Here is a 114,094-nt window from a genome sequence, read left to right as displayed (position 1 = left end):
CATGGAGCCCAGTTAAGATTCTCTCTCTCTCTCTCTCTCTCTCTCTCTCTGCCCCTCTCTCCGCCCTTCTCTCCCTCCCTCTCTCTAAGAAAAAAAGAAAGAAAGAAAGAAAGAAAAACAAAAAAAGAAATTATGAAAAAGGAACCAAATAGAAATTCTAGAGTTGAAAAGTACATTAACTGAAAGGAGAATTTCACCACAGGAACTCAACAGTAGGCTTGAACAGCCAGAAGAAAGAATTAGTGAATTTGAAGATAAGTCCATTGAGATTATCCTGCCTGAATAACAGGAAGAATGAAGAAAAATGAATGAAGCCTCAGAGACCTACGAGACATCAACAAGCACGCCAACCTGTGCATCATAGGAGCCTAAGAAGGAGAGGAAAGACAAAGGAAGAGAAAGAATATTTGGGGAAATAGTTTGACACTTTCTAAACTTGATGGAAACCATCAATCCACATATTCAAGAAGCTCAATGAATTCCAAGTAGGGAAACTCAAAGAAACCCACACCTAGACTCATCATAATCAAACTTTCAAATGACAAAGAGACCCTGGAAAGCTGCAGAGGAGAAATGATGCAAACAAGACAAGAACTCCTCAGTAAGATCAACAGCTGAATTTTCATCAGAAACTATGAAGGCTATAAGGCAGTGAGATGATATTCACAAAGTGCTGAAGGTGGGGGGGTGGGGGGGTGGGGAACTGTCTACCAAGAATTCTATACCCAGAAAATAATTCTATATGCAGCTTTCAAAAACAAAGGCAAAATTAAGATTTTTCCAGATAAAGAAGAACTGAGAGTTTGTCACTGAGCAGATCTGACTTACCAGAAATACCAAGGGAGTTCTTCAGGCTGAAATGAAAATCTACTATGTAGAAACCTGAATGCACATGAAGAAATAAGAATGTGTAAAGGTAAATACATAGGTAAATACAAAAGACAGTGTAAGTGTATTTTTTTCCTACCTGATTTAAAAGAAAACTGCAGAGGGGCACCTGGGTGGCTCAGTCGGTTGAGCGTCTGACTTCAGCTCAGGTCACGATCTCGCGGTCCGTGAGTTTGAGCCCCGCATGGGGCTCTGGGCTGATGGCTCAGAGCCTGGAGCCTGCTTCCGATTCTGTGTCTCCCTCTCTCTCTGCCCCTCCCCCGTTCATGCTCTGTCTCTCTCTGTCTCAAAAATAAATAAATGTTAAAAAAAAATTTTTTTTTTAAAAAGAAAACTGCAGAAAGCAATGATGATAAATCTATGTTGATGGGCAAAAAAAAAAAAATGTGTAATGATGTAACCTATAAAAATAACAGCATTATGGAGGGGAGTATTAGAGCAATAAAGGAACAAAGTTCTGGTGTGCTATCAAAATTAAGTTAGTGTATTTCCCCAATTGTCTCATTTGTTTCCTTGGTTTGACATTTCATTTGATTCAGGATCTTTATAAGATCCATAATCTGCAACTGGTTGATGTGTATGTGAAGTCTCTTTCGATCTCTGTCGCTCATCCACGTTGGGTCTTTAAGAAATACTAAAATGTTGGCAGATAATAAAATCATGCACTCTCTGGAATCTGCTACAGGTTCTATAGGAAGAGAACCTAAATCATTTATGAGTTGACAATTTTCAAGGTAAAATGATAGTTGGTTTTTCTCTAATCCCTGCTTTTGCAGATTTTTGAAAATTTTCAAACAGTATTTTAATAGAAATGGTATACTCAATTCACTGTTCACATCACAATGCTTGAGAAAAATTAAACATCACAAATATTTTTAAAAATTAAGTTAGGGGCGTCTGGGTGCTCGGTCAGTTAAGTGCCCCACTTTGGCTCAGGTGATGATCTCATGGTTCGTGGGTTCGAGCCCCGCGTCAGTCTCTGTGCTGACAGCTTGGAGCCTGGAGCCTGCTTTGGATTCTGTGTCTCCCTCTCTCTGCTCCTCTCCTGCTCATACTCTGTCTCTCTCTCTTAAAAAGAAAATTAAAAAATTAAAAAATAAATAAAAATAAAAAACTAAGTTAGTGCAATCTAAGCTAGGTTGTTTAAGATGGTAATCCCTAGGGCAACCACTAAGAAAACAATTTTTTAAAAAACACGAAAAAAACCCCACAAAACCCAAACCAAACCAAACAAAAAATTCAACCTTCCCACCAAAAACGAAAACAAAAAGTAAACGATTCAAAAATACATAATAAAAAAAACAACAAGGGAATTAAAATGGTATACCTGGGCGCCTGGGTGGCTCAGTCAGTTGAGTATCTGACTTGATTTCAGCTCAGGTCATGATCTCAGGGTTGTGGGGTCCAGCCCCGCATGGGGTTCCTTGCTGAGTGCGGAGCCTGCTTGGGATTCTTTCTCTTTCTCCTGCCACTCCTCTCCCCCACTCACGCACTCTCTCTCTCTCACTCTCTCGCAAAATAAAAATAAATAAATAAGTTGATAAATAAAATTACATACCTGAGTATTTTTCTATAAAAGGCCCACCCTGCAGCTGTCAATGAAAAACTGGGGAGCTTAACTCCCTGAAGAGGGGCGGGCGAAGAGGCACATTCTCCTTATGCCTTGATCTCATGCTCTACCTGTCCCTTGAGATAAAATACCCAATGTTCCTTAGTTTTCCAAGCATTTTCCCAGATAAGATCGTGTGTCCTCCTCACAACAACCTTATAAGGTAGGCTTTATAATATCAGTTTTATAAGTGAAGGCTCTGGGGCTCAGAGAGGGTAGATAAATAGCCCAAAGACACACAGCCAGTAAACGTGAAAGGTGGGACTAAAATGAGGTCTGTCTTATTCAAGCACAGGGCTCTTTTCTCCTGAGCTCAGCTCAGCATTTGGTCATCAGAGAAACTGGCTCCCTTTTCCTTTGTTCCTTTTGCTAACTTTTAATTCTGGACAGTATCAAACATACGCCAAGTAAAAAGATAATAAAATGAACCTCCATGCAGCCATCACTCAGCTTCAACAACTGTGGACAATCTTGACCTACCCGTATCCTCACACACTATCTCCTGCCCCCTTCCCATTACTTTGAAGCAAATCCCAAATGCATCCTTTCAAATGTAAGATATTCAGCATGTGTCTTTAAATTAAAGTAAGGATTTGTTTTTCAAACATAACCACAAAAACTCTTATCACTTCTGAAAAATTAGTAATTCCTTGATATTATCAAATATCTAAGTTAGTGTGCCAATTCTGTCTTACAAATATTTTTTTAGAGGTTGTTTGAATATGAACCCAAATGTCCATACACTGCAGTTGGTTGATGCTCCCTCTTAAGCCTCTTTCCGTCCATAGATTCCCCTTCCCTCATCCTTTCCACCAGGCCTCTTATCTCCTGAAAAACCTGGTTCATTTGTCCTGTAGAGTTTCCCGGAATCCAGATTTTTCTGAGTGTGGTGTCAGAGTGTCACTAATGTGTTTCGCTGTCATTCATTTCTTGTAAATTGGAGGTTAGATCTAGGGTCTTGATCAGATTCAGGCTCAGTTTTTCGACAAACATCCTTCACAGGTGCTGGTGGGCACTTCCATCGGGAGGTATCCAGGACTGATTGTCTCCTCTTCTGTTCATGACATTTTTATTTTTAAAATGTGGCAACCGCTTAAATGTCTGCAACCAGGAGAATAGTTACATAATGATGGTTCATTGTTACAGTGGAATTTTATGCAGTGCTTAGCAATCATGGTTTTCAAAGAGTATTGAGTGATACGGGGAAAGCTTATCATACACTTTTTAAGGGCAAAAAGCAAGACTAAAAAACACCTAGAGTATGCCATGAATCTGTACAGAGGGAAAAAATGAAAAGAAACCACTAATAGCAAGGAAAAACAATTATGTTAATAGAGGATGTTACTAAGGGTTAAAATTATGGGGGATTTGTTTTCTTTCTTTTTTCTGTGTTTCCCAAATTTTAATAAAATGTTCATTTTGCTTTTATAGGCCAAAAAATTATTTGAAATATTTTGTAAAACTTCTACTTCTGCTTGTGAGGTCGTGATTTTCCCGAAGTCATCTGCCAAACCACAAAATGTTACCTTCTGAGGCAAGATGTAAACGTACAAAAGCAGTTTGACCAATTGAACAAATTACTGGTCAGTTGTCGGTTTGTCGCTGGAGGTTCGATGTCTCTGAATGGTCATTTTGGTCACAAACGGCAGTCCGCTGGTGCACACGGCTAGAAAGAGTAGAGGCCATTTCCTCGGAAAGGAGCAGACTCTTTGGCTTAGCAGAGCAGTCTCTGGGTTTCCAGAGAGCCCAGTCCCAGTGCCCCTTGCCCTCCTGCAAATTACTCATTACTAGACCTCACACACACAGCCACAGAGATGCGATGTCCCGAGCGGCAAGGACAACAGGGGACAGCCACAGGTGCCCGGGTCAGGGCTGGACCAGTGTAGCAGCTCGCCATTGGAGGTGTGCTTGAGGGGCCCTCTGCCAGGACAGCAGGATCAGGCTGCTGCAGGTTTGACCCAGAGAGAGGAAGAAGTGAGGATTCCTCCCCTTCCGACCTAGGTTAACCCTGATCGATTCCCTGAACAAAATAGGCATCAGATATTGATGTATACAAGAGGAGATTACATTTCGGGATCTCTGTGGCCTTTTTGCGGCCCTGATGCTCTAGTCTTTCCTAGGACCAGTTTCTTCCAAAGCCTATGGGCCATTTGAACTATATTAATCATTTTCTCCTTCATAAGTAATCATTTAAACTATGTCCTCCCATGTATACCATCAGATTGTGGCACAGATGTCACAGACATTCACACAAACGCACACACACACACACACACACGGGCTGTGAAATCCACACCACACTCAAATTCTGCCCAACGCCCCCAGGGAGACCCCAAGTCACTAGGGCAAATTTTATCAACCAGTATCTTCCATTGTTCTTGCTTTGCTTTGAGTGGATGCTATATTTAAAAATTTTCATTTTTCTGTTTATGAAGATAGCGTAAGCTGATTCCACATGAATGCAAAAGTACAAAAAAGTATAAATAAGCACATAAAAACCACTCTTAGCCACACCCTCAGCGACCACTACTGCCAACACGCTTTTGTGTTTCTTTCCAGTATTTTTTTTTTAATTTTTTTTAAGTTTATTTATTTATTTTGAGAGAGAGAGAGAGAGAGAGAGCAGGGAGGGGCAAAGAGAGAGGGACAGAGAATCTCTCAGGCTCCACAGTGTCAGTGCAAAGCTCCACACGGGGCTTGAACTCACAAAGCATGAGATCATGACCTGAGCCGAAATCAAGAATTGGATGCTTAATCCACAGAGCCACCCAGGTGCCCCTCTTCCAGTATATAAATAGCACTATACTTATATTTTTATATTGGTAAAATCATAATGTAGATTCACTTATATATCAATTTTATACTCAAGATTATAATCATGAAACATTTCCCACATCATGACAACTTTTGTAGATATTCTTTTATTCTTTTATGGTCTATATTTTTTTGAGCTGATTAACCGATCCACAATTATTTACTGAACTTCCACTCTGTACAAGAGAGGCACATGGGGCAAAGGGATGAGATGATAACAAGGTTTTGGCTTACAAGCAGATAAAAGACACAGATGTGCAAAGCTTACAGGCAAGGCCAGAGGGAGTGGAAGAGATAGGATGAGTGATTACGAAGACTGTATTTCCTCAACTAGAAATTAGCCCACAAGATCTGACCAAGGAGACCTGGGCAAGTAATTTAATATCTCTGTGCCTCAGTGTCCTCCTCTGTAAATTAGGGACGACAATAGTACCTATCTCTAAACTGTCCTGGAAAATAGCACTGTGCAAGTGTCTGCTGTTTTATTATTTGGGGGATACAAAAGTATTTCAGAAGCTGTTGCTTTGTTGTCAAGATATTTGCATTTTGAGCACATTCTAATGAAGGAATTGTGGAGCAAAATATTTGGAATATGAAGTGTCCTGGGAGATAGAGTAAAAGCTACTCTTGGAGGAAGGGGGATGGGAAATGGAGGGGGAGAGACAGAAAGAGAGAGACAAAGAGGCATAAAGGGACAGAGGCAGAGAAAAAAGAGACGGAGAGGCAGAGTCGGTCTAGCTAAGGATCAGGGAAGAAACACAGAGGAAGAAAGATTTGAAATGGGCTTTAGAATCTTCCTTAAAACCCATAACCCTTTGAGTTATAAGTTCAAACACTGGGATAGAGGAACCGCATCTGACACTCAGCCTCACCAGGTCTGAACTCCACTCACAAAGCCTGCTCACGGGGCAGCTGAGCACAGGAGGCACTCGGTTCGCGTCTGTGGAGCGGAAAGGAACAAAACAGAAAGGCAAGACAAATACAACTTCAAAACCGATGATTTCCTCCTTTATTTTTAACCAGGAGCCAAATCCTGACCTGGGACTTTCTTTCCACTGCAAACATTCACCACCGATTTTTCAGCACGATGAAATCCGATATGGGAGTATCAGCAGAGGTCCGAACAGGGCATACTTTAAACGGCATTTGACTTTCTGGCTCACAATCACAGATCATCTTGCCCAGAAACTATCCTCGTCATCCTTGGCATGATTTGATAACAAGCAACTTTCTCATTAAAAAAAAAAAAAAAAGTTTCACCTGAGCAGTACTTTTTAAAGGAAAAAATTAAAAAAGACTAATGACACCCAGCCCTGGACTCTGTGCCTGTTGCTGAGATAGCCCTGACGGTGAGGTGAGCCGTGGTTGGAGTCACACGACCTGGGTCCAACTCTGGACACCTAAATGAGGAGCCGGGATGCTCTCTAAGGTGAGAATGGTGGAGGGAGGGAAATCCGCAAATTTACAGGGGTTCATGGAAAGACTAGGATTCGGCCCTACAATATGATTCACAGGTCACAAAACAGCTTTGCACATATTTCATTACTTGGTCCTCACAACCTCTGGTGAAGTAGCTCTTTTTATGATTTACGCAGACAGGACCGAACCCAAAGAAATTCAGGAACTGGTCCAATGTAAAGACACCCCAGGGCTTTTAGGCCAGAATCTCCCCTGCTGGACGGGAAACTCCTTGAGGACAAGAACGCTGCCGTGTTCAGCTTCAGATTCTCATCAGAGTCAACACAGGACCCAGCTCAGAGCAGATAATAAATGTTTGCTTGGAGAATGCACATGTATGGCCTTGGACGATGCCTTGTCTCTCCGCAGCTCTGAGTGCTGGGTGAGTGGTCCTTCCCCACTTGGAAGAGTCAATGGCAACGCCTCTCTGAATTCCCTTCTGACACCTGAATGCACCGTGTGTCAACAGGGCAATAGGGCATCATTCCATTCCGTGCCCCTCGCTTCGTTTAACACTGGTGTATTCATTTCCTATTGCTGCTTGACCAAATTACCACAAACTCAGTGGCTTCAAACAGCACAAGTTAATTTTCTTACAGTTTGGGAAAACATTAGTCAGAAATCGGTTTTACTGGGCTAAAACAAGGTGCCATCAGGGCCGGTTCCTTCTGGAGGCTCCGAAGGAAGAATCCTTTTCCTTGTCTTTATCAGCTTCCAGAGGCCACCTGCATTCCTGACCCTGTGGCCCCAGCCTCCGTGTTCCGAGCGCATCCCTCCATCCTCTGCTTTCTACCCTCACATCACCTTCTTCTCTTCTGTGGTCAAATTTCCACCTGCCAAATTTCACAGGACACCTGTGATGACATTTAGGTCCACCGGGACAAGGTAACATTAACAGGGAGTAGGATTTGCATATTTTCAGGAAGCGTTATTCAGCCTACCGCATTTATCGCTCTCACACTTAAAATTTACCTTTTTATTTTATATTTGCCTGTCCTTTTAGGACACTGCGAGCAACTTGAGAGCAAGGACTGTACCTTCTTTACCTCTGTATTTTCAGCTCTGAATACAGTGCCTCACCTACAGTAGATGCTTGAAAAATGGCTATGTGAATAAATAATCCCGTTTCTGCCCCAGGATCATCACAGCACAGCATTCCAAAGAAATCTAAATCTACTTCAAAGAAGCCTTAAAAGATGAGTCAGTCTTTAGCAAAATTCTTTTGGGGACATAGAGGAAGAGGTCACACAGCACATTACATAGCAAAGCTTCCTAAAAATGCCCCAGAGACATTTCTCCCTTCCCTCCAGGCCCCTTCACTCTGTCTCTCCCTCCTGCCCGTCCACTGCCCCAAGCAGCCAAATTTGTCATTGTTCCCAGGGAAAATGCAGGAGCATCAGGTTTTAATTTTGACACTATCCATTCTCAACCAATGGGCAGGCTCTCACTAGAAGGAAAAAAAAAAAAAAAAAGCGGCGCTATCCACTTCCTAAATTCCTGGGTGTGTTCCTGGATCTGTCTGCCACACAGCAGGGTCTGCAAGGCATTGCATCTAGTTCCCAGTGATCCCATTTGGACCGTTTTGGGGACCAGCCCTCTTTCCCAGGAAGCGATTCAAAGGGAACTGTCTCACAGCCAGGGCCCTGAGGCTGACTCTAATGGGTGAGGGGAGCCAGAGCTGCCCGGTAGCCAGCCGTGTGTCTGCCCTGAAGGCTCTAGAACTTGCAACCTCCAGCGTGAGGGTGCATCTCCAGAGTGAATGCCTTGAAGGCCTTCCTTCTTCCTCCTTCCGAATTAATGTCACAAACCAAAAACGGAGCCTGAGTAAAATCTCACTTGGTTTGGTAACTATTTGGCTATAAATTTCTGATGCCCTGACATGATCCTGCCTGTTCTGATTCTCGACGCTACGCTTCCAGGCACTTTGCTGTGTGGGCAATTCTCTCCAAGGGCAAAATAACGACAAGAGTTTCAATGTTTTATTTACTTCCTTGTAGATAAGTTTCCTTGTAGATAAGTTTACTTCCTTGTAGATAAGTTTTAGTCCTAAAATGGAATAAATAGTCCAGAAGATACGACAGGACCGTATGAAAACTTGTTTAGCTTTTGATACATATCATTTGATTGTTTAAGGAATTATACAAACATATCATCACCAGCAACACGTAAGTGCATATTGCCCCATAGTTCTGTTAACACGAGATTTATTATTTTTATTTATTCTTGGTAGTTTAATAGTTCCAGAATGATATCTTAAATTTGTTTAAACATGTTTTTCTTTATTGCTTTCAAGGCTGTGTGTTTTTCTATGTGATGTTTGTTCTTCCTTTTTATTTGTTAATAAACTCCTCATCTCCTTTGGAAACTCAGAGCATGGAATCCAGACACAATTATATATTTGTAGCAGTTCTTTCCTATTTTGGAATAAGCTTCCAGTAATTATGTTTTTCTCATATGTTTTCTCTATAGCCTGTATCTACCATAAATTTTAGAATAATCTTTGCTTTTTTTAGAATGGTGTTTATAAGGGCACCTGGGTGGCTCAGTCGGTTGAGCATCTGACTTCGGCTCAGGTCATGATCTCGCAGTCAGTGAGTTCGAGCCCCGTATCAGGCTTGTGCTGACAGCTCAGAGCCTGGAGCCTGCTTTGGATTCTGTGTCTCCCTCTCTCTCTGCTCCTTCCCCCACTCGTGCTCTCTCAAAAATTAATAGATGTTAAAAAAAATTTTTTTTAGGGGCGCCTGGGTGGCTCAGTCGGTTAAGCGTCTGACTTCGGCTCAGGTCATGATCTCATGGTTCGTGAGTTCAAGCCCCGCGTCAGTCTCTGTGCTGACTGCTCAGAGCCTGGAGCCTGTTTCAGATTCTGTGTCTCCCTCTCTCTCTGACCCTCCCCTGTTCATGCTCTGTCTCTCTCTGTCTCAAAAATAAATAAATGTTAAAAAAATTTTTAAAAATTTTTTTTAAATTTAAGAATGGTGTTTATATATTCATATTTCTCTATCTTGTCCTTAATATTTGTCATTTCTTCGGTAGTCAGACATTCGTCACCCCTCCAAACACAAGATTTTTTTCTTCTTTGTAAAAATGCTACTGTATGTTTTACTTTATCTGAAATTTATTATTCAATATGATATAATGTATTTATCTAAAATAGTATATTACACAATCAACTTCCTTTCTATCATCCCATTGCCTGAACAATTAGTAAATGATGAAATCTTTCTGCATTATTGGATTGTTTCTCATTTGCTGTAAACTAAGTTTATAAAGTAGGACACCTGGAGCCAGAGGAATTTCTGTTTTGTTTCGTCCACCCAACAAATTTTCTTTTGAGCACCTACAATATGCCAGGCATTGCTCTAGGTGCTAAGGATAAGGCTGTGAACAAACCAAATATCTCTCCCCTTGTGGAGCTAGCATTCTGTGAGGGAGCGGAGGGAGGGAATCGAATTTTAAAAAATACATGATAGACGGCTACGTAAATAAAAAGTAGGATAGGAAAAATGTTACGGAGCCCAGCATGGGGCTGAAAAGTTGAAATTTTCAATGGGAAATTTCAGGACCTCACTGAAAACTCACATGACGTTTGAGCAGAGACCTGAAGGAAGGGAGGGAACAAGCCTGTAAATATCTGGGGGGGAAGCAGGTTCCAGAAGAGAGAATAGTAACTGGAAAGGAACATCAAGTTCCCTGGGGAGGAAGATGCCTAACGTGCTCTGGCTGCAGGGCAACAAAGACCATAAGAATCAGAAGTGGCAGATGCGGTAGGAGGCTCCAGACAGTGGTACAGACAAGAAACTACGGTGGCCTCTGTCAGGGCAGGAGAGGAGAGCAGCGAGAAGTGGTGGGTTCTGGGCCTACTTCTGACCCGAAATAAAGAAGGTCAAGGATGACTGCACATATTTTGGCCAGACCATTGGAAGGTTTTGCATTTGCTAAGATGGAACAGACTGAAGGAGGAACAGCTGGAATTTGGAATTGGTTCTGTTTTAAGCTTAAGATACTATACCACGTGGAGATGTTCTGCTGACTTTTTGTTTCCTGTTTGAGGACCCATAGTTTTGATAAATGTGCTTTTTATAAAGCATTTTTTTAAGTTTTATTTTAATTTATTTATTTCAGGGGAGAGAGAGTGAGAGCAGGGGAGAGGCAGAGAGAGAGAATCCCAAGCAGGCTCTGCAGTGCCAGGGCAGAGCCCGATGCGGGGCTCGAACCCATGAACCATGAGATCATGACCTGAGCCGAAACGGAGAGTCAAACGCTCAACGGACTGAGGTACCCAGGTACCCTTACGGTGCATTTTAAATCCTTTGAGTCAATCTTTATTTTTTCCCATTATTCTGTAAGGTTGATATCAATTATTCAGCTTCTGCAAGTATTTTGTAAGTCCCAAAACTAATAGTGCATTCAACGTATTAACTTTGAAAATACGGTCACATTTATTACAGTGAGTTTTTTAGTAACGACGCAGTATATCTCTCCATTTGTTCACAACCTCCTTTCCACTTCCTGTTACGGTTTAATAATTTTCTTGGAATAAATCTTGTGGCTCAAGGAAAATCCTCAACTAGTTTATTTTTGGTTCGTGGTTATAAATGGAATCTTTCTCTCTTTTTTATTGTATCTTTTTATTAATATGCAGCTGTATTTCACTGACAGCTAGAAACCCAATTGTTTCATGTTGGTTTCTTTTGGCTACGTCTTTGCTGGATTCATTTATTATTTCTAGTAATTTCGGGGTTGCTTTTCTTGGAACTTGCAGGTATATAATCATGTCAGCTACAAAAAGTGGTATTTTTTACCCTATAGTGTGATGTCCTTACCAAATAGCTATTACCTGCCTTTCCAATACTATGTTGAGAGAATAGCACTGGGTGAGTCTTCTGTTTTTGCTTTCAATGGCAGGAACTGTCATAAATTTCCAGTAAATGTGACATGGGCTCTTCAGAAAAAGTACATCATTCTTCTCACTGAAGCATAAAAATCTCCGTATCTTCTTTTGAAGCTTTAGTGAAGAGTACACATTAATCCTGGACTGTCTTTTCAGCAACTGTTAAGTAAATGACCACTTAAAACTTGCTTTTCTGTTTCATTCATGACTTAATTTGCTCCATTTTCTCTCTTTCTAAAATGGAAATTAACTAGTAAATGAAGTGCCAAGGAATCCCAATGCAATTATATTTTTATTTCCTTCTCTTTAATTTTGACCAGCTTTGGGCTTGTGTTAATTATTGCATTATTTAGGACCTAACACTTGAGAATTGTCAGGCACTCATTGTTCGATGTATGTTATCACCCTTAATATTTGGGACTGTAGGAGCTTGTGGGTGGCTCAGTCAGTTGAGCATCCGACTCATGGCTTCGTCTCAGGTCATGATCCCAGGGTTGGTGGAATCGAGCCCCAGGTCAGGCTCTGCATGAGCATGGGACCTGTTTAGGATTCTCTCTCTCTCTCCCTCTGCTCTGCTACCCTAGTCACGAGCTCTCTCTCTCTCTCTCCCTCTAAAATTAAAAAAAAATAATTTCAGAGTGGGGAGGGCAGCACCTGAGTGGCTCATTTGGTTAAGTGACCAACTTCAGCTCAGGTCATGATTTGCGGTTTGTGATTTCAAGCCCCAGGTTGCTCTCTGTGTCTGAGCTGATGGCTCAGAGCCTGGAGCCTGCTTTGGATTCTGTATTTCCTTCTCTCTCTGCCCCTCCCCAACTCGTGCTCTCTCTCTCTCTCTCTCTCTCTCAAAAAATGAATAAACATTAAAAAACTTTTAAAAAATGGGGATTGTAAAATTTTCTTTATTTGACATCCTGTTTTCTACATACTCATGACAAAACTTAGAATATGCCCATCATTTTAGTCTTTTAAAAAAAAAAGTCTTTCGGTTTCAATTATTTTTTTTAGGTAATAAATAGTTATATTCATTTTATAACCCAGACTTCAAATTTATTTTCTCCTAATAGGGAGGTTTATCTCCCTGACATGTAATATAAATGTATATGATCTTTCCTTGTCCCTTACATTTATCTTTATTGAATCACGTTTTTTACTTTCCTGTTTTCTTTAGCTTGTCTCGGTGGAGAAACAGAAGCACCAAATTTTGTGGTAATATTTTGATAGTATGGAACTTTTTTTGAGATTCTAGTTTTTAGGTAGGGTTGGGCAGATATTTGAATGCAGGCTATCTCCCCACCCCCAACCATGTCTCACTGATAATGTGGTAACAGGTCTGGGAAACAGGTATTATTATCTTCATTTTGCAGGTGTTGAGGCTCAGGAAGGATAAGCGATTTGTCAGTGTTTTACATCTAATACCGTAAAACTAAACTTTATTATGTTACCAGTTGGTTTTACTTTGATTCATTACATTTGATTCATTGACACATTTCGTTCATACCTTTCAGCAATGTGGGAGATTACTTTGTCCTCCTTCGTGGTCTCCTTCGTGGTCTTTGTCCCTGGCTGTGGTCTTTGCCTCTGTAGGGCTCTGCTGGTAAAAGCACCCAGTCTCTCCTTCTGTCTTCTAAGAAGAAAAAGTGGCCTTGGTCAGTCTCACTTGCTTCTGGGCAGAAGGGAGGCTCAGATCCGAGTGTGCCCCTGTCCAAAGCCATGAGGCAACCTCCATGATGGTGTTTCTGTAGATGTGACCTGGGGACCACCTGCCTCAGACACATCCGAGACATTAACTGCTCACTAACAAAACAAATTCCTAGGCCCCATCTCAGACTCATTGAGGCAGAAACTCTGGGGATATATCCCAGGAAACTTAATCTTAACTTACTAGGCCCCCCAGGTGGTTCTTCTGCACACTCAAATCTGAAAACCATAGCCCAAGTCTAACACACATGTGTGGAATAGATGTAGATATCCCCCGATGAATCATGTCCTTGTGTAAGCCTCTCCCTTGAGTGTGGGCAGAAGGTGTGACCTGCATTTAGCCAATAGAAAATGGCAAAGGTAGTGGGACAAATACTTCTGTGATTACGGTATGTTTTATAAGACTGTCTTAGAGAACTGGAGAGAGAGAGAGAGTATCCCACTGGCCTGCAACAGGTAAGCCTCCATGTTGTGAAAGCCTATGAAAGGGCCACATGCCAGGAAATATGGGTGACTTCTGGATGCTGAAAGCAGGTCCCAAATGACAGCCAGCAAGAAAACAGGGACCTCAGCCCTACAATCAGAAGAATTGAATTCTGCCAGCAGCCATGTAAGCTGGAAGAGAACTCCCGACTCCATAAAAGAACGTAGCCCCAGCCTAAACCTTGATTTTAGCCTTGTGCGACCCTGAGCAGAAGACCCAGCAAAGCCATGTCTGGACTCTTGGCCCACAGAAACTATGAAATAATAAGTGTACGTCATTTTAAGCTGTTGCATTGTGGGAATTGGTTACGTAGATATAGAAAACTAACATGCCTCCCTTCTCAAAATGTCAACATCTACCTTTCTTATCACATTATTTAGACTTAGGGGTAGAGGCTATAAGTTATTATTTATTTTTTTTAAATCTTAACTATATCTTTTAATTTTTTTTAATGTTTATTAATTTTTGAGAGAGAGAGACAGAGTGCGAGCAGGGGAGGGGCAGAGAGAAAGGGAGACAGAATCTGAAGCAGGCTTCAGGCTCTGAGCCGTCAGCACAGAGCCCGACGCAGGACTCCAACCCATGAACCGTGAGATCGTGACCTGAGCTGAAGTTGCACGCTTAACTGACTGAGCCACCCAGGAGCCCCTTAACTGTATCTTTTAAAGTATATAATACACCATTATATATTCATTATAAAATTTAAAAGCCCAACAACACCAAGTATTGGCAAGGATGTGGAGTAACTGGAATTCTCATGCCCTGGGAGTAGAAATGGAGACGAGGTCCAATCACTTTGGAAAACTGGCATTTTTAAAGAAACTAACATATCCACACATACACTCTAGCCTTCCCACTCCTACGTATTTACTCAAAAGAAATGAAAACATATCTCCACTCAAGGACTTACACACAAAGATTCATAGCAGCCTTGTTCACATAGCCCAAATCTGTAAACAACCCAAAAGTTCATCAACAGTTGGCTGAATAAACAAAATGTGGTCCAACCATACAACAGAATACCATTCAGAAACAAGCTATTGAATATACAAAATAACATGAATGAATCTCTAAGTCATTACCAGGGTGCAGAATCCAGATACAAAAGAGATACTGTATGATTCCATTTATATAAAATGCACCCTGGCCTTTAATGACAGAAGGCAGTTCAGTGGTTGTCGGGGGCCAGGATGGAGGGAGATGGACAGCAAAGGGGCATGAGGAATCTTTGGGGATGATGTAAATATTCTATATCCCGATTGCGGTGGTGGTTTCACAAGTACGTACAATTTTCAAAATTCATTGAATTCTGCATTTTAAATGGATGTGGTTTAACTATACAATGAACTCAGTAAACTTGGCAAGGAAAAACAGATCCATTTGGTACAAGATTCAAAAGGTGCAAAATGTGCAAAGTGGCCCTTTTATTGGTGGCCCTAACAGAGGCCACCACTGTAACCAATTCCCCGTGTATCTTTCTGTAGATATTTTTACTTAATCCAAAGTGAGATCTTTACATATCAGTACATTCAAACAAACAAACAAACAAACAAAAAACCTCCTCTTTCTTTTTTTGAATAGCTGTACAATTGTCCCTTTATGGTTGTACCATAAGTTGCTGAACTGGTTTCTAATTGATGGACATATTTTTACAAATAAAACAACAATGAGCTTAAATTGCTGGGTTAAAGAACACGAGAATTCTTTTATTTTTAAAAGTATTTCTAGGGGCGCCTGGGTGGCTCAGTCGGTTGAGCGTCCGACTTCAGCTCAGGTCACGATCTCGAGGTCCATGAGTTCGAGCCCCGCGTCGGGCTTTGGGCTGATGGCTCAGAGTCTGGAGCCTGCTTCCGATTCTGTGGATCCCTCTCTCTCTGCCCCTCCCCCGTTCATGCTCTGTCTCTCTCTGTCTCAAAAATAAATAAACGTAAAAAAAAAAAAAATTAAAAAAAAAAAAAAGTATTTCTAAATTACTCTCCATAGAGGTCATAGCAATACCTATTTCCACCAGTAGCAAGAACCCCTATTTTTTTCCACAGCTGTGCTGGCATATTATGTTATCAGACTGTTCAGTGTGATAGATAAAAAAGTATACATCGTTATAATTTTCTTCTTGATACCTCTGATTATGAATGAGATTGAGCATCTTTTCACGTTTCTAAAGAGTTATCTATAGGGGGACCTGGGTGACTCAGTTGGTTCAGCGTTCGACTTTGGCTCAGGCCATGATCTCACAGTTCGTGAGTTCGAGTCCCACATTGGGCTCTGTGCTGACAGCAGGATAAACATTAAAAAAAAGAGTTGTATATAGTTGCCTTTGCAGTTACTTTGTTATGAACTAGTTATTCATATCTGCCTACTTTTCTATAGCATTGTTGGCCTTTTTCATACTGTCTTTTAATAGTTGCTTCTACATGGTCTTGGCTCAGATTCCCTAGGAAATAGGCTGAGACAAAGCTTACACGCTATCGCTTTACTGGGGGAGTGCAATCCCAGGACAGCAAGGGTGAAGGGAGAAATGGAAGGGAGGCCAAAAAGTAGGAAAAGCACATACAAGGTGGTACATTACCAAGGGGGCCACAGCTTCATGAGGAAATGGACAGTGGCTCAGCTACAGGAGTATCAGGGGGGAGGGCTGGTGAGAATGGGGAGGCGGGGCTTTCCTGTCAGTTGCCTCCCATCCACAGTCTCTCTTAGGTCAATATTTGCCCCAAAGGGCATTAATTGCCCTGCACTTCTGGGTGGCACACCCAGTTCAGCTTGCGGGGGGGGGCGGGGGGGAGCCAGATTTCAGGTCCTTTGGCATGGCATTCCCCTGAGTCCAGAAGAGAGGAGAGTCCTATCTCCCACATCTGGGCACCAACACAACTGTGGCCTTTGTCCAGGCTTCATCCTGGTGGAGGACGAGCCTGCAGCATGTTGGGGACAAGGCAATGAGGGCTGTGGCCGGGAGACTGCACTGAGCAACCAGCTGAGGTCCTGGAGAGCCAGGAAGATCTGAGCAATTCTGGAGAAAATTTTATAGATATATTTCCTCTATAATTGCTCAGATATACCTGCAATATCCAAAAAGGATAATTTTATATCTCTATAGGATAAGGACATTATATTTTATTGTATACACATTATATATCACATATAAAGGGTATTATTATATATATTATTCTTTTTGCTATATTCTAAGTTTCAGATACGCCCCCCCCCTGCCCAGTTTGTTGTTTGATTTTGACTGCTTATGGTGATTTTTTTTTTTTGCTATGCAGAACAATTTTATTTATTTTTTAAAATTTTAAATGTTTCTTTATTTTTGACAGGCAAGAAGAGACAGAGTGTGAGCAGGGGAGGAGCAAAGAGAGAGGGAGACACAGAATTTGAAGCAGGTTCTAGATTCAGAGCCCACCGTGGGGCTTGAGCTCACGGACCATGAGATCATCACCTGAGTCACAGTCAGATGCTTAACTGACTGAGCCACCCAGGCACCCCCCAAAAATTTTATTGTTATGTGACTGGATTTATCAATACTTTCTATTATGACTTCAACCCTTTCCTACTCTGAGATTATGAAAAGAAAAAAAAAACCTTCCCATGTTTCCTTCTGGTGCTTCTAGGATTTCATTTTTCAAAGTTTAAATATCTCTGATTCATCTTGATTTTATTTTGGTACAAAGACAAGCTGTATTGATCCCAGCTTTATTTTCCAAATGGCCACACAGTGATCCTGATGTAAAAGGACACCTTTATCCTATATTAAGTTTCCTTACTTTTGAAGACTCTTTATTGAACCTGCTCTCACCTACGGGGTCTGAGACTCACTAGGTCGAAGAAATGATTTATGAGAGGAGAGCCAGACACAGTTAATGGAGTTCCACTTTTGTCTTGCACTGCAGTTCACTCCAGAAAGGACAATCACGGGCGAACAGCAGGAAGTTATTGATTATTATGCTTTAACATAATTAATCGTGCATTTGGTGACACTGCATGTAATGATTTGAGCCGTGAGACGTCAAGACGGGGTGATATCTCTATAACTAGCAACACCTTGGTGACATGAAGGCAATGAAACTTTGAATTACAGCTTCTTCCCCTGAAGAATGCTGTAAAACATAAATGCAGTTTTGGATGTGCTATTTTTACTTGGCATGGTCTGTGGGATATCCTCAAAGGCGCTTAAAGTGCCAAAAGACCAGTAAGGCAGGAATAAAGGGAAAGAAAAAAAAACATTTCTTTTAAAAGAAACTGGGCCCCTAGAGCCACCCTTGGCCAACAGCATTAACCATTTCCTTGTGCGCCCCAATGCAATTTTAGTGACACTGAATGATTTATGATCATCCCTCCTGGATGGACATAAATTTCTTAGGGGTGTAGACTGAACAGAGACCTGGCTGTATTTAATCCCAGGCCTTAGACTAAAGCCTGAAACACAGTAGCTGCTTGAAACGTGTTTCTGGAAGGACTGAAATAAACAACAAGATAATGATTCAGATCAACTCCTGCGAAGCTTTTCCTGACACCCATCTCTGTTCCCTCCAACTCCACCTGTATTGTGGGTTCCCACTGTGCCCTTTTAATCGCTGACTTCTCCACTCACCCTTTTATGCGTCTCTCCCATGACAGTGTGAACTCTTTAGAGACATAAACTGTCTTAATCAGTTTTATATCCGTAGCACCTAGTAAACTCTCAATAAACATTTGTGGAGTGAATGAATGAATGAATGGTCTGTAGGGAGACTGTTAGAAAAGGTCTGAAAGTTGTTACAGGGTAGCTGTGTCTGTGGTCTTCATGTCCAGAAAGGAGCCTATCTTCCCAGAAGAGAGAATATGGTTGAGCAGAAAAAGCATATGCTTTGGAGACAGAACACCTGAGTTCTGATGCCAACTCTGCCACTCACTTTGGACAAGTCACTTCTCTTTTCTGAGCTTCAGTCTCTTGTACTGTAAAGTAGAAATAATTAAAATTGGAGATGAAGTTTGAAAAGTCCCCCTACAGAGCATGGCATAGAATAGGCCCTCTATAGCAGCTGTGTTATGCTATTCTTATTCGTATTCTTATTCTTATTCTTATTATTCACTGTTACTGTTGTTAAGAGGTGTGAGGGCAATACAGAGGAGGCCGTTAAAATTTGTAGTTTAGGTAGCTTTGGAGGAGATGGTTTCAGGAGGGGATGAGGTGTGGGGTATGGGGTGACCGATAATGGCTGTGATGATAACCATCAGATACTGAGCGTTGACTCTGTCAGGCATTCCACACACATCATTTCTTCAAATCCTCACAACAAACCTTAACATAGGTGCTATCACCCCACTTGTCAAAATGAGGAAGCTGAACCACAAAGCTCTTCTCTGAGGTTCAAGGTCAGAGAGGTAGTCGATGGTTGGGCTGGGTTCAACCCAAATCCATCGTGAAAGCTTTAAGCCTATTCCGAGTAACCCAGGAGCTGAGAATATTCTGGGAATAAAATCTCGGTTAGAGACCTTCTAAGAACCTAGATATTGAGTTAAGCTGGACTAAGGTCTAAAGTAAAATTACAAGGCCATTTACACCCATTTTTTCATGAACCCATGCTTATCACGCCTGCTGTCATTAACAGCGTCTTATTATTTTAAACAACTGAGCTTACGCTGAACCAAATGGACTGCACTGGGTGTAGGGAGGTGGACTTTGGGGGAAACAAATCTTCACCTGCACCCATTCCTTTAGCAGCAGCAAGTTACCAGTGGTTTTAGGAGAGCAGCTAGGGAACTTCCCTGGGCCTGGCTCATCACATAATGGAGAATGTCATTGGTTTGCATTTCCCCAGCACACATCAGATGTTTGCCTTAGCATGCCATACATTCTCCAGGCACGGGGAACATGAAGACTCACCCCAGGCACGGCTGTCACAAAGCTTCATCTGGCTGCAACTTCTTTAACCCGTTCTCTAGTGCACAGGCTCATCCTGGCCAGACTTTTCTTCAGCATCACAGAGCTTAGAATCTGATTCTGAATTCCCCGGGCACTGTTTGCCATTGTTGTGCAAGCCTTCTCTCCAACAGTTGGATAGTCTTAAATGTGCTCTGACCCCATCATCTTCATAGGTATTCAATAAATATGCCCTGAATGGAGAGGTTAACAGAGCAAGAAGAGTTGAGCAATATCACTTCTTGGCATCAGTTTTATGTGGCATCGGTATTCTGGAGGGGTTGAGGCAATGAGGAGCAGGATGGACTCCTTTAAAACCTCTTCATTTGTATATATGTCTCTCCCACAGAGAGTCCTGCTGAAAATAAACATAGCCTGCCCTGTGTGTCTCCACCACAGGAGGGGTATACAGCACAGATAAGAACCATCTTCTCTGGGGGGAGATTTTCCAAAAGACACTATCTGTTTACTCAGCAAATATTTACCGAGCAAGACAGGAGGAGGAAGGGCATTCCAGGGAGAGAGAACAGTTTGAACAAAGCTAAAGAGAGGGGAAACCAGGGGGATGCATGGGGTCTAGTGAGTAGTGAAATTCAGGAGGGAACATTTGAAAGGTAGGAAGGAACTGATCAAGAGCTTTGAATGCTTGGCAGAGGAGTTTGGGCTTATTTCAACAGGCAAGAGGGAGTCAAAGAAAGATTCTGAGCAAGATGGATTGTAATCAAAACTGCTCATTAGGAAAATTAATCTGACGGTAGTGTCTAAAATGGACCGAGATGAAGAATAATCATATAAAGCAGCCAATGACTGGGTATTTACTATGCACCCATCACCATGCCAATCCCTTTATACACATTCTCTTGTTCCATAAAAGTAATGCATAATAGATTTAAGACTCAGTGCCTGGCTCATAGTATTTTCTAATCTTCACAATCACCCTGTGAGTTGACTATTATCATTACCTCAATCTTACAGATGACGCCTATGCTCCAAAGAGGTTAAGCATGTTATACCCAAGGTCAAAAGTGTTAAGTGGCAGAGCCAGGGTTTAAACTCGGGTTGGTCTGAACTCTAAAGCAGACTCTTAAGGGAGGGAGATGTTAGGAAGTAATTGCAAAATCCTATTGATGGTGATGAACTAGAAGAGAGGCAGGAGGGAAGAAAAAGAAAATGGATGTACACCCGAATTATGGAGACATAACAGACATGATGTAGCAATTGATTGACAGTTGGAGGGACAGAGTGGTTAAGGTTGGCCCAAGGTTCCGAGCATGGGTGACCAACAGAAGGTGGCACTATGGTGAAAGTCAAGAATACAGGAGGTAACGTAAGTTAAAAGAATTCAAACTATGTTGAGTTTGATGTGTTCATGGCATTAGCCAGTAGAGATATCTTGCAAGCATTTGAAAATCCACCTTATTCCTTATGCCTTGTTCTTCACTTATAATGTCTTATTCTTAAATGTCTCATTCTTTTCTTTTATTTAATGTTACTTTTAAATGTTTATTTTGGAGAGAGACCGAGAGAGAAAAAGAGAGAGCATGAGCAGGGGAGGGGCAGACGGAGACAGAGACAGAGTGCAAGCCTGGGAGAGGCACAGAGAGAGAGAGGGAGACACAGAATCCGAAGCAGGCTCCAGGCTTCGAGCTGTCAGCACAAAGCCCATCACAGGGCTCAAACTCACGGACCATGAGATCATGAGCCGAAGTTGGACACTCAACTGACTGAGCGCCCAGGCACCCCTATTATTGTTATTTTTAAAAAATTTTATTGTGCTAAAATACACCTAACATAAAATTTACCTTTTAATCATTTTAAGAGTCTTATTTTTTAAATTAACGCGAGGCTGACTTCTGGTTTCTGGCCCAGCATGGAAGGAACTTGGAAGTCATCGGTCCATCCAACCAACCAACAAGTGAAAAGCTGAACACACCGAAAAATCAACTTTTCTTACATCCATCAGAAAAGTGAGCTCACAGAACAAACTACTGCCCCTAAAATGGAGAGATAGACAGGTACATACAAAGAATTGCGACTTCATGTAGCAGAAACCTCCGTGGGAGCCAGTATTAGGATAGGAAAATCTAAACTGTAGCTGCCAAATTGCTGGAGGCTCAGTGTGGACACATCTGAGAGTTAAAACCTCTGGGCGCGGGGGGGAGGCAATCCTGGGGGAGGCCCACGCTTTTGTCACTTTTAGCTCTAGAAGCTGTATCAGCTTCTGGAGGATATCAGAGAAAAATCCCCCTGTACCTCTTTCTGGCAGAGGAAGGGGGAGAGTGACCATTTTGAAATATGCCAGAGTGTTCCATTCTTCTTAACGAAGGCCTCTCCCAAGAGAAACTATTTTACCAGAGCCTAACCTATTGGGGTTTTATCAGAACTTAATCCTTAATTAGGAGAAGGGACATGCCGAACTCTAGCCTCTTATTCCACCTAAGGGGAGAGAAAATGGAGGAGCCTATTGGAAGCTCACAGCCCAGGGCCACAGCCTCACTAAAAGACTAAGACCTGTGGCGCCTGGGTGTCTCAGTCAGTTAAGCTGCCGACTTCGGCTCAGGTCATGACCTCGAGGTTCGTGAGTTCAAGCCCGGCTTTAGGCTCTGTGCTGACAGCTCAGAGCCTGGAGCCTGCTTCGGATTCTGTGTCTCCCTCGCTCTCTGTCCCTCCCCTGCTATGCTCTGTCTCTCTGTCTCTCAAAAATAAATAAGTGTTAAAAAAAAAAAATTAAGACTAAGACCTATCATTAGACTACAGAACGCTTCCCTCCTTCCATGCCTGACCACCATACCACTAAAGGCCTATTTGCCAGATTTCCTTAAAAAAATGTTTCTTTTAATGTTTCATTTCTTTTTGAGATACAGAGAGAGATGGAGTGCAAGCAGGGGAAGGGCAGAGAGAGAGGGAGACACAGAATCCCAAGCAGGCTCCAGGCTCTGAGCTGTCAGCACAGAACCCCAATACAGGGGCTCAAACTCACGAATTGTGAGATCATAACCTGAGCTGAAGTCGGACGCTTAACCGACTGAGCCACCCAGGCACCCCTACCAGATTTCCTTTTATCCAGTACATCATGTCAGGGTTTCAACAACCAAAAAAATTTACAAGCCATAACAAAAGGCAAGAACCACCCCCCCCCCCCAAAGTTTGAAGAGGTAGAGGAAGTATCAGGACCAGATTCAGAAATGGCAGGGATCTTGGATTATCAGACTGGGGACTTAAAACAACTATGATTAATAAGCCAAGGGCTGCAATGGAAAACATAGACAACACGCAAGAGCAGATGGGTAATGTAAGCAGAGAGATGGAAAAGTCTTGGAAGGAATCGAGAAGAAATGCTAGAGATAAAACCAAACAAACACAGAAACAGAAATAAAGGACGCCTTTGATGGGCTCATTAGTAGACTGGACACAGCTGAGAAAAGAATCTCTGAGCTTGAGAACATGTCAATAGAAATTTCCAAAACTAAAAATCAAAGGGAAAAAAGACTGGAAAAAAAAAAAAAAAAAAGAGAGAGAGAAGAACAGAATATCCAAGAACTCTGAGATATAATGGGAATACCACAAGAAGAAAAAGAGAAAAGAATAGAAGAAATATTTAGAGCAATTATAACTGAAAATTTCCCCCCAAGTTAATGTCAGACACCAAACTACAACCCAGAAAGCTCAGAACACAGGGCAGGATAAAAATTAAAAAAAAAACAGATAGACAAACAAAACAAAAAATGACACCCAACCATATCATACTGAAACTGCATAAAATTAAAGAAAGAATCTTGAAAGAAGCCAGGGAGTTGGGGGGGGGGGGGGGACACCCCACCTACAGAGGAAGAAAGATAAGAACTAATTTGGCTTCTCAGAAAGCATGCAAGCAAGAAGAGAATAGAGTGAAATATTTAAAGTGTTGAGAAAAAAAAAACCTACCAACCTAGAATTCTGTGCCCTGTGAAATTATCCTCCAAAAGTTAAGGAGAAATAAAGACTTTCTCAGACAAACAAAAATTGAGGGAATTGGTTGCCAGTAGGTTTTGATGTGCAAGAAGTGTGAGAAGTCCTTCAGAGACAAGGGAAATTATGTCAGCAAGAAATTAAGATTTACATTTTTTAAAAAAGGAAGAGTGTTAGAAAAGGAATAGGTTAAAATAAAACAAAAACTTTTCTTGGGGCGTCTGGGTGGCTCAGTCAGTGAGGCCTCCGACTTCGGCTCAGGTCATGATCTCTTGGTTTGTGGGTTCAAGCCCCGAGTCAGGTTCTGTGCTGACATCTAGGAGCCTGGAGCCTGCTTCGGATTCTGTGTCTCCCTCTCTCTCTGTCCCTCCCCTGCTCATGTTCATGCTCTGTCTCTGTCTCTCTTAAAAATAAACATTAAAAAAAAACTTTAAAAAACCTCTTTTTTTCTTCTTTCTTTTTTATTTTAGAGAGAGAGAGAGCATGCACAAGAGTGAGCAGGGAAGCGGCAGAGGGGTGGGGAGAGAGAGAGAGAGAGAGAGAGAGAGAGAGAGAGAGAGAATCTCAAGCAGTCTCCATGCTCAACATGGAGCTGGACGTGGGGCTCAATGTCACGACCCCGGGATCATGACCTGAGTTGACATCAAGAGTTGGATGCTCAACCAACTGAGCCACCCAGGCACCTCCCTTTTTCTTACTCTTAATTAATCTAACAGATAATTGTTTGGAGGGAGGAATTTGGAATATTTTGTTATGACAAGACACTTGCACTAACCACAAAGTGGTACAGTGTCATTTGAAAATGAACTTGGATTGGCTATAAATTGTATATTGCAAATTCTAGGGCAACCATTAAAAAAGGTTTAAAAAGGGGACACCTGGGTGACTCAGTCAGTTAAGCATCCAACTCTTAGTTTCGGCACAGGTCATGATCTCACGGTTTCGTGAGTTCGAGTCCCATGTTGGGCTCTGCACTGGCAGCACGGAGCCTGCTTGGGATTCTCTCTCCCTCTCTCTCTGCCCCTCCGCCACTTATGCTGTCTCTGTCTCTCTCAAAATAAATAAATAAACTTAAAAATAAAGGTTTAAAATGGAAGCATAATTGATAGGGTAGGAAAAGAATGAAAATGGAATCCTATAAAATACTCAGTTAAAACTCTGAAAGCCAGAAAAAGAGTGGAAGACAGAAATGCGAATAAATGGAAAATAGCAACAACTATGGTAGACACTAAAACATCTATAGCCATAATGACTTTGAAATTTTTTTTAATGTTTATTTATTTTTGAGAGACAGAGCACAAATGGGGGAGGGGCAGAGAGAGAGGGGAGACACAGAATCTGAAGCTGGTTCCAGGCTCTGAGCTGTCAGCACAGAGCCCGACGTGGGGCTCGAACCCACAAACCGCAAGATCATGACCTGAGCCAAAGTCAGACCCTTAACTGACTGAGCCATCAAGGAGCCCCTAGCCAGACTCCCTTTAAATGTCAATAATCTACTTTGCCAATTAAAAGACAGAGATGTCAGAGTGGATCAAAAAACAAGACCCAATTTAGGTGCCTGGGTGGCTCAGTCAGTTAAACAACCAACTCTTGGTTCAGCTCAGGTCATGATCTCACGATCTCACAGTTCGTGAGTTGGATCCCTGCACTGAACTCAGGTGGAGCCTACTTGGAATTCTCTCTCTCCCTCTCTTTTTCTTCTCCTGCTTGATCTCTCTGTCTCTCTCTCAAAAACAAAACAAAACAAAACAAAACCAAGTCCCAATTAAATGTTGTCTACAAGAAACCCATTTTAAATATAACATAGATAATATGCATAAAGAAATATGATTAAAAGTAAAGGGATGGGGAAAGATATGCCAATACTAACCAAAAGAGAGAGAGAGCAACTTCTTTTATTCCACATAATACATTTGAGGGTCACTAACGTTGTTTCATGTATCAATAGTTTGTTCCTTTTTAATCCATTGTATAGATGAACCACAGCGGTTTTTTTAATCCATTAATTTACTGAAGGACAATTGTACTATTTCGATTTTTTTGGCAATTATGAATAAAGCTTCTAGCAATGTTCCTGTATAGGTTTTTGGGTAAACATAAATTTTCATTTCTCTAGCTATGAGTGCAACTACTGGATTATATGGCAACTTATGTTTCATTTTTTAAGAATTTATCCAATTGTTTCCCAGTGTGGCTGCACCTGTTTTCATTCTCGCCAGCAATGTATCAGAACCATGTTCCAATGCATGAGAGCATTCCTCGTCATTGCTTGGTGTTGTCGGGGTGTTTATTTTAGCCGTTCTAACACGTGTGTTGCTATCTCATTAAGGTTTTAATAGGTATTTTCCTAATGGCTAATGATGTTGCACATCTTTTCACATACTTGTTTCATCCTCTTTAGTTAAACGTTTAAGTCTCTTACTCAGTTTCGATTAAATTCTTTGCTTTCTTATCGCCCAGTTTTTAGAGCTCTTTGCATATTTTTGTTACAAAGCCTTTGTTGGACATATGACATATAGATATTTTCTCCCAGTCTGTGGCTTGTCTTTTCATTCAGCTTCCCTTATTACCAAAAGCTTTTAATTTTGATGAAGTCCAATGTATTTATATTCTTCTTTCATGAATCAGGCTTTTCCTGTCAAATCTCAGACTTTGCCTAACCCCCAGGTTGTAAACATTTTCTCTTGTTCTAAAAGTTTTATAGTTTGATGTTTTACATTGAAAATTACATGGATTAAACATCCATTCTGAGTTCAATTCTGCACACGGCGTGAGGTTTGTTTTTCTACTTGTGGATATCTAACTGTTTCAGAGCAATTTGTTGGGAAAAATCCCGTCCTTCCTTCAGTGGATTGCCTTTGAGCCTTTGTGAGCTATCAGTCAGCCATAGACGCGTGTATCTGTTTCTAGATGCTGTATTCTGTTTCATTGATGTATGTGTCTCTCTTGTTGCTAGTACCACATTTTGATTATAGTTTTGATTACTATAGCTTTGTAGTAAGTCTTAAAATCGGATAGTGTGATTCTCCCAGCTTTGTTTTGTTTTAATTGTTTTAGCTATCCTAGGAGCCTGTGGGTGGCTCAGTCGGTTGAGCGGCCGACTTCAGCTCAGGTCATGATCTCACAGTTGGTGAGTTCGAGCCCCACATAGGACTCCATGCTTTCAGTGCAGAGCCCTCTTCGGATCCCCTGTCCCCTTCTCTCTGCCCCTCCCCTGCTTGTGCTCTCTCAAAAATAAATAAACATTAAAAAATTGTTTTAGCTATCCTAGTTCCTTCGCCTTTATGTATAAATTTTAGAATCAGTTCATCTATATCTACCAAAAATCTGAGATTTTGATAGGAACTGAGTTAAATTTGTTTATCAAGTTGGAGAGTATCAAATCTATACTCTATTGAGTCTTCCAGTCCCTGAACATGGCATGATTTTCCATTTTTTTAAGGTCTTCTTTGATTTCTTTCATCAGTGTTTTATAGTTTTAAGCATATAGATCCTGTATATGTTTTAGGAGATTTATATCTAAACATACGATTTTCTCAGCTATTGCCAAGTGATAATGGTTTTTTTTAAATTTTGATTTCCAATTTTTAAAATTTTTTTTAACATTTATTCATGTTTGAGAGTGAGAGAGACAGAGCATGAGTGGGGGAGGGGCAGAGAGCGAAGGAGACACAGAATCCGAAGCAGGTTCCAGGCTCTGAGCTGTCAGCACAGAGTCTGACGAAAGGCTCGAACTCACGGAGTGTGAGATCATGACCTGAGCTGAAGTCGGACGCTCAACCGACTGAGCCACCCAGGCGCCCCTGGTTTCCAATTTTTATTGCTAGTATACAGATATATGATTTTTATGTGTTGATCTTACATTCTGCAATCTTGCTAAACTCAAGTATTAGTGCTAGATGATGTCTCGTGCGTGCATATGAATTCTGTAGGGTTGTCTGTGAATAGAGATAGTTTCGTTCCTTCCTTTACAATCCAGATAGCTTTTAGTTCTTTTTTCTAAAATCATAAATAGAGGGGCTCCTGGGTGGCTCAGTCGGTTGAGCGTCCGACTTCAGCTCAGGTCATGATCTCACACTCCGTGAGTTCGAGCCTTTCGTCAGACTCTGTGCTGACAGCTCAGAGCCTGGAGACTGCTTCGGATTCTGTGTCTCCCTCTTTCTCTGCCCCTCCCCTGCTCATGCTCTGTCTCTCTCTGTCTCAAAAATAAATAAAAACATTAAAAAAAACCAAAATCATAAATAGATGTGAATTTTGTCAGGTGCTTTTTATGCACGTGGTTATTGCTTTAACCCTGTTTTGTTTTGTTTTTTTTCCTTCAAGTGGCAAATGTGGGATTTACATTGATTGGTTTTCAAATAATGAACAATCCCTGCATTCCTTGGATAAACCTCACTTGGACCATGGTGTATTATTCCTTTTTTTATTATGTTATTGGATTTGATTTTCTAATATTCTGTTGAGGATTTGTGTCTCTGTTCATGAGAGTTATTTGTTTTTAATTTTCTTTTATTGTGATGTCGTTTTCTGATTTGGGTATAGTTCTATTCTATGAATGGACCAATCCTTTATTTTAAAAAGGATCAAAACTAAGAAATGACAAGGATTCTGCAAACATCCCATTGAAGGCAATTCCTGGATTCTTGAACCAGTGCCATTTGCTGGGCTGTGAATTGCATATAGTTTCTTTTATGTTTTGCTCCTGAATCCAAAATACAGATGGTTGTCATGCTGGCTGCAGTGATAACTGACTTTTGTAATCTCAATATCTCATTGCCAATTATTAAAACTAGTCTTCCCTGCTGACACATTTTCAGTGATTGACGTAAAATGTAAATTTTCCTACAGCTGCACTATCAACCTGATCTCTTTTTTTTTTTTGCTTTTGTTTTGCAGCCACACCTAGAACAGCACAAAATCTACCGGCCAGGTAAGCCCAGGCCTCTGTGCAGTTCACAACTACAGGCAGTCCCTGACTGCATGGTTTGACTTAAAAACATTTCGACTTTACAAAGGCGCAGAGGCAGTATTCAGTAGAAACCGTACGTTGAATTTGGGTCATTTCCAGGGCTGCCTATGCACCTTACAATCCTCCCTCGTGATGCTGGGTGCTGCTAGCCGGCTGCAGCTCCCTCCTGGTCAGCCACATGATCATGAAACCCCTGTGCTAACAACCCCTATGCTTACAACCATTCTGTGCCCATATGGCCATTCTGTTTCTCACTTTCAGTACTTTATTCAAGAAGCTAAATGAGGGGTGCCTGGGTGGCTCAGTCGGTTGAGCGTCCGACCTCGGCTCAGGTCATGATCTCACAGTCTGTGGGTTCGGGCCCCGCGTCAGGCTCTGTGCTGACAGCTCAGAGCCTGGAGCCTGTTTCCAATCCTGTGTCTCCCTCTCTCTCTGCCCCTCCCCCAGTCTCACTTTGTCTCACTCTGTCTCTCAAAAATAAATAAATATTAAAAAAAAAAAGAAGCTAAATGAAATATTTGACACTTTAATATGAAATGCTATGTTATAAAAGGCATTTGTGTTAGATGAGTTTGCCCAACTGTAGGCTAATGTAAGTGTTCTGAGCACGATTAAGATAGGCTAGGCTAAGCTATGATGTTCAGTGGTTTACGTGTATTAAATGCATTTTCGACTTAAAGATATTTTTAACTTACTATGGGTTTATCAAAATGGAACCTCATCGTAAGCAGAAGAAGATGCATATATTGATTTGAAGACGGCTTAGGGCATTTCTGCTTCCTTCTCTCCAGAAAGGTACGAATAGTTCGGATACCCCAGGCCCTCTAGGTAGCAGACATTTATTTGGCTGAATAGATTGCCCATCGGGGGCTCATGGTCATTCAGGTGAAGGGTCATCAATGGGAAAGTAGATAAAGGGGGAACTTGCCACAGGCAGCCCTTCTCCAAGCCATGAGGGGAAGAGATGAGTCAGCTATTCATTTGTTTAGTTAAAAAAAAATTTGTGGGGCGCCTGGGTGGCTCAGCCGGTTGAGTGTCTGACTTCCTTTCAGGTCATGATCTCGCGGTTTGTAAGTTCGAACCCCACGTCAGGCTCTGTGCTGACAGCTCAGAGCCTGGAGCTTGCTTGGGATTCTGTGTCTCCCTCTCTCTCTGGCCCTTCCCTCTCGAGCTCTGTCTCTCTCTCTCTCTCTCTCAAAAATAAATAAACATTAAAAAAATTTTTTTAATTTGTATTTTGTCCTAAGTATTAAGTTGATATAGTCTTAATGTGGAGGGATGTCTATAAAATAGAGTGGGAAATTAAATAATAAATACATTAAAATTGTGGAAATTCCGGTAGTGCTTTTTATATGTGAGGCACTACCTGAGCTTTTTACATATAGTAACTCATTTGATTGTGACAAAACCCCCAATAAGGTAGGCATTATTGTAATCTCAACTTTACTAGGTAACTGTCACAAGAGGGGTTGTAGAATACTATGAATAACCTTATGTATACAATAAAAAAAATCCACCTATGAAAATGCAAAAAAATATTATGTGGAGGTAAGTTTCCCCACTCTAAGCCTAGAGTTGTGTGCATGTACAGGGAAAGATTTTCACTTTTGTTGCACATACTAACATTTGCTTAGATTTCTTTTTCTGAGTGTGTATTACTTAGATCCTTTAAAATTATATTTTTCTTCAGGAGTGCCTGAGTGGCTCAGTCGGTTGAGTGTCTGACTTCGGCTCAGGTCATAATCTCATGGTTCATGAGTTCGAGCCCCGCGTCGGGCCCACTGCTGTCTGCGCAGAGTCTGCTTCAGAACCCGTCTCCCTCTCACTCTGCCACCCCATCTCGTGCACTTTCTCTCTCAAAAATAAATAAAACATGGGGCTCCTGGGTGGCTCAGTTCGGTTAAGTATCCAGCTCTTGATTTCAGCTCAGGTCATGATCTCATGGTTTCATGAGTTTGAGCCCCATATCAGGCTCTATGCTAACAATGAGGAGCCTGCTTGGGATTCTCTCTCTCTCTCTCTCTCTCTCTCTTTTTTTCCCTCTCTCTCTCTACCCCTCCCCCACTCATGCTATCTCTTTCTCAAAATAAATAAATAAACTTTAATAAATAAATAAATAGGGGTGCCTGGGTGGCTCAGTCAGTTAAGCATTTGACTTCGGCCTAGGTCATGATCTCATGGTCCATGGGTTAGCCTGGAGCCTGCTTCGGATTCCGTGTCTCCCTCTGTCTTTCTGCCCCTCCCTTGCTCATGCCCTGTCTCTCTCTCTCTCTCAAAAATAAATAAACATTAAAAATTTAAATAAATAAATAAACAAAACATTAAACAAAATTCTATTTTTCTTCAAATTATTTACCAGAGGTAGTATGCACTTATTGTCGATTTTTTTTTTACTTTTTCTTTAATGTTTATTTATTTTTGAGAGAGGAAAGAGAGAGAGCGCGCACGTGAGTGGGGGAGGGGCAGACAGAGAGGGAGACCCAGAATCCGAAGCAGGCTCCAGGCTCTGAGCTGTCAGCACAGAGCCTGGCTCCGGGCTCAAACCCACAAACCACGAGATCATGACCTGAACTGAAGTCAATCTGAGTCACCCAGGCACCCCTCAAGTTTTTAGAGAAGAAAAACAAGCACAAATGAGAAAATAGAAATGACCTGCAATCTCACCTCAGAGAGGAAATTAACATTTTGGTGTTTACATTTTCAGTTTTTTTGGGTATAAATATATGATTTTACGTTTATCAAAAAATTGGTTGACACTTGGGGATAATAGAAAATATATATCGGCCTCTTCCCCCTCATTTCCTGGCACAGAGCTCCTAAAACCGTTGTAAGTTCCCAAGTGCAGAGCCCTAGGACATCTCTTGTTCTAATGAGGTGACTATCGGTGGGCTCCTGGGTGGGGGCTGGTCACTGGAAAGACCAAGATTAGAAGCGTGGAATTCTAAGGCTCTCCGAGAAGGGAGAATGGCTGAAAATGGAGTTAATGATGGATCATGCCTGCATGATAAAAGGTCCATCAATTCACACAAGCACTTGGAGAGCTCAGAAAGCACATGGAGGTGTGGGGAGAGCAGCACCATATCCTTTCTCATATCCTTTTATAAGAAGCTGGCAAAAATAAGTCAGTGTTCCCCTAAATTCTATGAGCAGCTCTGGCAGATGAATCAAACCCAAGGAGGGGGTCATCAGAATCTCTGGTCTACAGCTGGCCGGCCAGAAGCACAAGGGACAGCCTGAGCCTGCGACTGGCATCTGAACTGGGACTGGGGAGGGGTGTGGGGGTGTCAGTCTTGTGGGAGTGAGCCCTTAACCTGGGGCATCTGACACTGTCTCCTGGTCGATGGTGTTGGAGTTGGGTTGAATTGTGGGAGCCCAGCTGGTGTCAGAGAGAATTGCTTCTGTCGTGGGGAAAAACCTCTCCACATTTGGTGACCAGAAGCAAAGTGTTCTGTGTCCAGTGCAGGACACACGCAGGAGAGACACAACGGTGGGGAGGGGGAAGCAGAGCCTTTCTGTACACAACACCGTAACACGGTTTTAAAAGCTACCCTTGGGGCACCTGGGTGGCTCAGTCGGTTGAGCGGCCGACTTCGGCTCAGGTCATGATCTCGCGGTCCTGAGTTCGAGCCCCACGTCGGGCTCTGTGCTGACAGCTCAGAGCCTGGAGCCTGCTTCCGATTCTGTGTCTCCCTCTCTCTCTGACCCTCCCCTGTTCATGCTCTGTCTCTCTCTGTCTCAAAAATAAAATAAACGTTAAAAAAAAACCATAAAAGCTACCCTTTCCGGCTAGCAATTTTGTCATGGGCATCTTTCATTTCCTTAAGCATTCTCGCACGGCATGGCTTTGACCATATTTTTGGTCGCCTACCGCTGTACTTTGCTTCTGCCATTGGAAATGGGAGAGGGTGATTAATTGAACATTTAATGTGGTGGAATAATGTGATTGAGAAATCAGCTATATGTGGTTTTCTTGGCTGTGGACTCTTCAGGAAAAAATGTGAAGTATTTTCCCCACATCCTCCCAGGAGGGCGGCCAGAGCTTTCAGTCCTGGAGGCTGGAGAGGATTGGAGCTAGTTTTCCAGCGGGGGAGGGCAAGCCTTACCTGCGGGACAGTGACTTCCTGTATCTGAGAAGAAGGTGCAAGGTCACGAGTGTCCACAGGTGACAGAAGCTGAGATCCAGCTGGAACACACATTCTCACCCCCTTGTGCCTCCCAGGTGGCAAAAACCTGGTATGGGATGTCTGGTTACGAGGAGGAAGCAGCATTCAGACAGGAAGGAGCAACATTCAGCATGTACTACAAGAAGCAGATGCAACTGTGGCCTTTTTCACTGAATAAGGACCAGCTGCCCCAGTTGTACAAGATCAAATCCTTTGTTTGCTTATTTGGAGATTTTTGGGTTTTTGGTGTTTTTTTTTGTTTTTTTGTTTTTTGTTTTTAATCCAATGGGCCAGGGGATGAGGCCCTAATAATGACTTTAAACTTCCCACCAACTGTGGATGGGACTTGGGATCAGATTTATTTATTCTATTTATTTATTTTAATTTTTTTAAATGTTTATTTTTGAGAAACAGACAGACAGACAGACAGTGCAAGCATGGGAGGGGCAGAGAGAGAGGGAGACACAGAATCCAAAGCAGCCTTCAGTGTCTGAGCTTGTCAGCACAGAGCCTGCCACAGAGCTTGAACTCACGGACCGTGAGATCATGACCTGAGCTGAAGTTGCACACTTAACCAACTGAGCCACCCAGGTGCCCTGCTTGGGATCAGATTTAAATAAACCTGGCAGGGTGCCTGGGTGGCTCAGTTGGTTAAGCACCTGACTCTTGGTTCTGGCTTAGGTCTTGAGCAAGCCCTGCATTGGGCTTTGCACTGGCTGTGGAACCGGAGAAAGATTCTCTGTCTTTCTCCCTCTCTCTCTCTGCCTCTGCTCCTCCCCTGCGTGCTCTCTTTAAACAAACAAAGCTGGCAAAATACGGAATATCAGTATTTATTCCCCATCGAGTGTCATGGAGCTATTTATTCCTTTCTTATGCACAACAACATGAGGAACGTTCATGTGGCTGAATCTCTGTGTTCATCCTTGATCACACAGGCTGTTCATTTCAAGCATCTTGGCCCCCTAAGGGGTGGCAATGTCTGCTGGGCCAGTCAGCTCAATGGATTAAGCTCCTTGGGTTGAGAGATCAGAACCCGGCAAAGACAGACAAGGTGGGAGAAACTGGTTCCAGTCCCCACGTTGTCACTAATGTGTTTTCTACCTCTGAGCAAGTTTCTTTATCTCTCTGTGCCTTGACTTCCCAGTCTGTAAAGTTCTGTGGACCCATAAGCCCTTGTCTCTTGGGAGCCCTCAGCCTCTAGGAAGTCTAGACCACTCACCGATAAATTAAATGACATAGCCATGGAAACCATAAGCAGCTCAATATTCTCCCGTGTGCTCCGGTCAAACCAGATTGTGGGCCATGTTCCAGAACATACTCTGGGTTTTACACCTCCATGGTTTTGCTCTTGCTGTTCCCCTGGAATGGGGGGCCCTCATTCTTGCCTGTGACAATCAGACTGGTCCTTTAAAATTCAACAACATCCACTCTCCAGGAGGCCACCCCCAGAGGGTGGACTTCTTTCTTTCTTCATCCACTGGTATCTTAGGCCTGTGACTATAGTCATCAGGGTACAATTTGCAAGCTCCCTGAGGGCAGGGGCTGGGCCTCACTCATCTCTGCGTGCCCCACAGGACTCAGCCCAGGATGTTACGAGTTATGGTGCAGCCAAATGTTTGTGGAACTAGAATTGGGACCTGGGCCTAGGCTTGGCTCAAGTTTCAGGCTATTTCAGGCCCTGGGATGGGTGGGGTGATGAGGGGAATGCTGGGGCTGCAAGATAAAAGGCCTGAGCGGGAATGTGGCCTGGGCTTCACTGCCTGGAAGGGCCTCTCTGCCTCCCTCCTCTCCCCACCACCCAAGCAGGAGCAGAGAAACACTGTGTACTACAGACTCTTCCATCAGACCCTTGTGGGCCCCTTAGGACCTTCGCCCCGCCCACTCTGTCCCTGAGTCCCTATGGGGGGGGGCGGGGGGCAAGGGCCCAACCAGGTCTGCAGGAAATGGCTGGAGGGGGGGCTGTGGGAAAAGGTTAATGTCCTAGCTCCCGGGCTCTGCTTGGGCCCCACTGTTGCCCTTGGTCTAAAACGTTGTGTTGACCCTTTGTCCAGGCTCTGTTTGGAGTGTGGAAGTGGCATGAGCTCATGCAAGAGGCTGAGGAGTCTTTCCTCACTGCTGCAGAATGGGACAAATGTTGAGGGCGGGGAAGAGGGGGGTTAACTCTTTTCCTGGGGAAGAGGCCAGGCTCGCAATGGGTAAAGGTGGAGTCCCTGACCCTCAGAAGGCCTCCCCGGCAGAACTCCTGCACACGGCGGAGCAGAAGGGAGGCTTGCGGGATTAAGACAGACAGGTATGAGGGGCAGCGCTGGCAATCTGGGCCAGCTATAGGAAGAGCCGGGAGGGTGAAATGGTTAATGGTTTGTTGAAAAACAGGGAGAGTCCCTCCTCCAGGGGCCCAGCTGGCTGCAAAGCCAGGAGCAGAGGCTCCAAGGGTGATGCAATGGGGCCCGCCCTGCACACCAGAGAGGGTGAGGAAGGCGAGCTCCCACCCAGCAGCAGCCTCCACACCAACAGCTGACCACTCTCCTCCGGCTCCAACAAGCCAACCACAGGGCAGGGCCTTTGGGACAAAGGGGGCAGGTGACTGGCCACCAGAAAATTCGGGAGTTGCAGCTCCTGCCTATCCCACTGCATCCGGCCCCAGTGCCCTTCCAGCCAAGGCAAATCCCTCTCCTGGCACCCAACAACAGACCTAACCAACCTGACCAACCTCCTGTCTCTTCCAAATCCAAGACCATTTCCAGTCCTAGGGGCCGGTGGCAGGTAGCAGGTGGGGAACCTGGGCCTGTGAGAGGTGTAGACGCACAATGCAGTCCCTGATCGCAGCAAACTGGCACCTCCTCTCACCAGCCCACTCTCCATTGTCTTGAGACAGGCTACCTGCCAGGGAGACGATATTTCAGAAACTTCTAAAAGACTCAGGACAAATCCAAGAGTGGGTACGTTGATGTGAACTCTGGAGACGGAGTGCTGCCCTCCTCCCCACGCCGGGGTCTGGCGTGGTAAAGGCAAGTTTGCTTCTCAGAAGGACTTTGCAGGGTGGGGCACATGGAGAGAGGGAGGAGAAGGTATCCAGAGGCCCAGATTTTGTGACAAAGTTCAGCTGTTGACTCCAAGCCCCATGAGGACAGGAACAGGGTCTGTCTTGTTGACCGCGGGCTCCCTGGCAGCCAGCACGGCTCCTGACACAAAGCCTGTGCTTAATAAATAACTGACTGGCAGAGACCTGGGCACAAGCTGGTGCCCAAGGCCAGTTTCACAATTTCTGGAGTCTGCTTTTTTTGGTAAACGCCTTACCACACACACACACACACACACACTCACTCATAGGGGCAGGAAAGTACACAAAGTAGCACAAAGAACCATCAAAACAGATTCCTTGAACATTGTTTACCATTACTGGAAGCTTGCTCAGCCTTAACTTTAATGGGCTGTAGCTTTAAAAGCTGAAAACTGAAGAAAGATATATCAGGATTTCAGGTCCAAGTTTGAGGGAGTTTGGAGGGGCTGCTGGATACACAGTAGCCAGACCCCAGGCCAGGCTGGGCCAGGGGAGTGGCGCATGCTGGCGGCTCCCGAAGCTCCGGCCCCAGTGCTGGAGGCAGTAATCCCCACGTAAACGCGTACTCAGCACCAGCAGTGACAACCTTTCCCGAAGCAAGCAGGTTTCTGCCGCTGCTCCTCATTCTGGGAAGCAGGGCACACAGAGAATTCCAAATCCTCAACAATAACGCGTTCCCCTCCAGATTTTTAGCTGGAGCCACATTTTAGTGCCTTACATTTGCACAATACTTGTAACTTGTTCAAAGCTCTTTTATATTTATTATCTTACTAGATTGGATCATCACAAACCCCAGATGGAGAGCTATCACCCAGTTTTGCATGAGGAAACAGAGGCCCAGAAGGCCCCAGAAAGTCCCAGGATTCCGGCAGCCAAGTTGGTAGCAGAGTCAAGACTTGAGGCCACATCTCTGTCTTCCCAAATGCCCTGCTCTGCTCCACGCTAGACACGCAGCCTCCCCATGAGTCAGCTGTCACGAGTTCCAAGCACTGGGCCTCACATCCCCTGTGGCCAAAAGGTGCCTTTCCCTGGGTCCTATTCACAGCCAGGACAATTGGCCCCACTGTTTACATTTTTGCTCCTTCCCTCTGGCAGGACCTGGTGCCATGAACCAACCTTGTCTGTTTTGCTTGAAAGCCTATCCCACTGTGCCTCCTACACTGACACACGCTATATTCAGGTTGCACTAAACTGGAAACCAGTGCCCAGCGCTGGGAGAACGACGGAGACAACTTTTATGGCAAGATGAGGGAACGCTTGGGAAACACTGACAAGGACAAGCGTGTTAGCAGTCTGCGTATGTGGTAATGTGTTTTCGAAATACTGTAATCTGATCAGAGCAGGAGGACACAAAGCAACATGCATCTACTGAGCATAGGTATGTAAGAGTCGAGCTTCTGTGAATTGCCAAGAACCAGAAGTGAACTTAGAAAGACATGAAGAGATTTTTTATCTTCACAGGTTTTTCTTTCCTACAATGTTCAAAACAATAATAAATAATAAACAGGATCGTAACAGGGGTGCCTGGCTGGCTCAGCTGGTAGAGCATACGACTTAATCTCAGGGTCATGGGTTCGAGCCCCATGTTAGGCATGGAGCCTACTTAAAAAAAATAATTAAAAAAAAATAGGATCATAATAAGCAGAGGAGGAGGCAGAGAAGCAGAAGGCCCCCAGGGGACTATCCATCTTCCCCAAAAGGCTAGAGTTAAAGAGGGTGGCAGGGGGAGGAGACTGGCCATGTGGGGTGAAGGAGCTGGGTGGGAGCCAGTGCTCAGGGATATAGAGGTGCACCTGGGAGCCTCGTCTCCGGGAGTCCCTCAGGGCCAGGAGGACACGTAAGCAATCTGGAGTCCTGCTCCAGGGGCCCCCTTCACGTCAATTACAACATTAATGGCGCCTCCCAGAGTTGTGCAACATGGAGGCCTTGGGACAGAAAGAGGTTGGAGCGGATCTGTTGAACGTGGAGCCACTGAGCCTTGCTTCCCTGCTTCTGTTGTCATCTGAAATCTCCTGCAATTTTTCTGCACCTTTCATTTAGGAGGGTTAAAGTGCCGCCTGGCCTATAGAAGATGAGAGGCTTCCAGGGGGAGCCTGGCCTTGCTTTGGTGGGGATGCCAGCCTGGCAGGGAATAGGCAGGTGTGAAAGGCACCAGCCTAGGCTCCCCTGGGACTCGGGGACAGTGCGCTGCACAGACATATCAAAGCCAGTATGTCTGAAGCAGACTCCTTATGTCAGCAGCCCCTCCACCCAGACCTGCTTTTCCTCCCATGTCCCCATCCTGGTGGACATCCCTGCCATCCACCCACGGCTTGCCAGGCTCTGCACCATCTGGCTCCAACTTCAGCTGTCACTCTGTCCCATTTTGCACCCTGTGCCCCACCTGTGCTGAAATAGTTACAGTTCCCGTAATACATACCAAGTTATTTCATTGCCCTGCCTCTTCTCATGCTATCCCTTCCCTACCTTGTCCGGCTGCTTATATGTCAAGAGTCAGCTCAAGTAGCAGCTGCCTCTACAACACCATTCCTGCTTGTCCCCACCCCTACCCCCCATTCCCCCCCACACACACACCCCCGCCATCTGTCCCCTGGTAGAGATCAGTACTTCTTTTGTCTCTGTAGCCCCAATATCTAGTGCGGCTCCTGACACATCTTTCGCATTCAATGTATATTTTATGAATTAAAAAAAAATGAATGAATGAATGTGGAGAGGAAGTTTTGGGGTAGACAGAAGAGTGAATTTGACTGACAAGACTCAGCCCATGTGTGACACCCCAATGCCACCACATTTCTGGTGATGGCATCCCCCAATTCATCTCTATCCCCAGGCTACTCCTTTCTAGGGCAGGGTCCCTTCTGGTCCTTAGGCTCTTTGGCAGCTTCCCTCCACCACACACAACAGGTGCACCCATCCTTGGGTCTCTGCTGTTCTCAAATGTTGGCGCCTGCTCGTTGGGTGTGGGTTGTGCCGTTCAGGGGAGTGAGCCCTGACCTACCCACCTGACCTTGCTCAGAGCTGCTGAGTCAGCTAGGTGGCTGGGTGGGCTGAGGACAGGTCAATTCTTTTTTTTTTTTAATTAAAAAAAAATTTAATGTTTACTTATTTTTGAAAGAGAGAGAGAGAGAGAGAGAGAACAAGAGGGAGAGGGGCAGAGAGAGAGAGGGAGACACGGCATCCAAAGCATCCAAAGTAGGCTCCAGGCTCTGAGCTGTCAGCACAGAGCCCGATGCAGGGTTCAAACTCATGGACCGCAAGATCATGACCTGAGTCGAAGTCCGAAGCATAACCGACAGAGCCACCCAGGTGCCCCCAGGACAGGTCATTTCTTGACATCCATAAGAGGCAACCTCCCTAGCTGGGCCATGTGAGGCCATCTGGGAGGGGGGGGGGCAGCACACAACAGCTCTCACCCATGTTATGTCATCACACTCTCTGGCTGGGTGAGTCCTCTGGGTTCCAGCCCACATATGGTGGGGGCAGTGGCAGCCAATCATGTCCTCTGCAGCAGGCTAATTTCCATGAAGGCCCTAGACCCTGGCCTGACATGAACCACATAGGCCTGCTGCCTTTTCCAGGGCAAGGAGTACTGTCCATCCTGCCTTCTAGCCTAAGCACCCAATTCCCGTAGGTGGACCACCCCACACCCGCCTTGGGCCAGGCACTCAGGTAAGTGGAGTCAGCCTCCTTCCTCGTTCTAATGGCAAAGGAGCTGCTTCTTCTAGGCCTATTCCTGTCTTCAGCATCCTCAGCAGCAGCAACGGCCAATTCTGTGAGCGAGGTGTTGACACCTGTTACCCTGATTCAGGAGGACTCAAAGAAGGGCTGAACTCCTGTCTCCAGGAAGTTGGCAGTTTGGTTGCTAACATGCATGGCAGAACTTGGGATCTGAGAGACAAAGCTCTCAGACAATAGGGTTTTTTTACACATCAAGTCCAAAAGACATATCTATGTTTTTTTGTTTTTTTGTTTTTTTTTTTTTTAATAAGCTATCCTAAGTCACATGTTTTCCTATTCTGGGGATGTGGAGTTTTCACCTCTGTTCCAACTGGCTCTCCCTCTGTTCTCTGAGCAGGCAGCTCTGATCCCTGGACTCTGACAACAGTTTGGACAAAGCCACAGGATGAAAGCTACTTTAGGCCATATATCCAAAGACTCCTGGGTGGGCAGGTATGGCTCCTGGCCCCAGCTGGGAGATAAGGAGAAAGATACCAGTCTGGCACGCTGTGGATAAATCTGGTATCCCGGTCCCCTACTCTCTGTCCCTTCTGATACAGGAATACCCCCGAGAAGGAAGTTGGGGGATTGAAAAAGTGGGCAGAAGAGAGAATCCGAACAGTTAAGATGAGGATATGCAGAAGTATGCATCCTTTCAGGCACTTCCACGGCCTCATTCAAACAGATGGCCCCATGGGGCGGGGTGGTTGGAACATGGGCTTCTCTGACTAAGACTTCTGGGGCCCCAGAAGCAAGTATTTTACACTCTTCCCACTCCTGAACACAAACCAGTGGAAAAGATGTCATTCCAAACCACAACTTCTTTCTTAAAAGAGTTGAACCTGTCAGAAACCTGGTGGGCTTCTGGATAGAAAAAGGTGGGCTTGGTGGGGCAGGGGAAATTTCAGAAAAGGGCACTGGGGGGGGGGGGGGACCTGAATTACTCATCACAGTAGAGAGGAATCTGGCCTTCCAGAGTCAATCAAGGAGGAGAGAGGGAGGTGGGGGGATGGAAGGGAGTAACAAGGAAGCCACATTAGGCAGCAGTGGGCCAGGGCAGCTCTGTGGGGTGGTGTGGCCAGTGAGAAACCCCAGGTGACGAGATCGCCAAAATAACTTTACAGAACATTTTAGAAATGTGATTTTAAATTGTTTGCTAGGTGATGTAATCTCTCCCCTGTGGCCCACAAACCTTCATTAAAAGTTCTGCTACATGTTACAGCATTATTTTTGCAGTTGTTTTGGAATAGGGGTGGGGGTTGAAAGGAGAAGGGGCCGTGTTCCGTATTTGAATTGACAGCAGGAACTGAAGAAACAGTCACAACACCAGAATAGTGAGTAACACTTCAGATGAGGCAGAAAACTAGAGCCAGAGGTAACCATGAAAATCTAAGTCCCCCTACTAATTCACAGAAATCCTGGGGAGGGCACTGGACTTTCCACAGGACACGGACGGGCGTTTAGCCAGTGTCATTTCACTCTCAAAAGACATGCTACCTCAGCTGACATTAGGTTACAAACAGGCTTTGCCTCTCCAGCTGGTCTAATAAGACTTGCAAAACATAAAATGTATCGCGCACACCTTTTCCATCCAGGGCCTTAGCACAGAGCACATGGTAGGGACCAGTAACAGCATGCGAATGCCCTGGGTGCCACTGGGAACTGGCAAAATCTAATGCTTCTAGGGATGAGCAGGAAAACCATTCAAGCCAGGGACTTATCTGTCCCACCCCCAAATCCCCCCTCCTTCTCTCGGCTCCCTTACCCCTATCCCAGGGACAAGATAACATCAGCTCTGCGACCTGAAGGTCTTGTAAACAGGCAAGACCCAGGGGAGACGGTGGTGGAGGAGGTCACAAAAGGTTGTGCGGAAACCACACTGCTCTCTGAGTCTGTGAGGGGGGGGGGGGGGCGGTGAACAGAAGGGGAAGGGGCTGCTGGTCCAAAGGCCTGGGGCCGTGGGTGGGCTGTCTCGGGCCCCGCCTATTTCCTAGTACTGACTGTAGGACGTGTCGTGTGGGGCTCTGGGCTTTGCTTCCAAACATCCCCCTTACACCTTCCTGAGTGAGGCCTTGGGGGGAACCCCACAGCTCAGAGACTCCCTCCCAGGTCCGAGGCATTCTTGCGGAAACCACGCGCGTCTTACAGGGCTGATGTCGCCACCTGGCGGCGGAAAGGGTCTGACTCCCTCTGGGAACTTCGGCAAGGCAGGAAGAAGAAGGCGTGGCTTCTGCGGCCGGGTCCAGCGTGGTGACGTCATGACAGGACGCCGTTTTTCCCCGCCTCTTCTCTCCCCAACTCGGAGCTGCCAGTACTTGACGTGGCGTCACCACCCTCTACCCTTACTTTGCGTGCGTGTTTGCGTGCGGCGGAGGTGGCGGCGCGGGCCGGTCGGAGCTCGGCGCTGCTGCTCCTGGTGCTCTTGTCGCTGCCGTCGCTGTCCGGCTGGTATAGACTGCCGAGCGGACGAAGCGCTGGCCACAGCACTTTAGCACCGGACGCAGCTCCGCGCGGCCCGGGCGGGAGGGTGGGCGAACGCGTGTCGGAGGGCGCCGCGCGGGCGGGCGGGAGGGCGCCCGTGAGGGAAAGAGGCGGGGGCGGCGGGTCGGCCGCGGGCCGGGCCGGCCGGGGGATGTCGATGCCTGACGCGATGCCGCTGCCCGGGGTCGGGGAGGAGCTGAAGCAGGCCAAGGAGATTGAGGACGCTGAGAAGTACTCCTTCATGGCCACCGTCACCAAGGCGCCCAAGAAGGTGCGGGGGCTCTGGGTGGCGGTGGGGGCCTGGGCTGGGGCCTCGCGGAAGGGGCGCGAGCTTGCCCGGGGCCCGGGATCCAGCGAGTTTGGGACTTTAGGGGCCAGGTTTGAGGAGGTCCGGGACGACTGAGGCGGTGTGAAGGGTGGCGAGTGAGTGGCCCCAGGCCTATCCCGAGCTGGAAAGGCCGCCCCTGACCTCACTTTCCTTTGTCCCTCGGCCCTAGTCCTCCGGGATCTTTCTGAAATCCGCCAGGGCCGGGCCTTAAATTTGAGGCTGACTTTTCCGGGATGCAGGCAGGGCCCTTCGAAGACGGGAGTGGGGGCCGGGATTGGGGTGAGCCAACTCACGACCCCTGTGACCAGCCCCAGGGGCTGGGGCTGAACAGAACCTCTCCCCTCAGGTGAGTGGATAAATCTGGCAGAGCCGCTTTGGGCAAATCTTTGGGAGCAGCGGCTGGTTTATCCGACAACTGCGTGCTAGCTCGGAGGCAAGAGGAAGAAATACGTGGGGCTAGCTCGTTTATGCAGGTGAAAGCAGCGAGGGCAGTGTGAGATTGGAAAGGACACTGTGGTTTTCACCTTCTGTGGTCATCCGGTTGCTTGGACGTATGTAAGATACTAACGTTTGGGGGTTGGTGACAGCAGACACTGCCATGGATACAGGTTGATGGTAGTCATGTGAATAGATCACTTAGGCATCCCTTGGGAAGGGAGCTTGGGTGGGTTGGAGGGGTGGGTGGTAAGGAAGGATTGCTCATTCTGTACTGCACTCAACTAAGGCAGAACAAGTTTAGTCTATTGTGCTGCGGGGTTGAGCTCAGAGGACACCCTTCTAATTCTCTTGTCCTGAAAGATTAAATAGCAGGCTTTGGAGATTTTAGTCTCACTAGCTCTCCGAACGGTGGAATTGGGATCCCGAGTGCCTTGTGAGCGTTTGCTGCCACCCACATCTTGACTTTCCACATACCTGGCACCCAGTTAACAGACCGGAGAACCTTTGCAGAGAGGTGACCTTTCTTGAAACCAGTGAGAAGCTGGATACATATTGCCCTCCTTTAAAGACGGTATTTCAAGGCTGTCCGGGCCTGCAGCGTTTGACGGGGTGCAGTGCTTGTGTAAGCTGAATACAGCAAGGTTTGCAGGACTAGATAAGAGTCCTTGAGGCTCCTACACCTGAATTAGTCAAGCTGTCATAGTGGGCAAGATGACTTTATTTTTAAAGGAGATCAATCTACCACTCCAGGAGGCAAATGCAGGATTGAAAAGACGGTTCACCGTTGTGTGCCGTGGGTCTGTTTTCCCGTAAAATTCAGAAACTTACCAATAGATGCCTTAAAAAGGTGGTAGAAGATCCTTTGATTCTGTGAAGTCTGATTAACGTTACTTTTCGTGCTGTCACTTCAGCTGACCGCTTTGTTGGGGGCAGTAACTCTAATCTGCACTATTTGAGGAGACAGTCACAGCTTTTCTAAGAATGCTTGAGGGTAGTAGCTATGATGGGTTAGGGGAAAGCCCTCGTACCCTAATTCCCTGAACTCTTCCTCTCCCCATTAGCCTATCCTCTTTGGTCTAATTGCTTCAGAGATTAAGCGTTTTTATTCTTTCTTGCCTTAATTTTAGTAAGCCGGTATCCTTGCGAGTGCCTCTATTAATAAGGCAAAGTTTGTTTTGTGGGTTGTAAACTCCATAAAGGCAGGGAGGGACTCTTGTTCACCATTGTACCTACTGTACCCAGCTCTGTACCTAGCACATAGTAGGTACTCAAGTATTAATTGCCCACCTGCCAACTAGTAATTGATATGTCTGTGTGACCGCCTACCAGGAATAAATATCCCTTTTCCTCTTTGCTTCCCAGGAGAAATACTGTTAAATGTATATTATAGTCAGGACAAATGCTAATGATTTTAAAGACTCATATTCCGTTAGCTGAAAGAAGCAGTCTCTGCCAGGAATGTGGGAAGACCCTGTTAGAATTCTGTTTCCATTTGCTAGTAAATGTACCCCATGTTTCTTATTAATCTTGCTCTTTCTGAGCTTTATTGTTTAGCATTTACACAGCACTTTGTATTAAAGTGATTTATGATGACTAATTACCCTTTCCCTAGTGATAATAGAAGGCATTTATTTAGTTAATGAGTTGGTTGAGGACTAGTCAAGGTCACACAGCAAGTCCCAGGTGATCTGTTTTTTCACAACTACTGAATTGGATGTTATGACTTAAGTCACTTTTGTACCTCTGCCATGTATTGATAATGTGAGAAAGCATGAGAAGAGAGGGGGAAAAATGTAGCTCAGCCGTGTACTGAATGGTACCAGAAAAAGGCCTCTTCAAAAGGTGCCGTCCTTAGCCTGTGAGGACTCCAGCGTGGCTCTAGACCAAGTAATCCTTAGGTCATTCCAAGCCCTGAGGCCCCTTAGGAAGTGAGGTGCTAGTCAGGCTACAGGTTACATTAGGGTGACCTTGATGGTCCTCAGATCAGATTCCAGTGTAACTGGTGAAAGTTTGTTCACTTTGGGGACAAATTGTCCGTCAGTTCAAAGCATAGATAAATTGAAATTCTTCAACTGTAATCGTAACTTAGTTTTGTGTGCCCTAGGGTCTAGCACAGTACTGTGAAGTTAATAGGACTTGTTGGTTTGATTCAAGGCTTGATCTGGGTGTCAAAAAGTCAACTAAGTGGCTACCACCTTAAGTAAGTGAGCTTCTGTGCCTCAGTTTCCTCATCTACCAATAAGTGCTTTTTATTTGGAACAGGTGGAGATAGGTGCATGTTAGGAGCTAAGATAGCAAAAGTGGTTTTAAGGAAGTCTATTAGTATTCTTACGCTGCCTGTTTTTAGTGAGCATTTGAGATGACTTATAACGCAAGACATACACAATTTAGATAGAAAGTCAAAACTATAGAAAGGAAAAAAAAAATACCTTTAACCCTGAGGGCTAAGACCGTTGATGAACCTGATCATCACATGCAACTCCAAGCTTCCTAGGAGCCAGAGGATAGAGGGAATCACGCTAGCAGACATGGGAAATAATACATACCGTTTTCTTGGGAAGACAGCTTTTGCTGACACATAAAGTTCTAAAGGAAACTTTCATGAGATGGTATTAACAGCGATAGTAAGGCTTGTTCACAACTGTTACTGTTGATTTCAGATTGTACTGCCAGGAATATTTGGGTGATAAAAGGGGTCCCTGAGTTGTAAGGGTAGTGTACATTGTACCACAGCTAGAGAGGATTCTTCTTTAATGTTGGTGGTTATCAGTCGACCCAGGTAAGTCAGCTAGTTCCCCATAGTCACTGGGTATTTTTCCCTCTTTCTGCTATTTTGTGTTGCAGGGGTGATGGCTGTCCTTGGACCTTTGGAAATTAACATTGTGTCAAGTTGACTTTTTTTTTTTTTTTTTTTTCTTAGAGTAAACTCAGATCTCCAGCTTGTTGATGAAACTTTGTAAGATAGATAAGTTTCTCTGGAAGGCCTTATCAGAGCATTTGCTGTTCTCTGCACTTCTGAACATTTATTACTGTGGGGGGGGGGGTGTGGGAGCGGGGGTCTCTCCAGAGTGGTACTTAGGTATTGTACCTAAGATCTATGCAGACAGACTTTTACCACCAGCACAGCAGAAGAAAAGAGAGACAAAACAGCTACTTTTGCTTGTAGGATATTCTTTATTTGAGTAAGGCATGTATAGCACCGGTTCATCAAAAGGGTGGGCTAAGACTTAGGAAAGCACACCGAGTAGAGCTTTAGTGAGTACTGCTTAGCTGTTCATGTGTTGGGTGGAATGCAGCAGGATGCCCCTCTTCTCATCAGGAAGGATTATGTTATGACTAATTCTTGGCGCAGTTTTATAGAATTTGCACCGATACTTCTTAGATTCACTGAGGTTTGATAGGTGGATGTTTCTTATCTTTTCTACGTCGTTAGCATCTCTCAGTTCTCGGACTGGGTGGCTCAGTCCGTTAAGCGTCTGACTTTGGCTCAGGTCATGATCTCACAGTTTGCGGGTCGGAGCCCTGCATCGGGCTCTGCACTGACAGCTCGGAGCCTGGAGTCCGCTTTGGATGCTGTGTCTCCCTCTCTCTCTGCCCCTCCCCTGCTCATACTCTGTGTGTCTCTCTCTCTTTCTCTCAAAAATAAATAAACATTAAAAAAAAATTTTTTTTTAAGTATCTCTCAGTTCTCTTTAGAACAGCTGTTTTAGTGGCAGTCTTCAAACAGGAGTCAGGGATGTATATAAGAAGATCTAGTTTGGATTTCTCCACAATTACTGATTATCTCTCTTTTTCTTATTTGTTTAATTAGACACTAGTTGCCATATTACTTTGTTCTAGTTCTTTTGCACTTTTATGTTGTAACAGAGAGAAATTTGTTCATTGTCTAGATCCCTTGCTGGCAAGATTACAGTTGTGTGTCTTATCAGGAGGATATTTGGATCCAGTGTATGTTACCCAATGTATTCTTGTAAGGTTATTCATAAAGGATATTTTGATATAGAATCATGTAGATTTCTAGTTGCCTATGACTCTTGATAAATTTATTCTTCCACCTCAAGTAATTATGATCTGTAAACAAGTACTTTAATGCTGTCTTGGGACTGTTAATTAAAGGAACTGGCCAGTAAAGGAGAATCATGTATACTTACCAGTTTCTCAAGTTTGGGAATTTGAATATTAAAATTTTATAAAGAAAGGCTACCCTCATTATACTGCGTAGAAGAATTCAGAACACGTCATGTTGTGGTAGGTCAGAAGCATCCTCATCGGGTATGAAGAACAATACATTTGCATAGGCCAGAGTTTTTTCCAACCTGAAATCTAAGAACCCAACGTTAAAGACTGATTCTTACCACAAATTTTCCTTCCGACCCTTGTCAATAGTGTCAGTATCTTGCATATGATAAGCAGTTTAAACTTCACTTTGAGGTGTGTTCACCTTTTCTCTTCCGATTCTGTATTTCCCTTTGACCCGTTCAGGTATTTCACTAGCTATCCCCGCTGTTGCTTGGCTAACTGAGTAGTTCTGTGTACATTAGGCACTTGATTTTTGGAGTCAGGTTTACCTTCAGTTCCTCTCATCTGATAACTGTGATTTTTGGACAAGTGACTTAACCCATCTGAGCCTCCGTTTTCTTGTCCGTAAAATGAGAAGTAATGATAGTACTACAGGATTGTTGAGGGGATTAGCATTTAGTAAATTTATTAAATTTACTTAATGTTTTTGTTCCTTTATAACTAGAGTGACCATATTTCTGGTTTGCTTCTTGCAGTTCCAGTTTATGTATTATCCCAACATGCTGTTCAGTGACTACCTCCATAAACTCTGAAAAGTACCCTGGTTTATATGGAATTTTGAAATAGTCTTAAAGAGCCAAAACGAAGATGTTTCTATTGGAATGGCTTCTCACCAGGAAAGAAATTTTCCCTGAGAAAAATGTAGAGCTTAAACCTACTGAACACTAAAATATTTGATTTCCAAGAAGGACGTAGACAACCGGAGAACTTCGAGTTCGTACTGGAAATGGGATGGATGTGCTCTGCCTGCCCACCACCCCTCCCTTGCCCACCCCCCCACATCACACGATGTACCTGTGGAAGGTGGGCACCTATCAGGCAGTGGGCCAGCTGAGTCCACGAGTTTATATCCTCAAACTGTAATTATCTGGGAGTCTTCCCAAACTAGAATCCTTGAATTACAGGAAACAATTCCAAAGACTCTTTTGAGGTATGACTATCTTTTTATGTGGTCACCTTCAGATCACTCCCCAGTGTATTCCACCTCCTTCCCCCAGGTACTGTTTCTCTTTGCCCTAAACAGCCTGCTCCTAATTACATTTAACTGATTTTCTCCGGCAGAAGTGTGTGGCCTTTGCTCCAAGGCAATTACAGAACTAGGGTGGAACCCTCATGCCTTTGTTGACACTCAGACTGGTTTCATTTTTTTCCTATCTCTGTTCAGTTTTTCTAAAGGCTTCAGTCGGGTGCCTTAATCTCACAACGTGTATAATGGCTGGTACTACTTAGCAATATACAATGGGGCTTAATCATTTACTACCCAAACTGGCCACAAAGAGAAAAAATATAATGAGCTACGGGTAAAAGGTAGTATATGGAATACCGTAGTGGAGATGAGGAAAAGACTTTGAAGAAACACAAATCTAGGACTGGCCCTGCATGCTCCTGCTTTCTTGCCACAGAAGTCCCAGTGCCTCAGCTGACATGCCTCTGTACTTAGCCTGTAGGGCTTAATGGGCTTAAAATGTTCTTTACCAGCCCAAACCAGTTCACTTCTAAAATGGACACCCTGTGCGAAGTTGTATGCTAGAGTGAGGCTTAAACCGGAGGGCTTGGGACTGCTCACTGCTGCATGCGTTGGTCTTGGCCCTGCCTCAGGCCTAGGTCTTTACAATCTGAAGAACTGCGAGCCCTGTTTATATATTTTTCTCTTCTTTCCTGAAGAGTGTGTGCACAGTGCCATCCGTGGAATCCCCCTGAACATGCTATGTGCTCAGGGTGCCAAGGAGAATGCTAATGTGCTGATCCGCACTGGGGCGCGGCTCTGTGAGCCAGATGGTGGATTGGTGAGTGACAGAGTGAAGGGGCGAAAGGCCTGGAGGAGAGGACTGTAACCATGTTTCATTTTGGCCTCCTGAATGAAGCTGTCCATATTACCGTGTTTTGAGTAATGTCAGGATTTTGGAAGTTCTGTTTTTAATAAGTGTTTTCAGCTCTTACAGTACTTATCAATTAAGAGGAACTTTTGGGACACAGGTTTCCATGATCATAAGGGGAATTACTTTATTCCCTTCTCCCAGGACTGGCTTGACCTCGAGTCCAGGCTTTTGGGCTGTGACTTGTTTTCATTATCATAGGATTCTGAAATTTAAAAAAAAGGGACTTATCAGGAAAGTAAGTAGTGGACAGTGGTTCTGCTCGGCCCTTTTGGACCACCTCCACCCTGTCCTCTTCCTCATAGGTCTTAAGGAAGATTCATTTGGGCTCTCATGATGGTTAGCTTTATTTTGGAGATGTAGAAAAGAGCTCTTTGCCTTGAATTTTTAAAGTACACACTCTCATCTCTGTTTCTAATTTTAGAAGAGAGGTCAGTAAGTAGACAAGTCTGTAGAAGGTAGAGAACTGAAATAGGTTTCTATTTTGCCTGTTTGAGGGATGCTCCTGAGATATTCACTGGATTAGAGACTCTAGAACAATGGTTCTTAATCTTTTGAGTCACAGATCCCTTTAAGAATCTTATGAAAATTATAGTTCTTTAGGAAAATTCAGGGGCACAAAAACTTGTTATACTTTTCAGAGGGCTTGTGGTACTCCCTGAAACTCATCCATGGATCCTGGGTTAAAAACCCTGATTTAGAGGAGGAGGTCTCTAAGCCATAGTATCTCTTTCCTTTACAGATCCAGAAACTGCCGATTGTTTCCAGCTTGCAGTTTGTCCTTGGAATGAAACTGAGGTTGTTGGTGTTCTTTGTCATCCGCCTCTTTGGGATGCTCCTTGGCTTCCCAAGAGCCTCATTATCAATGCCTTGAGGGTTCAACTCAAGAACTTAGGCGTACTGAAACCAGCATGTCAGCAACTTTTGGGGATTCTTGTACTACCTCATACCCACTGCCCTTCATATGAGCTGTGAGTGCCTGTAAAGCTTCAGAGCTGAAGTGTTCAGAGTAGGGAGCTCACATGCTGCACTATCAAAACTAAATAAAATAACTGGCTCCCCTGTATGTCTCAAAAACAGGTTTGACTTCAGTGTAGTACTTCTCAAAACTATTTTCAGAACTGACTTGATATCTGAATCATACTTTTCATTTGATTTCTCTAGACCAGACATTGAGGGCAGGGACCATGTGCTTAGCATATAAGTACTGCCAATTGTTTAGTGAGTAAAATATTGTGAGATGATTTCTCTAGGAGAAAGTGAGTTGGACTCACTTCGTGGCTTTGGCTCACCATCCCCTTCAGTTGGCAAGGGTTGTTTTTCTAACTTAGATCCCTCTCACATGGGTGATAATGGGAATACAGAGAACTGCAGGTGAGGCATTGGTAAGAATTTCCAACAGCTTAGTAGATCCCTTTATAATGCTAGAATCAGGAACTAAGGGAGGAGACTGTTGAGATACAAGGCCTCTAGCTTCTTAGCCCAGTTGCTTGAGAATCACAAGGCAGTAGGTTAGAAGCCTAGGGATATTCTTCCTTGTAATGGGAAGGCAATTTGATGTCCCACCCGGTTTTAAACCCTTAGCAATAGGGACACTACCCTAAGTTGAAAGTGGTGTTCTGGTTTACACATGCTCTTGATTTAAGGAACAGAGGCTCACCTTTAGGGTGTTTGAGATTTGAGGGCCAGCAGTGAGTCGAACAGTTTCATTTTGGAATTGGTGTTGGAGTCCTGAAAGTAATAAACAACAGTGCTGCCCAGCAATGATGGGCAAACTTCTGATTCTTCTCATTCTGCAACCCTAGCTGCCCCTTCTGAACCAAAAGCTAAGCTCCATGTTCAAAAACTATATATGCCCTTGTCTTTGAAATTCACCTCCTTTAGAGTTACAGGCTTCTGGGAACTGGGCCAATGCTTGTCCTAACCAGGAATCAGGCCCTAGTTGGCATTGAGGATTTTGTGTTTTGTTTCCCTAAGTATGTGATGTAAGCAGAATTCAGGGGAAAGGGAGACCTTCAGAATGTTGTAGTTTTGGAAGTAGAAGTAGGTGCTTTGTAGAGATGGCAGATGTGTTCAGTTATTCTGGTAACTAATTCAGTTTCCTGTGGGTAGCCAGGTAGTATCCTGCTTCTAATTCAGTACTTAAGTTTTTAGTGCCCAGCTTCGGGAGCACCAGACTCCTTAACAAGCAAGACAGGAAGATTCCCAATGTTCAGTTCTTACGGAGAGTAGCCCAGCTGGCTTGTCATGCTGGACTAGATGAATTGTGAATGTTAATTACACTGATCAATACAGTGGCCTTGGTAACAGACTTGTAGCTGCTGTAGAATCTGTTTACTTCAGGTTTGTTACAGAAAAGAGACCAAGCTGGTTGAGAACATGATGTTCTAAATGTAATAAGCTGTATTGTAAGTCCAGGGAAAATGCATGCTGGAGGCACTGACCCTACTGCACCCTTCCCCAGGATTTCCCAGAGGGAAACATTACTCTGGGGGTGGTTTCTGTTCTTATTTGCCAGTTGAGAATGAATTGAGGTCAGCAAAGGCATGGCTTCTGTGAGATGGGGTATAGGATATTTACAGATCATAAAGGTTAGAAGGAGAGCACCCGTGTAGGGAGGCATCTCATTCCTCTACCCAGTTTGTAATTCGGAGTGGAGAGTTGATGGGATTAGTTTCAACCCTTGCATTCAGAAGAAGGAACCCCTCCTATTTGAGAAATAGAGGGTTCAGAATTCTGCACATTCTTTTCTGACTCCACAGGGAGAGGATTAGCTGAACGCTGGGCATGTTTGGAATGAGAGCACCTTGCCAATTTTTACTGATTTTGGACCAAGCCATTGTAAAAATATAGTCTCTTTTCCTGAGACGAGCTCTTTGTCATGTTCTCCTAAACCCTGTGGATCCATTTGATGGATTGGCTGTACCTGACAGATGGAGTTGGTATTACAAAGGCAGATTTTCTACTTTCTTTGCCTTATTTGTTTTCTCTCCGAACACGATGTGTCTAACCCATTTGTTCCCTGTGTGCCTTCAGTTGTTTTATCAAGAGCCTGGTAAACTCCGTGTGCTTGTGTTTGCTTTTTCAGATCCTGCTTAGATTGTCTCGGATGAGTACTTCTCATGGAATAGAAAGAATGGAAGGAATCAGTCACCTAGGGAACTTTTTTAAAACATTCATTTCAGGGCCCTAACCTAGACCTACTTAATCAGAATGGGGAAGGGTTGATGGTAAGGGGCAAGTGGAGAATAGGATAGTATGTGCTTTTCGAAACCGCTGAAGCCTGAAAGATCCCATATTTAGAACCACTTAGGTTATCTAACAAGGCTGGCCAAAATTGTTATGATATCTGATATTGGAATGGTAATGTAGCTACCATCTATCTCGGACGACTTTGGCCATGAGAAAAAATCTTGTGCCCCATGTGAGAGGTCCTGAAAATAGCCTATGGTTACTCTTCTTTTCCAAAGTATTCAGAGTAAGCTATGACCAGAAATCATGTAGCTCTATTAGCTCAGGGTTAAGCACCTACTACTGTCTACCGGGACCTGTACTGGGCACTTAGGATTAATCAGTGAACAAGACAAAGATCCATATCCTGTGGAGTTTACATTCTTGTGAGGTTATTATTTGGGTCATATAAGTCTTACACAGTGGTTCTTAATCATTTGGAGTTTGGAGCCCTATCAGAGTTGTGTTCATGTTCCCGAAACACAGACACACACACACACACACACACACACACACACCAATTTGCATATAAGGGGAGTTGGCAGCCTGAGGCCCGTCCACGAACCCAAGCTAAAAACCTAGAATGCTTGTCCAGAATTGAGAATGTGGTGATTGGGGTAAAGCCAGGCCATGAGTTGTGTATTTGGGACTATTATCTCCTAGCCACATTGGGTTGTAGTTTCTTCATCTGTACAGCCAAGGTCCTTTGCAAAGAACTTGAGAGCATCTCAAAAAAAGAATACGAATTGCTAGGCCTCCACTACACCAGTCACATTTCTTAGTCTGTGCTCTCTTTGAATGTTAAGAATGATTTTGACTCTCTGTTCCCATTCCCACCCCTAGTTTCTGGTTGGCTGAGCTTGTTGGACTCAATAGGTTAAAAATCAGGTCAGAATATGAGAATTTCCTTAACATGATTTATACTATCAATTCCTAGACTAAGAGTGACAGTAAAATTATAAAGATCATGAGAGGGCATTATAGTGAAATCCTGGCTTCAAAACACAACATCACAGAAGGAGTTGACAAATGAGGGGCTGAGGAAATACCCAAGGAGTAAAGACTGGAGAAAGAGGATAGGAAAAAAAAAGAGGGCAGAACTCAGAAAGACAATTGACTGAGCTGGTAAGCCAGATAGCCTGAAACCAAAGAGAGTGGATTTGAGACCCAGACCAAGAAAGAAAAAAAAAAAAGATTACATTTTAGTTCTAAAGGGTCTGTCACTATTGTTTTATTATCAAACAGAACTCAAGATAAAAGGAGAGGGCAGATAAGGCTTTGCTTCATGTATACCAATATTAATATGTCTCTATCCTTGGAAAAGTTGGTGTTTGACTTGAGCGAATGGCTAAACTGTGCTTCAGGGTTAGTATAATGTATAGTACAACATGTACCGCAGAAACATGAGTGAAATTTTGTTTGGGACACTGGGAGAAAGAATTACGTAGAAATAACCCAGCCAGATAATAGAGAATGGAGCACAATGAACACACTGAGTCCTGTGCCAATTCTGCCTTTACCTCCCTAAAATCTGACCTTTAGTGTAACTACAGATCAAGACCTCTTTAAGGGTGGTCTTTACGGGGAATTCTTGTCACTCTGACGTCTAAGGGGAACTTTCCAGACCCACACTGAGGGATGCTGAAATTGTGCTGTATTCAAGGTCTTCCAGGCCAAACTTTTTTTTTTTTTTTTTTTTTTTTTTTTTTTTTTTTTTTTTTGAGAGAATGTGAGCTGAGGAGAGGGACAGAGGGAGAGAGAATTTTAAGCAGGCTCCACACTCAGTGCAGAGCCCAACATAGGGATCAGTCTCAGGAATGTGAGATCATGATCTGAGGTGAAATCAAGAGTTGTATGCTTAACCAAATGAGCCAACCAGGCCAAACTTCTATACACTCAGAGCCCATAGTCCTCCCCAAAGGAGCCTGGAGGCTCTAGATGATTCCAGTTGTAACTGCTCCAGTTGTCCAGCATATGGAAAAACTGTTCTGCTATTAAAGTTTCTAACCTGCTATTAATATAAGGACATCTCATTGTTTGCTCAGTGATGCATTAAACCCAAAACTCCCTAATCTAGGGGGAATATAATTATACCACCAATTATGTTTACTTTCTATTTTTAAAGAAGCCCTTTGAGTGATCAAAGGAATTTCAGGCCTCACTTCCTGGGACTGTTTAGGTCTGTTTTAAGGTTCTATTCACCATACAAAGCTATACAGTTAGTTATATAGATTGTACTGTTGTGTGAAAGAAAAGTTCCCCCATTACCATTGTATACAACATAAATAAGTTACCTTAAAAAGCACATTTAAAATATATTCTCTGTTGTATGTTTTAAAATATGGTCATTTTAAATGAAAATAGCAGGTTTCAGGGCACCTGGGTGGCTCAGTTGGTTAAGCATCAGACTTCGGCTCAGATCATGATTTCACGGTTCGTGGGTTGGAGCCCCATGTCAGGCTCTGTGCTAACAGCTCAGAGCCTGGAACCTGCTTCAGATTCTGTGTCTCCCTCTCTCTCTGCCCCTCCCCGGCTCATGCTCTCTCTCTGTCTCTCAAAAATAAATAAATGTTAAAAATAATAATAACAATAATAATAATGTTTCCCAGATGATGAAAAAAACCAAATCATTGATCAGTTTTAATCATACCAGATTGAAAACCTGTTGAATAAATAAATAACAGGTGGAATTTCTAAGTTGCTTTCGATGCCTACAGTAGGAAGTTCTGGGGTCATTTCTTTCATCCTAGTGATCTGGATTAGATTGCCCGTACGTTCTCCTCCTCTCCATTCCATCCTCAGAAGATGGTGGAAGTGTATGCTAGACCGGAGCTTTTTGCCTCCACGTTTGGGCTCTTACTCTCTCCTCACCCTTTCCACGTCCAAGGAGCAGCACCTCTTAAAGCAATTCATTGGCAGCTTTAAAATACTACATTTCTCTGCATCATTTCACTTTTCCCAAAATCAATGTAGATTTTGGAATGGAGAGAATTCTCTTCCTTCCCTAGAGCTCACAAGTCTTCATATGGAAGCTCAGAAAGCTTCAGTGCAATAGTGGACTATCCTTTAACTGACCTCTTGAAAATAAAGGGGAGAGCTGCTGTTTCCCCCAGCCTATTCTGGAAGAAGGTTAATATAATGGTACTAGGCTTGTAGGGATTTTTTTTTTTTTTTTTTTTTTTTTGCTTTTTCTAAATCTCAGTTTGTTAACACATTTGCCTTCAGCAAGTCACTTAACCCCAACCCCTGTTCTGTTTTTTCATCTGTGAAGAGTAGATCTCTCACTCGAAAGATTCCAACATGTTTTGAAAATACAAATCTTCTGTAAAGAAATCATATCTGTGGGCCACTGATGTTGAAGCAGAGTGCTTAAACTAGAATGTCATAGAAATTTAGGCATTCAGGACCTTGGTTTTTATGATACCAGTAAGTGTGGATTTCAAATCTATAATCAGCTTTAGGTAAAAGTCCTGATGTAATGCTTGCAGTGGTTTTACTTGTTCTTTATATGCCAGAATTTAAACAAGAATGGTTTGAAAAATATTTAGATCAGTGATGTTCTCGCAGTATTGCTTATTGATCACATTTGAAGAATAACTCTTCCTATACCAAATTTGATTTTGACTTTTGGTTTGCAGTACAGCCTAAAGGAAGAGATCTTTATCCTTGTGCATCTGTCCACTTTTCCTCATTAGAAAATGGCTGTTCAGAAAGTCACAGGTCAGGAAAACTCACTTCTGTGTTCTGGTTGGGGAGCTAGAGAGTTTAGGGAATTGCACTGTATTCATCCTGGAGCAATAGGTGGTTCTTATTGTTAAATAGCCCCAGGCACGTTGCAACCACCAATTCCTTTCAACTACCTTGTTTCTTTCTTTTTTTTTTTTTTTTTTTAATGTTTATTTTTGAGAGAGACAGACTTCCGGTGGGGCAGAGAGGGAGACAGAATCCCAAGCAGGTTCTGTGCAGTCAGCACAGAGCCTACCGTGGGGCTCCAACCCACAAGTTGTGAGATCATGACCTGAGCCAAAACCAAGAGTCAGACACTTAGCCAACTGAGACACCCAGGTGCCCCATCAACTACCTTTTTTCTTACAGACTATTTAAGGTCATGATTTCATGCTGAGACTTTTATCTAAAATTGAATATATACATCTCAAATTAGAAAGTCAGGAAGGGATGGCAAATATTACCTTTCTAGAATGGAAAATACAGTGTGATTGTATTTGATGTGACTGTCAGATTCTTGTCCTTGAATTATGTTTCTAATCTCCTAGATGTTTGCTATTTTGTGTTTTTAAGAGCTGTGGAAACTAAAGCCGCCTACAGCTGATCTTTAAAGTGATTTTAACCTTGTTTTTTGAAATCGAAACTATTCCATCTGTCTACAGAGCAGATTCTGAAGGATCCCATTGACCCACCCACACTTGGAAACAATACCTGTTACTACATAGTTAACTATTCAATATTCAGTCTTTAAAGTCTGATTATTATTTTATTTGGTGTTGAGTTTTGATGGCGTTTTCCTCCCTTGAGCCTATACTTTATGGGAAGCAGTAGATGGTAACAAAAAACAACTGATATGGTTTCTGTCTCATTAACCTTTGTTGGGTATTAACCTAGGGTTTAGAAAGCACACCCAGGTCAACTCAGCTGTCACTTTTTTGGAGCTGCTTGTAGCTCTTTTGCCATAAACTATTTGGCAAAGATTTTCATGTCTTTCACCCCTCAGTGGACATAGCCTTCCCATTCACTCAAGCAAATATGTGTAGAGGGTTTGAATTTCTAAGATGTAATTGGCTTTCAACTTCATTTAAGCTAAACTTCCAAATTGAAGGAAGGAAGGAAGGATTGTTTTTATACGTCTCCAATCTTGTTTCTTCTTGGCAGGCTAAGAAATTATACAGATGGCATTTATTCAGTCTGTGTGGCCACCTTCCAAAATGTCAGAAACTCCATCTTCTACACCTGTCCAATGATCGATTGCTTGCTTTCACTGTTAACTTTTCTCTGATAGAAATTAATTTGAAGAATACACATTTGCCTATTTGTAAGCAGTTGGCAAATTTTCATCTTAACATCCCAGCGTACCTTGCAGTGAGGTTTGCCAGTTTAAGTTCTTGTGAGTTTTATTTAAAGTCAAGATAGGCTTTAGAGAGGACTGTGAATTAAGTCTAATGACTTTTTATGACAAACATATAAGGTGAACAGTAGTAATCTGGCTCAGTCTTTCCCAGCACTTAAGAATTATTGATTTTTACACTCTGAACCAATACAAAGTGATTGCTAAGGGAAAAAAACAAGGTGCAGAATATTTTAGCAGTCTATTTTTTGAGTAAGAAAGACAGGGAAAATACGAGTATAAGTATATACTTGCTATTTTTTTTAACCTGTATTAATGAACATAAACCAGAAATTAATGAAAATGGTGAGGAGGGAGGAAGGATGGGGAGATAGAAATGGCAGTTAGACTTCTCTGAATATACCTTTAAAACTTTTGAGACATGTGCCTTATGTGTTAAAAAATTAAAGACAAAGGACACCTTAAAATTGCTTGTAAACAGAAACAAATGAATCTAGCTACATATCAAATTGATATTAACCACTCAGAAAACCATACTTCACCTATATATCCTTCGTGAGATATTTTCTAAGGACAAAAGGAACTTCAGTGAAATATTGACACTTCACTACGTAGAATATTGTTAGTAACATTAGTCTTGTAATTTTGAAATTGTTTTATTTGTATTCTAGAATAAAACAAGTAAGCATATCATTGCTATTAGAGACCAGCATTGTCAACCTAAGACAGAGGGTGCCTGGGTGGCTCAGTCGGTTTAATGTCTGACTCTTGATTTTGGTTCAGGTTGTGATCTCCTGGTTCATGGGATTCCGCATCAGGCTCTGCGCTGTCAGCACAGAGCCTGCCTGGGATTCTCTGTCTCTCTCCCTATCTGGTCCTTCCCTCTTTCTCTTACTAAATACACTTAAAAAAAAAAAACAGTAATAAGAGAAAAGAAATACAAATAGGAAAATTAAAAGTTTAAAAAATGTTAAATTTGAAATGGAAATATCAATATAAACTCATGAGTAAACAAAAAGATTTATTTCTCTATCCCCTGCAAGAACTTAGGAGCACTGACACTTCTATTAACAATTAGCACATTTTAAACTCAGATATTATTTTCTAAATACCATTCCCCACTGAAAGAAACCAGAGCTTGGAGAAATGGAGAAATCGTTGATTCCAGATCTGAAGCAGAGAAAGAACAAGGTGAGCCTGGTATATCTTCTTATACCAGAAAGGAAGGAAGCACTTAAACAGAAGAATCAGCTTGAAGGAGACTCCCACTGGCCCAGTTTGAGACAATTGGAGCATTCAGTGTACTCATTGTGTTATTGAGTGTAACAGATTGAATAAATAAAAATATGAAAGACAAGGAAGGAAAAAAAATGAAAGAGGGAGAAGAAAAGTTTCTCCTTACAAAAAGTAATGCCAGCTAATATATGTGATAAGAATGGTAAGGGAAAAAAACATGTTTCTATAACATCCCCCCACCCCCACCACAATATAATTGGTTCAGGCAAGGATTATGAACAGATGGTAAAGTCACTAGGGAACAGGATATTCACAAGCTGACAGATATCACCCCACAATTTAACCTTTACTTGCAAAGGAGAAAATACACCTTTCAGAGACTGATGATCTCACTTTAACCCAGGGTTCAGTTTAGTGTCACTAATAATGGAATGACCTAACATGATATGCTACCTAATACAATGCAAAGTAAAGTATACAACATTATCTATGAAGTATTCTTGCCAAAATCTTAATCTCTTTCTAATCAAACCTCAAAGCTGAACTTCCAATTTATAGGAAAAAGTAATCTGAAAAGTGGGAGATTCCAAAAGGCAACTGGCCTGGACTTGTCCAGGAAACGTCAATATTGCAGCAGGGGGAGAAAAACACAGGAGAACTATTCTAGATAGATAACCAGGCACTGAAGGAACCTAACAACCAAATGCATTTAGTGAACCTTGGTCTACCTGGGTTGGAAGAATTGGGGAGGCATTTAGGTCTATAACTATGAAAGACACTCTTTTTTTAAAATTACTCAAGTATAATTAACACAGTGTTACATTAGTTTCAGATGTACAATATAGTGATTAAACAATTCTACACATTACTCAATGCTCATCAAGATAAGTCTACTCTTAATCTCCTATATCTGCTTCACCCATCCCCCACCCACCTCCATTCTGGTAACCACTAGGTTTGTTCTCTGTCCTTAGGAGTCTGTTTTTGTTTCTTTTTTCTCTGCTTGTTTTTTAAATTCCACATACAAGCGATATCATATGGTATTTGTCTTTCTCTGTTGGACTTACTTCACTTAGCATTATAGCCTTTGGTTGCTGCAAATGTCATTTCATTTTTTATGGCCATGTAATATTCCATTGTGCATATACTACATCTTTTTGAAAGAAATTCTTGAGATGATTAGAGGAGTTTGAATACAGACTGGATGATACAGGATTATTGTTAATATTCTTAAGTATGATATTGTGGTTCTGTAGGGGAATATCCTTAGAAAATTCATTCTGTAGAATTTATTGGTGAATTTTCATGTTTGCAACCCTTTTTTTTGGCAGAACCACTTGAAAGTGTACATGTATACATGTGTATATATGCAGAGAAAGAAACCTAATGTGGAAAATAGATTCAGTGTAGATGGAGGGTATAAAGGTGTTCATTATACTATTGATAAGTTTTGTATGTAGAAAATGATCATAATAAAGTTGGGAAAATGAAACAGTGGGGGTGCAGAGGGAGTTGGAAGGGAACTTTGGTGTATCACTAAAGTCATGGGTATGTTCCAGGAACCTAGATTTCTTCAGTCACCTCTGCATAAATAAATGGAGGACCTGGGTGGCTCAGTTGAGCATCCGACTTTGGCTCAGGTCATGAACTCATGGTTTGGGGATTCCAGCCCCAGGTTGGGCTTTGAGCTGACAGCATGAAATCTGCTTCAGATTCTCTGTCTCCCTCTCTCTCTCTGCCCCCCCCCCCCAACACACACACACACATGCACGCTCTCTGTCTCAAAAATAAACACTGGTGCGCCTGGATGGCTCAGTCAGTTAAGCGTCCGACTTTGGCTCAGGTCATGATCTCACGGTCCATGGTTTCGAGCCCCGCATCAGGCCCTGTGCTGACAGCTCAGAGCCTTGAGCCTGCTTTGGATTCTGTGTCTGCCTATCTCTCAAAAATAAATATTAAAAATAAATATTTTAAAAATTAAAATAAAAATATGCTAGAGTTGATGATAATCGAATGTTAAGAGAAAAAGAACAACAAGCATGTTTTCATATACTATTTGTAGCAGATTGAGGATGAGGAAAGTATGGACAGGCCAGGCAGTTGGACGGGCAGATAGCTAAATAGGCATTGGAACATAGTCGGGATGTGTATCTAGTGTAAATTGCAGTTTTCAAAAGATTAGGAAGTCCTTCCCTGTCCTATTTGTTGCCACTTTTTAACCTCTTAATTTTACCTCTAGTTGGCAGTTGGAGGCCTAGATCACTTATTTTCATTAGAGCACCTCAGGAGATAATTAGCAAAGCCAGTGAGGTATGTTGTCTCATATGAAGGGTGGGAGGTGGGGTAGAGAGTAGCCGATAAGGATAAAACTGCTCTTTGCAGAGGTATTCAAACTTTATGTTCCTTCCTCACCAGCTAAGTGACTTGGCATTATGAACCCTGGTATTGCCTCACCCCTTCCTCCCACCAACATTGATGAAAGATGAACTTGATTCCCATTTTTGAAAGGAGTATTTCTTCTGGAATTGGATTCTAGCAGTGTGCGTGTGTGTGCGTGCATGCACACACTCACATTATATCCTGTTACCCTCCTGTTACCCAGAGAGGAGTGGAGTGGTGGAGGGAGATAACGTGCTGTGATTAGTCAGCTTGCCATTCCCTCCCCCTCCAGAAGCTCAGGCCCCATCTGGGGAAACTGAGAACTTAAGAAACTTGAGACAGGGAAGGAGGACAGGGAGCAGCCAAAACCTGCTGAGTCTCAGAAGACTGGTTTCTGCGCTGGGGAATGGAAGTGACTGAAGGTGACTGTGGATTTGACTCTGTGGCCTGAGATTGATTCCCTTGAGATAAATTGTTTTCTGGTGGTGTACCTGAGAGCAAAGTGTTGGGAAGAGGATACCCTTCTTCTTTGGGAAATTTCTTTTACCTAATTGAAGGTTTGAAAGATGTGCAGACTTCTGTAGTTCTTGTACTTAAAAGCTGGTGTTTATTGATAACTGTTTCTTTTGATTCATCTGAAATGGAATCAGACTGATCAGTGGTAAGTATCAAGGAGAAAAGTCTTGTACCTATTTAGTTTAGGCTGACAGCCATACCCTCTTCCTTTCCTCTGAATAAAGAGCAGATGAGGGTAGAATCTGTAGGAGAAGGAATACATTAGCCAGAAGATGTGTGAAAGAGGGATTGGAAGAGATGTAGGAATCCTGGAAGGTGTCATAATACGTTGCTTAGTAATTGACTTGTTAAAATTGCTAGCTTCATTAATAGTCATCTTTTTGCTCAGTTGCTAAGAAGTATGCTGACCATAACTTCAAAACAGAAAAATCTGCACACACAACATGCTAGAAGAGACACTGGAACAGATTATATAAGTTTGGGGATGTCTCAGAAAATCAGTAGTGTACCAGGAGGAGGGGTACTGACTGGCCCTTCTTCAGATATTCCTCAGCAGTTGAGACAGACTGATCCCTTTACTCACTTCTAAGCTATGCTTTCTTAATGATTTGTTTTCCTAATAATTGCTGTTTACCTTTGAGTCTAGTCCTTCACCCCTAGGAGGAAACCTTTCTGAGGAAATGACAAGCTGTTAGATAAGCATGTGAAATAATACGTTTAATAAGATGTCTCATCTAACCTCTGTTTTTTGGAGGCCTAAGCTAAACAATATCCAGATAAGGCTGTTAAGACCACAATATCTAGTATCTTTCTTAAGAAGCAGTAAAATTCTCTCACAGCCATTTGTGTTATCATTACCCTGTCGGTCAAAACACATCTACAGATTGTGCATATTTCATCTCATAGATCTTTCCTGAAATACCACTGGGTACTTAGTTGGTGCCTGCCAAATGTGTTGATTAAAAGGATATAATAATGATTATTCTCCTGATCACCATCCATTGGCCATAGTGTCATAGTGGAATTCCTATGGCTTTTAATTCCCTGTGATTCAGGAGCTAGACAGCAAAATTGGGTTGGACCGGGGACAGAAGTGTGGCTAAGCTATTTGACATTTGAATAGATGGAAGAAATGTTTGTGGAAAGAAGCTTTTCAGCTTCTTATGGTAAGAAATATCAGTTAGGATAAATTGAGTAGTATACAACAATTTTTCTTCCTTGGAGGCTTATAACTTTTGGATTGCCTGTGATCCCTTTTTCTTGATAAATTACATACAGCAATTCTTTCAGCTCACTTTGTCACCATACTTAACCACTAGGTGGTGGATGTACCATATCCCAAATTGTTTCTTTGGTAGAGCTTCTCTTTATCATTTTCAGTGTCATGTGTTGAAGGGAGTCAGCCATTGTACCCACTGAGCCCTTTGAAAAGGTGCTCTGAAATAGCACACTAAATTGGCCTGATATTTAATTGAGTTTTTAAGGCACAGCAAGTAGACTTCTGTATTTGGATGTGCTATTTGGAGAATGGGTCAATCTGACCTTCTAGCCTTTCTCAGATGTAATATTAGTTCAAGAATGAAATACTGGCATGCTTGTTGTGGGTAAGGCTGTTTACAGGGTGGTGAGCCTTCAAACACAAATAGTTCTTTAACGTAGGACTTTTTGATGATCAGATACTTTTTGGATTTCCAATTACTGTATCTCTTTTTCCCCCTCCCCTCTTTCCCATTCTGCATCATATTTAGACCTAGCCTTCCTTATAGATACAGCTTTGAAGAAACACTGAAGTATACCAACTAAAAATTATGTTTGGAAGAAATCATGACAATAGGAAATAATGTAAACAGAACAATCCATCTTTGGATTTTGTTTTTACTTAAGTGATCGTATTGGGTGTAAATGCAGTGAATCCATCCCAATTAGAAGGCTGTTACAGAGATCTGGTTTCATTAGAGGGAAAACTGTGATACCCAAAATTGCTTTTGACAGCAGAGTCTTTGTTTATAATGTGAAGGTGAGCGGCACTCCGGGAAGTACTTCGGAAGGAAGACGGGTACTAGCTGTAAAGACATCCAGGGGGGCAAGCAGGCCTGGTGGGAACTGGCAGGGCAGATCTCTTTGCGCAGTTTGGTGGTGGGAGAGAAGACAGGTTATCACGCATCTTTGTAGAGCTGGACTACCTTATTTACAAGCAGTGAAAGTGTCAAAGAGTTGTGAGAATAGACAGCCATCCATCCATGTCATGGCTTGAATTAACATGCTGCCCACTTCAAATAGGCACCATATTAATGATTTGAGAGATGGGGCACAGCACTGATTGGTAAGCTGCTTGCAACACAGTCTAATATTTTTAGATGGGAAAGATTTTGCTAAGCTTTAGGCCACTGACGAGCTTCATTAATACAAGGTGGGATTATGACTGTTAAGTCACTTCTTAGGTTGCTGAAGAAACACAGTTCTATCTTGCCACAGCCACCTCTCTATTTTTTTATTTAAGAAACTGCAAATGTTACTGCATTTCCCTCCTCCACCGCCAGGTAGGTGGTGTTTGGGAATATGCCCAGAGCCTTTTGAAAAAAGATGAACAGAGGAGGGAATCATAACAGCCAAGAGAGAAGACTAGCTTCCGACTAGACTGCCCATGCCAGGAACAAGAAGGCTGTTGGAGGAAGGGCTGCCTTTGGAGAGTGTTAAAAGCCATTGATGGTATCTTGACTCTATTTTTTCTGCCACCAAAAGAACTGCATATTGGGTTGAAAGTCATTACCTTGGTCTTGGATTAATCTCTTCAGTAAAACTAGCTTTGCTGACTGCAGAAGTCATGTGAACATGCAGTGGAAAATCCTATCGAGAAGGGCAGATGCTGACCTGTGGCCACTTCAACGGAGTAGGTGGTTCCCCCCGCCCCTCCCGAAAGGAACTAGTGCTTTTGGCATTTAAGCTATAAAGTTTTAGCATCTAAACTGAAAAAGCTGCTTCAGATGTACAAAGATACTTGTTAGTCACGTTCTAGTGCCATATATATATGTTGTTTAGCCCGAGTCTCTTTTATTTACTTATTTATTTTGCTGTGTTGCACATTTAAGCCTGATTCTTCTACTGCCAGCTGATGCTACCCTATCTCAAAGGTACATGTGACAGAGGAGAGGAATGTTTTGCAGCTGTAACAAATGGGGAGTTTACTATTCCTGGCTTCAAAGTGGCTATAACCATGTTGCTAGCATTATGGAGAGAAGATTTTAATCTGTAATAGCTTTTACATTTCCAAAGATATCTGCTAAAGACTTAGCTTAATGGATTCTCCATGGGAACCTTTCAGATTTAGTCAGGTTGTGAGGAGAGGAGAATCTTAATTCAGAGTCTCAAACCATTCTGTTTTTCAGGAGGCTGAAGTTTATTTCTTATATCTTGAAGGGTTTATCAGAGTTTAAATAAGAGTTCAGGAGGAAAGTTTAAGTCATTTAATGGAGGAAAATGTTTTCATATACTTTAGAAACATCCACTAATTTGACTATAAATAATATTAATTGTATTTGCTATTTATTAAAGCCAGTTTTCCAAATATCCTTCAGACAGTTACCTAGTTCTGGTGTATTTCATTTAAGGAAGTTTTGAATACAGAGTTTACCAAGTCATTTCTTTTCTCCTTCCTTTAAATTAGTCCTGATTAGTTGGATTTTACCATGGTGTGCATATATTTTTTAATTTGGCTTTCTTTAGTGTATTCCAGCATTTTACTGGACGTAGCAGGTTCTAAGGACACTATATTGGCTTTGTGAGGTACGGGTATGATTGGACTCTGACTTGGCACCCACCATCACCATTTCAAGGCATCCCCATAATTTTTCAAACAACAAGACCTGTGCTAATTTCAGGATAAGAATGTGCTACAAGACTATATTCTGGAAAATGAAAAAGAGCAGAAGCAGTATGAAATGGTGCCTGTTTTTTGGTAGAGTTGGGAGGAAGAGTGAAGGGTTTGATGTGTCAAGGTTGTAAGAAGAAATAAAACTTTACGGATTGTGAGAAGAGGGACTTGTGAATTTTGGACAGATGGTACAAAAAGCTGGGTCTTGAGCTCTGCCCCCCTCCCCCCACAAAAGGTTCTGAAACAATTGGAAAGAGATAGTAATTGGCATTTGGAGAGGAGTCCGCAAGTAGCCTCTGCCTGCCCTCATTCTGGTGGGAGAGTTGGTGGCTTGGTAGGGGCCACGTGATCACCTGAGGTTTCAGGGAAGGAAATGTATGGCCTTAAAAAATGGAGCATTTCATAGCATCCTTGTTGTAAGTTTTCAAGTGTGTGTCTTCCTCCTACAGCAAATCCAGTTTGCCGATGACATGCAAGAGTTCACCAAGTTCCCCACCAAGACAGGCCGCCGGTCTTTGTCTCGCTCCATCTCCCAGTCCTCCACCGACAGCTACAGTTCAGGTAAGTGCGGGCTCTGAGTCCACTCCGATCTTTCTTCTCTGTTGCACGGTCTTAAGCTAGTTCTCTACCCCCTGCTCTTTACTTACCTAGAATCTGAAAGGACCTCATGTCAGGACTTCCCACCTTTGTGCTAAAAGCTGATAATTAGCAGTTGAGCACTGGAAATGTCCCCAGCCAGGCTTGTAGCTGGTGAGGCTTTTGTCATCTGGAGACTCTCTTCCCATGCGTGGCCGTGTCTGTGTGTGATCTGTGGCCAGTGCCTGGTCGGTAGTACTGGGCCAGTTCCCATTCCCACGTTTATCTGCCCACGTACAAAGGGAGAAAATCAATTCTATTTTGGCTGACAGAACTGGCCTTGAAAAAGAGGTGTACTTTGGAAGTATAATTTCTAATTTGGTTGTATAAGATATACCCTGCCACCTGACTTTTTCTTTCTCGGCTCCAAGACTGCTTGAATTGTGACAATAAAAACTAGTATTTTGGCTCCTTTCATTCACTAGGTTACCCTTTATGTTGAAGTGTCCTCCCCTGTTAACCTTTGGAATAGGAAAGGTTCAAACTACTATAATGTGTCTCTAGTTCTGTTTCTTTCTAGTTCCTGTATCCTATTTTAACCCTATGTAAGTAGCCTTTTTTTTTTTTTTTTTTTTTAATTGTGCCCTTCTCAACTTTAGATGGGCTACTAGAAAGTTAATGTGGAAAAAGATATAGAGTTTAGGATTTGAGTACTGGAAGATCCACAGGGACATCCAACCTAAGCCCACCTCATTTTTCAACTGAGGAAACATCGTCAAAAGGTTCAGAGGCTTGCCCAAGGTCATAGATTGCCGTTAGTGTCTACAAAGGGATTTGTACCAAAACCCATTTGTTGACTTTTGCCAGAATACTATTTGTATGGTATTGTTATTTTTTTTAAGCTTATTTATTTATTTTGAGAGAGAGCATGTGAGCATGAGCAGGGGAGGGGCAGAGAGAAAGAGAAAGAGAGAGAGAATCCCAAGCAGGCTCCACTCTGTCAGCACAGAGCCTGATGTGGGGCTTGATCTCAGGAACTGTGAGAAGCGTGACCTGAGCTGAAATCAACTGACTGAGTGCTCAACTGACTGAGCCCCCCAGGCACCCCTATGGTATCAACATTAAGGACTGGGCTCAAGGTAAAAGGAATGTGAAAAAACAAACAAGTAAACACATTTTTAAAAACTTGTCCTTTTGTTCTGTGCCGCTGGTAACCCAGTGTAAATAAGATAGGCAGATGAGAACAAAGGGTGGTAACAGGGTTAAGTACTGAAATAAATGAATATACAGAGTCGCTGTGGGCCTGTGTACAAGAAAAGGTTCCAAATATAATGGCTGTCATAAACAAAAGGTGTCTTGGAGTGACAGGTACAAAAGACTGGGGGTCATAAACGGGCTGATCACAGCTAAGGAAGAATTAATTGTGAAAGGCTGAGTTAAAAGAGGAAGAAAGGAGTGAGTGAAGAAAGCTTTAACGAAGTCCTCAAAGATCTTGACGGCCATGTGTTAACAGGAACCTGTCAGAGCATTTTTAAAAGCTTTGTGATACAGTTAAACTGCTCTAGTGGGACAGATACCTTTAGGAGTATTTGTGTTAGCAAGTAGTATGTAGGAGACAGTGAGAGACCTGACATACCGGCTGAGATCGAGATCAGGAAATACTCGATTCAGAGAAGAAAGAGGTGATTTAAGAGTCGGGGAGTGATTATTATATGCCTTCCTGCATATCTGTCTGAAAGGACATTTTTAGCCTTTATATGAAGCTGCTTTTTTAATGTTGAACATCTTGAGGGATCTTAGGGCTGACAGTAGAACCAGAGCTGCTCACCTTCTGAGTCCTTTCTTTCCATCTCTATATTCTTTGAGCACAACCTAGTATAAAATCCCTTGTAAGATTTTCTTGTCGCTGTCATCCGTATTAGTGGTTCTGTGAATGTGGTTTTCTGAACAGCACTGTCAGCAACAGCTGGGAACTTGTTAGAAATGCTAATTCTTGGGTCCTATCTGAGACCTACTGAATGGGAATTTCTGGCGGTGGGGCCTAGCCATTTGTATTTTGACCTTCCATGTAATTCTGATGAGTGCTTTAGATGCTTCAGTTTGAAAACCAGTGATCTACAGAAATTGCATTCCTTATATGCCGTAAGTTATTCTTCCATTTTTGCCATGTCTGACTCCAGTCCAGGTTGGGACCAGGTGCCCCTGTTATCTTGGGATTCACGAGGGCCGGTGCAGAATTGGGATCAGTAGCTTCTGGTTACAAGCAGTAATGGCACAGTATCATCAGGGTGGATAGAGGGGCCACAACACTGAAAGATCCCCAACAATCGCATTCCTCTGTTATTCTGGAGGAGTAGGGCTGAGAGTGACATAAAAGATGGCCGCAGTTAAGAGTTCACTTCACTTAAATGAGACCTTTGGGGAGTGCGCTTTGTGGAGTTGGGGGCTATTGAGGTTCTCCTATCCTTGTTTCTTTCTCTTCTGGCTCCAGCTGCGTCCTACACAGATAGCTCTGATGATGAGGTTTCCCCCCGAGAGAAGCAGCAAACCAACTCCAAGGGCAGCAGCAATTTCTGCGTGAAGAACATCAAGCAGGCAGAATTTGGACGCCGGGAGATTGAGATTGCTGAGCAAGGTAAAGAAAGGGAGTGGTAGGGGACCAGAAGCAACCCAGTTGCTGGTCATCAGGATCCATAGACAACTTCACACTTGAAAACTAACTTGAAAAATCCTCTGGGAACGTTCAGTGTTCCGGATTCTTGTACAAGCAGATCTCTCTGTTGGAGCCGGAGCCTCAGGGTTCTTGTTCTCCTTGCTTCCTGTTCTCAGCACATAGTAATTACACAGTGTAGTTTCTGTTTTCCTCCCCCATGACACCATATTCGGAGATCTGCCTGTGGAGTCAGCAAGTCCCAGAACACTACACGGTGGTTAGTTCTGCGGGATCCTACCATAGCTGCCAATCTCAGAGACCCACATTTCCCAGAAGCGGCAAATGTGGGAGGGTTTTCAGCTAAGGATGTGGTCGCCTAGGGTCTCCTTCGGTCTCTGGTCCTGAGCACCCTCTGCTGGAGCTAGAGTAAAAGTGACTGACAGTTAAATTTGGTTTCCTCACCGACCCCATTCCTGGTACAGTCTTTTTACTCTTGTTGCTTTCCCACTACAGGCATGCTCTGTACTGGGAGGGGGTAGTACAGAAACCAGACAGACTGACAGAATGGGCTTCGGTAGCAGAGAGAAACAAGTGCTCGTCTGCTGAGGGTGAAGTCTTCCTTCCTGGTCTGATGATTATATATAGGAGCCCATTAGCCACTGCCATAACCATTTCCCCCTCCTCCCAAATGAATGAGGAGACTCACCCTCCATTTGGATCAGATTTGAGAAGTTACTTCATTCTCCATTCAGCCCTCTGTATACAAGGCTGAAACAGTGAAAAAGAAATTCCAGGTGATTGGCTGGCAGCTCCCCACTGTTGTTCTGCTGTTGAAGCTGCCAATTCATCGAGGAAATATACTTAGAGTTTTTCTACCTTATCTTGCGATATCTCAACAGATACAGAGCAGCCCTAGATGTTGCTGGGGCAGGAATTGGTGATATTGCTGGTGCAGGCCTGGCTCAAATCCTCTGTTCTTTCACAGACATGTCTGCTCTGATTTCACTCAGGAAACGTGCTCAGGGGGAGAAGCCCTTGGCTGGTGCTAAAATAGTGGGCTGTACACACATCACAGCCCAGACAGCGGTGAGTTTGCTGGGAGAAAAAGGAGGGACTCGTGATGAGGAGAAAAAAAACAAACTCTTTTTACTTGCTTTTCCTTCCCTATCTATCCAGTCTCCAAATGCAAATGACCATCAGGTGGGGCCTCCTGTTACCCAATAATGGGGTTTTCTTCTTTGTATACATACGTATAATCATAACCTGACTTCGGGAGATCTAGAGTTGCAAAAATATGATTGTTAGGAAAATGTAATGACTTTTAGGAGCACATCTTTTGGGTGAAGTTAGATACCAGTGTGCTGCCTCGCTGGATTATACCTTCTGTAATGTCACCTTCTATAATGTCACAGTGCGGCTAGGTTGCTGCAGAGTTGCCCGTACTGTTCCCGCACATGCCACTCCTATCTGGCCCTCCTCTTTCTCACCCTTTCTTGCTCCCTATCTGCATAGGTGTTGATTGAGACACTCTGTGCCCTGGGGGCCCAGTGCCGCTGGTCTGCTTGCAACATCTACTCCACTCAGAATGAAGTGGCCGCAGCACTGGCTGAGGCTGGTAAGTTCGGCTTTTTCACCACCTTTGCCTCAAAATAATTATCTAAATGTAGTATTTATGTATTAAAATAGTCCTTACAGTATCATGTATGTCCAGGGGCTGTAAAATTTGGAGGGTATTAAGAATATCAACAGGAAGAAAATGGGTAATAAAATGAAGGTCCATATCCGTGATGAAATATCATATGGTCATTAAGAATGACCAACCCTTGAAAAGAATCTTAATTACATGGGGAAATGCTTAATTATAATGTTAAGTGAACAGAGTATTCCAACTGTGTGAGGTATACAAGTTCAGCTGGTCTTTTTTCACCAAAGGCTCATCACTTTTGAGAGAACACAAGTTAAGAAGTGCCTTCTGTATTAGTAGCTCATTGAAAAATTGTCGACTGCTTGTAAGTTCACTTAAGCGTAAAACAATTTTTATTGTTAAAATGTTCAGAAGAAAACCACCATGAAATTTTTTTTTTTTAATGTTTATTTATTTTTGAGAGAGGGAAGGGCAGAGCATGAGTGGGAAGGGGCAGAGAGAGGGAGACACAGAATGCAAAGCAGGCTCCAGGATCTGAGCTGTCAGCACAGGGCCCGACGTGGAATTCGAAGCCACAAACTATGAGATCATGACCTGAGCCGAAGTTGGAGGCTTAACCAACTGAGCCACCCAGGCATTCCAGAACGATGAAGTTTCTTGAAGGACCTCCTGTCTCCTTGAGATCCTCAGCAATTTTATAATAGTTCTGTTTTTCTTGTTTACCTTTTTCTGGTGTTTATTGCAGAAAATTTAGAGGAGTTTCCAAAATAATAATAATAATAATCCTAGTACACAGGGATATTTGACACATTTTTTCCTTTTTTCAATTCACTTTTTACAGAGATAAATAAATCTCTGTACGTATACAATTTTATAACCTAAAATACAACATTTTCAGAAGTAGTTTTCCATGTCACTGAAAACTTGACAGCATCATTTGTAATAATCATATGGCCACGTGGTTTTACTTCACTATCAATACTCATGTTAAACATTTAGGTTGTTTTAAGATATTTGCTAATACGAATAATGTTCCAGTGAACAACTTTATTTTAATTCCCACTTCATTTTATCTCCTTAGGACAGAGTTCCAAGTGTGAAATTGGCCAAAGAGAATAACATTTTAAGGTTCTAAAATATTTTTAAAACAAAAATCTCTTAAATTCATTACCGATTCCTCAACTAAAGGTGCTCTTTTGACTTTTTGCCCCTTCGAAGTTGTTTCCTTTCCAACATAGGTTCTGTAGCCTTTTTCTCTTCACGTGGATCTCAGAAAGTGGTATTGGTATAGGGAATTCCCGGAAGGAGGAGTCAGCTGATTTGTTCCCATCCCTACAGGAGTTGCAGTGTTTGCTTGGAAGGGCGAGTCGGAAGATGACTTCTGGTGGTGTATTGACCGCTGTGTCAACATGGATGGTTGGCAAGCTAACATGGTAATGATACATATTCATCCTACACTTTGACCACAGATTTGTTTCCTTTTTTCCCTCAAAGCATGGTTCCCTAAATATGTTTTGGATGTTTGTTCTTCATGCACTTACTTTGTTGCTTGATAACCTATTCAGAATGGGTCGGAGTACTGAATGGAAAGGTGGGGGAAGGGTAAGACTAAAGTGAACACATGTGGCTCAAACACGGCAGAAAGAAATAGAAAGAAGTAATGTGGTACCTCTTTGGAATAGGATTCTGGTTTCTTTCCTTCCTGCCCCAGCTCTCCTTTTGCATTCCAAGGAGTTATATATTTCAAGACTCTAGACTAAAAATGAGTCTATGATTAGCCTAATACTCTTCCCTCTAGCCAAGAACAAACTTAGGAATCCTTTTAACCATTTACACCGACAAATTTGACTGTGTTTCCACTGTCTAAACCTGCTCTAAGGAGCTCTGAGGAGTGCTCTTCCAAAACATACAGGGCTCTCTTACTAGTACAGAAAGTGGGTTCAAAGTTCCCCCCAGCTCTAGCAGCCTGAATGCCCATAGAAGTCTTCTGGCTGTTCTATAGATCCTGGATGATGGGGGAGACTTAACCCACTGGGTTTATAAGAAGTATCCAAACGTGTTTAAGAAGATCCGAGGCATTGTGGAAGAGAGCGTGACTGGTGTTCACAGGTAACAGATTCTGGAGTAGCTGCCCCTTGTGTTCTTGCCTCAGCAAATTCTTCTGGTCTCTGTCAGGCTTTAGGGCTGTGTTTCAGACTTGTAACTAAATTGGGAGTATCTTCATTAGATAAAACTTCTGAGTTTTTCCTTTTGAAGAATCCAGGAGGCCCTAAGAGGAAGTTATCTCAGGTTCTCGTTCACACATTTTTCTTTCCCACTTAACCCACTGTGAGTCTCAGCCAACGCTGGGAGGTGTAGGGAGTGAATATATCTGGAAAAACTGTATTCAATATTGTATTATAATTTTATATTTGAAATATAAAAAAAAATCCTATTGTAAAAGTATACATTATACACACTACAAAAAGCAAAACTGGGCAAAATATTCTTGGCTTGTCGGAAAATCTAAAAGATCTCTATCTAAAAGAGTGTTTCTCAGTTGGGAGCACATCGCACATGCTCACACACGCACACGGAGGGAACCAAAGCAGAGTCATTGATAATCTTTGTTTATCAGGGGTGGGCATGTTTTTTTATATATATTGAGAAAATGCTGGTCTAAGGAAATACATCCCCTTTTATGGAAGAGAAGTAAATTTCTTCAATGGAAAGGGGTTTTTTTCCCTTCCAAAAAAAGGGGGGGGGGGAAGGCTAAGGGGGAGAGAAAATGAAAAGAAGTGTGAGGAAATGATCTTGGTTACTAATGTCCTTGGGGAGGGCAGCATGAAGCTTGAAGAGAATTAGGCAGATTTTGCTGCATATTGTTTCATCAGCTAACTTTGTTTTTGTTTGTTTTTGTGGCTTCTTCTCCCTTTAGGCTATATCAGCTCTCCAAAGCTGGGAAGCTCTGTGTTCCGGCCATGAATGTCAATGATTCTGTTACCAAACAGAAGTTTGATAACTTGTACTGCTGCCGAGAGTCCATTTTGGATGGGTAAGTTGAAATGTAGAGATACTCAGACTTACAGGGGACAGATCTGGGTTGGGTTGCAGTGTTAATCTGATACCACTCCAGTCTTGTCCCGTGGTCTTCCTTTGGCTTTAAAGGTTTGTCAGAGGGGTCCATTTCATACCGAGCCCAGGCAGCTTCCAGCCAGAGTTCTTTTAATTGTGTGCAGAGGGACTGTGTTTGGGCTAATAATGTTTAAGTTGAGCCCTTGTCTGTTTTCCACAGCCTGAAGAGGACCACAGATGTGATGTTTGGTGGGAAACAAGTGGTGGTGTGTGGCTATGGTGAGGTAAATAGCTGGGCCTCAGTGTGTCTTTTCGTAGACTTACCAGAAATGTTGAGTGCAGGAGATTTGTGCTGTCAGGATGGTCACTGCTGTGAGGTTAAAACATGCTTTTAGATAACGTATCTCAAAATAATAGCAAAAGTGTTTTATTCAGACTTAGGAATAGAGATGCACAAAATGAATCGAATCTTCAGATCTCACCGCGTTGTCTTATAGAATGGAATGTGGGCATCACCCCCCCCCCCCCGCCCCATAACAGTTACTTTTTATGAGACTTAGTTCCAGTGAATATGTAGCATTTTAGCCACACAAGTGCCCTGGTATTGGAGTGAAGGGTGGGACCCAAAGTGATACATAGTTGATTATCTGTAAACTAGAAAAGGTGAAGGAGATTTTGTTGTCATCTGTGACCCATGGAAGTTCCCAAGCTGCTGGGCTTTCCTTGAGTTAGATGCATCTTAGATGAGAGTTAATCAAGTTTTTCTGGACTAAGATAGGAGAGGTTACAGTTGCTCTTCCTTGGTCTTGTTTTCCTAATGGTAACACCAATTTGATCTCCTGATTTCTTTTACCATCCCAAGCCCCAGCCCTTGCTATGAAATGTGAGTGTCCGCTAAATCACCTCTCTGACTAAGGGTCACAGCATAATCTGGATCTGTTTCTGCTCTGCTTGGATTGGAGCATCCCCGCAAGGGCTCACTAGATGGTGATTTCAGGGAGGTTCATCCCCATCTCCCGAAGAGCCTACCTGCCCCAGTACCCATGCCGTGATGGACCTGTCACCCCGACTTCTTTCTTACGTGCTGCAGGTGGGAAAGGGCTGCTGTGCTGCTCTCAAGGCCCTTGGAGCGATTGTCTACATCACAGAAATCGACCCCATCTGTGCTCTGCAGGCCTGGTAAGAACAGAGTGGTGATACGATTAGATTGACCCCAGTACTTCGTGCTTCTGAGAGTTCATGATGGATCGTATTAACCATTCCTTGCAGAAATCTCTCAGCGGAAGAGAAGGCTAGGATGGCTCTGTTCCCTCCATTGTAATCCCAGGGCACTCCGGGAGCTTCTTGGCATTTTCCCTTCCTGAATGGAGTCTTGGGGAGTCTGAAGAGGCCAGTCTGTAGTTTAGCACAGCTTGTCACTTATCATCCCTGTGAGGTAGCCCTGGACCTGACTTTGCAAGGGAATTTAGCAGTCTCATTTTGTGACCAGCTTCTGTCCCACTGCTTCCTTGCTTTGCTCATAATGTTCCTTCCTTTTCTTCCAGCATGGATGGGTTCAGGGTTGTAAAGCTAAATGAAGTCATCCGGCAAGTTGATGTCGTAATAACTTGCACGGGTAAGTGTCCGTGCTCCGAGGTGCGTGGAGGAGTGGTAACTCTGAGGCCAGATCGTGAAAGTGGTCTGACCGTCACATAAAGTAGGGGAGGCCTGTGCTCGGAGTAGAAGTCTCAGAACTAGCATAAGCGATCAGAACCTCAGTGTTTTCCAGAACAAAGAGACTTTTTTCCTGATGGCTTTTTATACAGTTGAATCTTAAAACCAAATCAGTGAGCCTGAAGAGCAGTTATGCAGCATACACTTTTCTCACAGAGTATACATGCCCTTTCATGCAGCGAAACTCCTCTTTCCCGTCTTCTACTGAAAGCCGGTTGGTACCTTTGTTGCCCAACATCTTCCTTCAGCCACTCTCCCTTTATTTTTAGGAAATAAGAATGTAGTGACACGGGAGCACTTGGACCGCATGAAAAACAGTTGTATCGTGTGCAATATGGGCCACTCCAACACGGAAATTGATGTGGTATGGTTTCTCTCATTCATTGACTGCAAGGCCTTTTTCCCCTTCCTTTCATTAGAGCCACAGTCAACTGTGCTGTCTTCCTTTCAGACCAGCCTCCGCACTCCAGAGCTGACATGGGAGCGAGTGCGTTCTCAGGTGGACCATGTCATTTGGCCAGATGGCAAACGCGTCGTCCTCCTGGCAGAGGTACGCACTCGGAAGGGCTTTGGCAGTGCAGCACAGGCACCGTAGTTAGATCTGCGGCAGGAGGAGGGGCAGGGAGGAAATGTTATGCCATGTTTCCCTGAACTCTGTCATTGGATACAGATCTCCTTCGTACATTTTCTGGTCCCTAACATAGAACCACTCAAAAAAAACACCTACCTTTTCCCAAGTAACATACTCTTTCCTGACCACAGCTCATTCTTCATTTGTCTTACTCCGATGGACTTAAGAAAATGAGATAAAATCTCGAGTCCTGATCTGGAACTGTAATGCTTTCTCTACCATCTGAGTTGCATTTGCTTAACTTGGATGACCCTGGAATCTGAAACCCGAAGGGGAGCAAAACTCATCCCAGGGCTCTCTTACCTTTCCAGGGTCGTCTGCTCAATTTGAGCTGCTCCACAGTTCCCACCTTTGTTCTGTCCATCACAGCTACAACACAGGTATGTGACTAAATGCCTGTTTCTCCTGCCCTGGGATTAGTGGGACGGGGCCTCGGGCATAGTTCCGATGAGAGTGTGCCCTGCTATGTTCTTTTCAACACGTTTCAGGTCGTGGGTGGGCAAGACAGGCTTTCTCGAATGTAGAGAAGAGTCTTCAGTCAGGCAGACTTGGAGTTTGTGTCCCTTTAAGTTGGCTGTGTTAGCTGAGAATGTAGTGTTCTGGCTTAGTTGTATTTAGTCTCTTCTTTTATTAGGAACTAAACAAAAACAGCAGCAAATCCTTTTACGATGTGTGATGGTGGTTATTACAGGCCAAGTCCTAGGTGCTGTCACTATGATACATCACTGTAGTACTTACCCCAAGACCCTGTTACATCTAGTTTTGTTTTTGTGTCCCTGTCTAAGAAGTGTTTCTGTGTTTTTTCACCCTCTTCTCTCAACCTAGGCTTTGGCACTGATAGAACTCTATAATGCACCTGAGGGACGATACAAACAAGACGTATACCTGCTTCCTAAGAAGATGGGTGAGTGAGAAACAGTAGGAACCTGTACCGATCTTCAGACTCTTGAATGGTTTGGTGAAATGATTATCATGAAAAGTATTAGATTTAGAGTCAGAGTTGTAATCCCCATCCTAACCTCTCATGGTTTCTGGACCTCGGGACAAGTTCTAATCGCTACGGGCCTCAGTTTCTTCATCAATAAAGTCAGAGTAATACTTACATACAGTGCAGAATTGTAGTAAGAATTACAACTAACGAGCCTAAGTGTTTAGCACGGTGGTTTAGGGTAGATGCTCTTAGTCTGAGTAGCCTTATGAAGTTCAGTAAAATTCCTACCACTAGTGACTTCAGCCTGGGACCAAGATGAGAGAAACAGAAACAAATCTAGGTTTTATTGTCCATCCTCTGTGTAAATAATGCAACCTCTGAGATTCTAGGGGACAGCTGTGTTGCGTTCATATGGAAAACATGTCCTCTCTGATTCTTTCCCTTCTTGAATAGTGATGCCCACCTCCTATCTATAATTGATCAGCCCCTGTCCCCTTGATTAAAGCTAAAAGACCTCTCGCTCTCATCTCCTCCAACAGATTGAGTTTTTTTCTTTAATTCATATTCATAAAAGCCCAGGAAGTTTATCCAGGGAAGAGTAATAAATTTGCACCAGCTGCCTTAGAAATCCATGATCCTAAAATTCAAGGCCCTTATGGATGTTATTCTAAATAAATCTTAATGACACAAAGGTCTTTTGAGCTACCGGTGTCTACTTTGTTCTGTAGTTTGAGTGTAATTCAGTTAAAGAAGTTGTTGCAGGAAGATGAGAGTGATACATAGCATGTTGGCCACTGGGGTAAAGCCAGAAGCTTTGCCAGAGAAGGATGCAGAGGTACAAGCCCACCCCATTTTGTTACCCTAGCAAATGCCTTTCTAAACACACGCTGGATGTGCAGGGGGGAGTACCCTGCCAAAAAAGGCAACTTTGAGGGCTCCTTAAGCAAATATTTTGAGTTGTAGATGCTTGCAGTTATTCCATTCCTTGTCCTCTTTCTCAAAAAGCTTCAGATGAAAATAGGGGGAGGTTATGTTCTGAGAGGCAGGTTGAAATGGGGTCTGCTCCCCCATCACTGTGTTCTTCCTAGATGAGTATGTTGCCAGCTTGCACCTGCCATCATTTGATGCCCACCTGACAGAGCTGACAGATGACCAAGCAAAATATCTGGGACTCAACAAAAATGGGCCATTCAAACCCAATTATTACAGGTAACTTGGGAAAAACAAGTGAAAAGCTCTTTTACGCATTATTAAACCAAGCAGGTTAGCTGGCTTTCTTAAATAAAGTGTTGTGCCTGATTTTGAAGAGTATAAGAACTCTGCTCCAACCTAACAAGATAGGCAGAGAAATTGTGTTATCTAGTGGTAGATATAAGGACTAAGGGTTTTCTAGAGTTGGGAAGCTTGGGCCTCACTCCCTGACAGTCTGATACATTTGGTCTGGCTTGGGGCCCAGACTCATTTGATAAAAACTCCCTAGATTAATCTAATATACAGTTGGGGTTGAAAACCACTGGCTTATGTTTTCAGGGAGCAGGAAATGAAGCCAGAGGTGGCACTGTCATAAGCCCTGTGGAAGCACAGGGAAGAATGATCCCTGGGGAACGGCTTTAGGGATCCCAGCTGGGGCTGGGGAAGGACCCTGGGGAGTGTCCCCTGTTTCAGATTTTTCTCTTGGATCTCTCAATGTGGAAGACACAAGTGCTAACCAACCAATCTCTTTATTTACAGATACTAATGGACCATATTCCCAAGGACCAGTCCACATGAACCACACAACTCTAAAAGAAATATTTTTTAAGATAACTTTTATTTTCTTCTTATTCCTTTCCTGTTGATTTTTTTTTTTTCTATAATTTCATTTTTGTTTTTTCATCTCATTATCCAAGTTCTGCAGACCACACAGGAACTTGCTTCATGGCTCTTTAGATGAAACTGAGGTTCAAGGTTCCTCACCCTAGTCACTAAAGAAGGATTTTACTCTCCCAGCCCAGAAAGGTGATTCTTCCTTTCCCATTTCTGGGGACTTTAGTCTTAATTGGGTACCTTATTAACAGGAAATGCTAAGGTACCTTCCATGTTGAACAATCTGCAATGTCTAAATTGCCTTAAAAGAGCCCATTTCTTAGCTGCTGAAATCAGTGCTCTTTCACTTCTTCAGAGGAGCAGGGATGGTACCCACCAGCCAGGTAGGTTAGATGTAGGTGGCGCATGTTCATTTCCCCAGATGTTCCAAGCCCTGTTTCCTGTGTGAAGGTGGTGTGTCTGGTTCAGAGATGTGTATTGTTAAGATCCAGTTGGTCCACTTGGATTTAGTACAGCCCTTCCTCCACTCCCACCAGACCTTCTCATTTTTCAGGTTTTTAACCAGACTGCACTCTATTCAGTTGAATTTTGTCCCTTAGCATTGATTTCTGTTGTACAAAAAAAAAAAAAAAAAAAAAAATGTTTAGTGTTAACACTGAGGAACTGCTTGGGTGATTAGTTGTTACCAGTTTCTCTTTTGAACCTTTGGAGCTGAGAGTACACAGTTGAGTCTAGAGAAGTGCTGATCTCAAACTCTTGATAAGTCCCTCTGTTTCTAAGCCCATAGTTGATAGCATCAATGAACTGGGGCCATAATGGCAAATTCTATCAGCTCTGCCCCATACAGCTTGTGCTGATGGCGAATTTCTTGAGCCATTACTCAGTCTAAAACACTGAGCTCTATCTTTAGGATTTATCCTTTAAGAGCAAATTTCTGGTCAGCTGTGCTTTTGCAACCTAAAATATTTAAAGGGAGGTAGATGTGGATGGGAGGAAGAAGGATAAATTGGGCCAGGGTGAGGGAAATATAGTTCCGTATAACTGGTCCAGGACTTTAGGCCCCATGTATAATGTTAGTTTCACGGAAGTGGTACCACTTTTAATTGACACATTTCACAAAGAGTTTTTGAACCAAGATCTTAAAGGGCAGTTTGTGCACAGAGAAGGTAATCCGTGCGTCCTGGCCCATACTTGGAAAGAATCCCTAGAGAGGCCCTCAAAGATTAGAGAGGTGTGTTCCCATGCCATGCACCCTGCTTACCAGCATTTCTGCATGGTCCAATGAGCTTTATGCTCATGAGCTTTAAGTATATAATTATCCAGGATTCCAAATCCTCAACTTGTTCTAGCTGGTGATCCTTCAAAGTTGGGTCAGGCATTAGTGCTAGGTACTAGAAATGTTCATTTCTCTGTTGCCATTGATCAGAGAGACAGACATTAAAAAAACAGTAACATACGAAAGGAAAGCTTTCACTCTGCAGCCTTCTAGCAGAGTCTTGCCAAAACGTTTTTCCTTTTCCTCTCCTAGTTCTCCCCCACCCAGCCCCTTCCCACTCCTTTTCAGTGTGACCATGCTTTCTTTTCTGTAGATGCTAATGGTTCAAGCCCTTTTTCCCCAGGGCATTGAACCAGCCAATCAGAACACCCCATCCTTTAGGGGAGGTAACCTGGCCAACAGTGGTATCCATCGCATCAGCTCTGCTGGAGGGAAGGGGCCCAGGTCCCGCAGCCCTCTGGCCTGCCCCCTGCTCCCCATCTATTTCTGTGTCCATAGGAATAATAGGTAAGGGTTCCATCTCTGTCAAGCCATGTAACAAAGGACACTGTGGGAAAATGTCTGGCATCAGAGGGAGCGTGTGGAGAGCAACTTGGGAGGAACAAGTTTATTTTGTATTGAATGATTTTTAATGAATGCAATATTAATCCTTGCAGATGAGCAATAATCATTAAAGTCAATTAAAATGATAAGACCTTATTGGGATTCTGTGTCATTCTTGACTGAACAACAGAACGTCATTAGAATTTGTTTTCGAGGGTGGGATGAGTCATGGGCCAGTCAGCAGTCTCTGATAGAGATTTGCTGAGGACCTAATATGGAGAGGAGCAGGCTGGGTGCAGAGTTCAATAATATCTCCATATATATATGTGTATAGAGAGAGAGAGATGAGAGAGGGAGAGAAAATCTCATTCAGGCTCCGCCCTCAACATGGAGGCTGGCGCAGGGCTCAATCCCGCAACCCCAGAATCACAACCTGAGCCAAAGTCAAGAGCTCAACCCACTGAGCCACCCAGACGCCCCTGTAGTGATCCTAAGTTTTGTTTGCCTGCTCTGTGCCAAAGCACTTCCATTGTAAACTCCATCAAGAAGCAAATCTGCGGGGCACCTGACTGACTCAGTCAGTGGAGTGTGCAACTCTTGATCTCAGGGTTGTGAGTTTGAGCCCCACATTGGGTGTAGAGATTACTTAAAAATAAAATCTTTAAAAAGTTAAAAAAAAAAAAAAAAAGACAAATCTGCTTACGCTTCAGGGTTCCTCATTTGTGCAGTTCCCCTTTAAGACCCTGTACCTTTTTTTTTTCCTTAAAGTCTCTAAAGTTAGGAAAGCTTCAGCCCCTCCCACACCTGTAGCCATCTCTAGAGTTATCTCTGTGGCTTCTGATGTGACTATGTATTAATATCTTTCAAAAGTAATACTTTTCTAGGGTGCCTGGGTGGCTCACTCAGTTAAGCATCAGACTTCAGCTCAGGTCATGATCTCAGTTTGTGAGTTCCAAGTCCCAAGTCGGGCTCTGTGCTGACAGCTCAGAGCCTGGAGCCTGCTTTGGATTCTGTGTTTCCCTCTCTCTCTCTCTGCCCCTCCCCTGCTTGTGTTCTGTCTCTCAAAAATAAACGTTAAAACAATTTTTTGAAAAAAAAAAAATAATACGGGGGTGCCTGGGTGGCTCACTCAGTTAAGCGTCAGACTTCAGCTCAGGTCATGATCTCACAGTTCGTGGGTTCGAGCCCCGCACTGGGCTCTGTGCTGGCAGCTCAGAAGCTGAAGCCTGCTCCGGATTCTGTGTCTCCCACTCTCTCTGCCCCTCCCCCGCTTGTGCTCTGTCTCTCAAAAATAAATAAACATTAAAAAAAATTAAAAAAAAAACAAAACCTTTTATGTTTTGTTAAATTGGCCCCAAACAATGTTGATGATTTCTATGCAGACTAGAAAAATGACGTGTTTTTAATTCTGGAAGCTTCATCCATACACATAAATCTGAATTTAAGATAAACTTCATATTGCCTAATTAGTGATTTAAACTTTTAACCGTCTTGTGAATCTATTTGATAACTCTTGAGATTATAAAAAGTCATCTGTTATGGTGGGAAAATATCTTAAATATTTGAATATAAGGAATTTAAATGAACTGTTGACCTTATAGTTTCATAAAACTGATTCTTCAAAGTTTTCTTATCGCCTACTATGTGCCAAAAGGCTGTTTTAGATACTTGAGATACATCAGTGAGAATCAGATTTCTTTTGTGGAGTTTACATAAAATTCCAATAAGTCTCAGATTCCTCTTTCCTTTTTCCTTTACCCACAATTCTGCCATTTGGTAGGGCAGAGCAAGCTAGGCACCTACATGGATTTGTAGCCAGGTATGTGGATGTGGGAGCTGGGGTGAGGCCCAGTGCAGGGAGTTATCCTAAGTGGGATGAGGGGGACGTTGACACAGGGGAGGGATGACAGTGGCAGGTAGGATAGGAACATGGGACTTGATCAAATAAGCAAAAATCGTAAGAATAATAGAAGCCAATTTTTCTCATTTTTGGAGAAGGTGTTACCAATCGGAAAGAGAGAAGACTAGGATGAACTCTAGTGTGTTTGAATAGGAGGTATTGCTGTGAATTCATGAATTCCAAAATAAACATAGGTATGTGTGTGTACAAACATTCCCTAGCTCTGTCTAATATGTGAACCTGGCAGCTGCCTCCTTCCCCCATTATGGTACACACATCTAGCATCCAGATTCAGGTACTACATTTTCCACTTAAAGGAGCCAGGACTGACTGGAGAAAGGGCTGATTCCATGGCTGGGCAGGAAAAGTACAAGGTGAGCCAGAGAGAAAGGAAGTACTCAAAAAAATGATGGGGGCATGTCAAAAAGACACAGAGGCCAGCTTTAAGGGATTCACACTGGGCAAATCTGAGACAATCTGACACCAAAATAATGGCTTAAAAACCATTGAATAAATAGGAAACTATGAGTCTATATAGTGATATGAATGAATGGCTTAATAAAAAATGAAAGGGGCACCTGGGTGACTCAGTTGGTTAAGCGTCCAACTCTTGGTTTCAGCTCAAGTCATGATCTCATGGTTTGAGTTCAAGCCCCATGTAGGGCTCTGTGCTGACACCTCAGAGCCTGGAGCCTGCTTTAGATTCTATTCCTCCTTCTCTCTGCCCCTCCCCTGCTCATGCTCTCTCTCTCTCTCAAAAATAAACTTAGAAAAAAAAGGATATTGAACAAAGTATTCTAGTCTAGGTAGCATATGCTAAATCCACCTGCATCCTGGCCAGGATTCACTATATTAGGAAATCTCAGCAGACTGATAAAGCAACTTAAAAATTACCTGGGAAAGTAATTTGTGATTCCAATTAGGGTGTGTAACGGCGTGTGTGTGCACTGTCTCTCAAAACCGAACAAAAAAAAGGAACTCAAATCGGAAATGTTTAAAGGAGTTTAAATTTATAAATAAATTGGGTATTCAAATTTCTCTCAATTAAAAGTAATTAACATTTGCTAGATTTATAAATAAGATCTAAAAGCTGTACTTGAAAAAGCTGAAGTAATGTTTTTGTTGCTTTAATAAATTGAATATTCATTTTCTTGGCAGTGGTGTCTTCTCTGCCCGTACCGCAGCCCTTGAACATATTTTAAAACGTCCTCTAGAAAGAATTGCTCTAGATTGTGGGCCAGAGGGTCTATTTGTCTCTGATGTTCAGGCTTTCCCCCGCCCATCCTGCCCTCCGTGTGACGTGGTTCTCCATTGCAACCACCAGATGGCGACTTTTCTCACATTCTCTGGTTGTCACACATGATCTCCTGCCAACAAATAATAAAATATAGCTCCACGGTCCCTTCTCTGAAACCTTGTGTTTTGAAGTTGAGAATATTTCATATTTTTAGGAAATACACAAATACTCAGTATATTATGTAATACCTATGGGGGGGGTGACATTCCATAATCAAATGTGTTGATATTTTCTCAATTATGTTTTAATATTCACAGAATAAGGGATAAAGACTATCAAAAGCCTCCCATTCATTTAGATCAGGTTTTGCTGCTAAACTGATTTGTGACAAGCTTCGAGGGGAATTTCTGATTTTTAAAATTTTTTTAATTTTGGAGTTGTGGATGAGGTTTGTGGCTATGGAATAGTAACACATAGCGTTTGCTCTAACTGGCTCCATTCTAAATGCTTTACACAATAAGCATACTTGATCTTCACAATAACCCCATAAGACAGATATTACTATTATCTCCATAGTACAGATGGGGAAATTGAGACAGGGAGGTGGAGTAACTTGCCCGAGGGTATACAACTCCCAAGTTGGTGAAGCTGGAATTAACCCAGACAGTCCGGCTTCAGGGTCTATGCTTAACACCAGGCAATATTGCTTCTAAGAAACAGCCTCCAACCAGGTTTGGTTTGAATGTTTGGTTTGAAAAATACGGATCCCAGGATCCTGCCCCAGACCTGCTGAAACAAGCTCAGAGCCATGAGGAAACCACGTATCTCCAGTCACAGTGCCACTGACAGGTAGACCTAGGATTTGACCTCCAGTCTTTCTGGCTCCCTTGTGGCCTTTCTTCTGAGTCACCTGGAAACTCCCCAAGGGTACTTTCAGGCAGCTTCCCTATGGTTCTTATGTCTTAGCGAAGATCCTTTCAGCAGAGGAAAGAGCATGGGCATGAAGACCCAAACTGCAGATGCCATGACTTTGCTAACGGCCCTGACAGCCCAGGGAACCTGCTGCCTCCTGGCGTAAAGAATTCTGCTTCCCAAAGCCAGAACCAAACCAGGTCAAAGTTTCCTCTCTTGGGGCCCCAAAGATTTACTGATGACCCGTGGGGCCCTTGTGCTCTGGATTTGGTTGTTTTTAAACCACAGAAATTCACACTCATGTTCATTACTGACACCACTATTTCAGCGCATAAACACCAAGCGAAAGGTCCATTCTCTTCAATGATTCTCTTGCCTTTGGGTTTCTATCTGGGCAAATTACTTCCACAGGGCCACTTAGAGGTGTTTTCTCATCAGGGAAAGGAGAAAGAGCTTGAACAGGATAAATAAGAGCATACTGCTCTACTGAAGGTTAAGTGAGCACAGCCTTCTCTGAGGTGCACTCACTCCTACAGCTTGCTTTCATGCAAATCTGTCGACAGAGGGGAGAGCTGAGTGTGAACTTTCTTTTAAGCAAAGGTGACTTTATCTCAAATCTAATAGGTATAGTAAGAAGGGAACTGTCTTTCTCTGTCACACATACAATGGGGAGCAAACCACCGCCTGTGGCTTTTTCCTATCTATGCTGTGGGCTTACTAAAGTGTATGCTTTTGTTGTTGGATAGAGTGTTCTCTTTTTTTTTAATAGTTTGTTGTTAAGTTAGCTAACATACAGTGTATATACAGTGCACTCTTGGCTTCAGGAGTAGATTCCCATGATTCATCACTTACACACAACACCCAGTGCTCATCCCAACACGTGCCCTCAATGCCCATCTCCCATTCCCCCCCCCCAATCCCCCACCCCCATCAACCCTCAGTTTGTTCTCTGTATTTATGAGTCTCTTATGGTTTGCCTCCCTCTCTGTTTGAAACTTAATTTTCCTTCCCTTCCCCTTTGGTCTTCTGTTAAACCTCTCAAATTCCACACATGAGTGAAAACATATGACATCTTTCTCTGACTGACTTATTTCACATAGCATAATACCCTCCAGTTCCGTCCACATTGTTGCAAATGACAAGATTTCATTCTTTCTCATTGCCAAGTAGTATTCCATTGTATATATAAACCATATCTTTTTTATCCATTTATCAGTTGATGGACATTTGGGCTCTTTCCATAATTTTGCTATTGTTGATAGTGCTGCTAATAAACATTGGGGTACATGTGCCCCTATGAATCAGCACTCCTGTATCCTGGGGATAAATTCCTAATAGTGCTATTGCTGGGTCGTAGGGTAGTTCTGGTTTTAATTTTTTGAGGAAGTTCCACATTGTTTTCCACAGCGGCTGTACCAGTTTGCATTCCCACCAACGGTGCAAGAGGGTTCCCCTTTCTTGGATAGAGTGTTCTGTGTGCCTGTTAGATCTAGTTGGCTTATTGTGTTGTTTGAGCCCTCTGTTTCCTTGATTATCTTCTGTCTGGTTGTTCTAACCATTATTGTGAGTGGGGTATCGGAGTCTCCAACCGTTACCGTAGAACTGTCCGTTTCCCCCTTCAATTCTATCAGTGTTTGCTTTATATATCTTGATGGTCTTCATCAGGTTCATAAATGTAATTATCATAGCTTCGTGCTGTATTGAGGCTTTTATTAAGACATAATGTCCTTCTTTGTCTCTTCTAATTTTTTTTTAATTTAAAATCGATTCTGTCTGATATTAGTATGGCCATCCCTGCTCTCTTTTGGTGACTATTTATATGGAATATCTTTTTCCATCCTCTCCTTTCAACTCCTTTCATCATCTGCAGATGTGCCTTTGGATCTCAAGTGAGTCTCTTATAGACAGCATATAGTTAGGTCATGTGTTTGTCCACTCTGCCAATCTCTGCCTTTTGACTGGGGAGTTAAATCTATGTACACTTAAAGTAATCACGTATTAAGGGGGACTTACTTCTGTCACTGTGCTATTTGTATTCTATATGCCTTACAGTCCTTCATTTCCTGCATTATGGTCTTCTTTTGTGTTTAGTTGATTTTTTTTTCGTAGTGAATTGTTTAAATTCCTTTCTCATTTCCTTTTGTGTGTATTATATAGCTATTTTCTTTGTGGTTACCATGGGGTTACACTGAAGATTCTAAACTTACAATGCTCTAATTTGAACATATACCTTCAATAATATACAAAAACTCTGCTCCTTCACTCTGTTCTCACCCCTTTTGGTTGTTGATGTTACAAAATATCATCTTTATACATTGTATACCCCAAAACAGACTAATAATTCTTTAAAATTCATTATTCTTCTAAGTTATGTAAAACACAAAGTGTGGAGTTACAAACCAAAGATACAGTAATACTGGTTTTCACGCTAACAATTTTTTTCTTTATTATTATTATTTTTTATTTTTTTAAGAGAGAGAGGGAGCCCTTGCAAGAGGGGGAGAGGGAGGGAGAGAGAGAATCTTAAGCAGCGCGAGCTGGCCACAAGCCTCAATCCCATGCCCCTGGGATCATGACCTGAGCCGAAATCAAGAGCCAGACAGACACTCAACCCACTGAGCCACCTAGGCACCTCCAATTATTTTTTAAATGTATTAGTCTCATATAGAAAAAAAAAGGGAGAATAGTAACAAGCCACTGGGGATGGGTAAATTGTGTACTAAAAGCTGAAACTGATCAAAGTTAATCATAAATTACTCTCCAGCCCTTCCCCTGGAAGTTGCAAAGCCTTCAACAAACTTCAGGGTTCCAAAATAGTAACATCAGACAGATTCTGCCAGTGCAACTCTGCTCTAGGTGGGGAGACCGAGTCCTGGTGCTTCCTACTCCATCTTCCTAGAAGCCTCTCCCTGCACCCCCTATGATTTTAACACTTGCCTATCATTCGAATATGTCCCATCATCTCTCCCCTCCCCAGGTCAAGCTGTCAGATAAGACCACAGCCCTGGACAATAGCTTGACTGTAACCTCATGACAGACCTTGACAAAGACGCTCTGCTTGTCCAAACTGGAGTCAGGCTCCTCTGAGCCCTTTTTTCTTTTTTCTTTTCTTTTCTTTTCTCTTCTTTTCTTTTCTGTTCTTTTCTTTTCTTTCTTAAGAGAGAGAAAGAGCAGGCAGAGGTGCAGAGGGAGAGGGAGAGTAAGGGGGGGATCCTTGCCAGGCCTGCATAGCCAATATGTAACAAGAATCCCACTAAGTCAGTTTAGCAAGAATCTCCTCACTCTTGATATCTGATCATATTCTTCATTCTCTATCCTTGATATCTGATCACCTTGGCCTGCCTTCAGCAAGAATTCCTTTTGAGTCAGTTTAGCAAGAATCGCCCTACCCTAGCTGTCTCCTCTTGGTAACTTTTTTTCATCCACTGACCCCCTCATTCCACTTGTTGGCTACAAATCCCCAGCTATTTTTGCTGGATTTGGAGTTGAGCCCAATCTTTCTCACCTACCGATAGCCTTGACACCTATTGCAAGGGTACTGACTAAAGTCTTCTTTACTATGTTAACAAAGTGTCAGAATATTTTTTTCTTTAACATCCTTGAGTGAAATGCACTCAGCAAAGCTATCCCCAGATTTTTGACCAATAGAAACTATGAGATAATAAATGTTTGCTGTCTCGATCCTTAAATGTTAGGGTCATTTGCTGCACAGAGCTAGAAACTAATGCCTGATGTGGCCTGGATGCTGTGATGCATGGCTCAAATTCTCCTTCCAAGACCGGGCTCTCCTGCTTCTATTGCACAGAGTGTTGGCTGCTAGCAGTTTGCAGCTAAGTCCTTCTCCAGCTGTTGCTTTTGGTAAAGAGAGCTACCTTGCCCAAGGATATACTCCCTTCCCAGGCAGTCTGCCGCCCAAGGATTTGTCCATGCAGGAGTATAAAGGCCTGGCCCCTTGGCCTCCAATATGGGATAACCCTTAAGGATCCACTGAGATCTCTGTGACAACTGTGTCACAGTTGAACTTCTCCCTCCTCCAGCCCCCAAGTCCTGTTTCTCCCACCTTTGTACAGGTGTTATTACCAGGATCAGTCTCCAACATACCTCCTAAATCTCTGCCTCAGAGCCTGTTTTCCAGGGAACCTGACCTAAGACACTATGTGACCTTGAGCAAACCCTTTACCTTTCAAATTCTTGGCTTCTCCATCTGCAAAATGGGAGAAATACCATGATTAAATGAGTTTAAGTCCTTGGCATGGTGCCCGCCATATATATATAGTAAACATATATAGAGAGTTGCTGTTGTTATTGTTACTATCTACGAAAAGAACATCCCAAGTTCCCTGCTCCCCTCACTGCAAAAAACCAGCTAGTGCAAAGGCCTTGAGGTGGCTGCAAACTTGGCAGGCTAGAGAGAGAAAGAGAGAGAGAGAGAGAGTGCGGAGGGCCCTGAGGCTAAAGGAGGAGTGTGGTAGGGGCTGAGGTCAGAGAAGCAGGCAGGGCCCTGCTGGGCCCATGTGGGCCTTGTAGAGAGTTACAACTTAAATCTAAGTGAGGTGGGAAGCCATGGCAGAGTAAGAGCAAAGAAATTACACCAGTTGATATGTGGTTCTAAAAGCTCAGTCTGGCTGTGGGGAGAATCAGGAAAACAACAGCAGCGAGGGAAGCAGGGAAGATGAGTAATGATGTTCGTGAAGGGCAGGGAAGGCACCAGGACAGGTTTTGATGGGAAAGTCACCGCCCCACTAGATGGAAGGGGGAAGGAGAGAAATTAAGGATGTGTCCTAGGTTTTGGCTTGAGAAAAATGGGCAGTTGGTAATATCACCTATTCAGATGAGGAAAAGCAAGAGAAGAGCAGGTTTGGGTAAAGGGAGGGAAAATTGGGAGTTCTGTTTGTAACATGTTAAGTTTGAAATGCCTATTAGATATCCAAGTGAGATGTCAAATCAGTCATTGGATGTGTGTGTGTGTGTGTGTGTGTGTGTGTGTGTTTTAATTTTCTTTAAGTTTATCTATTTTGAGAGAGAGAGAGGGAAAGAGAATGAGCAAGGAAGGGGCAGAAGGAGAGGGAGAGACAGAATCCCAAGTGGGCTCTGAACTGTCAGCCCTGATGTGGGACTTAATCGCACAAACTCAACCGTGAGATCATGACCTGAGCCGAAATCAAGAGTCGGACCCTTAACAGACTGAGCCACCCAGGCTCCCCTGGATGTATCTCTGTGTCCTCTTTTGACTAAGCCATACTGCATGTAAGAAGGCTAGGAAGTTATAAATTAATATGTCCCGGGACAGACAGCTGATTCCTTTGGGAGACAAGATTCAGGTTATTTGCCCTATTCACTAACTAACTAACTAACTAACACATTATCCATATTTTCTTCCTCTCATAACCATTAATGGAGAAAACGCCACATGGCATTGCAACTAGATAGAGGTTAAGACCTGGCCCATAGGTGCCCCACAAGTCATGACTTTAATATGCAGCATTTCATGGACTGGTAATAACCTGACCAGGGCTAAGACAGAAATTGCCAGAAAGAGGCTCACTTTGCCTCCCGGCATGCAGTTAGGTATAGACGGAGGTGAAGCATCTTGCTCAGTAGATGACACCCTGGAGGCACACAGTATGTGTCAACTTCCTACTCCAGAGCCTAACTGGGATAACCACCGTCTTCTTGGTACAGCCCCTGCCATGCTGTAATGACTCAGATATGAAATTTAACTTCCTCCGGTCTCTTGAACCATAACCACTTATGGTAGAGGAAGGGCCTTCTCACCTAGGCTTCACCTTTTGGCAATAATTCTTTTTTTTTTTTTAATGTTTTTATTTATTTTTGAAGGAGAGAGAGACAGAGCATGAGCCAGGGGGGAGCAGAGAGAGAGAGGAAGACATAGAATTTGAAGCAGGCTCCAGGCTCTGAGCTGCCAGCACAGAGCCCGACACGGGGCTCGAACTCACGAACCGTGAGATCATGACCTGAGCCGAAGTCGGATGCTCAACCGACTGAGCCACCCAGGTGCCCCAATAATTCCTTTTTAAAAAATGCTTTATAGTGATCAAAATTATTTCACATAAATTAGCTCATTTGATCCATAGTCTCATAAAACAAGGGATTATCATCATTTTACAGATGAGGAGAGAGGAACCATTTTCCTAAGGGTCTCTAAAAATTCTTAATTATTAAACACAAATATCAATGGTTTCTGTATATTCTGTTTTGTCAGTGCTCCATTATTTAGTTACCCATTTTCTTATTGGCTATTTCTCAAATTAGGTTGGCCCCAATTTTGCACAGCTGAAAATACCACTGGCTGGAACATCTCATCGTACATATATCTTTGTCTAAATCTTTGTTTCCTTAGGACCTATTACTACAAGGGGAATAACTGAACAAAAACCTTAAACCTTCCCTGTCCTGGATGTAGCTGAAGCAATATAGGGTGTTTAAAGGCCTATTTTTTCCCCCCAAGGAGATAGAGCTTGTGGTAGGCCAGTCTTAGACGTTGGCCCAACCAGTTACTAAAACTAGAAAGCAGTTATGTGTTGGGTTTTGTGGGATCTGCTGATTTTATCCAAGAACTGCATGGGTCCCTTTCCTGCAAATTCCTTCATTTTTCCTGTCACCTTGGCCCAGCCCAGCTTGGATGAAATGCTAATTTACCAAGTGTGTTACTGGATATGAAAAGAAACAGGGACAAAGGACAGGAAGATCAATAAGAAGAAGTAGCAACAGAGTGGCTTTAGATTCATTCATTATTTTACAGCAAAGACTTCTAAAGCACCTACTAGTTGGGACCCTGGTGGAAATTTCGCCAAAGCTGCATCACAGGGACTTTCTGGGAATCGAGCTGGAGCAGCAAAGGTGGCACTCTGGAGAGAGAAAGATGGAGAAAATGCCTTTAAGGACTTTACCACACAGTAGCAGGTAATTATGACACATCACCTCTAAGATGTTTAATGGGCATCTCAAATGTGACATGTCCAAAACTGAAATCTTGATCTTCCTCCTAAACCTGTTTTTCTTTCTCCCAGACTTCCCTATTTTAATAAGCAATACAACCACTCACCTAGTTTCTCAAACCAAAAATCTAGGACCCATCCTTTATTCCTCTCTATCCTGCTGATAGGATTCCAGCCTTTCACTAAATCCTGTCCAATCTACCCACACAATGTAGAAATATCATAACTACTCTGGTGCAAGCACCATCATTTTCATCTATATAATCTCCTACCCATTTTCATCTATATAATCTCCTAATCTGTTTACCCTCATCCACTCTCAACTCTCTAATCCTTTCTCCAAAAAAGCAGCCAGACTGGTCTTTTAAACATCAGACCATACACCTCCGTGGTTGACATACTCTGATGGTTTTTCTTTTCACTTAGAATAAAATTCAAAAAGTTTTCATGCCCTTCATGGCTCTGCATGTATCTGGCCCTCATCTCCTCCTATCCTCTCCCTAATCCCCTCACCTGCCACACTGACCTCAGGGGCTCTGTAGCTGGCTGGTCCCTCCACTTGAATTGTCTCCATGGCGCTTCTTCAGAACTCATTTAAAATCATACCCTCAGGCTTGTTTTCCCTGGGCATCCAACCTAATATAGCCATGCGTCCCATCATCACTGCCACTTCCTAATCTGTTACACTTCTTTTTGTTTCTTCTCAGCACTTACTTCTCTAATGTCGTATTTGTGTGCTCATTGTTTACCTCTCCCACTAGGTACTAAGTTATATACCATTAGAGCAGGAACTTAATTTGTTCCCCATTCTATAGCACTGCCTGAAAGTGCAGGAAGCATTTAGTGTTTATTGAATGAATGATGAATGCATGTTTATCATAAATCTGTTTTATTGACTTATTCGTTTGTTCCCCGTATTTCCCCCAAGTGAATGTAAACTCCGTGAAAACTGGGATCGTGTCCATTTTGTTCACTATTATATCTCCTAACGTTTGGAACAGAGCTATAGCAGTGACAAGTGCAAAGCTATGTTAAAGAAGGGCAGGGGCAACTAAACTGACTGAGGGAGCTACGGGAGTACTCACAGATAAAACCGCACCTAAACCGGGACTGAAGGAGGTGAGAACCAAAAAGACTGGAGAGAGAGAAGAGTCACGGCAGAGGCAATCTCGCGAGATGTTGGGCAGCCAAGATGGCTTCCAGCACTTGCCGCCACACTTAATATGGCGATCGGGGAAGTTTCCTGGGGGAAATCACGCGAGAGTTGTAGCACGCCTACAGTCCGTGAATTGAGCCGGGGGTGTGGAGCAGCCAAGATGGAGCCGGCAGCCGGCGGCCCCGGCCCGCTGATCATGAACAACAAACAGCCCCAGCCGCCACCACCTCCGCCACCGGCAACCGCGCAGCCTCCACCCGGAGCCCCGCGGGCCGGCGGAGGCCTCCTGCCCGGGGGCAAAGCCCGGGAGTTCAACCGCAACCAGCGCAAAGACTCGGAGGTCAGGAGCTTCGGGGGGCGAGGACGGCACCGGGCGGGCGGTTGCGAGGGGCCCGGGGCTGCTTTCGGGTTCCAGCTGGGCTTCCCAGAGGGTTGGACATGGCCCGGCGGAGGAGTTGTCATTTTACAGAGAAAGGAGCAGGAAATAAGGCTGGCACCCCCGGAGCCGGGGGCGTGAAGCCGGGGTCCCATCCCCGAGCTCCGCCGCTCGGGAGAACCTCCCGAAGCCGGCGACTGCTCGTTTGTTCCTCTGGGGCGGGGGCTGAGGGTGCGGCCTCGGGGCCCCAGCCCCTGGGGAAGCCGCTCCCGGTCCCAGTTCGGAGATGAGGAGTCAGTGGTCTGCGTGCGCTCCCAGGGGGCGGGCGGCTGCATCCCGACCCCTAACCATCTCTGTCTGCTGGTCCTGTGGGCTTTGCAGCGCGCGGTGGGCGGCGTGTGTGGGCTGGGAAGGGAGCTCAAAACCGGACGGAGCCAATTATCACTAATGGTACTACGCGCCCGGCGTTTTCGAGTATAGCAGTGGGTAACGTTGCCTATTCACTCTGACCTTAGCTAGTACAGGTCCTGGCCCTAGTTTGACGGTGCCTGATGCGTCCGATGCTGAACTGTTAACAGTCATAAATATACATTGTAAACATGCATTAGGGCTCAGCATTCCCTCTCTTGCTAGTGGGCTGTTCCTCTGGTTCCGGAGACACCGTAGTCTGGAGCTGACTAGTCACCTCACCCGGAGTTAATTCCTCCCACTGCCTCCCATTGTAGATTTCATGAATGAAGACACACGCGTCACAGCACTTTAGGGCTTCTTAATCAGCACGTTCCCAGAGTTTTTACCGTGAGGTCTCCACCTGAGATAACTCAGGGGCTGGTCAGCAGTGAGGCGCTTATTAATGATGGGGAATTCCTCCTTGTCCAAGCGCAGTGTTCCAGGTCCTACCACAGGGCGAGGATACCATCTTTAGATAGGTGAAATCAGTTCCTCTCAAGCTTTTGTATTTTGTTGGCGAGTGCAAACCTCTGGTAAAACGTGTCAGAATTTGCCAAGTCCAAAATGGAGGTACTTTAATTTTGAAGCGCATTATTTGAAAAAGCAATGAATCTGACTTTTTAGAAGCCTTTGCATTGTGGTGTGATAGAGGATTATGAAAGTGGTGGGAGTGAACCTGCCTTCATCAGAAGAGGAGTTTTAGTTTAATGTTTATTTATTTTTGAGAGACAGAGCACAAATGGGGAAGGATCAGAGAGAGAGGGAGACACAGAATCGGAAGCAGGCTCCAGGCTCTGAGCTGTCAGCACAGAGCCTAAAGCCGGGCTCGAACTCATGAACCGTGAGATCATGACCTGAGCCCAAGTCGACGCTTAACCGACAGAGCCACCCAGGCGTCCCAAGAAGAGGAGTTTTAGTTTAAAACTAGCTGTGGAGGTGCCTGGGTGACTGTTGGTTGAGCATGACTCTTGGTTTTGGCTCAGGTCATGATCCCAGGGTTGTGGGATTGAGCCCCATGTCCGGCTCCATGGTGAGTGTGGAGCCTGCTTAAGATTCTCTTTCTTTCTCTCTCTCTGCCCCTCTCCCTTGCTCGCTCTCAAAAATAAAAATAAATAAATAAGGGGCGCCTGGGTGGCGCAGTCGGTTAAGCGTCCGACTTCAGCCAGGTCACGATCTCGCGGTCCGTGAGTTCGAGCCCCGCGTCAGGCTCTGGGCTGATGGCTCGGAGCCTGGAGCCTGTTTCCGATTCTGTGTCTCCCTCTCTCTCTGCCCCTCCCCCGTTCATGCTCTGTCTCTCTCTGTCTCAAAAATAAAAATAAAAAACGTTGAAAAAAAAATAAAAATAAATAAATAAATAAATAAATAAAACTAGTGATAAATTTTCCTAAGTAGCCACAAATGATCAGATAAATACCCTTCGATGCATTTAAATGTCTCTTTCTACCCTTTAATTTCCATAGAGACTAAACACAGGAAAGGCCAGTCAGTGAACACGTTCAGGCTGAGAGGCCTGTTTCAGTTCGTTTTCTTAGAGATCCTGGTGCTGTACTCAGCTCTTTGGGGCACAGCTGGAATCCGTGGGCTGGGAGCCTGAGCAATGCCTGGAGGACAGGGAGGCCAACACCTGATGAGCGCCCACTGTGTGCTACATAATTTTGATTTGGCCTAAAAACTTTGAAGATTGGGGCGCCTGGGTGGCTCAGTCAGTTAAGCATCCGACTTTGGCTCAGGTCATGATCTCGTGGTTCGTGGGTTTGAGCCCCGCGTCGGGCTCTGTGCTAACAGCTCAGAGCCTGGAGCCTGCTTCGGATTCTGTGTCTCCCTCTCTCTCTGTCCCTCCCTGACTCATGCTCTGTCTCCTTCAAAAATAAACATTAAAAAAAACCCAAAAAAACACCTGGAAGATAGATTTTTGTCATTCCCATTCCATAAATGAAGAAACTGAAGCTCAGTAACTTGTGAAAGTGTACCTTCTGTTGCCTCTGATGGAGTAGAGTTCTTCATTTTTTTTTTTTTTTCAGTTTCTGTGGGTTTGTTATGTCACTTTGTGGGTGGTCTTTGTCTTCCCAAGTAGCTTGTAATTAAGCCTGAGGGCTCTACCTGTTCATCACCTCTTCTATCTTCCGAGCACCAGGCTTCCCAGATGGTGTTTCTCCTCCTCGGTGATCACCTATCCCCGTCAGTGAAAAGATTCTCTTTGTCAGATTCTCTCCTGTGTGTGGGAGGGAGACCATTCTGTTAGGCTGCTACCTTCTCTGTCTGTCAGTTCTCACTGAAATTTGAGAGAAGGGCAGGAAAGCTGAGAGTGTCAATACGCATTTTGTCCTGAGCTGTTGATGGCCTACTAGCCAGAAAGAAGTGAGCCTTCCGGAATCGTAGCACCATGTGGAATGGTACATTCACTGCACAGAACACATAGAAGCTTTGTGTTCATTCATCTAACGAGAATTTATTTGACTATAAACTCGTCATTCATGCCCTCATTCAGGCCAGGTAGTGTGCTGGGCATTGTGAAGTCATTGGTGAGCAGACTGGTGGACAGAGTTCTCGCTCTCAGGGACCTTGCACTCTCGTGGAGGGGCAGACACAAAACAAATACACGTGCCGGTATATAATGGTCAGTTGTAAGCGCTCTAAGGAAAAGTGGAAGGTGCTGTGCAAGGTCTTAATCGGGAGGCCTGAGCTAGCCCAGGAGGCGAAATGTGATAAAACCTCAAAGGAGTGGAGGCGGTGGTGTCTTGTAACCCAGCAGTGTCTCTGGACGCATATGTGTTTCTTCCTTTGGAAAATATTCACAATGGTCTTTTGCGTTACTCTCTCTCCTTTTCTCAAAAGGGCTACTCCGAGTCTCCAGATCTCGAGTTTGAATATGCTGACACGGACAAGTGGGCTGCAGAGCTCTCAGGTAAAGCATAGACCTTCATGTTATTTGGGGGTGTTTTTTCCCATATTGGTCTTTAATACAATTAAGAGTGAATGTCATTTTGGAGTTCATTTTCCCCCCTGGCTAGCCTAGTAATGAGGTAGATAGATAGATAAAACATGTTAATTATGGGATTCAAGCCTTGTATAGCTCATAACTTTGGCAAAGCACCTCTGTGCGGTCAGGTCGGTTGACCATGGCCCAGTCACAGATGGTGATGCTCCTCGGCCATCCACTGCCTGCCTGGCGGTGGTGTCTCCTAGGGCGGCAGGTCATGGGGCGTGCCGACAAGCGTGCCTGCATCTGTGCACATCTGTCGCTGCCGCTCATGTGTAACGTGAGCTAGCCTGAGCTGCTCCATAGTAGCCACTGGAGAGACACATGTCCATAGTGGCAGTCAGCCTGTGGCATGGCAGGATCGATGTGCACTGGACTGGAAATGCCTGGATTTGTCTGTAACTGGCACGCTGATTATCTGCTACAGGGGAAGTCAGCCCTCTCTCTGTCAGGCCCGTCAGAGCACTAAGACCCCCTTAGTAACTGGACAGGCCTGGAGTCACTGTGACCGAGGGACAGAATGGGGCTTAGAAGCAAATGCCTTACGTCTCTGCTATATATGAGGCCCCTACAGAACGTGGACATGGAGCTGATGGGGCTTTGTTCTTGACAGAGCTTTACAGCTACACGGAAGGGCCGGAATTCCTGATGAATCGAAAATGCTTTGAGGAAGACTTCCGGATCCATGGTGAGAGGATTCCCCTCACTTCTTGGTTCCTTTGACCCAGCACCATGAGGGCCGCAGGGTTTCTCTTAGTCATCTGAGTGACTGGAGTCACCCTGGACTGACCTAAGAAACCTGCTGAACCACGGTTGTTCAAAGCCACATGTGACCTTCAGGGTGGGCCTGCTGGTGCTCTGGTGGTGGCTTTTCAGAGTGTGAGTATTGGGGGGAAATAACTTTTTATGTGATTGAAATTGCACCAAAAATAGCAGTGTTTCAGTCTGAAAACTCAGATGCATAGAGCAGCAGTGTGGCCTTACGCTGCTGTAAGAGAGTAACTTATCTTTCTGAGTTTTCTGATCTTGTGGCAGGCCTGAATTCGGGAAGTTAACATTGTACCCATTCCATTGCGAGGATTTTTCTGGGCTCCCGTGTAAGTGGTCTCTTGCCCTGCAGTAACAGACAAGAAATGGACCGAGCTGGACACCAACCAGCACCGTACGCATGCCATGAGGCTCCTGGATGGCTTGGAAGTCACTGCCAGGGAGAAAAGACTCAAGGTGGCTCGAGCAATCCTCTACGTTGCCCAAGGTACCGAGTGGGCCCCCAGGCACCCTGGCACCGCCCTGTCGGATACAGGGAGGGACTCAGCTGTGCCCTGTGTTCGCAGGCACCTTTGGGGAGTGTAGCTCAGAGGCAGAGGTGCAGTCCTGGATGCGCTACAACATCTTTCTGCTCCTGGAGGTGGGCACGTTCAATGCTTTGGTGGAGCTTCTGAATATGGAGATAGAGTGAGTTCTTCTGGGGAGCTTGAGTAGGGAAGGGGAGGCAGGGGATGAAGGGACAGAGCTTGCAGAACCAACTGCTTTTGAGAAGGGCGAGTGGGCCACATGGGGTGGGGCGGGGGGGGGGGCGGTCCCAGCTCCGTTCTGGTCACGTTGAACTGTGGCCTCTTGGGCAGTCGTAACACACGATAAAGCGTTTTGTTCCCCAGCACTTGTCAGGGGAACTTTTCATCGTCCTTCCTGGAGGAGGGCCTGACTCCCCAATCTTCTCCTGCAGCAACAGTGCCGCCTGCAGCAGTGCGGTGAGGAAGCCGGCCATCTCCCTGGCTGACAGCACGGACCTGAGGTGAGCAGGCGGCGAGCCTAGGCTCCCCGAGGATGAGATTGGAGCAGGGGCAGGAGGGCATCCTCAGGTGTCCTCGCCACGTATGCACTCCTTCTGCACATGTTGACTCAGTGTGGCCCGTGGTGGCCCTGCTGAGGGCCCTCCCTAGGAGGGGCTCGGAGGAGACTCCTAAAGGAAACGTCGGGTGAAGCTGCTTACTAGAGCCGTGGCGAGGGGCGGCCTCCTGCCCGCGCTGCTGCTGAGACCTTGGTGGTGTGGTATTTTGTGTTTGGTGAAACACACGACGTGGTTCCTTGGGCTTCGCCTTCTGTGGGTAGCTCGACCCCCACCTCCTTTGTGGCGTTTTGTGGCCGCACGAGAAGTAATAGTGGCTGCTAAACAGTAAGATCACCTTCCCATTTCTGTGAGGCTTAGAATCTGTCTCTGTTTGGGAGTTTTCAGACTGGCTGTTTGTGGTGTTCCCCACGGTGGTTGGGGCACCGCCCGCTCGCTCCCGATTCCCGTGCCAGTGTGGTAACCTTTGCTTCTTGTTGCCTTGACTCCGCGTTGCTTCTTCTGATCCGGCAGCTACTTCCACAGCTCATGCCCACCTCTGTTTTTCCTGCTCCAGGGAGCTTAGGGCAGTAAATGCTTATGGCCGTTCTTGTTCATATTAATGCGTTCAGCAACCATTTATTTATTAAGCACCTGCTTTGAGTGAGCACTTAGCTCAGTGCCGGAATACAAAGCAGGGTAACATCTGGTCGTAACCTTAGCACTTGGGTGAGAAGGACACACCAAGAGGGGCCCTGTGAGACTCTCAGTTCTCCCCGTGTCACAGCCGTCCGCCACCAACTAGCCTTTGTGCACGAGCTTTCCTCATGTCAGCTGGAATGTGAGGAAGCCAGGACGCCCCCTTGATTCCTCATTCTTCACCATTATGACTGGCTCTTGTTCCCAGGGTACTGCTCAACATCATGTACCTGATTGTGGAGACCGTTCACCAGGAGTGTGAGGGTGATAAGGCCGAGTGGAGGACCATGCGACAGACCTTCAGGGCTGAGCTGGGTAGGGCCCTGAAGATCCTGGCATCTTGAGGCTCTGCCCGGGAGCTGAGGCTGCTGGCCTGTGGGAGGGTCCTGTTCCTGCTGGTGGCCCTGATCACTTTGTGTTGCCTCTAGGTTCCCCCCTGTACAACAACGAACCATTTGCCATCATGCTGTTTGGGATGGTGACCAAATTTTGCAGCGGTCATGCCCCTCACTTCCCCATGAAGAAAGTTCTCTTACTTCTCTGGAAGACAGTGTTGGTGAGTACCCCCTTGAAGGGGGTACTGTATATCCTTTTAAATGTTGAATTGTATGAAAATCTCTATATAAATTAACATGTAATTAACTGCTTTGGTTTAAAACAAAATAGCACGCTTGACTCACGGCAGGCAAAGAGGACTTGGCCCTTGAGTCAAAATAGATTGTTGGCTCCCTGACTCCTGGAGTCATAAAACACCTTCCCCCAGCCAGACAGGCTGCTTCTGAACCTGGCTGGAGTCAGTAAAGTGATTGGAAGCAGAATTAGAGCTGGTGTAACTGGGTCCCCTCAGTCAGAGGTCACTTGAAGGAAGCAAGAGTGAGCCCTGGGCTAGCGCCATCTTCCTCGGGGTGTGGTGTGGAGCCTGTTTCTGGCTAGGGAAAGAATGGCCAGCACCCTCGGCTTGGGGCATTGTCGGCAGCCGAGCTCGCAGCCTTTTCCACCTGGACGAGAGACCTCAGCAGAGAATGGAGCTGCCGTCGAGACTCCTCCTCCCCCTGGGGCTCATCTCCCTCTTTCCAGAGCAGGCCAACTCTGCAGAGCCAGGCTCGTGAGTTTAGGATCTCTTTAGAGTGGTGCGCACATTATATTTTGGTGAGACATCCTCTTGGTTCCTCACAAAGCCTCGCTGAAGCCAGAGACAAAAGCTGAATACCACTGGGGTTTGGCTTCTAGGGGGATGTTGGAGTATCTAATGATGTATTCCCGATTTGAATTTGAAAGACTGGTAGGTACAGCTTTGGAAGCATGTGAGTCACAGGCTTTTCTAGAAACCTGAAAGGATAGGCTCTTGAGTTTGCTTTTTTGGCACGAAGAGTATATATCCTACGTGCAGAGCTAAACCTGTGTGTGCCGGCTCAGTCAGCCCGCATACCTCCTTCCCTTGGTCTGCTTTCTCCACTCCCACGTTGGTGTCGCTGAATTCTCGTGTGAGTGGGTTTAGTCCCTGGTTCAGAGATTGATGCAGGTCATGGTGTCACGCATGCTTTCAAGCCTGACGCGGGGCTGAGGGACCCATTTGTAGATGTGTGACCCCGGCCCCGCCCCTCGTCCGCGTTGCAGTGCACACTGGGCGGCTTCGAGGAGCTGCAGAGCATGAAGGCCGAGAAGCGCACCGTCCTGGGCCTTCCCCCGCTGCCTGAGGACAGCATCAAGGTGATCCGCAACATGAGGGCCGCCTCCCCGCCGGCGTCTGCCTCAGACCTGATTGAGCAGCAGCAGAAGCGGGGCCGTCGGGAGCACAAGGTGAGGGTGACCGGTGTCCCCGGTGACTCCTGAGGGTCTGAAGGGGCACATTGCGTGGCAGCCTGATCCCCGGGTGAGTGGGGTTGTTGGAAATCCTCTCTGAGCAGCTAATCCAAATGAAGGCCTCCAGGCTGGGGGATGCTGTGTCTCTGAGTGGACACTCACCACATGGCACTCTTGAGGCACTGCGGCAAGAGAGGATTTGTCCTCTGGGCCCAACCTTGACTTCCTCTCTGGTTTTTCCACTGCCCTTGGCTCTGCCTTCCACCTTTGTGTGTTATGGCTTGTCTAGCCTCCTTGCCCTCTTATGGTTCCTTGCTTGGCACTTGTCCGATTCCCCTTCCCTCTGTTTTCAGGCACTGATAAAACAGGACAACTTGGATGCCTTCAACGAGCGGGATCCTTACAAGGCTGATGACTCTCGAGAAGAGGAAGAGGAGAATGACGATGACAACAGCCTGGAGGGGGAGACATTCCCCCTTGAGCGGGATGAAGTGATGCCTCCCCCACTGCAGCACCCTCAGACTGACAGGCTTACCTGCCCAAAGGGGCTTCCGTGGGCTCCCAAGGTCAGGTGAGCCTCAGACACCTGGAACACTCCTGGCTCTTGAAACCAGAGGCCTTCCACCCCTAAGCCTGCCCCAGGCCTGAGTCACCACACGAGATCCTCTGAAGGGCCAGGCTGACCTTGGCTCTGGGATGAAGCTCTCTTAAAGTACCCTGTGTTGGCCTAGAGGCCTCAGGGTGCTGGCCTCGGACAGAGAGACCCGTGTATGGCTCTTGAATCAGTAATATGAATTAGCTCTTGGTTAGCCGTACTAATGAAGGGGGAATAGGGAAAAATGAGAACAAGGACACTTAACTGAACCCATCTCCACTCACCTTGGGGTTGTATGTGGTTTTTAACAGAAAAATTAAAGATTAAGGAAGAGCTTTAGAATCCTAGGTAAGGTGTTTGAGATATGTATGCATAAATCAGGTGGGAAGGTACCTGGATATGAGTGGTTTCTGTTTAAAAAGTCACCAACTTAAGAAATAGGTGAGTATGTGAAAGGGCAATGCAGAAGTCACTTTTTCCATCTGAAACCCCAGTTTTCAGTGATCTGTGGATGGGATTACAATGCAAGTCTTCAGAAAACGTGACATGTGCTGCTTGTCTGAGGCAGGAGAACAGGACTCATATGAAAATATCAGAAGCGTATAGATCCAGTTGTAAAAACTTTACATATTTGAGAAATTCTTTTGACAAACTTGTCATTGGTATCTGAATGACATGTGCTTTAAGTTTGATGTGTCACCTTAATTTTACAGGTAAACTGGTTACATACACATAATACACTTTCAGGTTATTGACCCAACAACGTTATGAAGGACATTAAGACAGTGTGAAGATTTTCTTTTTTTCTTTTTTTTACTAAAAAGAAAAACAGTGGGGGCGCCTGGGTGGCTCAGTCGGTTAAGTGTCTGACTTCGGCTCAAGTCATGATCTTTTGGTTCATGGGTTCAAGCCCTGCATCGGACTCTGTGCTGACAGAGTCTGGAGCCTGCTTCGGATTCTGTGTCTCCCTCTCTCTCTCTGCCCCTCCCCTGCTCATGTTCTGTCTCTCTCTCTGAAAAATGAAAACTTAAAAAAAAAAAAAAAAAAGTGGTGGGAGACCTTTTCTTCTGGCTTTGCAGTTTCTGAACCTTCTATGTTTTATTAACCATGGCACCTTGAAATAACTTTTAATAAAAACTTTGTTCGTTCTCTTTGGCAGAGAGAAAGACATTGAGATGTTCCTCGAGTCCAGCCGTAGCAAGTTTATCGGTTACACTCTAGGCAGGTGAGTGTGATCTGAGTTCCTTTTGAAGGAAGGTAGCGGGAGTGCACTCTCCTGGCCTCTGGTGTTTGTGGATCAAGGCGAGTTGATGTCCGGGCTCAACACAGGGCTTTCTTTATTCTGCAGTGACACGAACACAGTGGTGGGGCTGCCCAGGCCAATCCACGAAAGCATCAAGACTCTGAAACAGGTAGGTGGCCTTGGGTGAGCTTTTGGCCTACTTTGGTCCCAAGTGAGTAAAGTGAGAGCAGCCTGTTGGGATAAACCTTTTGAGATGGTTGTCTGCCTGAAGGAGCCTGGGGCGGGGGAATGGGTGGACCACAGCCATACCTTTAACACAGCTCTTTGTAAGTTTTACTTATTTTAGTTGAGTTCTTGTTGGGGACTTAACTGGGCCGTTATTAAAGATATACTTGAGGGGCGCCTGGGTGGCTCAGTCGGTTAAGCGTCCAACTTCGACTCAGGTCATGATCTCGCAGTTTGTGAGTTCAACCCCGCATCAGGCTCTGTGCTGACAGCTCAGTCTGGAGCCTGCTTCGGATTCTGTGTCTCCGCCTCTCTCTGCCCCTCCTATCCTCATGCTCTGTCTCTCAATAATAAATAAACGTTTAAAAAAATTAAAAAAAAAAAAAATGTGTTTGATAGTTGGGAGTTTTAAGGGGCCTGAGTTTTCCTAGCCTTAGTTCTAAAGCATTTGAGATCGAGAACTGGGCAGATGGAGATCAAAACACCAGCTTTACTGCTGATAGAGCTACTGGAGAGTGAGCCGTAAGAACATGGTAATGATATGCATCCCAATGCTTTACTTCCAGAATTAGGCAGCCAGGGCCAGGCAGGGCTGGAACTATGCTAAGCCTGGTTGAGGAGCAGAAGAGAGTCCAGGCTTTTTTTTTTTTTTCTAAAGAGAAGAGAGAAGGAGGTTGGGGTCAGAAAGTCCTGTTCCTCCTCCCATACCTGCCAGTCAGCAAAGTGAGGAAAGAGCGTGTGGGAAGAAGCAGGGAGGCCAGGAGTTTTTACACGCACATGTCTCTCCACATGGGAGGAGGCATCAAGAGTGGGGAAAGGATGTCTTCCCTGACAACATGTCGGCGTGTGAATGTTGGTATGTTTTTGAAGTGTGTGTTTGAGATTTATAGTACGAAGTGGGCCTTGTGCGGCTAGGCTTTTGAGTACTAGCCTGAGTACTTGAGTACTTGCTCCTGAGTACTTGATTCTCCCTTTAATAGTTTTTTCTTCTGTCTTTATAGCTATCTGAAAAAAACCCTTTCCCTTAGTTTGTGTCTAATGTGTGCTTTTAGACTGGTTTTAAGTATGTGCCCACTTAGAAAATATTTCAGGATTTGAGTTAGGGATCTTTGTGGTGACTTAGCCCTCTTTGAGAAGCTCGGGTTTGAGGAAAGTTGCCTGAGGTCTTTGCCAGGGTGCGGGGCTCTGGCCAGAGACTGAGAGGCGTTCCCTCTTTCTCTCCAGCACAAGTACACGTCGATTGCAGAGGTACAGGCGCAGATGGAGGAGGAGTACCTTCGCTCTCCTCTCTCGGGGGTGAGTCTGAGGCCTTCTTCAGCCACTGGACCGCCAGCAGCTCCCAGGCACTGCTGGGCCCAGACTACAGAGCTGCTCCAGGCCCCGTCTTCAAAAAACTCCCAGTCTCGCTCCCACACCAGGGCTGGCGTATGTCTAGGGTGGGGGTCAAGAGCACAGTCACCTGCCTCTGACTCCCGGCTCCACCACTCAGTAGGTGGCAACTTAGGCAAGTTACCAAATCTCTCTGTGCTTTAGTTTCCTTGCCTGTAGAATGGGAATGATGATAGTCCCTCCTCCATAGAGCTGCAGTAAAGTTGAAGTGAGTTATTACAAGTATGGTGCCTGGCACGTGTAGCACGTGTAGCACGTGTATTCTTCACGGTTTGCCATTGTTACCGACATCATCATTTACATCAATACTTAACAGATTCTCCTCCAGCCAGCTAGCAAGCTGGCTCAGGAGAGCAGAGTCAGGACTGGGGTTTTGTATTTGTACCTGTTGTGTTACAAGGGAGAAGAGGAAGTGGAGCAGGTACCCGCGGAAACCCTTTACCAAGGCTTGCTTCCCAGCCTGCCCCAGTACATGGTGAGTGCTCCTGCTCTTGAGGTGTCGCCTCCTCTTCGTGAGTGCTCTGGGTCTGGGACCCCTCCGGTGCCCATCAGTACCTGCCATGGGACCGCCCTCCCTGCTACACTGGCCTTGAGAGGATGCCCTGCCGGTGTCAGCCCCTCCTCCCGCCCGCCCGAACACCTCCCGAAGGACCACTTCTCAGGCTTCGGTCTGCTGCTCCCCAGATCGCGCTGCTGAAGATCCTGCTGGCTGCCGCCCCCACCTCGAAAGCCAAAACAGACTCAATCAACATCTTAGCAGACGTCCTGCCTGAGGAGATGCCGTGAGTAGTATGCCTGTGAATGGAGCAGGCTAGGGGCCGCCAAGTAGAGGAGCCAGGGGAAGCGTTTTCCTCTTGGTCCCACTCTTGCTCGTTTGTTTTCTTTTTTTGGCTCAACTTCTCTGTAGGTTAAGTTTAGGGTGTTCCTGACTCAGAAGAAAGAAAATGTATCTATGGGATTAAATATTTGGTTTTACTGGTTGGGGAAGTGGCTTAGTGTGGTTGGCCTGGATTCTAGTGTAGACTTTGCCACTGAGTGAACTAGGGAAAAGTCATCTTCTCCTCTATAAAATGAATCAGGCTGTGTTCGACATTTCCTGAAACCTTCCCTCGAAAGCTGTCTGAGCAACACACCCAGGACCTGTAGGTTTAGCTTCTGGACAGTTTACCAGCCAGCAGCTGAACCTGAGCTGGGTATAGGATTCTTTCCTATTGGCTGGCTATTTGGCATGTGGAGTATTTGTGGATATCTCTAGCTGATAGTGAAATCCTTAGGGGTTCTTTTTCCCTGAGGCACTGACCTCATCGCTTTGATGTAAGAGTACAAAACAAGATCATTTTCTGCTTTGAGAAGGACCTGGGCTTTGATCTGACCTCCTTCCTGCGTGCCAGGGTGCCAGCTCAGCCCGGCTCCCTGGGGGCTTGGGGGCTGGGCCCCTTGAGTCTGGCAGTGATAGCTGCATGAGGGAGGAGGCAGGGATTGGCTACTACCAAAGGGAGTGTCCCAGAACACTAGGCCATCATGATGGTCCTTGGAAGAAGGGTCCCAGAGTCAAATATTAAATCTCCTCTTAGATTTACAGTGAGAAGTCCTGAATTAAGAAACCTATTTAACTCAGTGCTTCTTCCATTTATCTGACTCCAAAGCCCTTTTTTCTCCATAGCCTGAAACATCTCAGTGTGCTAGCGTTCCCCAGAATACACTTTGAGGAACCCAGGTTCATCTCATGGCAAAAGCGTAGGAAGATCTTGAAAAGGAGAAGTTCATTTTGGGAGGAAAAGCAGGGCAATAGGCTAAGAACGTGTTTGAGGCCCCCCAGGAAGCAAATTTTGCTGAGCTGGATTGCTTGTTGAGGTGGGTGGGAGGAGCCCTGGCCCTGATCTCAGAGATGTCCACAGGGTGGGTGGTGAGGTGGAAGCCTTTGCTTGGGGAAGGCTCAGGAATCCCATCCCTCCTGCGAGTGCCCAGAGGGTAGCGCTGCCCATGCTGGTGGCTCACCCGGAAATTGTGTTTCCAGCACCACCGTGTTGCAGAGCATGAAGCTAGGGGTGGATGTGAACCGCCACAAAGAGGTCATTGTTAAGGCCATTTCTGCTGTCCTGCTGTTGCTGCTCAAGCATTTTAAGTTGAACCACGTCTACCAGGTACCTGCCGGGCCTTCCCTTCTGTTCACTGGGCCAGGGCCTCAGGCAGCGCTGCTCCTCCAGCCCCAGGGAGGCCTTGCCCTTCAAACCCCCTTGAGCTCTGCATGAATGTTTTAAGATCCAGTCCTCCAACTAAGGCCTTTTATCACTGGAGGGAGGAGGGTGTGGTCCTAAAGGGCATGCTTATTTTTTTTATTGGTTTCAGTTTGAATACATGGCCCAGCACCTGGTGTTTGCCAATTGCATCCCTTTGATCCTAAAGTTCTTCAATCAAAACATCATGTCCTACATCACCGCCAAGAACAGGTGATAAGGATGAGGGATCAGGAAGGGGTAGGGATGGCCGGAGGCCCGGCTGGCCTCTCCTGAGCTCATTCAGCACCTACAAGCCAGCACTCTGCCAGACGTCAGGACACAAAGATGGACGAGTCATGGTCTCTGCTCTGGAAAATGCCGGTGTGTCAGGTCTGAGTCCAGCTAGTCTAGTGACAGGTGACTCAGTCTGTGCCTGGGTGGGAGGGTTCTCATCCTGGGCCCTCACTGTTGTGTGCTTCTTCGAGGACACTGGCCGGGCCTCCTGTTCTCTACGGAGCTCTGCCATGTGCACCGTAAGGACCCATCTGCTGACTCTACCCCTGTCCCCGTCGCCTGGTACCAGCTGTATTTGATGGTACACCGCAGAGTGAGCTGTGGACCAGACGCCGTCTCCTTTAGGGACTTGGCATACATTAATTGCCTAGAGAAATCTTCTGCTCCAGCCCCAGACTCATTGCTATTGGGAAAGCAGTCTCTCTGAACCTTACAAGATGACAGGCTGGTCCCTGGTCATAGAGGGACCGTATAAGTTCTCTTGAAACAGGGATTTCATCATCCTCTAGCTGGGGAAATGAGGGGAGTACAGGCTAGGCGGTCCTGCTTCCACTCCCAGCAAGTAAGGAGGAAGGCTGGGAGCCAGCCACGTCCCAGCTGTCTCTCCAGCCCCTATCTTTGCTCACGGTGGTCGCCCGGCTTCTCTTTCTCCCTGCAGCATCTCTGTCCTGGATTACCCTCACTGCGTGGTACATGAGCTGCCGGAACTGACTGCTGAGAGTCTGGTGAGTCACGCTGTTCCTTTGGCGTGAGGGGGGTGTTGGAGGGCCTGCCTCCCCCGATACAGAGATAGAGGGGCTCACAGATGAGGTCACTCGTTGGGTGCTGGCTTTTAAAGCACTGTAATTGCACAGAAGGGCCGGAGGAGGGACCTTGCAGAGTGGAAAGATTTGGATACAGGGAGTAGTTCATCAGGAGTGTGGTATTCAGGGGCTGCCGACCCAGAGCTCACCTGGTCGAGTGGTTTCCCTCTCCCACACTGGATCTCTGTGGGGCACAGCTCTGAGGAAGCCTGGGTGTGGGTGCCCCGGGTGTGGAGGCTGATGGCACAGCCCCCTCAAATCATGCTCCGTGTTTCCTGCAGAAAAATTCTAGGGGACTCCCTTATCCCTGCCAAGCTCTGGGATGGAAGTACCCTGGGCTGAGGAGAGGAGAGGGCTGCCGCTATAGACGAGGAGAGAGCTGGCAGTTCCGAGAGAGGTGTGAGGGCCTTGGAAACCACTGAGCACCCTGCAGCTGTGAGAGTTACAGGCATTCCTGGGTTTTCCCTGCAGGAAGCAGGTGACAATAACCAGTTTTGCTGGAGGAACCTCTTTTCTTGCATCAATCTGCTTCGGATCTTGAACAAGCTGACAAAATGGAAGCATTCGAGGACGATGGTGAGCTAGTACAGTCAGCAGGCACGCAACTCGGAGCTCAAGGCAGAGGGCCACACTTCGTGCTGTCCCCTCCCAGGACGTCCGTGGAGTAGGCTTGCTGCTGCCCTATACCCTTCTCACTGGACTCTTCCTGTAGCCACATCCTTGCATGTTAATGGCTGATGCCTGGCCCCTTGCTGAGTTGAACTAGAAGCTAGAAGAGTCTCGGTCATGGCCTGAAACGAATCGACACTTAGAGAAGGGATTTTACTACATTCTCTTAATCTCCATCAGTAACGCAACCAGGATTCTAGGAGTTTCCCTTAACCTTGAGTCTGAGGACGCCTTTGGAGTAGGGAAGTCCACGAATCCTCGGAGATTTTACGTACATGCACATAGGAACATTCACAGTGAGAGACTTCACGGCTTTCCTCAGATTTCACAATGACCTGTGATTTGGGCAGTGGGGCGTCCATGCCCGGGAAACCCTCTCAGTCTGGGGAAAACTGGGATGGTTGGTTACCCTTAACCCTAGAAGGTGGTAGTGCAGGAGTTTTTCTCTGCCCTCAGCCTGGTCCTCGTGCCTCTTTCCAGATGCTAGTGGTGTTCAAGTCGGCCCCCATCTTGAAGCGGGCCTTGAAGGTGAAACAGGCCATGATGCAGCTCTACGTGCTGAAGCTGCTCAAGGTGCAAACCAAGTATCTGGGACGGCAGTGGCGGAAGAGCAACATGAAGACCATGTCCGCCATCTACCAGAAGGTGCGGCATCGGCTGAATGACGACTGGGCGTACGGCAACGGTAAGGCTCTGGCACAAGCTGGGCCGGGCCAGGGGGGTGGGGGGGTTAGGGGTGACAGCTTTCCAGAACCCCGAAGAATCTAGTTCCTGCTTTTGTGGCCTCAGGATAGGAGCTCCAGGAAGGACTTTGAGAAGCTGCCTTGACTTGGTGCCTGTGATCATCCCCCAGTACTCTCTTCCTCCCCCTGAACTAGTTCCTTTTCCAGAAACTCTCACAAGACGCTCTCCCATCTTTTCTCTCCTCACTACAACCTTCTTAGTTCTGGCCACTGAAATTCCCACAGAGCCTGATGGCTTCCTTGCCCCCAGTTTCTTCATCGGTGCCTCAAAGTGTGCCCCAGTGATCTTTTAAAATTTTTTTTTCTTTATTTTTGAGAGGCAGAGAGAGACAGAGCAAGAGTTGGGGAGGGGCAGAGAGAAACGGAGACACAGAATCCCAAGCAGGCTCCAGGCTCTGAGCTGTCAGCACAGAGCCCCATGCAGGGCCTGAACTCACAAACTGTGAGGTCATGCATGACCTGAGCTGAAGTCGGATGTTCAACTGACTGAGCCACTGAGACGCCCTGCCCCAGTGATCTTTTTAAAAAGCATATCTTGTGGGGCTAACTCCCCGAGTGAAATCCTTTGTTAGCTTCTGATTTCCCTTAGAATTTGAGCCACACTCTTAAGGCATGTGAGGCTTGCCCAGCCTCCCTTCCCCTCCTTCATAATCTGATCCAGCTTCTCTCCAGCCCAGCCTCTGTCACACACAGGGATCTTGGCACATTAACCACGTTGTCCCCCACTTTTCTTGCCCCTGGCAGGAAGCCTCCCTCATACGCCTCACTGTTCGGTATCTGTATGCGTCCCTCCCATCTGGGGGGCTCCCTCAGCCTTCAGGCAGAGTGGGCTCTTCCCGGGCTTTCCTGAGTGTGCTGCCACACCATACCATTCTAGCCCACAGCCCCATGGCCAGGTGATCACATCTGTACCCCGATGCCCTGAATTTGTGTAGACCCAGCGTGGCCCCCAGTCCCTGGTCAGGGAACTGAGGGAATGAGCAAATGAGGGAATCTGCAGTTTCCTGCCATTGATCTCAGAGAGCCAGGAGAGTGTAACTTTCAGAGAAGTATGTCATTCCATGGCTCTCCCTGGCTGGGTCCCCCTAAACTGCAGTGTGGCCCCTTTCCCTGTAGATCTGGCTTTTCTCTTTTTACCTGAGTTTCCTTTGTGTCTAAGGAAAAAGCCCTGTCAGTCTTCCCGAGGATAGAGATTGGAGGTCTCTGGCTCCCAGTTGACAATCAACATTTCAGGCCAGGGCCAGCCTGGCCCCAAGCTCTAGTGAACCCAGGGGGAGCTGCCACGAGCGCTTGGCCCCTGAACGTGTCTTCCTGCTTTGTCTCAGATCTTGATGCGCGGCCCTGGGACTTCCAGGCAGAGGAATGTGCCCTCCGTGCCAATATCGAACGCTTCAACGCCCGGCGGTATGACCGAGCCCATAGCAACCCGGACTTCCTACCTGTGGACAACTGCCTGCAGAGTGTCCTGGGCCAGCGGGTGGACCTCCCTGAGGACTTCCAGATGAACTACGACCTCTGGTTAGAAAGGGAGGTCTTCTCCAAGCCCATTTCCTGGGAGGAGCTGCTGCAGTGAGGCTCCTGGGCAGGGGACTGACTGCAAAGGAAAGAAGGGGTGATCTGGAGGTGCCCCAGGGGCTGTCCCAGTTCATTGCCGCAGTGCTCCCACCTCCCTCCAGGTGGCACCACAGCCCCACTGTGCCCTCCCTAGGCCCCGCTGGGCTTGTGGGTGAGTCAAATTTGGCCCTTCATTCATTCCCAGCGTCCTGCTCAGAGCAGCGAGCTCTCTGCGTGGGATCCTCTCTTCTTCACTCATCCCCACCCTCTTCTCTTGGACGTGGTCGGTTGCGGCTCATTTCTCAGTCAGCCCAAGGCTGGGAAAAGCCTAGATGGGCTGGGACGCCGTTGCATCTGAGTTGCAGGGGCCACACTGAGGCTCTTCCTGAGACACACACATCCTTGGAGTCTCAGCCGGCCGAGGAGGAGGGCTTAGCATTAGGCCAGGGTCAGAAAGTCGGAATCTTGGTTTTGCTTTGTGGGGTTTCTGATGTCACTCCAGCCTCCTGCTTTCGTCCCGAGGCAATTGCAGAGGCTCCTACAGCTGCCTCAGTACTTTGGTTTTGGACAGGGTTGGGGGGTAGGAACGGAAGCTGCCCTTAACCAGAGGTGCCATTTTTCCTCTTGGCTTGCAGGGGTCTGTAAATACCTATATATAAATCTCTGTGTATTCTCTTGTGTCACGTTGGGGTTTTTAACGTGTTTGTGTATTCTGTTTACATTAAAAGGAAGCAAAAATGACCCCCATTGCCTTGTCTGCAGGAAATACGGTCCCTGAGTATCTATAAGTCCAGAAAATGGGTTTTCCTGCCAGCATTGATAGGTCACCCGCTTGTTCCCTGCCAGGCTGCCTGCCTTTGCCACCTGAGGGGGAGGTACTGGGGGAGTTGGCATTTATCCAGAGTCAATCCAGGATTGTTCCAGCCCAGCTCAGGGCTCTGGGCTGCTGAGGTGATAAGTTGTCCTGTACCCCTGTGTTTGATAGAGTTGCAGTAGGAGCCCCAGGCATCTCCGGATCGCTCTCCTGAGGGGGCCTCAGCCAAACCAGTTTCAGTGCTAGGGAGGGGGAGGGGCTAGGTCGGCTGCTCTGGGCCCTCGCAAGGGTAGGTGGTTGGGACTGAGAGGAAACTTCTTTGCCCAGAGCCTGGGGAAGCAGACCATCTGGAGTCAGCCTCACAGTGGGAAGGAGTGTGTCTGAGGGCCCAGGAGCCCGCCTCGCTGGGGGAAGAGGCAAGGATGATCTCTGGGAGGTGTCGGTTTGCAGACCCTGGAGCCTGCACCTGGCCTTGCGATCCTGGGCACGTCTGCTTCCACCTAGTTTGATCTTGAGGCTTTGTTTCTGATGCTTATGAAAGTACTGTTTCCTTTCCAGAATGACTTAAAAGGTCCCTTGTCTTACCTTTAGGCCATGTGTACGGGATCTTAAGTCTCTTGACTTATATAGGAAATGTACTCTGGGGAAAATCTCCCTCTCGTGGGTTCTTCTGTTCAGTGCCTGCTTGGCCTGGGTTTCGACTGAGCCTCAGTGCAGGCCCCAAGCTGGGCTTCCAAGAGAAGCCTGATGTGCCAGCGTGGTTAGGAGCAGCAGAGGGGAAGCGAGCACTGTATTTTTTCTGTAAGTCACACAGCCTCTGATAGGAATTCCCTGTGACTGATCGACTTTTTGCCCCTAAGCAACTTGCACAGGACAAGGGAGTTTGACACAATTCGTGTGTGCGTGATGCATTTTCTGCTGTTTCATGCCAGGACCAATAGGAAGTATGCATCATGAAATTTTAGTTTGGGTAAGATAGATTTTCACATTCGTACTCCACCAGGCAGCCTGGCTCACTGAGCCAGCTTGTCTGACAGCTTTGCTTCCTTCCCCTTTTTTGATTTCCCCATTCTCCTCTGAAGCTTCCCTTAACCAGGGTTGCCATTTTTTCCTCTTGGGTTGCAAAGGTCTATAAATGTCTATATAAAAATTTGTGCGGAAAAGAACACAGGATATCAAAGCTGCAAGGGCCATAAAGCCCGGGTGCGTGGGAGGATCCACACATCTGTAGGCCCAGGGCCTGGCCTAGGAGAGTAAGAGCCTTATCATAGCTGCAGAATGTGCTAGTGGTAGATTGGCCTTTCAAATCCAAGCTTTTGTACAGAAATGTCTTTTGGAGCAAGTGGCCATCCACAATCTCTGGCTTCATTTCTCATATGGGTCCTGAGACGGGCAAGGTATGTGAAGATCCTTTGTAAATGGCTGAGTTATATAAAATGTTGATTATTGCCAACCAGGCTCAAGGTCCACTGCTCCTTCAATCCACTGAGGGATGAGTTACCCCGTGGCTTTATCACCTGAGGGAACTGTCCCCTGTTAATCAAGAGTTATCACTTACTGAGGGCCAGTTAGGTGCCAGGCCCAATATTGATGCTTCTTGAAAGTTCATTTTCCACACAGGAGCTAGCAAATGTTTAGTGCTTACTATGTGCCGGTCACTACTCTGAGCACTTTATATGTAATAGCTTCTTGCTTATAATAACCCTGAAAAGTAGCACCATTATAGTGCTTATTTTGCACATGAGAAACTGGCACAGAAAGGATAAAGAACTTGCCCAAGGTCACAAAATAACGAGAGCCAGAGCCTGGATGCCAACCCAGGGCTCTGTTTGCAAAGTGTGTATGCCCCGTTCCCCACCCCTTCCACCGTGCCCTTTCTCTAATGAATCATTTTTATTCCCCAGCACCTACCACCAGTGCATTCATTTGCTCTTTTAGTCACTTTAGTCGGTACTTAGTATTTGCTCAAATACAGTCCTTGGCAAGAAGATTCTGGGCAAATGTCAGTGAGGCCTTGGCCCGGCCTCTGGTGTGTCCCACATGTGCCCCTGTCAAGGTAATTTGGGGGCTGTTGCTGCTACTTGCCTTTTCAGCCTGAGCTTAAATGTCTTTCTCTCCTGGGCCCCAGAGGACTCGTGTGGCTGCCCCACCAGACCCTCTAGGCTTCTCTCCCAGGAGGCCGGCTTCCCGTCTGTCCCCTACTGAACTGCCTGCTCGGGGATGCAGTAGCTGTGCCATTCATTTGGCACTTGGCACGGTCAGCGTCAGGCTGCAGGCTCTCCCATTTACACACTAAAGGGCCTTGAGCTCCTCCAGCTCCAAGCCTCAGTTGGCTTATCTATAAAAATCAGTGTAAAAATAGCACGGTGGTCACGAATAAGACGAAGGGTAACGGAGACCTACATACCTGGCTGATGAGGAAGAGCACTGCTAACTAACCGCAGCTATTAGTCCTGCTAATGGCCCTTCCCCCTCCAGCTGATGAGAATTTGCATCCATTTCCCGAGGCCCCTGGAAAGGAGACCCCCCTTCGAGGACCAGAACCATGTCTTAGGCCTCCTTATATCCCTCATCCTGAGCTCACTGCTCTAGATAGAGGCGGCTTTCAAAAGTCAGCCACTCACCTAGCAACTCTGCCGTCATCCTTTGAAGGCCTCTTCTGGACCAGGCCCCGTTCCGGGTGCCCTGGGCATCCAGCTAAACAGAGTACCACACTCTCACTTTCCTCGACAAGCTCTCAGTCGATGGACAGATGGCTACAACAGCAAGTGAGAGCAGTAATGTGGTCGGCACCGAGGAGGACGTCTGCAGGGCCACATGGGTCCCACTGGTCCCAGCCGGTGCCCTCCTGGAGAAGAGCCTGGGTGGGGTGCCTGCCGTTGTCGATGGGGAAGGGAGGGGGCTCGGGCATCGGGACTCTGAGAGCAGGTACTTTATGCTCATTGCCCCTGCTGAAATGGCTGGGATGAGCCTGGGGCGGGAGGGAGGTATGTGCTCCTTCTGCCTGAGACAGGAAATGCCCAGTTCTGGCAATGCTGGGCTCTGTTCCTGTCTGGGGCTGCAGAAAGTCTGCACTTCAGGGT

General features: G+C 44.9%; 2 protein-coding genes and 1 long non-coding RNA gene across 4 annotated transcripts; 2 read left to right on the top strand and 1 right to left on the bottom strand.

The window, feature by feature from the left end:
• The first annotated feature begins 41,926 nt into the window (after window positions 1–41,926).
• Window positions 41,927–80,314, top strand: AHCYL1 (adenosylhomocysteinase like 1). Of its 2 annotated transcripts, XM_049616619.1 has the most exons (17): window positions 41,928–42,351; window positions 65,785–65,896; window positions 68,403–68,546; window positions 69,550–69,650; window positions 70,077–70,179; window positions 71,548–71,642; window positions 72,212–72,318; window positions 73,127–73,243; window positions 73,484–73,547; window positions 74,354–74,442; window positions 74,808–74,878; window positions 75,246–75,340; window positions 75,428–75,526; window positions 75,919–75,987; window positions 76,433–76,511; window positions 77,627–77,747; window positions 78,270–80,314. In XM_049616619.1, the coding sequence occupies exons 1-17, from the start codon at window positions 42,232–42,234 to the stop codon at window positions 78,274–78,276; spliced, it is 1,593 nt and encodes a 530-aa protein (XP_049472576.1). In that variant the 5' UTR covers window positions 41,928–42,231; the 3' UTR covers window positions 78,277–80,314. The 2 variants fall into 2 exon arrangements, with proteins under 2 accessions (XP_049472577.1, XP_049472576.1); XM_049616620.1 differs by lacking the exon at window positions 78,270–80,314 and having other exon boundaries at window positions 41,927–42,351; window positions 77,627–77,751.
• Window positions 78,516–92,374, bottom strand: LOC125912283 (uncharacterized). Its single transcript, XR_007454661.1, has 3 exons — window positions 92,257–92,374; window positions 90,998–91,081; window positions 78,516–78,952 (listed from the first exon to the last, which is right to left on the bottom strand). It is a non-coding gene; the product is annotated as an uncharacterized LOC125912283 (long non-coding RNA).
• A 20-nt stretch (window positions 92,375–92,394) lies between these two features.
• Window positions 92,395–110,938, top strand: STRIP1 (striatin interacting protein 1). The gene is made up of 22 exons (XM_049616618.1): window positions 92,395–92,667; window positions 95,989–96,058; window positions 96,747–96,821; window positions 97,254–97,388; window positions 97,468–97,588; window positions 97,860–97,928; window positions 98,869–98,975; window positions 99,089–99,216; window positions 100,278–100,460; window positions 100,817–101,034; window positions 102,218–102,283; window positions 102,407–102,470; window positions 103,751–103,822; window positions 104,316–104,390; window positions 104,600–104,697; window positions 105,933–106,059; window positions 106,265–106,365; window positions 107,087–107,153; window positions 107,703–107,807; window positions 108,381–108,585; window positions 109,969–110,161; window positions 110,403–110,938. Exons 1-22 carry the CDS (start codon window positions 92,395–92,397, stop codon window positions 110,527–110,529), a joined length of 2,679 nt encoding a protein of 892 aa, XP_049472575.1. The 3' UTR covers window positions 110,530–110,938.
• The last annotated feature ends 3,156 nt before the right edge of the window (window positions 110,939–114,094 follow it).

Source organism: Panthera uncia (genome assembly GCF_023721935.1).
Source record: "Panthera uncia isolate 11264 chromosome C1 unlocalized genomic scaffold, Puncia_PCG_1.0 HiC_scaffold_4, whole genome shotgun sequence".
Lineage (NCBI taxonomy): Eukaryota > Metazoa > Chordata > Mammalia > Carnivora > Felidae > Panthera > Panthera uncia.
This window is presented reverse-complemented; position numbering and strand designations above follow the sequence as displayed.

Excerpts from the sequence above, each read along its gene's own strand:
- STRIP1 (XM_049616618.1), top strand. The coding sequence starts at position 92,395 with ATGGCGATCGGGGAAGTTTCCTGGGGGAAATCACGCGAGAGTTGTAGC. Across the intron at positions 96,822-97,253 it reads GGAAGACTTCCGGATCCATG|TAACAGACAAGAAATGGACC; the intron begins GTGAGAGGATTC and ends CTTGCCCTGCAG. Across the intron at positions 107,154-107,702 it reads AACTGACTGCTGAGAGTCTG|GAAGCAGGTGACAATAACCA; the intron begins GTGAGTCACGCT and ends TTTTCCCTGCAG.
- AHCYL1 (XM_049616619.1), top strand. The coding sequence starts at position 42,232 with ATGTCGATGCCTGACGCGATGCCGCTGCCCGGGGTCGGGGAGGAGCTG. Across the intron at positions 65,897-68,402 it reads CACCGACAGCTACAGTTCAG|CTGCGTCCTACACAGATAGC; the intron begins GTAAGTGCGGGC and ends TTCTGGCTCCAG. Across the intron at positions 68,547-69,549 it reads GATTGAGATTGCTGAGCAAG|ACATGTCTGCTCTGATTTCA; the intron begins GTAAAGAAAGGG and ends GTTCTTTCACAG.